The sequence below is a fragment of the Ceratotherium simum genome, chromosome 13 (assembly GCF_057802395.1).
Source record: "Ceratotherium simum simum isolate JZ-2026a chromosome 13, ASM5780239v1, whole genome shotgun sequence".
NCBI lineage: Eukaryota > Metazoa > Chordata > Mammalia > Perissodactyla > Rhinocerotidae > Ceratotherium > Ceratotherium simum.
Window position 1 is genome coordinate 52,584,720 of NC_141912.1, and position 144,179 is coordinate 52,728,898.

Genomic DNA, 144,179 nt, shown 5'->3' on the forward strand with positions numbered 1-144,179 from the left:
CTACATTTTATGTTGTAACTCTGCTCCTATGAGGCCCCCAGGGATGGAGTGAGGGAGTGTTCAGGAGAGAAACAGTAAGTACAAAGATCTCCAGGCAGAAATGGGCTTGGCTTGTATAGGGAGAAGCCCAGTGTGGCTGGAATAGAGGGAGCAGGAGAGATGATGGTAGAGATGACCCCATAGAGGTGGGGCCCCAGGCCAGTGTGAAGAGTTTGCATTTTATCCTGATCTGTGGAATTTTAAGGAATGCCCTCAGCACTGCAATTATTCATTTCCATGAATACTCCAGTTTAGTATTGTGTTTCCCAAAGCAGGTGCCACTGACTTTAAGATCAGACTTTAGGATGGGAGAGTAGGTGCCCCTGCCCTGGGGGGAAGTGAGCAGTGTCTCCCCTGAATTCCCTGACCTCCCGTCTCTCCTTCGGCCCCATTCCCTGCTGTCTTCAGTTTTCCTAGTGCTGGACAGTCTTTCGTCATACCATAAGAAATGAGCTTAAAATGCTACTGAGAGAAGAGCCTTAGGGACTCAAATTCTTACTAGTATGTAAATGACCACTAGAAAGTGTTTTGAAAGTGAGGATGGGGAGGGCATGTAGCATAGGTCAAGGGAACATGGGAAAAGAATAAAAAAGGGAAATTTGGGGGTGCTAATGTCAAGCTTGACCAGTTTCCCTTGCTGTGACCCCGAAGCTGTGTTGGCTGAGCAGAACTGAAAACCAGCTCTCCCCACTCTGTGTGGAGATGACCAAGAATCTCTCGTGAAAGAGAGACGCAGAATCAGGCTGGCTGTGAGCTGATACTGCCAGATGGCAGAGCCGTCAAAACATTTAGCTGTAAAGCCCACACTGTGTTGGGGAAGAGGCTGAACTTGCATTCCCGCCGCAGACGTTGGTGGCTCCCTCCCGACGCTGCTTCCTGCCCCCTCTGCCGGCTGCTCCGTGACTCAGAGTGACTCACGGCTCGTCTCCGGCGGTTCTCTCCTCGAAGGGATTTGTCCATCTGAACCGGCCTCCTCGGAAAAGATCTTATGTTGAAAAAGGAGTCTTGACTGCACTTCTGTGAGAACGGCCCTACCTTACTTTCTGGGTAATGTGGGGTTTTTGAGACCCAAGAATACTCTTGTGAGGTAAACAGAAAAGCAATATTGCTCTCCATTTTATAGAGGGGAAAACCAATCATGAGAAGACTGTCTTGTCCCAGGTTTCGAGTGGTAGAGTGTGAACTTGAACATCTGAGTCTTTTCTAACACACTAGTTGTTGTCAATTCATTTGAAAATTAACGACTTGTGCAAGGTCGCATAACTAGTTGCTGCCTTCTAAAATCAAAAGGTTCTCTTTCTATAAAACTGTGGTTTAGAAACCAAGAGCAGAATCTACAAGGGAAAAGAAGGTTCCTCCCATTTTTTGAAAAACATTTGTTTCAGATAGACTGAATCCCCGGGTAGTAGACTGATTGATTCTTTCAAAAAAACCGAATGACCCTCCCCATTATCTAAGTAATAAATGTTTATTGCAGAAACTTTGGAAAAGTCAGAAAAACACAAAGGGGAAAATAAGAATCACCTGTGATTGTCCCACTACGATATAACTGTTGTTGATATTTTAATATGTGGCCAGCCCTGAGGGCCTAGGTGAAGATGTGGCTCTCTCATGCCGAGGGCCGGGTTCATTTACCCATCAAGGAACCACGCCACCCGTCTGTCAGTTGTCACACTGTGGCGGCTGTGTGTTGCTGTGATGCTGAAAGCTATGCCACCAGGATTTCAAATACCAGCAGGGTCACCCATGGTGGACAGGCTTCAGCAGAGCTTCCAGACTAAGACAGACTAGGAAGAAGGAGGAGGACCTGGCCACCCACTTCTGAAAAATTTGGCCGTGAAAACCCTATGAATAGCAGTGGAGCATTGTCTGATGCAGCACCGGAAGGTGAGAGGATAGTGCACAAAGCCTGGGCAGGGTTCCCTTTGCTGTACACAGGATTGCTAGGTGTCAGAATCCACTTGACAACACTGGCAATAAAAATTTTAATACGTATCCTTCCTTTTTTTTTCATACACACGTGACCATATTTTAACAAATTGGAAAAAATGTGCTATAAGCTGATTAACGATATTTTCATGAGCATTTTCTCACATCAATTTTTTTCAAAGCATGTTTGATCCATAGCATACTATCTATCCTATGAATGATAGACTTAATTTACTTCACTTATTGGGACTTTTAGGCTTAGGCTCTTACCATTTTTTTTTTAATCATAAACACCACTACAACAGGCGTGCTTAGTCTTATATATATTGCGTGACGTTTCCACCCAGTGATTTGTCTGGGACTTGGTTTGAGAGAAACTGAAAATGGGGGGAGAAACACAGAAAGTTAATAGACATTAGCTTGATTTTTGTCTGTCTGTGGGAGAAGGGAGAGAAGGGAGGACACCGATCTCAAGTGTCTCCTCTGTAAAGGTCATTTCCGTCCCCTGTGCTCTTCATTCTGTCCCTCTGACTTGGCTCTCATGCTATTTATCTTCTCTGCTCCCCTGCAGCTCCTTCGCCTTCTCTCCACCCTGCCACAATGCTGTTTTCCTCTCATCACACCCTGCTGGTGGCCTTAATCAGAGCCTCCCTGGTGTCGTCAGCTGTTGATGAATGTTTTCTGTGTCTCGACTCAGTGCCTGAGAAGCTATTCCTAAGAGCAGCAAACGAAGGATCCTGTCACAGTATATGAAGTCATGCCCAGAAAGCTCTTGGGCAAATCACTGTGCTGTTTCACCTGTGGGTACACCCCACAACCCGGCTACAACTGACCGGGCTCAAAGACGATTAACAATCATGTGACCTACGGATTTCTTCATTTTCTCCGCTGGACCAAGCTACTGACCCTCCATTCCCTTCTCATCAGGGCCCATCAGTTTGTTAGTTCTAACAACAACCAGAAAAATTGGGACAATCATTCTCTTCTCGAGCTATAACTGGAGAAACAGATAAGAGAGGTCATAAAATTGAATAGGGCTCAACTGAGTGCCTTTAAAAAAAAAACACGTCTCATTTGTTGCAGGATTCTTAAAATAGTTCCCAATGCTGTCCTTCACCTTCACGATTATTTTCGTCTTCAGTTCTAAATCCGAATGGCACAGAGCAGCAGAATTTATATGTTAAGTTCATGAGAGAACAGACAGCTCATTAATTCTCCACATTGGTGGGATTTGACTGTTCGCCATCATATGCTCTATTCCGAAATATATCTGGGTCTGCTTTTCTGAGATGACTAAGGTGTTTTATTAATACAGGGCTATTAAAAACATGGTGCCTTTCACGTATGAGACAAGATTACAGCCCCCTCCCACCCAAGGGAGGGTGTGGGCAACATCAACACAAATCATCTCGTGTTCATTCATTCACAAATTCATTGATTCAAATATTTGAGACTTTCCTATGTGTCAAACAAGAGAAAAAGCCCTTGTCTTCCAGGAGGGAGACAAATAAACAAATATATAACACAATGAAAATGTTACAAAGAAAAATAAAGTATTTTAGATCTGGTAGTTAGGGAAGGCCTCTTTGGAGAGGTGGCATTTAAGTTCGGGAACAAGTCATGGAAATAACTCTGTGAGGAGCAGCAAGGACAAAGACGGGAAAGGCTCCAGGAGAGAAGCAGCAAACAGGCGAGGGGGGCTGAATGCAGCGAGGGAGGGATAGGGAGAGAGACCAGAGGGGGCTGGGGGCCTGCGCGGGGAGAGCCTATATATAGGCCATGGAAAGATTTAGGATTTTATTTGCTATGAAGCAATCATCTCGAGGTGGCCCTGAGGCAGAGGGAAGCTAGTGACCCCACAGGGACCATGGTCTGCTCTACCATGCTCTTTCCCAAGTGCCCATTCACTACAGACTCGCACAGTCCCTGAACCCAGCAGTCACCACCTTGGGTCCCGGCAAGCTGGAGGCACTTAGGGATTCTGGGGAGGGTCTCTGGGGCCTGTAAAATGGTCACTATTGCCAGGCCCACTCTCTTGGTTGTTTTACAATTCAGATGAGCTGCTCTGACATCCTAGGTCTACTGGAAGCCGACTTTATTCCTGCTACGCCATCACCTCACAGAACCACCAACTGTTACGTGGCGACCATAATTCCTTCTGAGTCCTCCCGTAGACCACGTGATCTGTTGTTTATTTTCTCCAATCCTGGAGAATGAGGCTGAGTTTTAGGAGGTTAGGTAACTTGACAAAGTCACATTGTGTCTCAGTTCAGACTGCTATAACAAAGTACCACAGACTAGATTGCCTATAAAGAGAAATCTATTTCTCGTAGTCCTGGAGGCTGGAAGCCTGAGATCAGGGTGCCAGCATAGGATTCGGTGAGACCCTCTTCTGAGTTGCAGACTGCCGACTTATAGTATCCTCACACGGCAGAGAGGAGAGAGAAGCAGCAAGCTCTCTGGTGACTCTTATAAGGGCACTAAACCCATTCCTGAGAGTTGCACCCTCATGACCTCATCTAAACCTAACGACCTTCCAAAGCCCATCTCCTAATACCATCAGACTGTGGGGTAGGGTTTCAACATATGAATTCTGGGGGACACAAACAGTGACACATGGTTATTGAGTGATAGGATTTAAATGCAGACCTAATTAGCTGGAAAGCCTGCTTTTCTTACTATACATCACATTGTCTAACCCTTCCTGAGTACTTCCGTTCATTCATCAAAACATTTAGTGAACACCTGCTGTGTGCTTGGTGCTGGGCATGCCTGAGGGACGGAGGCACAAATGAGACAGTTCCTGTCCTCAAGCGTCATAGAATCCAGCGGGCTGTCTTGAATCTACACTACATCTCCCAGAATGGAGTGAGATTACAACACACACCCCCACCACCACACCCACACCCACACCTACACACCATTTTAGACTTTCTGACATGGAGATCTGTCTTATTCTTCTCATTAAAAAAACCTGCCAGCTGCCTGGCAGGATGTGCCACTGCCAGGCATGAAAAGCATCCGTTGACTCATCTGTCCTTGGCTGACACTGGTACTACTGCTCACAGTTGGATTTCACTTAAATTTGGATCTTAATTGTCACTTTAAAAAATCTTCAAAAAGATCACCCCTCACGCAGCGCTGAAATGACATCAGTGTGGGAGCCTGCCCGTCCTGTGTCGGCCATGCAGCCGAGGACAGCAGGAAGTGCCAAGTCTCTGAGCGCTCCCAGAACTGGCAGAGCCAGGCGCAGGACTCACCCAGGCACCGTGAAGGACTCGCGTTCAGGTGGAAAACAGACAGCTCTATCAGAAGCTTCCAGATGACTTTCTAGAGAAGGCATGAAATTTCCAGTGATGTCTTACTCAGCTCAGGAATATATAAACTACCAGTTTAACACATTGGTGACAATTCCAATATCCTTCCACATGCCTCAAAATGATCTCAATCATAACACCTAAGAGATTATTCTCAACGTCACTACCCTGGTTGTTTCCTTCAGAATAGTTACCATGATTTGTAATTATTTTGTTTGCTTGTCTTTGTTCCAGAGTGACTCTATCTTTTCATTGTTGTTTCTCCAGCAACTGGCAAAATGGCCTGAGCAGAGTTGGCAGGTGTGCGTCCTTGCAGAATCGCCGGCAGGGGTTGGGGGAAGCAGCCTGTTTCTGAAATACTGTATACCCACTTGTGGTCAGGACGATTTGGAACTCTTGCTTTAGCATCTGGGAGAAACAGACTCAAAAGTGAGTCTAAGGTTTTTATTGTGATGCTGACAAAAATAAGTGTTATGTAGTTGCCTAAATAAACACATGCTACTGTGAGTTTTTTAAAAGCAGAATCACGAATACATAATATGATTTTTTTCCTGAAAAAAATTTTGTTAGCTTTACAAGTGTTATTTGGTGTTAAGTTTTATGATTTAGTAGTTTCTTTTACTCAGTGGCATCACAGAATGAAGGAAATAGTATAAAAAGTATAAAAGCCCATTAAATATTGCAAAGCTTTAAATCAGAGATTTTAATATTTGGGGATCTCTTTGAACGCTTCTCCCAACATCTCTAATCCATTAACTAAAAACTTTCATTAGATAATGCGTACTTGCCAAATAATTTGAAATCACATTGACATAGCCTGTAGGCAAATTATCACCCTGCTTAGAGAGGCAGATGCGAGTAAATGCGCTGTAATTGTGCTTAAAGGAGCTGGTCCGAGGGGGCTGCTTTCTGATGCGTCTCCCTGCACAGTGAGCTCTGTGGTTGGCATCAGATCTGGAACAGGAGAGCCCATTTGAACTCTGACATCATGCTTACCTTCGGCAGGTGACGCATCCTCTCTGGGTTTCGGCTTCTTGGTCTGTAAAAGGGGAAGACAGGCGCCAATTCCTACACACGGGGAGGAAACACCCGTGTCCCACACTCAGCAGGCACTCGCTTGTTCAGGGCGCCTGTCTCAGTCCATTCGGGCCGCTGCAACAGCACACCATAGACTGGGAGGCTTATAAGCCACGAACTTGAATTGCTCACAGTTCTGGAGGCTGGGAAGCCCAAGATCAAGGTGCTGGCAGATCTGGTGTCTGGTGAGAGCCCTTTTCCTCATAGGAAGTCATCTTCTCATTGTAACCACACAGGGCAGAAGGGAGGAACTAGCTCTCTGGGGGTCTCTTTTTTTTTGGTGAGGAAGATTAGCCCTGAGCTAACATCTGTTGCCAATCCTCCTCTTTTTGCTGAGGAAGATTGGCCCTGGGCTAACATCTGTGCACATCTTCCTCCACTTTATATGTGGGACGCCTGCCACAGCATGGCTTGGTAAGCAGTGTGCAGGTCTGCACCCAGGGAACCGAAACAGTGAACCCTGGGCCATTGAAGGGGAGTGCGTGAACTTAACCACTATGCCACTGGACTGGCCCCTGGGGTCTCTTTTATAAGAGCATAAATCCCAAACACAAGGGCTCCGCCCTCATGACCTAATCATCTCCCAAAGGCCCCACCTCCAAATACCTTCACATTGGGGATTAGGTTTCAACACATGAATTGGGGGCGGGGGCACAAACATGCAGACCATAGCAGCACTCCCCACCTGACTACCTTCTAGCACACCTGAACCAGTGGTGAACCCCTTCAGCAATCTGGAAGGCTGGTGAGAGCACCACTGTTATCCAACTCAGATCATAAGAAAAGCTGCTGTCTGTAAAACAGCGCTCCTCTGGGGCTTTTATTCCATCAATGCTTCACTCGTTTTCCTTTTATCCAAACTTTGTACCAAGGTCTACTGTTTCCTGCCTCTGCTTCTTCAGAAACCTCTTTCCAAATGTCACCCCCAGGGACACAGTCCACGCTCACTCGGACATTGGGCCAGTGTGAACACTTGAGCGGTTGTTGAATCCTTTGCCCTCATTTTAGAAAGGGCCACGTTTAAATCACCTCCCGTCAATTCTTCTCCGTATCAGGGTAAATTTAAAACATGCTGTAAAAAATATAAAGTTCTTCCTCAAATATATTCTCCAAACATTAGGGACTAATTTAAAAGAGGCCAAATGAAATTATGCTAGATTAAATCTGGATGAGGAGGGTCTCATTTAACTCCGCACGTTGGGTATGCACCTTCAGGGTTACGTTCCCAAACAGGGTCGAGATACACACGGGAAGGTCGTATAGTCTATGGCCCCACAAAGACGAAGAGGCTTGCTGTACGGGATTCTTTGCATTATACACCGTGTGTTCCAAGTCTCACCTTAGAGATGTACACGAAGCATGTTCCGCTTTATGTCAATGTCCTGGAAAGGCAAGGAGCTAGAAGCACATTAGGGCTATGTCAGAGTTCTACTTTGGAATCACAGAATGTTCAAGATGGAAGAGACTAGAACACTCCTACAACTCCCTCATTTATAGATGAGAGACCCAGACAATCACGATGTTCCCTACTAGAAGTACATGCCAGTTAATACTGTAACAGATAACTTTTGTTTTTGAGTGACCACTTATGATTAGACAATTCTATTTAGAATCATTTTGCAAGGCAACTAAGTTTAAGACATCCAATTTATCCAATTTATTTTTTTAGAAATTTGAGTTCCCTTACCAAAAGCTAGTATTAACTGAGCTTCAGCCAAGGATAACTTAGCGGAAATAATTTGTGTTGAGCCATAGAATTTGAAATCTCTTTCTTGTTTACTTACCTATCTGATCTTTCATCCTTGATAATAAATGACTGTTACCGTAAAGCCTTGGGCTAAACACTTCATATCTCCCCTCTGCATTTACCTTAGCCATTTGAACTAAGCATCCATATCTGTCTTTACAGTTGAGGAAACTGAGGTTCAGAAAAGTGAGGAAACTTGCTTGTGGTCCCACAGTAAACAGCAAAGCCTTTTTTCTAACGTGCACTGTACCACCTCCATACAGACAAGACCCCTTCTAGCATGGACAGCAGTGCTGTCTGTGCCCGAAGACATGTATCCTATCGTACCAGGTCTAAAATAAGGGCAAAATTCAGGGTCTAGCTTGGGGCCATCACAATTTCCCTCTTCTGGAGCCCTGAAGAAAGCTTAAGATTTGGATTCCAACTGCTCCCTTGCAAGGGCATGCGTGACTCTTGGCCTTAGTTGGAAAATGCCTTTTACCCAGTACTCCTAGAGCAGAAGGCTGAGCTCTGCATGGGTGGCACGGTGAGCAGGCAGGCGGGGCCTGGTCAACCCCTGCCACTAGCCTTACCAAAGGTCTGACACCGTACTCTTCATGAGGAGTAGGGAGGGCACGAGGTTGCTGGAACCTGGTGTTGATGGTTTGCTACAAACAGGCACCTGTTTCATTGGGAACATTGTCAAGGGGAAGGCACACGACTTGCTGAAAAGTGCTAGCTTGGTTAAAACACTGTCAAATTCATGCATTGAGGGAAATCCACATCTCTGCCCTTTATTTGCACAAAGAACACCAGTTGTAACAGGTGTTGACATAATCACTTAAGAATTTTTTGTTCACAGACTAACATGGAATCCCACTCATGACCCATTCCTTCAGATGCCCCACGTTTTCTGACTTCAAATGCCACATCTTTGGTTAGGAGGAATTTTCTGGAGAAGGGCTGAGGCCCCTTGAATCAGCCCCATCTGACAGATGCCTCCCATCAGTTTGTAACTAAGACACGAGTCTCAACTCCTGTTGCATCACCCTCATGCTCCTCCCTAGCACGGCTGCTGAGGGAGAGCAGGAGGAGGGCATCCGGGCAGGAGGCACAGCTGGGGATGATTCTTTTGAGGCATAATTACTACTTCCCCCTGCGAACTCTGCGCAACATTCTACACGTTCATCAATGAGAACACCCAAATTCCACCCTCTGCTCACTTTACCTCTTATTTAAAATAAGCAGTGCTCCCACACACCCAGCAGTTCAGTGAAATGTGCTGTCTCACTGCCTCAGCCTTCCACCCAGCTGCTTGTGCTGCTCCCTGTACCTGCAATGCTGTCTCCCTCCCGGGCCGCCTTCAGTCACCACCTACCAAAATCCAGACCGTCTTTGAAAGCTCAGATGGAGCCCACTCCTTCACAGAGCTCTTCTTAATCAGCCGGCCAGAAGAGTTCTCCCCCCAGACTCTACAGTAGTTGGTTCATGTCAATCTCATGGCACTCGCCACAAACCACCCTGTGCTGAAGTCATCTGCGTGTATGTTTGACCCCAATCCAGCAAAGGCTTCTTCGGGACTGCAGTCATTTGTCACAGATCCACGCCTGCTCAATACACCTAGCTCGGTCCTGTACCACGACGCGCTCTCCCAGTGAACCAGGTAATACTTTTCAAAGGTCTGGTCAACACAAGAACATAAATGGACAGCAGAGGGGTACGGTAAGCACCCTTCAGGCGGGTCAGGATGATTTGAGACGGGGACAACCACGTGACTGGATCTCTGCCACCACTGCATCATCAGTTATGGGGTCCCTCTGCTTGTTCCTACAACCTCCACCCCGAAGCCCAAGCCATCTTCCATGAGCTTAGACCACAAGCTGGGTCCAGATATCCCACGCAAACTATGGCAAAAACTGGCCCAGGAACTTTCTCCCTTTAGATGAGTGCCATAAACATACCGGAAGAGAGAGAGGATGAAGCTCACGGAAATGCCAACGATGACAAAAATGGGTTTTAAATCTATGCCTGGAGCAAGGGCTAGTGGCTGATGGTGCACTGCTATGAGATCAGAGAGCAAACTAAGGCAACCAGTATTTTGCACCTATCTTCTCCATCGAGGACAATCATCTCCAAATTCAGAGTGTAGAGAAAATCTGGTTAGTACTTGAAGTCCAAGACTGCTGTGGGGGTCGTCGGAGACACCTGTTTAAATGAGGTCACATGAAATCTATCCAGGTGCTGAAGCAACCTGTGGGTGTGTCCGCAGCACTGCTGCCAGAACTCTGGAAAATAATGAGGACTAGAAGGCCAGAGACTGAAAACACTGCCCTGTTTCCCAAAGGTGAAATAAAGTAGATTCTAGAAACTCCAGAATGGTGAGTTGAATGCAAAACTGGCAAAATCTGGAATAATACAGATGAGGAACACTTTGACTCCTAACAATGGCTGGTTTCCTTTGAACTCTTGATTCAATAAAGTGTCACACCAAACTAACGTCCTTTCCCTTTTGGGTAGGATTACTGGAGCAACCAAGCGAGGAAATAAGAGTAAAACAGTAGCTGATAGTTTCAAGAGACCAGGGGGGTGGATTGAGCAGAACACCACCTTGAAGGTAACAGTTTACACTTACAGTTTACTCTGTGCCAGACATGGTTCCAAGGGCTTTGTATGTATCTATTTAATCTTCATAATGACCCTATAATATAGGTACTAACATTAATCCCATTTAGCAGATGAGAAAACTGAGGCAAAGTTAAAGCAACCTGCCTAAAGGTCATGCAGGTAAGGATGCCAACCAGGCAATGTGGCCGCCAAGTGTGCCTCTCACACTGCCTTTCCAAGAATGGCAACACTGCCAAAGAGGGGAAATGGGAACCTTCCCTTTTCTATACAGGTGAGCGAACTTGCCCTTCCACTTCTGCACAGGAGCGGGAAAGTGTGGGAAGACATAGCTGGCCTTGCTCTGCCCTCTTGCCTACTCCTTTCTCTGAGGTCAAGAGGGCAACCTTTTTTTGCCAAGACTGGGAGACGGAACAGAGCACACTTTCTGGGCCTGGAAAGGTCATCAGGGCAGAATCTGACACTGCAAGGGGAGCTTGTAGTTTAAGTGGGTAAATTCCAGGGTTGATATTCAAAATATTTTACTAACCAGTTCATCACCAGACCAACAATCAGAGCGGAGGCAGCCATGACCCACTGGCGTGCTACTGCCAGCCCTGGCAAGTTCACCTCAACAGGGTTACTAGCCAGGGTAGCTAGAGAGCCCTATGGCGGTCTTAGCTTCACCCATCCAGTCTTTCAGTAAGAGAGGCACTATTCTGATTTCCACGTCTTGGTTTTTCAATTTGTTCTGGACTTAGAGGGGAAAGACAAGGATATGATTAATTATCACCACCAAACCCCCAACAGGCTTCTGCACTTTTCAGGTAATATCCCAAATATTAAATGCAGTTTCAGATAACATTTTTAAGGTCATATTGACAAACTAGAAGGCACTCAAAAGCCAGAATCAAGCCTACACTGGGAACTGTGTGGCATGAAATAGACGGAGGGAAGAGGGGCACTCATGTCACTGCTCCCATTGTGGGTGTGGATGGACCTATAAGGCAGACCTGTGGGTGTGACTGTAGCACTGCTGCCAGAACTCTGGAGAAATCATGAGGATTAGAAGACCAGAGACTGAAAACACTGCCCTGTTTCCCAAAGGTGAAATAAAGCAGATTCTAGAAACTCCAGAATGGTGAGTTTAATATAAAACTGTGGCAAAGACTGGGGTAGGCTGCGGGGAGCCATGATCTGGGACATGAAATGGTCTTTAGTAAAGAAAGTGATCAAGCTCTGGAAGCAAGGCAGGACCCCATTACTCTAGAGTAGGAGTCAGCAAACCACGGCCACAGGCGTTACAGGCGTTCTGTTCTGCAAATAAAGTTTTATTGGAACACAGCCACACCCATCCATTTCCATATCGTCTATGGCTGCTTTTGTGATCTACAGCACAGTCGGCACTGTTGCAAGTAGACCATATGGACTGCAAAGCCTAAAATATATATATCTGGCTCTTCACAGAAAAAATGTGCGGAGCTCTGGTCTAGACCTAGGAAAGTAACTCTAACAGCTTGGGGGAGTGGGGAGTAGGGAAGGGAGGGAGGGAAGACGGGAAGGATGGAAAAAAAAGAAGTGTGCTTATAGCTGCTGCCTTTAGTAGGGGAACCAGGAAAGGCAGAAAGAAACGAGTTAGGGTGGAACCACCACCATGCCTTATTGCGCGGGGATCCCTCCTCATGTGAGCTAAGCTACAACACAACCTTCCAGACTGAATTATTTACATCTGTTTGGGTGAGTTCCTAGACGGGAGGAATGTGGATTTTTCTCCAGTCTTTCAGCATTGGCAGCACACAGACACTGTAAAACGCAAGCACAGGTCATCAAAAATGTTTTAATGATTAATGTTTAGACATTATTTAACAGTGTGGGTATATCCAGATGAGCGAAAGCACACTCTGATAGTACACTATTGAATGTTCTAGTTTCTGTATTGAAATATGCGAAGACATTCGCAAACTAGTACCTAGGAAGACATACATTTACAAATATACACATTCTAGATTTGATAAGGTAAATGTAAACAGATGCTGCGACTCCTTCCAAACAGAAAACCCACAAGACTAATAAGAGAACCAATTGGCTCCCTGTAACACGAATGTGCAAAATTAAAGCATGATAAACTGGTATTTACATAAATAGCAAAACAATTAGTTTATACATTGTCAATGACCTTCTAAGATGTGTCATGAGTGGTTCAATGAATGTTTTGTTTTTTCCCCCAATGGAGAAGGTATTCAGAGACTAAATTCCAACACTTTAAAATGACACACACAATAGTCCTTACCTGCTTGACCACTGCCTCAAGGAGGTGAGACGTGATTTTAGGATAAGCAGTCTATAATTTTTAAACAAGCAGTTCTAAACAAATCTTTAGATTCTAAGCAGAAAAAATGACAGGTGCTATTAGATTTACATTAAATAAATGATCTCTATCCAATTTCTTATGCTGTAGCTATCTGTTTAATTTTACCTTAAAATTTTTTAAGGTCCTTTTCTCCCCCCTTTGTTAATTTTGGTAAACTAGGCACATTTTAAAAGGAAGTTTGTGTCAAAACAGATAGCAGTACAGAAATCAACCCAAATTTGGACCCTGGCAACTAGTTCCCCATTGCTCATCTATGGGACTCTCAAATGGCAAATATTCAGTCACCTCTCTCGAAAAGTACACATCCTCTCTCTCAGGAGTGGAAAGCAAAATGGGCTTTGTTTCCTGTATAAAAACACTTAGCACTTTACAAATTAAAAACGGCCTACTCATCCTACACACACTTCCTAAAATCTCGAAGACAAAGAATATATAAGTTTCATCAAGACTGCTTTAGAGCCCCCCCCAACTATTTTTTTACATTATTAATAGTGGCACTCAAAATAAAAAAATAAGATCTGTTAAAAAGTTAAACTGACTGTTTGTTCCACTAGATTTGAGCCCGCCTGATTTAAAGCCAATATTACAAAACTGAAGGTGCCGTTTCTGATTTCACATGTACAAGTCACTTGAAATAACGTGTCGCACGCTAGCTAGTTTCATAAATCACGGTCTTTGATTATTCTAAACAGAGCTATGAAAAATGAATAAAAACTTGAAACATACCCTAATTTAAACTCAAAAGCTTTGGGCCCTGCTTTTTAAATTTTAAGGCATGTGTGTTTCTCTACTGTAACGACATTGTACAAATTTACAATCACATGCATGATCTACAGTAAAAAAAAAAAAAAAAGTTTGGAGTACAGTGTTTTTTAAATTGTGAATCACAATTCAGCACCTATCATGTTATAACTAATAAGGCAACAGCAGTGTCGTATACTACAAGAACACTCCCTCCACAGTCTAGCGCGGGGTCGGAGAGAGCCCAGAAATGTTAAAAATCTTACGCCTACTTGTATAATTTGTATACGTTTTCTAGGGGTTTGAACTGATGAAAGAGGTCCTACACGAATCACATTGTAGGCCGACTAGTTACAGCAGCTGTTAACGCGCGTCGGGCACAACTCATTGTGCTTACAATCATACGACGTGGTTGGGAGGTTTACAACTCTTGGACTTCAATCCTTTCGCTGTTTCCTTGGCTTCACATTGTTCTCCAGGGAAGAAAAGCTGCTGGTGTGTCCGTTCACGGCGGCCACCGACCCGTTCTGGTGCTCCTTGAGACGCTCTTTCCTCCGCGAGGCGCTCTTCTTGTGGTAGGTCTGAAAGGCACGAGGGGAGACGGGAGCCGTGTGAGCCGGGAGCTTTGTGGGGACTGCATCCCTAACTCCAGGCCTAGTTTCCTTTAGGACCAAACGCTCTCAAGAAGTAACTGCTGCAGTCAAGCAACCACGGAAATGTTTCTTGCCGCTGGTTTCAATCACTCTTCCTTTTTTTTTTTTTTTTTCCGGTGAGGAAGATCAGCCCTGAGCTAACATCTGTTGCCAGTCTTCCTCTTTTTACTTGAGGAAGATTGCCCCTGAGCTAACACCCATGCCAGTCTTCCTCTACTTTGTATGTGGGACACTGCCACAGCATGGCTTGATGAGTGGTGTGTAGGTCCACGACCGGGATCTAAAACTGCAAACCTTGGGCTGCTGAGGCGGAGCACGTGAACTTAACCACTACGCCGCCAGGCCGGCCCCTACTTTTCCATATTTTGAGGCTTAGCCTGGGGTAAGTTCACTGAGTCATGGGCTGTAATATAAATGCTATTTTAAAAATTACAAAGAAAATCCAATTTATACTTTACGTGGCTTTGCCCTTTCAGTATCTGGACGGCAGAGGATGGGGATTATGTGGCCAACCTGGCTTCTCCCGCTCTGTACTACCTCTCCCGTCACTCACATCCCTTGTCTGCAAAACTTGCTCGTTACTGCAGCAACTATTCCCACCCTCTGTACAAAGTGCTCTGCTGCTGTAAGCAGTTAAAGTAAGTGTGATTTCAGCTTTGTCAGGGCCTCTCCTTTAACCCACCTCGTACCTGGCGAATGTCCCAACTGAGGCGTAAACCATGAGCCCAGCAGTATACGAACTAAACTCAAACCTGCCAGGCCCAGGGATGTGTGATGAACGGTGTGGGTGGGCACAGGGAAACGTGGCTGAGCCCCAGGTGGCTGCTTAACACGACCAGGCTTTACTGCCTCCGCATCCGTGGCCTCTGCCCTTGTCTCTGACCTCGTGTGCCTGCTCTGGACCAGGCACTGCCCACAGGAGCAGGGACACATGTCATCCAGGGGTGACGGGAGGCAGGGGAATCAGCAGGGGCCGCACGGTGGTCAGGCTCCACCGGAGATAATCCGCCCTAAATGGATCTTTCTGGGAGCAGAAACCTACCAGACATCATGCACTTGGGAATGAACTGAGCCCCCGAACCTGAGCAATGGACGTGCAAGGAAACCGGGACAAACAGGCAGATTTCTGCCTACAGCAGAGGACTGTGATGGAAATTCTTCTGACATTTAATTCAGCCACAAAGCTCAGGGCTGTGGGGCTGCGAGACTTCTGATTGAAAATCTCCCATCACGTGTCTGTAGAGGCCATAGGGGAGCAATGCAGGAGCCTGCCGAACAGTTCTGCTTTTCCCACATGAACCCCAAGCCTCCCTTGCCTAAGATCTAGAATGCTGAAGGTCTGGGACAGGTCTCTGCATCTCGTATGGTGGCAGTCACCCTGCCCCCTCTCGAAAGCAGGGCCTGCCCCGTGACTGTGACTGAATTAGAGCCCAGTGCCCAGGATGCTGCAAGGGCTCCACGCATCCCCCTTAAGTGAAGGGATGAGGGCTTCCAGAAGTGCCACAGAGGAGGGAGGTTTACCTGAATGTAGAAGTTTGTGAAGAGAGCAATCAGGGAAATCATGTATCCGATCTGGAAATATAACCAACCAAGAGGGAACGTACACGGCCAGATGACCCCGCAGCTGGTCTGGATGATTGTCAGCACAAACTGAAGCTGGTGGGAGAGAGAGGACACAGCTGAGCAGAGGGGTGCACGGACGAGGCACCCCACATGATGGGCTCTCTACCAGCATCCCCCGAGTCTGTGAGTTAACACTTATGAACCTTTCTGTAGGTATAAAAGTGACTTCATAAACATAACGCATACACTAATTTATCCTGAATTATATATGCATCTGTATTTGTCTTACATATATTCTCTTCCTCCTCTTCCGAGATGCTTAAAACCACCTTCTCTAAATTTCAGGGTATAGTTAACAATACTGTATTGTATATTTGAAAGGTGCTGAAAGAGTAGATCTTAAAAGGTTCTCATTACAAGAAAAAAAATTGTAACTACGTATGGGGACAGATGTTAACTACACTTTCTGTCCTAATCATTTTGCAATATATACACATATCAAATCCTTATGTTATACACCTTAAACTTATATAATGCTATATGTCAAGTATATCTCAATGAAGCTGGGGGAAAAAAGAAAACATGTTAAAAAAACAAACACACACAAACACTTCAGGGACATATAGGGAGAGGCAAGGGTTTGTTTTTGTTTTGGTGAGCAAGATTAGCCCTGAGCTAACACCTGTTGCCAACCCTCCTCTTTTAGCTGAGGAAGATTGGCCCTGGGCTAACATCCGTGCCCCATCTTCCTCCACTTTATATGTGGGATGCCTGCCACAGCATGGCTTGATGAGAGGTGTGTAGGTCCATGCCCAGGATCCGAACCTGCAAATCCCGGGCCACTGAGGTGGAGTGCAGGCACTTAACCACTATGCCACCAGTCAGCTCAGCAATGGTTTTTTGTTTGCTTGTTTTTAAATTGTTTTTTTAAGGGAGGAAGGAAGGGTGTGCGGTGTCTGTTTGTTTATTTATTTATTTATTTTTTGCTCAACAGATGTTGAGTGATCCTTTTTTTTTTTTTTTTGCCAATCTTCCTCTTTTTCTTTTTAATCCCCTTAGCCCCATACATACTTGTATATCCTAGTTGTATGTCCTTCTAGTTTTTCTATGTGGGACGCTGCCTCAGCATGGCTTGATGAGCGGTGAGTAGGCCCACACCCAGGATCTGAACCAGTGAACCCTGGGTCGTGGAAGCGGAACTCTCGAGAACTTAACTGTTTCGCCATGGGGCCAGCATCGGGGTGTGTGTTTACAGGGAACCAGTGACATCACTGCAGGATGTACAATCCCACTGGACAGTCTTCCTGTTCCTTATCCATGTACTATACACCCTTTTGGTTTGGTTAAGGCTGGTAAACAGATTTAAACTCTTATTGGGATATAACGCTAAGTCCATACATTATTTCTGCTGAGTAAACCTTGAAAAGCACGTGGAACTGCTTGGAGAAACGGGAAAAGGGGTTAAAATAAGGTGTGGCTACTGGAGGGCGTGTCTTCAAGAAGAGTAACAACAGAGGGCTGGGCTCTGCCCAGCTCACCGTGTTTCCATGTAGAGAACTGGGTTTTTTCTTCTCTTCTTTAAGCTAAGTCTCTAGGTTGAGAAATGACTAGATGTGGTGCTTAAAATAAATCTAGGCAAACTGGGTGCAATCTTCCACCTCAAAGGGCAGAGCCTACTGGAAGCCCAACCTTCCCAGTCTGTTCTGCTCAATTCTACCTCCACAGGGCCCTGGCGGCGTGGTTAAACCAATCTGTGCATTGCTTCTTCTCGAATGAGCGAGAAGGTTAAAGAACAATTATCCTTCCTTGCAGGGAGGTGGGAAGAAATTAACAAGGAATGTGCAGCAGCTGGCAAAGAGGTGATAATGAAATCTCAAACCCATAAGATGCTCAGAAGATCTTCCCAGATTTTTTTTTCTAGATTGTTATTTTTAAATATTGAAAAATCACAACTGACTTAGAGAGATCTGAATCAGCTTGGTTTCTTTAGAAAAATGTATTAATAAGGCAAGGCCAGGGCTAAGGGTTTAAGGTCTGAACCCCTCAGTTGGCTAGCTTTGGCCTCTTGCCTCAGTGTCCTCATCTATGAAATGGGGATAACAACATGAAATCAGGCAACTGGAACAATTCACGTAAAACTGCTTACTCAGCATGAGTGCCCGACACACAGTCAACTCAACAAATGTGCTGGACATGAATCGTAATGGTATTAACGATCAGTTCACGAAAGAATTCATGAGCGGGAGCAATGGGAGTCTACGATGTACTGACAACTGTGGGAAGCATAAGAGAAGGGTGGGTGAGAAATAACCACCAAGCGCCAACAGATGCTCAGTAGCGCTGGCATCTGAGGGACTGTCATCTGAAGCACAGGTGCCATTCTCACAAACAGGCACTCTGCTACATGGGGGTCACCTCTCAGGGTTCACCAGGCGCCTGCCTCAGCACACATCCTCGCTGCCTCACCAGCTAAGAGCACCTGGATCCGTGCCCCTCCACAGCCCCCACTGAAATCCCTGGGAACACAGACAGTCTCTACTTTGGACTTTGATTATAATTAGCAAACACACACACACACACACTTTGTGGACAAACTAAGAACAAAGGACTGAGCTTGAAGTCAGGAGATTAGCTTCTAGTCCTCGTTCTGCAACTCAACTAGCTGTATACTGATGGGAACAGTTTCTCCGCCAGTTAAAATTAAGAAATTTCCCTGCTCTGCCCACTTCAAGGATTTTAACTGGATCAATGGGAAGGGGTGGGAAAGGCACATTAGATGCATTTAAATAACAATAAAACCGGGCAGGCAGCAGAGCATCCCAGGAAGAGGTCTGTGCCCCCCAGGCTGCGAGTCCTGGGGAAAGAGGCCGAGTCACTCACCAGCTGCCCCTGAGTGATGTACTTCTTCCACCAAAGGTACGGGCGCATGGAAGGGACGGACGACAGACCATAGTACGAGTACATGAGGACGTGGATGAAGCTATTAAGTGTGGCACCAAAATAAGCTGCAGGAACAGAGGGAATTGGGGGAGGATGCATCAGTATTTTATACAACAGGTAAAGAAATCCAAGATTCTTTTTAAATCCAAAAAAAGATGCTTTCGAACAGAGGCTGGCAAACCCCCCAGCAGAAAGCACTGCGTGGACGTGCAGTCAGAATTCAGCTCCACCTGGGCAGGCAGCCACGGGGATGCTTTAAACCCAGGGTCAGGTGTAGCTGCCAGATGGGCATCTAACATGGGAGTCAGGGGACCACCTGCCCCTCTCTGGCACCTGAAGGCTTTGTCGTCAGACTCCCTCAACTCCCAGAGGCAGTGGCTTTTCTTTACATGCCCCAGGGCCTCAGGCTGCTGCGTGGACGGCTTGGGGAAGAGGGGCAAGGTGTTCAAAGCAGGCTGTCTCTACACATTTGCTGAGGCTTGGAGAGGCCTCCGAGGCCACCTCCTAATTATTCCCCAAGACTGCAGTCCCGAGGCCATATATTTTTATTAATAACACAGTCCCGAGTCCAGTTCCTTAGAGATAAAGATTCTTCTTTTATCACATGAAGTTTAATTTCCAGTAGGACTACCAGTTCTTTTTTAGACTCTCTGTCTTCCTCCCCACAGCAGGCAACCTAACAAAGCGACCCAGCTTTTCCACGTGTAGTTAGAGGTATGCATGGCTGGGGTCGGAGGAGGAGTTTCTACTCTTGGCTGTGACAGTCACTGGCTGTGTGACCTTGGACAAGCCACAGCCATTCTCTCACTGTTTCTCAAGGGCCAGGTAGGGCTAGTTAAAATCTGTCATCCTGCAAGTTCTTTGAAAATGTTAAGCACTGTTCCAATGTAAGGAGGTGCTGTTTCTATTAGAAAGTTAAGCCAGCTAATCCACAGCCATGAGGTGTGATGGTGGAGAAAAACCCCCAGGGAGGAGCCTGGAGGCCTGAGCTCTGCTAACACTTCTACCGTCTCAGGTTTCTCCCACACTGAAAGGAGTCGTATATGGAAAGTCCTTTCCAGTTCTAAAACGCTCTCTATGACTGTGAATCTTGGTGGGCCAAGTTCTCAAGGGCGTGCTATCCTAGGAAAAAACCTACGTGAACAGACCCACGGTTCTCGGTCAAATTCGTCAGGGTCCCACGGCAGGAACTTGGGGACATCTGTTAGAACTCCCAAGCTGAACCCGAAGGTGACGACTTAATCTCAGAACATTTTAAGAGACTTCAGACCCCAAGCTCTCCAAAAACCACGCACATCCTTCTTAGAGAATTGACTTCAAATTCTGGTGCCTGTCATAGCAGACATCCTGCTAAAGGTGCTTCACAGGCCGTGCGGCCATCACGCGAGAATACGTACAGAATTCCTAACGCACCGCTCAACCACAGCTGTACTTTGTAACTCGCCTTGTTCTCTGGCTCCCTCAACGGTGTCATTCCCTCCTCCCGGCCTGTCCCTGTCAGTCAAACATCCTCCAAATTGTAGAGAAACAAGAAACAGAAATAATCTGGGACAGCTGCCCTCGATGATGGAGGACACTGTCCCCATTTCTTGATATGCCCCAGGCTTGGAAGCTGGTATTTCCCTCATCTCGCCACATCAGCACAGGCCAGTTACTAAACTAGAAAAGGGTTTTGTCAGCTTTCGAGTACACGGACCACACAAACTATCACTACAGCAACCCGGACAGAAAGTTCAAGGCTCGACCTAGAAATCTGCAGAAACAGCACCTCTTCTAAAAGCTTTCGTTTCAATCCAGCCTCTCGGCCCACACCTGTTCCCACATCCCCCCCTACACAGGGCTTACAATGGCCACAGGGGACCCAGTTCATCACGAACCACCAGATGTTCAGCATGCTGGCATGGTGGTAGACGTGCAGGACCGTGATCTGGTGGTTGTTCTTGCGCAAGATGAAGAAGAAGGTGTCCATGAACTCGATGAGTTTGGAGAAGTAGTACCACCAGAGGACACGGACAATCTACGAGGAAGGGACCGTCAGCGTTTCTCTGGAGTATCACCTCCGCCATGTCTTACTAACATCCCAGGATATCCCGCGTCCACTCGGAGAAGCCTGAGTGGCCCACTGGCTCAAGTCCTGCAGCAGGCGGGAGCTGTGGTCTGCCAGTGCCTTTAAGCAAAGGGTATGATGGGGGCGGGGCTGGGGGGGAGCTGGTGTTGAAATGGTAAGAGGGAAAGTTTGAAAAGGGCCACTGACACCCTTCAGGACTCTAACGAAAACAGGAGGCTCCGAGTTCAAAACCCTGAAGTCCCCTATGCCCTCTGGGAGGAGCCTGCAGAGCATGAGTACAGAAGGACCGCCAGAGAGGTGCTTCTGACCTCAAGGGCTGGCGTGGGGCAGGGGACAGGATAGGAGGCAAGGAGGAAAAGGAATCAAGAGCCCCCAGTGTCAGGTCCCTGCCCAGCCGAATGTGTCGAACACTGCTAAGGCAATGACTGCCCGTGCTGAGCCTGGACTGCAGCCTTTTATTTAAAAAATACAAAACACTCAAGAGTGGATGTTGGAATCTACAGACCTCTACTCGGAGGGCACCAAGAGGAATGACAAATGCCTTTAAAACATCATTCTTACATCCCATTTACATAAAGATGGTATAAATACTGATACATGCATGCAATTTTTTTTTTCCTGGGAACTGTTAACAGGACTTATTTTTGCAGAGAGGGAAATTTTAGTTTTCATTTTATACTTTTCATGTTGTTCCAACGTTCATACCATGTGTACACACTTGCTTTCTTAAATTCTTTTAAAACTGTCAACGTGGATTACCTGGACAGTGAGGTGATGAGCCATTTTGTCTTCTGTACAATTTCTTTATTTAAAAAAAAAACTATTTAAAAAAAAGACAGTACCTTCATATCTGCTTCTCCCGCGCTGCGTGTGCCCTGACAGAAGAAGTTGTAACTGTTTTCCCATACTCCTGTCACTAACTAAAAAAAAAAAAGAGGAAAAAGGAAAAAGCCAATCACCAATGATATCAGAACCACGAAAGCCCTCTGCAGTTAAACCTCAGTAGTTTCAGAATCTGTGACTTGACCTGGGGCTGTGCTGAGGCAAGTCTGCTCTGAGCAAGACACTTGATGCTAGGGGAGGTGGACAAAGGGGAGTTTGATGGCTCGAGCCTCAGCGTCACCGGAGTGGGCGAGCTTACAGATGAAGGGGTGGACCCGGACTCATTCTCTTACCCGCTGCCTCTCTCCAGAACCCTCAATTCCCTTGGCTATCACCAGGGCCCTGCCAGTAGCAAGGCGCTGACCGACTCCATCACAGGCCCCCGTCCTGCCCCCGGCGGTCTCATGGGGGGATCACCACGTCACAATCAGGCTTTCCCTCGGCCAGCGCTTCTCAATCTTGAGTGTGTGGCACCAGAACCACCTCAAGAGCACCTCAAAACACGTATCTCGGGGGGGGCATTTTGGACCCAGTAGGTCTGGGGTGGGGTTCAAGAATTCCTACTTGTGACAAGTTCCCAGGTGGTGCTGCTGGTCTAGAGGCCGCACTGCGAGAACCACAACTGTAAAACTAGAGATGGTTCAGTCCAACCTCATCACCTTCGTTATTTCCTGTTGTGTGTCATCCCCTGGATCCATGAATCAGACCTCTGCAGGTTGAGGAAATCACGCCCATTCCTCAGAATTCACCGGCAGCAGAGCAGGCACTGTGGTGTCACAGGAAGGACCCCCGAAGTCGGTGCAAGCTCTAGGTTACAGACCTGCCGTCACCAGCTCACTGTGAGGGCCTCAGTTTCCTCATGTGTACACAGTGAGGATGGCTGGCCTAGAGGAGACCGAAGACCCACTCCAACAGTCCAGAGGGAAGGCTGAATCTGACCACCCTGTGCACATCCACGCTGTCCAATATGTTCCAGCCAAACACCTACAGGATGCTGTTCTGTGTCCATCACTGTCGACTGCAGCTCACGGATTCCTCCTGAGGCCTGGGGCAACCTCGAGTTTTCCTGGTGACTCCCCCGCTGGTGGTCAAGCAGGTGCCGTGTGGGGAGACATCTGAGGTGGCCTGCCTCGGCCTGATCTCATCTGGGTATCCAACACAAGGAACTGGCCCCTGGGTCTCAGTATCCCCCAGTCCAGCTGCATTAGCATCACGTGGGAATTTGTAAGACACGCAAACTCTTGAGCCCACTCCAGACCCTAAGAATCAAAACTCTGAGAGCAGACCATCAAGGCGGGGCCTGAGGGTCCTGGATCACGGACCCTCTGAGAATCTAGTACTGTGCTTTACAAAGTGTGGTCCTGACCCAGCAGCAGCAGCGTCACCCAGAAATTTGCTAGAAACTCAAAACCTCAGGCCCCACCCCAGACCTAATGAATGAATCAGACATTTCTGGGTGTGAACCTAGCGGTGTGAAACAGGTTGTTTCACCGGTGATTCTGATGCAGCTCACGTTCGAGAGCGACTGGCTTACAGCTGTGGTTCTCATTCCAGCTGCATAACAGGATCACCTGGGAGCTTTTAACAATTACTAATGCCTGGCCTTTCCCCAGACCATTAAACCGGAGTCTTCAGGGGCCACTCACCAAGCTCTCAAGGCAATTCCAACGTGCAAGCAGGAGTGGGAACCACTGGTTTCATGCTACTTAGTTCAAATAAGAAACAGGTGGCCTACCCGCGCCGCGAGAAAGATGTAACTGAGGCCCAGGACTCAAGAGCCTCCCGCTGCCCTACCCGCTGCCCTGTCCCTGAACAGGTCAGCTGGGTGAGCAATACAGATGCCCTCAGGGAGCAGCAGGTGATCACGAGAGGGAAGACAAACCAGTCAACTTGCACCCAGTCTGGCCCCAGAAATAAACGGCAGCAGTGGGTGTAGCCACCACTCTAGTGCTCAACACCCTGCTTACAATGTGATTCTTTTTCTATTAACTTCCTTTTTGTTATTTTCCTTCGGCTTTGTTACCTTCTACACATAAAAAAGCATTAAGAATTAACACGGTTCTCACGGCCCAAGACCAGCACGGGGATTCAGAGTACACACGAGGCGGGCAGCATCTTATGATGAAAAGAACCCTGGATCAGGGAGCATGGGACTTGAGGGCCAGGGCCAGTGAGGCAACCATCTCTGTCTGTGCCCAGCGCCTGAGACCAGCTGATTCCCTAGGCCTTGCTGGTTTTCACTCTAAGAGGCTGAGGTTGGACTAAATTATCTCCGAAGGTTCAGTTCTCATTTTCTACAATTTCTCGGTTAGGACTCTTTGAAAGCAGACAAACTGTACTATACTGTCTCTGAAAGACCAGAACCCACAAGTCATTTATGAGAAGGTATGTTATCTTTCGGGTCTCTTCCACTCTCTGAGGTCATGGCCAGGAAAGCACACCACACGCAGAACTCTCAGAAGTGCCGAGAGTTAAGATCCATGGCCCAAGTCCCAAGGGGAGCTGGGGTGGGGTTTGGGTGGGCAGGTGCTGGCATGTCTACGGGAGACCCGCGTGGAGAGAAGGAAGCCGTCCTGACACACCTTCTTCACTGCCCTTCCCTCCACCCCCTCGAGGGAGTGAACGGATGAATTACCTTCTGTGGCTGCAGGGCACAGAGAGCGAATTGACCGTTCCCGATGAAGTATTCGCAGGACTCCCGCGAACGGGCAACAGAAGGACAACTCTGCAAAGTGCTCACGAAGATACACTTGTGCAATTTAAATTACACCTTTATTTAAAACAAGAGCCTTACTTGGCAAAACTAAAAACTGACTAACATGACTGTCCTCATTAGATATGTTTTTGAAATTTTATCATCTTAGGGATCTAAAATTCTAAGACCTACCATCACTGTTTTCCAGCTTCTATTATGCTTTATGGTGTCCTGAGACACCCTGGTGCGGTTTGCTTTTGCAAAGTATAGAATCAGATGGGGGTGTGTGTATGTGTGTGTGTGTGTGTGTAGGTGCACACGCAAGTGACTGCGTTCATGAAAGGACACACAAATTTTTTTCAACCTCAAGGGAGGACCCAGATGGAGGTGTCTGTTAACTCTACAGAAAGGACTCTCGGACACATGCTTCCTTTCTTTGAAAATGTCTTTCAGAAGGAATCCAGGTGGGATTGCCTTGACTCTTTAAGCTAATTAACCTAAAATTCCATTTGCCCCTCCCCTCATAAATGGAAAGAAAAATCCCTGTATACAACACCCACTGTCTTTGGAGGCTAAAGCACTCAAACCTCGGTCCTGCGTGGTGAGCTTCCCAATAGTGAAGCAAAAAGCAGGTACACAAACCAGAAGCTGCTCTCAGAGCCACTTCATGGCCCTGAGGCCACCATCTGTCTTCTACCTGGACAGGATCCCTGCAGCAGCTCCGCCACACACCCTCAATGGCTGCTGCCACTCGGCACTTCTACCAGGGCCTCGGGCCTCTCAAACCATTGAACTCGGTGTTAAAACCCTTCAATGACTCTCACCGCCTTCAGAATGAAACCCTGAATCCTAGGCATGGCATGCCCGTACACACGTTCTTCTACAACGAGGTTCCAAGCTGATATCTGATCTTCCCTTCCTCCCTCACCTACAGGCAGAGGGGACCCGTCTCCATTCTCCAAGCATGCCTTTCCATACCCACCACAGTGGCCAAGGGGACAGCGCAGGTCTGGGCACCAGCTAGAACGGGGTTTAAATCCTAGTTTCCCTGTGTTTAGCCAGGTGACCTTGAGCAAGGTATTTCAACTTAGTTAGGCCCCTGTTTCCTCACTCCTCAAGTAGGATGAAAACAATACTCTCGCCTTTTAAGGCTTCGGAGAGAAGTTAATGAGATAAAGTGTGTAATGCTTATCATCCCCCAACCTGGTCCACAGGATAAGCACAATAAATGTGAGCAATGACCATTACTGTCCTCTTTTCAACTGAAACGCTCTCTGCACCCAAGTACCCCCGGGGCTCCAGCTCTTAAACTCCTATCCTTCAAAGTTCAGTTAAAATTCTATTTTCTTCATGACTGCCCCCTTGAGCATTCCAGCCTGAAGTTCGCTCCCCCTCCTCTAAGCTCGCCCTGCCGTGACTCGTAGGTATTTGCTCATACGCTCCCTTTAAGCCCTTTGTTAGCGGGTCTGTTTTAAGCTCTTCTGTAAACTCTCGGAGGTGGTGACTGTGGCTCTGGAGTCTGCACAATCTAGCCGGGGACTTGTACACAAGAGGCGCCAAACAAATATTTGCTAAACCAACGACAAAGAGTTCAAGGCGCTGCTTTTGTCCCCTGAATCTAGGCCTAATGCTTTATTTGTAGCAAAAAAAGATTTCATTTCTGCTTTGCAAATGTTGACAGTGAAATACAAGAAAGCATTTTAATGAGGCTTGAACGTGACGACATTCATCTGAATTCTATTCACAAGACTAAAACCAGCCATCATGAAAGGTCATACTGGTGACATGGAAATTTCAATTCTCCAATATCCTTGGCTTCAGAAGGGATAAAATAATTTAACACAGGAGGACCAAGCACCTGAGTTGAAGTTTATTCCTCTAAGACTCTCAGCAATCCTCCATAACATTGGCCAAGATCAGGGCCCTGCTCTCTCTGCTTCCCTTCAGAGAAAACAGCAAGCCTATGAGTAACAGACCCCAGAGGCCTGGCCTTCCCTCCAGCCCATGAGGAGCACATCAGAGGAGACAAGGCTCTAGGCAAAGTCTCCTCAGGCACCCTTTCCCTTTAGGGCTCAGGCCTGGCTTCTTTCCCAAGAGTTGCTTTGGTCAGTCCCCAGAAATTCCCCACACTGCCCACACCACAGGGTGAGGGCCCAGGAGGCTGGCCAATGGGGAGCCACTGGAAGTAAGGACAGGTCTCTGCCTTGGGCTTCTGCGGATCAGCTCAGAGGAGGGCAGGACTGCACTCAATGAAAAAGCAGGCCACAGGGCACGGCGTACCACTAACTACGCAGTTCCCAACACCACCGACTACTCCAGGAGCAACCAAGGGAGCAATATTTACCTCACCTGGCTGTTCCAAGTCACCAAATACAAAGAGCAGCACTGCAACACGTGCTTTCTCCTTCCTTGGAGTAAAGCAAACTTTAACTAAGCCAGGAGCAAGCACACGAAGAACCATAATTAAAGCCTAGCTAGCAGCTTTCTTCTCTCCTCCTGAGACAAATTTAATAACCAAAGGCGGTTTTATGCATCTTTTCATTTACAGAAGAAAATTCAGGCAAGCATCACTGGGTCCAGATGATACAGTTCATAGAATGGATCATTTCTAATGGCGAGAGTTGACTTTTCTCATCTAACATTATATTTAACCACAAATGACGTATAACCTTCAGCACGGTAACCATTTCCGTGGCACTGTCTGGAATGTTATCAAAGCATTTCAAGAAACAAGGTCATCTGAGACACTTAATAAGCAGAAAAATGTCACCCTGGGTGGCCCTTTTCAGTCATTCACCCCAACATCCCAAGATGTCAGAGCAACAAGATGGCCCCTTTCCAGAAGGGGCTGGCAGCTTTTAGTGAAAAGGGCCTGATGAACTGCGTGGTTAGTACCCCCTCAGCAGAAATGCAATGAGAGGTCATGAGAATGGAGACTGTCCATACTGGAATTCAACTGTACCACACAACCGAGGGACACTGCTAAGCATCACCACCAAGCGTGCAGGGTTGACATTTTCACAGCGTTGACTGTTTCTATGTGAATCCTCAAGTGTGTACTTTTTAGACCTGATACAAGCTCATGTTCTTAATAAAGAAACACATGAGAAGTGACACGGGTGGCTCAAAGTCACACGACTTCTTGGTGGCACCGCTGGGACTAGCACCCAGGAATCCTGACTCTCAGTCCAAATGCAATTTCAAACAGCAGTTCCAAGCTCCCTTGACTGTCTTTGTCTGTTTTTGAATCCTCAGTAAAAGTACAAAGAGGATACTCTGTCTATGAAGAATTCTGTGGAAGAGTAGACCTTAAGCTGCATCTTTATCTTCAGCAGATGTTTGGTTTAAAATTAATCATCAGCTACTCCAAAATTTAAAGTACCCATTTCCTCTAGGATCTAGCTGGCCAAGCTTGGCAGCGCCACTATGAAAGAGGGTCAGGTCAAAGCATGTGGTTTTGTATTCCAAATCTTTCATGGCCAGAACGAACATAAGGACGCCCATTAAGATGATCTCACACTTGTGACTTGCAGAAGTGTTTTCTTCCCCCTTAGGACCATGAACACCCTTGGGTTACAGCTGAGTGGACTATCTTGGTTAAGTCATAAGGACAGGCTCTGTACACTAGAGAAGTCTTTAGAATAAGCACAAAGAAACAGCTTGTCCTCGGCCCAACCTGAAACAGGTATGTCTGGCATATTTCCCCAAACCCTAGGCCCTGCCCTCTGATGCTGGCAGTCCCTTTCTCTCACTGTTCAGGCCTCCCGACAGGTGGTTTCTGGCAGGTTGCTTCCACATACCCCACAAGAAACGCTCGTTTTCTATTTCATGGGGGTGTTAGTGGCTGGGAGGGAAAAACCTCAAGCTAAGACTTAGCATTTTGGGGCAGTACTGCACAATGGTTTGAAGCACAGACTTGACTCCCAGGTCCACCCTGGAACTTTCCCTCTGTAGAAAGGGGACAGCAACAGTACAATGAACATTAAATGAGTTAGCCTAGTACTTGGCATAAGGTAGGCACTATATAAGTCTTTGCTATGATTCCAGCCAAATGTTTGCCATTTCTGCTTCCAATGCTCAAAGGCCCATGACTAGGTCTCAAGTGGTGTTGCTCCTACTGTGTACAGAAGCCCCAGTCAGAGCATCATTTGCATAATTCAAAGAGAGATCTGCAGCCTACCTACTGACTCTTGCTTTGCAGACTAAGTGCTTTAGTTGAGGATTTGTAGAGTGATGTGGTCCTTGTTATACCAGCTATAAGGTCATGTTAGCAAAGGCTTGCAGGGTCAGTTTAGAGGAGTCGGGCCTGGCTTTGGACCAACCCCAAAGCTTCCTCTCTATTAGGAGGTATACCTTCCTCTCCCCCTGGGGGTGAGGCTGAGGGGAAGGCTGTCTGGGCTGCACCCTTCTCTCCATTCGCTCCACTGTAAGGTATTCCCTCAGAGCAGTGCCAGATAAACCGAGAGGCAAGTAACTCAGTGGGGTGCTTCCACTCCCTGAGAGAAGTTTCTTTCTGAGCAAGAAATTTCAGTTGTAAGGGAATTAAGAGTGAGGAGTATTTTAGGCAATGGTCAGGCCTTTCTTATAAGTATTAGTCTCACCAGATGTTTCAACTTCTCTATACCTCCTTTAAATGGGGAAAAAGCAGAATAGTAAATATCTTTTTCAAAGTATTTTTGCAAACGAAATAATTTTTTAATAAAATTTGATAATTAACTGCCAGGTCTTTTAAGCGTTTTTCCAAATCCTATTGTCCCACAATAACACATCTATTTTAGGAAAGCCTGAAGGGAAAGAAAAACAAGACAGTTTAGAATATAATGTTTCCAAAGCAACTTCTCTGTGGTTCTATCGAGACCTTCAAAGCCAGAGCCCCAGAAGGAAGCGCCTGTCAGGTGCCTGAGGAGAGGGATGCTCCAGCAGCATCAACCCCACAATTACAGAGAGGTCGAAAGCACAAGCACAACACCCCTCCCGTCAAATGCTCAATTTCTTTCCTCCTCCCAATAAAGAAGCCATCAGAAATCTTTGAAAGAATATCCAAAGAACAAAATACTGACTTCTGGTTCTGGCAATGCAGCAAATTGAACAAAAGCACAACCAACTCTCCCACTATTAACACACTGAGAAATGCTACACGAAACACATCAAAAAAACTCCATCGCCATTGATGCGTAACTATAAAGTGAGGTTTCCCGTCCCCCCCCGCAAAAAAATTATTCAGAAAAGAGGAAGTTAGCTTCCATTCAAGTCCTTTAAAATCTTTCTTTTGTTTGGGGAAGACGCAGTTAGCTGAGATGACCCCAGCAATACTATTTGGGATGCTTACACAGGAGCCCCGACAACCGTGCTGTTTTTGTTTTTAAAGAGGCAAAGAAATTTAACCTAGGTTTAATAATTATTCCCAGAGACATGACCTCACAGATGTAGCTGAAAGAAAATTTTTTAAAGAATATTTTAAAAAGCAATACAGCAAATGGTTAAGTTTGGAGATCACTGGCACATATGTATATCATGGAGGAAAAAACCCAATGTTTCCATGTTACGGAATGAAAAAAAGAATGAGCAGTGAACTTTTAGAAATAAGACATAGTTACTGAAACAAAAAAGGGATGAAACAGATTAAACACAACTGGAAGAATGAGTGAATTAGACGAATGCTGAAGAGAGATATCAAGATGGAAAATATACGAGAGAGGATATGTAAACTCTGAGAATGTGCAACACATGTCTAACAGGAGCTCCAAAAGGAGACAACAGAGAGGGAGGAAGAGAGGCCAAAGTCAAGGAGACAATGCCTGGGGACTTTTCCGAATTAATGAAACAAATCAATTCTCAGACTGAAGGCACACAAGTCCTGAACAAGATAAATAAAAATAGATGACCACCTAGGCACCTTATTGTTTTATTTTTAAAAACAATTTTAAAAATACCTAGAAAGAAAAAGATTACCTACAAATGAACAAAAATGGGACTGCAGAACTCTCTGGAATAAATTTTCAAAGTGCTAAGGAAAAATAACTGTTAATCTAGAATTCCAAGCCCTAAAATACTATTCAAGCATAAAGACAAATAATATGATGCTCAAACAGAGCCTAAGAGTTCACCCTTCACAGAAAAGAACTATTTCAGAAGAAGAAAACTGACCCTCAAAGGAAACAATGGATTTCACAGATCAATGGTGAGCAAAGAAAATCAGTATTGATTGTAATAATGATGACTGTTTAGGACCTTAGAAGAAAGTGGAACTAAACGCTTGCCAACAATAACACGGAAGATGGGGGATCAGAGCTGAAATCTTCTAAGGTCCTGGTATTGTTCAGGAGAAGTGAAATAACAATTTACTTTAGACTTCATTAAGTCAAGGATGCATGTTAAAAACTTATGGGTAACTACTAAAATAATAGAATTAGAATGAGTAACTTTTAAATCAGTAAAATGAAAGGAGAAATAGTATAAAATTCAACAGAAAGCAGGAAGGGAGGAAAAAGGCAAAGAAAACACACACACACACACACACACACACACACACACACGAAGAAAAGGTGATAGAAGAAATTATTCCAAAATAACAGTTTTTATGCTACATGAAAATGGATTAAATTTCCTCACTAAAAGACAAGAGACTGCCAAGATTCAGTCATTAAACTCCTATGCGTATACCTGGCAAAAAAAATCTGTATCACATATGCACAAGGGGACACGTCTAAGACCATTCAATGCAACACTGTTAAAACAACGTATACATCCATTCAAAGAAAAATGGAAAAAATCGTATAATAAATTCTAACACTGAAATACAGAGAAGTTAAAATTAATGAATTAAATCTCTAAGATTCAACATGGATTCATTTCAAAATATAATGCTGACTGCAAACAGCTATTTGAAAAAGAGTATAAACAATATACCATTTATGTACAAAAAACACCTGTCTCGGAATATACTATGTATTGTCATGTATACATACACATACAGTAAAAGTATAAAAACATATCCAGAGAAGAAACAGATAAACTTTGGAAGAAAGTTACGTCTGGAAAGTGGCTGTACTTTAGATGTATTTTATAATGTTTTCTTTTTTAAACAAAAAATTCAAACCAATAATAAATGTCAAAATTTGTTAGGTATATAGATACTATTTATAGGATTTTATTTTCCATATTTTGAAGTAGTTCTGAAATGACAATTTAAAATAAAAATTGCAAAGGGGAAGAAAGAATATGTTTTGGATCTATGCCAATCCACACCCACCCAGCCAGTTAGCTATCAATCATTATTTTAAAATTACATTTTAAACGTTCCAAATGTTTGAGAGAGATCATTCTCTCACACTAGTCACAACATATAGTTCTAACTGCAAGGGAATACATACAAACACTCAAAAAATAATCTTGTTTGTAACCTGTGATTTCTCTTTGTTAAATAAAATCAAACTGTGGTTCTGGCGTTTGCTTTTTCTATCCTAATACTCAGGATACATTTGGTGGGGCCATACTAACAATGGCAAGAAAAAGGTGTGGAAGCAGCAATTACAGCAATCTTGGCAGCCAGTGACCTGTGTGTGAAGGACAGGACACTGGAGGGCACATTCACTGGGCACCTGGGAACAATGGGGAGGCAGAGGCTGACAAGTCACTGCTCTCATGACCTCACAGAGGAAGGGATCCCGGAGTAAAGTCCCTAAAAATGAGATGGAACTGTCAAACCCAGGTGGGCTGAGGTCGGAAAGGAAGATGGAGTTTCTAAGGGAGCAGAGACAGATCCAGAAAACCAAAGAACCTGGTGTTGAGGGGGTTTAGGAAGAGCTGGGCATAAAGGCAGGCTAAGATGGTGCAGTGTCTCCTCCTGAAGGAAGAGCCAGCAGTGCTTTCAAGGTCAAAGCCACGTGTACCGTGCAGTACTGACCTGGCTTCCCGGCTGGCTACTGCTGAGTCCCGGGATCAGGGCAAGAGGCCCAGGCTGATCACCAGACAGACTTCCTTCTGGACTGTAACCAACCAAGCAATCAGATCCTCTCTGCTTAGGGTGACAAGAGGCCAGAGACAAGGAGGAGAAGGGCAGACACACCATAATGGTTCCACATCATGACAGAGCAGCTACCCGAGTGGGAACCCCACGTGTGATCTGTTCACAAAGGAGTTAGAAGCGGCTCATACAGCTTGCTGAGTGGGCCAGGGGAAACCAGAGTCCTTCCTGGGTTTATACTGCACGAGGAGGAAAAGCTACAATCTGGCAACAGGTAGGTGTGGATTCTCAATCTGGGGCTGGGGACAAGGGGAAAGACATCTGGATAGTTTGAAAAAACAGTGGGGCTTCTATTCAGACGAAATATGCCCTGAATCTCAGGGGGCAGAAAGGCACACAAGATTTTTATGTTTGCTCTGAGGACACAGTTTTACAAAGCTGAGTAACTAATGCAAACTAAGTTGTTTCTCTTCTGTAACTTGAACTTTTATTTCTGAGCCTTCACCAATCACCGTGATTAGACAATACCTGACTTAATAAGTAAAAGCTAAAAGGAATGCCATAAAGTCCTGTACTTTCAATCTAAAACATCCCACTGTTCAAATATACTTCTAATTAGGGATCCACGGCCTCTTTCCTGGAAATAAACACTAAGTTCATGAGATAATTAGAAGTAACACCATGTCTTTCTTTTTCATTTTCTTTCTACCAAGTGCATAAACTATGATCAAATCTATGTTCTTTCCACTACATTTTAAACTCAGTTTCACAGTTTTAAAACCATCATTTATTTTCCTTCTTCCAGAAATGTTAACGTTTCAGTGACTTTCTTTTCATTTCCTTTTTCTCTCTCTTTTTTCAAGATTTCTCCTTGTCTCCTTTAAGTAAAAGTTAATTTTATTTGTATTAACCTAGAACTTGCCAAGGCAGCTGTGAATTCATGTCACAGGATTAAATAAACAAAAACATCACGGATTACATATTTTTTTTTTAAATTCTTTATACACCTGAGTACGTAGATAAGCAGGAGAGTAAATAAAGACTAATAATCACGGCCATGCCAACTGTGTGACCACTGGCAAACGGCTCCCACTCTTGGGACACTTCTCTGAACTGAGGGGCCCAAGCAGGCTCCATCACTCCTCAGTCTGTTCTGTTGTAAAACTCCATGACTGCTCTCCTAGGCTGTACTAGTCATTGGAATATAAATGCTACGTAAAAAAAGAAAAATCAGCAGCTAAAAAGAAATTAAAAACTTGACAAAGGATATGTTTTAACAGTATTACTGACAAGTTTACGTGAGTACAAAAAAAAAGACAAAAATCAAATGTAAATATCATCTAACTCAGCGTCCCGGGACTTATCTTGGGCTTATGTGATCTGCGTATATTTTTATAAACTTAATTCAAGGAATTATTGCCTCCTTATCTATTACTTATCTAAGTACGCTCAATTGCGAGTCAGAATGTTATTTGCTCCTCTGTATATTTCTTAAATCTCTGCACTCAGTGCTTAGACACAGCTCAACATCTTCTATTGTTCTCGCCAAGCTGTCAGAGGAAAATCTAAACTTTCTATTACAGTGTGTTCGGAACCCCCCAACTTCACTCATATGCACAGAGCAGCAATTTATACAGCAATTTCCTTCTCCTCTTTACAAGGAATCATCTGTTTAAGAGAAGCTAGATTATGAAGTTACAGCTAGATCTCTAGGGCTTGAGAAACATATATAAGGCAGAAGCTTAAGTTCTATAAGATTTAACAATCTTAAATATTTTTTTCTCTAGACTACTGCTACGCATAATAACCACCTCTATAAAAGCTTTCTTAAGTTAATAGCTCTATCATCTATCAATTATGGGAAAGTAGACAGTTCACTCTGAAAAACCTGACAGCTGGCTGCGGTTCTGTCCCTTGAACACAGAGATGTGCCCAGTGCTGGGCCCAGGAGTCACTCCTGCGCACTGCCCCTGCCTCCAGTCCTGCAATATCCATCTTGGAGGCTAATTTAAACTGCCTTCATTCTAGAACAGGACAGAAAAAAACCAAAAAAGCAGTTGTAAGCATTTCACAGAAAGTTAATAAAAGCAATGATAGTAGCATCTACTATTCTAGTCATAAAATCTTTACCTGGTCTTACGAAACACACATGGGAGAAGAGGACACAGTTCCAACAGCTGCAATACCTCTGACCATCAGATACAGTGTTTCCCACTAGCTTATACACCCACATACACTCCCACACACAACCACATGCAGACAGAGACATAGGCACAGCCTGAGGCCGACAGGGAATTAATTCATTCTTTCTTCTAAACGCTAATTTGAAGATTCACGCTGATTTTTCCCCTCCCCCTCCTCCCCTTATCTTCTTCACTAGTCCTCGGAGAATTAAAGCCACAATAAAAGGTTAAAAATCTAAACAGAGTACTTCAAAGTGTTCATTTTACATACGGCTCAGTTCTCTATCCCAGGGATTTACCAATAATTTTGTGTCATAAGCGTGAAAGGTGTAGTCCTTCCCCTAAAAATGTACACGAATTGTGCTTACCACTGGAGGGCAGCTGCCCTCCCCCCAGCTTTAAAGGCTCTATTACCATACCGTGCACAATAGTGGGGACAGAAGTGTGGATTCAGACTGTCTTTCACTCTTACTTATGCAACGACATGTGCCCTTGAGATCCCCAAATTTGGTTATACAGACGAAATAATCTGGCCTGAATTTACACAGACCATTCAAACTTTAAAGACACATCTCACTATCCACTCTTCTCAGCTTTTAAAAAATAACTTGTCAAATCTCAAAGCTATTGACAGTTATCAGATCAGGACAGAGAGGCTGACTTACCACAAACATACCAAGCACAAGTACCACCCACTTCCTTCCTCCCCCACCTCCAAACAAGAACCAGGCATTTATTAAATGCTTAATAATAAAACGCTCACAGATCTGTTTTTCACGCTCTGTTCATTTTCCACTCTGTATTTTGCTTGCGTAAGAGTATTTCTGAAATATTTATTTTAATTCTGAATATAATACAAAACATAAATAACAGAAGAATCAATAGTAAAGGCTTCTATTTTGGATATTCTGGAAGACATATTTGTACAAACAACTCTGGCATCTTGAAAAATCAATTTCAAAACATACTCAAAATGCATTAATGTACTGGCTCTCCCAGAACCCTCCCGACCCCACGCAGCTGCCCTTTTTCATTTAGCAACACAATTCAGGACAGCGACAGGAGTATATTTAAGTGAAAGGAAGCCCGTGTTAACCCCTGACCTACCTCATAGAACATATAGAGAGACAGCAATGTGAGTCCAAGGTTATACACCACTAAAATTCCCCGGCAAGAGAAGGGCTGCCTATTCTTCATGTATTTTGGTCCCAGCCATACAATTAGTAAGTATATGACAGAGCAGATAAAAGTAGGTATATAATTGTCCAGAAGAAACCATCCTTTTACTCTGGTATCTGGAAAACAATCAAATAAAAATAATTAGTGATTAAGAAGGTAGATATTTGACAGGTTATGTTGCAAGGAGCATCCTTACACACATCTTTGCATAACTGATCCTGATTAGCTGTAGGAATCAAACGGCTGAGTCAAAGGGCACGAGCAGTTTAATTTCAACAGAAGACACAATACCCTCCAGAAAGATTGCACCAATTTAGACTTTCTCCACATCCTCACCATTATCACTGATGGTATCAAACGTATTATTTCATCTCTGCTATACTAATAGATGAAGTTCCTTTTGTTGTTTTCTTTTGTATTTTAAAAATCATGAGTGAAACTGAGAATCTTTTCATCTGCTTAAAAGCCTCTTGTAGTTTTTCTATGAATGTTGCTGTGAACCCAAAAAGTTCCTTCTTTATAGATAAGACATTAAGAGACTTTATAGATATTAAAAGAAGGCAAAATGGAGCTGATTTACTTCTTAAGAGATAATAAAAGATTAAGAGAGTCTAAAAAGTGAGTTCAGTTGTATATATTTACCTGTTGACATGACACAACAGGAAAGGACATTAAAAAGCCATTAAAATGGTAAAAGGGGAAGAGTTTTAAACTCTTGCTGCAGCAGTGCATTCTAGATACGCACAGGATTGAGGAGAACACACCGCTCTGCGGTATGGTGACTTGATAATAGTGACTGTGGGATTCTCAGGCTGTGAGCTGTACCGCATAAGCTGATCTCCAGTTAGAGTCAGCAGAGGCGCACAGCAGCTGTGTCTCTGCTCCAACAGCCAGGGGACATGGCACCTTCAATAACCACCAGAGGACTTTCTCCAAGCCCTGTGGTATCCAGGACAAGGCATTACTTTCACCATAGAAAACGCTAATGTTTTCTAGAATCTCTTCATGCAATATTTACAAATAGCTATAATGGGGGTGGGTGGGGTAAGCAAAATCAAAAACCACCTTACCTCGGGGGCCTAGCAAAGCCCTGAAATAGGTACTAAGTGATGCATCAAAATGTTCCATTTTAAAACCTATTAAGAAAAAAAGACATTGATTAATCTCTACTCAAACTGCTTTTTATACAGTATTTTTTTCACAAAAGAACAAGAACAAATTCTTTTCAAAGATATGCTATGGACACGGTTAAGTTTCTCATGTTCAAACAATTTTTTTTTAAACTCACAAAAGTAACTACGTGCTAGTTCTAATTTGAAAATCAAAAGACACAAATCCGTAAATTCACTTTATAAATGAAGTGCCAGTTTTCTGAACTTCTTTTCTCAGCTCCATAAAAACTCCTTCCATGAAGCTGAAATCTCAGTGGGGAGAAGAGCAGAACTGGACTGAAAGGGGCAGATGGGAGAAGAGCCCACTGGGAAGACCCAGAGCTGGAGGTAAGACGACAGAGACAGGAAGAACGGCACCTGAGAGAGGAGCCACAGGGCAAGTCGGTTCCCTCTGCTTGTTACTTTCACTAATTATTATTTTTAAATACTTCATGTCCACAGTAAAAAATTCACATATTAAAAATAAAGTGGTAAAATTAAATAAAAATTTTGAAAAGTGGTAAAAAAAATCTCATCACTTCCCTCCAACCACAATCCCGAAAGCCCTCACTGTCAGAAGGACCCTGATGGTAACATTTCTTGGGTCTACTTCCAGAGATTTTCCTCTTTTGAGCACAAAAGAGGTCATGCCTAATGAGTGTTTTTACAATCGTGGACTGCAATCCATTAGTAGATGGTCAAGTCAACATAGCATTAAAATAACAACAAACTGATCATAATCAGAGTGCTCTGCCCTTAGTGAGAATGAATAAATATTGCTTTATAAATATGTTCACTAAAGATTTATAAGTCTGATGTACTCAGCTGTGATGTAAAATCTATTCTTACTGTGAGGGATCACAGAAAAAAGAAACTTAGAAAAACACTGTTATTTTGAGAAGCGCCTATCTTAATAAAACATCTTAGAAAGAGTCTCACGTTAGTAGTTATAGATCTACCTCCATCTTCTAAGATTTTATTTGTTGTTAGTGCCCTCAAGTCGATTCCCACTCCTAGCGACCCTGCGTACAGCAGAGCAGAACCCTGCCCGGTCTTTTTGCGCCATCCTCTCACCTTCCGGCGCTGTATCAGACAATGCTCTGCTGCTATTTATAGTGTTTTCATGGCCAGTTTTTTCGGAAGTGGGTGGTCAGGTCCTTCTTCCTACTCTGTCTAGTCTGGAGGCTTTGCTGAAACCTGTCCGCCATGGGTGACCCTGCTGGTATTTGAAAGCCTGGTGGCATAGCTTTTAGCATCACAGCAACACACAGCCACCATGGTGTGACAACCAACAGACAGGTGGTGTGGTTCCCTGATGGGAAAACGAAGCCGGGTCGTGGCGGTGAGAGCGCCAGATCTTAACCACTAGACCACCAGGGCTCTAAGATTTTATAGCTCCCTACATTTTCCCCCATTTAAGATTTACACTTAGATGGTAGCTAAGTGTCTCTTCATCTGAGTATTGACTAGATTTTCTACATTAAAGTTAGGAGGCATATATTTTCAACTTCTCCTGGTCATTACTCTTATAGAAATAACCACAAATATTTTACCTTCCCAGACCAAAGGCAAAATCGGTTTTATTAACTAAGTTGTTAATCATTTAATGCTATTTCTCTTCCTTGGCTCGCTACAGTGAAGTGCTGTATTCTTTGGCTCATTTCAGGATAAACCACTTTATCCATGAAATTACCTAAAAGGCTCTAGTAGTTACAATCAAGCCAATCCAGCTGGCTGTGAGACAGAGATGGGTGATGCCATCAAAGACACTTTGAGAGCAGTAGCTACCAGGGTTCTGCCCTCACATCTGTCCAGCCCCAGGGTGGACTAGGGGAGTGTACTGTCTCCCTCAACCCATGGCTGGAAACCAAGAAGCCACCAGTGCCCACACATTCAAGTGCCAACAATTAGGTATGCCACCTCTGTCACTCCATAGTTACACAACCATGGCACTAGGTCACTTCTGATATTCAAAAATTAAACATCTTTTTAACATACTATACTCTTACAACCATTCTGGTCCTGAGCCATTTTCCTCCCCAGACAGTGAATCTCTTCAGGGGACAGAAATTCTAGAAAATATTTTAAAGAATTGGTTTAGTTTTACATTTCCTAAACAGAATTCCTCTTAAAAAGGATTCCAACCTTAAATAAGAAATGTTGTATCCATCAAAGGCTATTAGAAGTCCTGCAGTTAAAAAATTATTTAACGGTATCTAATTATTTTTTCATCTAGTGAAAATCAGCTAGAAAACGCAAGTTTTGAAAGACAATAATCATGTTTTTGTGAAACTTAAATCACTCTAACACAATTTAACTTCATCTGTGATGGATGGTAGGCCATGTACAGTCACGCACCACACGATGTTTTGCTCACTGACAGACCGCATATACGAGGGTGGTCCCATAAGATTAGTTCCATACAGCCTAGGTGTGTAATAGGCTATACCATCTAGATTTGTGTAAGTACACTCTATGATGTTTGCACAATGATGAAATCACCTAATGATGCATTTCTTAGAACGTGTCCCTGTCGATAAGCGACACACGACTATATACAGAGGGCACAGGGTCCCGTGCACCCCAACAAAAAGCAAATAAAGACATGGCTCAAGGAGAAACAACCATGACGATTGGACTGAATTACTGATGGACAAGCTGCCCACTGGGGACAGATTTACCTTCTTCCAAGACGTTTTATTTTATTTTTCCTCCGCAAAGCCCCAGTACATAGTTGCACATCCTAGTTGTAGGTCCTTTCAGTTCTTCTATGTGGGATGCCGCCTCAGCGTGGCTTGATGACCAGTGAGTAGGTCCACGCCCAGGATCTGAACTGGGGAACCCCGGGCCACCAAAGCGCAACTCGCGAACCCAACTGCTATGCCACTGGGCCAGCCCCTTCCAAGACGTTTTAAATCTAGATTCTGCTCTTACTTGATGGGGAGACAGCTTACTAATGGTCACATTAAACATATAATCATCAGGTATTAAGCACAAAGGGGCTGAGAGCAGGTATGAGAGCAGGCATAACGGGCTGGCAGGTGATTAAGTGGTTCCATGCTGAGCTCTTTAACAGACAACGTGGGTTTGAAACCCATTTTTTCCACTTACTAGAAATGTGACTTTAGACAAACTATTTAACCTCCTATCTGTAACCTCCTATCTGTAAAATGGAGGAAATATTAAAGTAGTTGCCTCTAAGGTTGTTCAGAAGATCAAGTGATTTAATAGACACAGGTCCTCAGAGTGGTCCTGGCATGCAGTATGCCCTCAATAAATGTTTCCTACGCTATGTCTGCCAGAGGTCCAACTCCATAATGAACACTGCCAACCACCCGTGGCTGCCCGTGCTTCCCAGCCGGGACACTGCTGGCATTCTGTCCCTGTCCGCTAAATGCCATCAGTGAGCCACCAGTCATCACGACAACCCACAATGTCCACCTCATGTCCTAACACTCCCAGGGGGACAGCAGGGCAGGTGGGGGAGTTGATACCATCTCGGGAGAGGGGACCTTGTCAGTATTGAGATGTTATCTAAACGTGAAAGACAAGGCTAAGATGGACGTACTAATTAAATACACAAATATCAAGCACCTACTGTGTACAAAGGATTGCCAAACAGAGATAAACACAAAGGAGCATACCTGGAGACCTAGAACAAACTAGGCATTCACAATGGGGAAGAAGCCAGATGCAGTCAACCCAAAACCAAAATCCAGTCTGCAAATGAGCAGATGTTAGACTGACGCATAATACAACAAGCTGCATTTACACATTCAACACCAAGCAGTAAAAACAATATTCAAGTAACAGCATCTTGGGCTCTAACATCAAGAATACCCCTGACAAGAGCAGTAAGGGAATCATTCTGGTTTTTAACTAAGAGGCCTTTCAGAGGGCTGTAGCCAGCTTTGGTTTCTATGTAAGGAGGATATAGAAAAGCTGAAACAAGAGTGAAGAGATGTTTAAAAACGATGGAAAACAGACCTCTAGGGGTGGAGGTGGGGGGAGAACATCAATGGACTTGGAAAGAAATGAGGCCCAGGAATCGCTATAAACGACCTATTATTACAAGGACAACGACGCCTAGGACAGAGTTCAGCCCAAGAACCCAGGCTAACAACACGGCACCAGAAAAGCAGCTTCATGGAACAGAAGGGAAAATTCCAGTCCAAGAGTGCCGAGCCAGCAGCAGGATACCAGAGACTGTGGAACGTAGTATTTTGAGATACTGAAGAATTCTGTTACGAGCCATCTGTCCCGAATAATCCGAGTCAAAACCCATCTCGGATTGAGGCCCTCGGAAGCTGGCAGGCACAGGAGCACTCTTCCGTCTTTCTAGGAGGAGTGCGTTCTCTGCAAAGGCGCGCGCGTGAGAGGGGATTTTGTCAATAACGGCACATCTGTTCTCAGACGGCCTTTCTTCCCAGCTCGAGAATTCTTCTCTTAGGTTCGCAGAACTTTTCATAATCATACTTAAGAAAATATGAAATAGCTAGCAAAACATTCTCTAAAAGAATATACGTGGAAAATAATCTTCAAAGAGAGCTGCTCATTACTCCTGAAACGTCCACGTTGAAAAGGAGGAGAGGACAGGCGGAGGTGGTCCCTGAACAGAGGCCTCTAATCAGCAGAGTCCCGACCCCCTGAATCACAGGTCTGAATCTGGGCTGGCCTCTGACATGCTAAGCGTGTTCCCCAGACTCTCCCCACCACCCCACAACTGGACATGCACTGCAACAGGGCTGTTTGTTTTCACAAAGGTTTCCAAGAGACATCTTCAAAGGTTTATCCTCGTCGTTTACTCAGCTCGATGTCACGTTTCTGTCTGGCCAGCCACGTACCTAGCCTCCCTCAACACCATGTGTTCCCTTTTTCACTCATACCACATGCTTGCCAGGTGCCTGCATTACTAAGGCCCTGAGGGATCCTGAAGGCTGGGGCAGAAACACACACACCTATCATATGTTATGTAAAGTTAACTGTCAGCAAGAAAAAATAAAACAGGATAAAGGGGGTGGGGTCACAGCGCAGAAACTTACTTTGGAAGATGCATTTAGAAAAGGCTACCCTGAGAAGGTGACAACAGAGCGGAGACCTGCATGAGAGAGCAAGCCACCTATCCATCAAGAGAAAGGGCACTCCAGTTAGTGGTGTGGGTGGGTGCAGAGGCCCCAAGGCCAGGCTGCTTGGCATGCTCCAGGACCACAGGCCAGGCCAGGCCAGGGCAGTGGGTGGGCAGCAACTCGGGAGGCCTGCCCTCCACTCCCCGCACGGCACCTAGACCTTGCTCAATCGTGGTCCGCAAAAACCAATCACATGGCACAACCTGCAGAGCATGTGCCACCAGGCTGGGGACAGAAGAAGGTGCCAATCCCTAACTGCTCTCATTGCACGGTGCCCTCATGCTCCCGGCTGAGCCTGCCTGCGGCACCTTGTCCTCCTCTCCCTCGCTGAGCCTACCTGCTGTGCCCCAGGAACCTACAGAAGGTCTCAGCAAATGAACTCTTCACCGCCAGGCTGGGCCACCCACCCCATGGGTGAACTGGGCACTTGCTGAGTGGCCTGTTGGCCGAGCTACACTCTTCTGTACTTTTCTAAAGGGCACAGGGCCCTGGTACAACTCCTGACACTTTGCCTAGTGATCTGGAACTACGGGAACAGCATGATCCACTTTGCACAAGAGGTCCACCCACTGCTAGGCCTGCAGCCTGCCTGGTGGCTGCGGTTCCCCACCTTCCCAGCTGCACGTGGCCAGTGACATCACTTCTTAATGACCTGAGTCACCCTCTAGGCAGCTTGGGTGAGCCGGGCCAAGTGGGAACACAGCTGCTCTGTACAATTGTACTAGCAGGGACCAAGCCCAGGCGCTGGGACCATGGAAGAGGAGCTTTGGTCCTAAATGCAGCAAAAGAATAAGCCATTCTGTGATCCGGCTGGCTCCCCACACGCACACAGGAAAAGGGACATGGCTGGGGCTGGCTAGCACCTCCCAGGAACCAGCTCACACTTACATCAAGCCAAGCATCGCTTCCCCAGCCTCTTTAACCACGAGTCTCCGATGCCCGCTCAACCAGAAGTACAGGTCATCACAGGGAGTAATAGGATGTTAAAAAAAAAATTCCAACCACAATAGTATCCAAAAGCTATTCACTAATTCAAGGGCCACACACAGAAAATGATGACAATGAAAACAGGATAGGGGTGGAAAACAGAGGCAGGTAAATTAGAAGAGATGTTAAAGAATTCATCTATTATGCACATTTTCCAAAAGACACTCTTAGTTGAAAGCCACCTTAGTTGAAAGCCACTTTATCAAATTCTGGAGTCTTTTTGGTAAGCATGCAACTGTATTATAATTGTGCCTCATCATAAGTAGCCCATTAAAAAATTAATTGGGGCTAGTCATTCTCTATAAACGACCCTAGATGAAAGAGGATGTGAGAGTTCAGCATACCCTCAGCCGAGTCAAGGATTAGTTCTGTGTCCCGGGGCAAGATCCTGGTACCAGTCCTCAGCGTTCCAGGAGAGAGGTGAGCCTCAAGGCTGAACTCAAGAGACATCAGAACCACCACAGCACGAATTATAGAAAGCTGGAAATACTGACACAAGCAGAACACAAAAGAGCAAAACCTGAATCCCCCCAGAGAGCCCCGTGCCCGTGGAAAAGCCATCTTGTCTGTTAGCTGGCTCTCTCCAGGATCAGTATGCCCAGGTGGATCATCTGCAGGAGGTTAAATATGCATTAGTGTCCACTTTGATCTAATATGAAAGAGAGTTTGCTGAAGGCTTGTTTCAAAAAAGACACTACAATAAGCTCGACAGCAAACCACCCCCCCCCTTCCATTTGGCTCCCAAGAGGGACGATCAAATGTGAGAGAATGGGGGGCGGGGTGGGGAAGGACAACAATGGAAGAAGGTGGAGGGGTTAACGAGAGATGGCATAGCAAGCAGCTTCCATCACAACTCTCATGATGAAGTTATCTGTCTCGAATGCACATGCTAATCACCTTAGCCACAGATATCTGGAGCAGGAGAAAGTGAGCAGGCTGCTCAGCAAACGAAAAGTACTGGGATCTCAGAGTAAATCTGTTTCAAAAGATATCAAGATTTTAAAAAATATATTATAGCAAAGAAAGTCAATTTCCTAAACCCACAACCAGGCTGTGTGCCGACGGTCAAGCTTCGCAGGAAAGATCTTTAGGCTCCAGCCTTGGTTTCTCTCGCTGCTAAGGCAATGGTAGCAGGGAGAAGTCAGCTTGCTTTGAAAGCCCCCTTTCCCATGAAGTCAGGCAAGTCACACTGCTTCTGGCTTAAATTGCAGATGTTTAACTTCTGTTTAGTATAACTTCCTCACCATATCCTGTCTTATTTATTTTTTGAATTGTCACAGTTCCTCTAAAAATGAGTCAACTGAGCCAAGCTGACTAGCTACAAGGGGTCAGGATGAAATTTCCCTCCATTTGCTCTTCTCTCCTACCTATTCCTCCCTTTTAACAGTTAACTTCTGTTAAACCGGCATACGAACATTCTCCAAGTTGGCTGCCAATAACACAAAAAGTTGAATGGTGCTTTAACTTGGTAGTCACAACACTGTTTCCTGGAAGGTTTTTCTGGGTTGGAGAAAATCAGCTCCAGAACGAGGAGGAGGAAAATAACCACACCTTGCTCAAAATGTTTAAATATAAAACATTGTCATAAAGACCATGAAAGAAAGAACATCTAAGTACTAACAAGCTTTCAGATATGAAAGTGAATTGACAACAGAATCCCTTTAGAATGTCTGCATTTAAATAAATGTAACTTGGATTAAATCCCGGCTCAGGAGAAATTATCTGCCCCATAGACAGTGGCACCGTCATTCTGACAATCCAAAAATCTATGCTGCTTCTTTTTCCCCCGTAGAGTCCCTCTACTTTCTAACCTCCATTCTAAAGGCATAACAAACTCTTGTTAATACAGTTGTCCCTCAGAATCCGCAGAGGATTGGTTCCAGGATCCCCCACAGATGCCAAATCTGTGGATGCTCAAGTCCCTTACAGAAAATGGCCTAGTATTTGCATATAACCTACACACATCCTCCCTTATATTTTAAATCATCTCTAGATTATCTATAATACCTAATATGATGTAAATGCTACGTAGTTATATTGTATTGTTTAGGGAATGACAAGAAAAAAAATTCTGTACATGTTCAGTACAGATGCGACCATTGTAGGCCTTTCAATCTGCGGTTGGTTGAATCCATGGATACGGAACCTGCGGATACAGAGGACCGACTCTACTCTGATAGTCATTTTTTCCTACCATACATCAGACACGTAGAAACAGAAGACAGCCCTATTCGGGACCTTAGATAAGTAACTGCAAAACGAGGGCACTGATATGCACACAAGGTACTGCTACAGGTTAGCTCCGTGGTTAGAGCAGGCTGAACAAGCTTATTCTGGCATTATGGACAAGCTGCAGGGAAATGTTGCAACAGCATTTGCACAAAAATAAAAGTGAAACCCCCATCTTCCAGCTCCTTGGTTGCCACCAGTTAATTAAAAAGTATTATTTTAACCATTGTGGGAGAAGGACATTCTTCTAAAGCAGTAGAGAGGCACCCCAGTGGCTTTGTTCTTAAATGAATTGTCTGTGGTCCTTCCTCCCTGTTCTCCCTTGTCTTTGCTTCCAACCCTTTCTCCAAGGCCCAGATTAGATGTGACAGAGGTTCCCCTTTGGCCTCTCGTAGTTTTGCTGGCTGGGCAACTTATTTAGCATGTAGCAATTTCCATTTTCACATGACTTTGATACTTATGTTTTCAGGTATTACAGGAACATACTCTGCACTTCTTCAGTTAAAGCCCAAATTCTTTAAGAACCCGTACTCCCACTTGTTCAATAATTACCTATGGGCGATACTATAAATGGGGAGATACACCTGCTATTACAAAATAATAAAGAGGGAAAACAACATCAAGCACTGACACACATGAGCCCACAACGGCAGCTTCCCAAAACAGGGACTAAATTCTACTTAAAGAAGGTATTTATTTCCTCAGGGAAAAGTTCCCCCACGCTAGTGATCTGGGCTTCTAATGGAGATGTTCCACTCTCATCTGTTTACTGCCTTGTAAAGGCAGTTTACAAGGTGTGAAAGGAACAAATAACAAAACGATAACACACACACACACCCCTCTTAAACATTCAAGAGAGTTTCTTCCCCACCGGAGAAAGAGGTAGATTCTTCTAGATTTTGAAGGTAATATATAAATATACTTGATCTAAGAAACTGCGACGTAGCCGGTTTTTTCAGCAGCAAGAAGAGGGAAAGTAACAGGATCTTAGAAATGTATTCTAGGGGAATTCTTATTCACAGCTAAAGAACAGAATGTACCGTCAAATTCAAAGTTCTTCTCCTAGTCCTTAGGAGAGACAGACAGACCAGACAGACAGACAGACCCACACACCAATCCACTTACCCAACAAGCATCTGGAGAGGGGTTCACTGTAGAAAATTACTCCTGTAGAGTTTTATTACCTTAAAGATGATGACGTAACTTTTATTTGAAACCGAAAGAACAAGAACAGTGATGACCTCTGCTTGGGTTGAAGCACTCTGTCATTTGGAAAAAGACAACGCTAATCTACACACAGAATGCTCCTTGCTGGTGGACGAGGCCAGACTGCTGCAAATGGACTTAGAACTCTGCTCTCACAAAGAGCTTTGCTGACAGTAACTAATTAATCCCCCAAAGGCTACAGTGACACAAGGTAAAAGATCCACGAGTGCCGGGCTCAGGTCAGCCCCGGTTTTATTTCTGCCCTCCCAATGATTCTCAAAATGACCACTCATCGGGCCGGCCCCGTGGCTTAGCGGTTAAGTGCGCGTGCTCCACTACTGGCAGCCCGGGTTCGGATCCCGGGCGCACACCGATGCACGGCTTCTCCGGCCATGCTGAGGCCGCGTCCCACATACAGCAACTAGAAGGATGTGCAGCTGTGACATACAACTGTCTACTGGGGCTTTGGGGGAAAAATAAATAAATAAAAAATTATTAAAAAAAAAAAAATGACCACTCATCAAGCCACCAGTCATTTGGAAGGTGGCTGACTTACTGAGTTAACAAATATTTAATAGGTGCCTACCATGTGCCCAGCAGTATACTGCTTGTTAGGAAAACAACAGTGACAAAGACAGACATGACCCCTGCCCTCTTAAAAATTAAAGTAGTAAGCAGTGTGCAAAGACACCTGTGGGCCGACCACTTTGGTAGCAGTGGCTAGGAGCACACATCCTAGAGCCAGACAGCCTGGGTTCAAATCCCTGCCCTACCACTTACCAGCTGTGTGACCTTGGGCAAGTTACTCTCCCTTCCTCACGTGGTTAAATGAAGGTAAAATACTTAGAACAGTGCGTGGCACACAGGAAGCGCTGCAAACATATATGTATTATCATCATCACTGCAAAAACCTTTGGTATTGACCAATTTCACATTCAATGTTTATGAAGAGTTTTGCTAAGCCATAAATTGTAGCTCCCTGCGAAGTCTGTGGGCAATGAAACCTGCTCATGTACATCCACACCTCACAGCTCTGTTATCTTCCACTTCGGAGGGAATCCCAAGCCATAATGATACTCGTGAATCCAGGGTTTTTTGAGTCTCTAGATAAATTCCTCTGGAATGTTCAGGGGATGCTGGTCATTGACTTCTCTGTGAGTGGAAGATAAGATCAGTGTCCACACCATCCGTAGTATAGAGTGGAAATCCATCTGGATCTGATATGCCTTTTTTGTACTCCCAGCATAAGGTAGGTGGCCTACAATTATAATTGGAGAAGTGACTGAGCTGCCAAAGGTCACAGAGCTTGTGTGGAACCAAAATTTGAACCCAGGTCTTCTACTCTATGACCTACACCTCTTAAAATACCCCATGTGGCCTTTCAAGGGAGCATCTTCACATGTTTATTGTTAAGAGGATGGTGACAGTATGTATTAGTATTGTTTGAGTTCATATAACTTTATCCATGAGAATAAGATACATAATTAACTTAATTTTAAATAACATTGTCAAGTTAAAAAAACAAGAACCAAAACCAGTTGTATTCACCTATGATGCTTGGTAACAGAGGCCTCAGAAATCTCTGTAATTGAGACCTAGACAGGAAGATGATGGAAAAAGGGGGCAGCAATCCTCCTTGGCCTCATTTTCATGCGCCCATCATCACTTCTACGCTATCTCAATCAGTGACAAAATTATAGCCTTATTTTTTAAGTGTTGTGATTATTGGTTATAGTGTAATTATCTGTTCCTTTGTTCACAATCCCCATTAAGGTCTAAGCTCTAAGCTCTTCAAGGGCAGAGCCTCTGATGGTCCCATTTGTATCTCAGAGAGGCTGGATCTGTGCCTGACAGACAGCTGATTACTGGTTGAAACCATGAATGAGTAAGTGAATGAATGAATGCCTGCATGCCTTTCAGAGTTTCCTATCAATGGATTCTCACATCTGTCTGCATCTCAGACTCACCTAGGAGCTTTAAACAAGATTTCTGGGACCTGGCCCTAGAAATACTGATTCAATAGTCTAGAAGCTGAGAAATCTGTCTTTTTGAAAAGTTGCTTAGGTACCTTTGAGGAGCGGTCTTCTTCAGGAACCACTCCGTGCTGTGTCTATAAACTGGGCTTCTGGACTCTAATAAAATCCCCCGCAGCTCTTGAAGTTTGGTCAGCCAGACAGTACCCAGGGACTGTATCACACTGACAGAGTCTAGACTAGGACGGTGGTCAAGAACAAAGTATTTTTCATGCCCACAAATTCAGTTACAACTCCCTGTTTACCCTAACTCCACTAGCCAGAAAAAAAAAATCACTTACTTTCAAACCATCTCTCAAGGTGAAATAAAACCCCACTAAGTTAGAAACCAGTTCTCCTATCTTTCAACCACTGTGTTACAGAGGACATAGTGCATTTAATCAGCATGTATTAAGTAGTGTAAGCCCTTTCTCCATTCTGGAATGTTGTCGTAAAAAATACCACTGTCAGTAGCAGAAACTCCTTAACCCCTGTCACCACGTCCCGAGCCAGGCATCAGCGGTGACCAAGTCTGAAAAGCTCAGTGAGGGCAGGGAACATATCCAGCTTGCTCCATGTAATCCCCAGCAGCTGTTATTGGCACAAAGAAGGAATTCAGTGACTACTTGTTTAACCATATTGAACTGGGGCCGTGTGGGGTGCCACTGAGTGGCTGCAGCTGCCAGACATGTCACAGACTTGGCCACGGCCAACTGCATATACTGCTGGGATGGAGACAAGGGGGGCATGGGAAGAATCTGGACACAGGCAGAGATGTGGGCCCTGTTATTATCAGTCCTAAACTGAGCCACTTCCTATTGGCTTCATTACCTGGATTAGAGGGCCAAGGCTTCTCCAAGTGAACTTGGTATCTGTGGAAGACTGTCTCTCAGACGGCCCCCAATGATCCTCTCCTGCACTGAGCCAGGGTCGTGTGTGCGACCAACAGAATACAGCCAAAGAGACGGTATGTCACTTCTGGGATTAGGTTATAAAAGACATTGTGACTTTCATCCTCGTCAGGCAGTGTGTTTCTCTCTCTCTCAGATCATTAGCTCTGGGGCAAGCTGGCTGCCATGTCATGAACAGTCCTATGGGGAGGCCAATGTGGAAAGAAACTGAGACCCTCTGCCAATGACTGCCTGAGTGAGCTTGGGAGCAAATCCTTTGGCCCCAGTTAGCTTCAGATGACCGCAGTCACAAATACAACCTCCAGAACCCCCCAGCTAAGCCTCTCTGGGTTTCCTGACCCTCAGAGACTGTGTGAGATAATAAAGGTTTGCTGTTTTAAGGGACTCTCTTTTGCAGTATTTTGTTACTCAGCAACGGATAAAAGGCTTAGAAATTAACGAGGTCAGTGGGGTTGGGGGAGGAGGTTCTTAAAAGTCAACTCGTCCCCTTGCTAGCTTTCCTTTTGGTTACTACACGTAATGCAGGTACCAATGAGAAGCATGGCCCTAAAAATAAACGCTCCCCCTTGATTTAATTGGCACTGGGAAGGAAATGAAAAGGCTTGTTATCTAAAGTACAGAATTTGTTTTTGAAAACAATCCAACACTTTTATTACTGGCCTGAAGCTTAACAGCCAAGGGAGCTAACATCTATTGCATACCCAGCTTTTCAAAGACTCAATAAGGAATTGTCCCTTTTCTAGATGAGGAAACTAAAGTTAGGGATTTTAAGTAACTTGGTCAAACAACAAACACAGCCATTTAGTTTACTACAGGTTTAGGGTGCCCAACTATCCTGGCTTATTGGAACTTGGGGGTTTCCCGGGATGCAAAAATCAAGACAAAAGTAAAATCAGGCAAGTTCCAGGCACGCCAGGAATAGCTGGTTACCTTGCTATGCTCAAATCGTGTGCTCTGCAAACCACGACACAGTTGATTTTTTTTAAAATATATTTTAAAGCTATCATTCTGGCAGCTTATGATCTTCAATGAATTTTGAAATGTCACCTATGAAAACGAAAACCACAAGCCTTTCTAGTCTTTATCTCACAGTATCCAAGAAAGACTTGTTTTTCCTGTGAAGGAGTAAAACAATTGCTGTTCTTATGATGCAAACTAGCACGGGAATTTTTCAGCTTAAGAGTTTCTGCAAACTTCTGTTTCAAAATAGCCATTGAGTCCACAAAGAGCGGCAGGTCCTCCCTTGAGCCTCCTGGCATGACAGGGTGGGCTCCTCACAGAGCCCATGCCAAGTCAGGTGCTCTGGCATGAGGGGCAGGCAGATTCACAATTTCCTCTCCTTCTACAGAAGCCCAGAGACAGGGAGCTGACACCACTGGGACCTTCAACCTGAGCAGTGCACAACCAGTTTTCATACTTGGTAGCTCAGGAGGGCCAACGATCAGCAAGTCAACGTTGCCCAGACAACTCTGGTCCTTTCTCTTTTAAAACGATCCACACACACTCACTAGGATGGCAAAAATGATAAAGACAGATAATAACAAATGTTGGCGAGGATATGGAGAAATTGGAACATTCTTACATCGCTGGTGGGATTGTCAAATGGTACATCTGCTGTGGAAAATAGTTTGGCAGGTCCTCAAAAAGTGAAACACAGAACTACCATATGACCCAGCAATGCTCCTCCTAGGTATATACCCAAGAGAAATGAAAACATATGTCTACGTAAAAACCTGCATGCCAATATTTACAGCAGCATTATTTATAATAGCCCCAAAATGGAAACGACCCAAATTTCCACCAACTGATGAATAAAAACATAGTACATCCATAACACGGAATGTTACTCAGCCATAAAAAGGAATGAAGTACCGATATATGTTACAACATAGATGAACTCTGAAAACATTATGCTAAGTAAAAGAAGCCAGACACAAAAGGCCACATATTGTACAACTCCATTTCTATGAAATGTCCAGAACAGGCAAATCCATATAGACAGAAAGTACATTAGTGGCTGCCAGGGACTGCGGGGTGGGGGAAGGGAAAGTAACTGCTGATGTGTACGGAGTTTTTCAGGTAGTGAAAATGCTCTGGAATGAGACACAACTAAAAAAATTAAAAACTTTAAAAAAGAAAAGGTACTTAAAAAAATAAAAGCTTTCAAATTTTCCACACTCAAGTCCACTTCTAGAAATCTTTATATTAAGGAAATAAAAGCAGATGTGCATTAAGATTTACCTATCAGATTGTCGTCAGTGATGTGACAGCAGAAAACGGGGGCGGAGGGGACCTTTAAATATCCAACTAAGTAGTAGTAACCTGCTAAATAAATTATGGTACAGGATTGGGCATTATTCCAGAAAAATGAAAACTTATGTTTACACAAAAACCTGTACATGAATGTTCATAGCAGCTTTATCTGTAATAGCCCCAAACTGGAAACAACCAAGTTGTTCTTCAACAGTAGAATGACTAAACAAACAATGGAACATCACTCAGCAATGAAAAGGAACACACTACTGATACACGTAACAACCTAGAAGAATCGCCAGAGAAATATACTGAGTGAAAAAAGACAATCCATTTATATAACATTCTTGAAATGACAACATTATAGAGATGGAGAAGCGGCTGCCAGTGGTTAGAGATGGTGCCAGGGCAGGAGGGAAGCGGGTGTGGCTGTGAAAGGGCAACGTGTGCTGATGGACACGTTCTGTATCTCGACTGTAGCAACGCCAGCATCCTGGTTGTGACACTGAACTACAGTTCTGCACAATGTTACCACTGGGGGCAACTGGGTAAACGGTACTTGGGATGTCTATTATTTCTTACAACTGCTTATGAATCTACAATTACCTCAAAATAAAAAGTTACATTTTTTTTAAAAAAAGACCCACAAAAGTGAGGAAAACAAACCAATAAACAAGACTAAGCATTTGATTTTTTAAAAATTCAACCACCATCCCCTCTCCCCAACCCAATGACACACAGTTGTAACTATTTGTAAAAGGAAGGCTTGTCCTGGAGAGGGATAGTCTGAACTATGACCCCATCCATGAAAGCTTAACCCTTCACCTAAATGCTAGTGTCTTCACTATTTTAACTTTCAGGGCAGTCTAACTTAGCTTTCCAGTAAATGCTTATTTATCCACACTACTCAGGCAATGGGGAATAATGTTTTGATCTAATGTTCTGATTCACTTCAAGGGATCATACATCTCACGCAGGCCAGTTTTCATAAAGTAAGAAACCCATTAAATAAATCAAATAAAATCTCCCCAAATAAAATTTAATCTTTGATGATTCACAGGCATTTTGTCATCTTAAAGTGTTTCAGAGTCAGAACTATGAATGTCAAGTCCAATTTTACAGAACTGTGGATGAGCAGGCATAGATAATCGGGGTAAATCTGTAAATCTTTTATGCCTCTATGGCTTTAAATAATAAATTCCTGCAATCAGTTATTTCCTTACCACTTTCCATTCTCATAAATGAAACAGAAAACTTTAGATATCAATAATTGTGAGTTGTCAAGATGTTTTTTGATAACGAAAATATTAATGAAAGCCTACTGCATTATGAAAAATAAAAACTGTGCTTTCTTCTATCCTTTGGATCATTTTTCTGTCAATCCCCTGAAAAACACAAAGTGGTTAAGAAGCACTTTTACAACATGGAGGAGAGATCATCATTCCGTGATCCACAGTTTACGGGGGTGGGCGCTGGGTAGGAGTCACGGTGTGCGCTCTGCAGGGGGGACCCCTGCTGCTTGTCAACAGGAAGGAGCCATTCAACTCGCATGGCTCTCCAGAAAAGAACAGCGGACGCCTTCCAGAAACGGCTGAGATGACTTCTGTAACCCCCTCTGGAAATTCTCCAGCAAGATTAGATCTCTTCCTAGCAATGCTTTTCTTCTTTTCACCAAGTGCTACTTTCAACAATTGCCACTGTGTTTAAAACCCCAGTGTCAACCATTAAAGGTGAAATACTGAGAATTAGGCCCTAAGGTGATTACATTTTAGTGGAACTGCAAGTATTTTAGCAAGTCATATTAATGTAACTGAAGATTCTGACTGGCTAATAACAAGATTTCCTCTTCATTTCAATTCTCCCCAAGTACCAATATTCAACTCCAAGCTGTCATAAAAGCCATTTTGCTGTAACAAAATGAAGAAAGAGAAGCCAGTGATCAAATGAACATGAAGTCAGTCAGATGCCTACCTAGAGCCAACACCAAGCGAGACTCTAACAGGTCTCAAAATGAAAATTAAGGACATAGTTGAGGGGGGAAAAAAACAACCTATTTGTGTATAGAACTTGTAAAAATTCTTTCCTGGAGAATTAGATGAAAACTTTAGGAAAAGAATTTAGGTGGCAAAATGGCATATACCATTGTTGAACAAGATGCCTTTCACTACTGAGCACCAAATGGGTTTAAGGCATTACAGCACTGGGGTGAGATACAGAACACAGGCCTTTCACTTAAGCTCAGAAATCTAGCTGTCATCCAGTTGGAATCCATATTTTTAGCTCATTTCAAAACACAGAAATTCAGCACAAATCAACAACAGCTCAACACATACACCCCTCTGAAAGGTAAGAACATTTAATTGATGCAGGAGGGGAGCAGATATAAAATGATACATAATATCCTACTTTAATTTGGAAAAACTATCACATTTTTTCTTATCAGAACCAAATGAAAACAATTACTTGAAGAAAATTAGTGTGACTACAGAAGCAGTGACATGTTTAAAATGTATTGTGGTTTTCTCCAATGATTTCTTTCATATACATGAACAATTTAACATATGCCACCTGGTTGGAGAAGGGAAGAAAGAATGTCTCAGTCAGCCCTGACTGCTGTAACAAAATATCACAGACAGGTGGCTTAAACAACAGACATTTATTTCTCACTGTTCTGAAAGTTGAGAAGCCCAAGATAAGGTGTCAGCAGATTCAGTGCCTGGTGAGCACTCTCTTCCTGGCTCAAAGACAGCCACCTTCCAGCTGTATCCTCATGTGGTGGGGAGGGAGCTCTGGTCTCTCTTCTTCTTATAAAGGCACTAATCCCATCATGGAAGCCCCATCCTCAAGACCTATTCTAAACCCAATTACTTCGCAAAGGCCCCACCTCCAAAGAACATTACACTGGGGGTGAGGGCTTCAACATATGAATTTGGGGGGGTTGGGGGGGGGGGAACGACACAAACATTCAGTCCATAACAGAGAGGTAGTTTTCCGTTTCAGAGGTAAAGGGAATGACTGTTTACAGAGTCAAAAGAAAATTGCTACTTTTAAAAAACCTAGTCACTAAAATAAATCATTTTCATTCATGCATTCATGTTATCAAAACATATAATCTCTACTTTACAAAAGGGTTGTGTTCTAGATGTTAATTTGTAAACCAGTCATCTGGCCTTTGGAAAATTCTATTTTCTATATTCATACTTTCTATAGAAGTAATGTTATATTAGTAGTTCTTAACCTTTTGGGGATCCCATATCAATTGTGAAAATCTGATTAAACAAAGGAGACCTTCTCTCTATCCCCAAATGACAGAGAGTTTGGATAAAACTGACATTTAGAGTCCCTAAAATCCTAGGGACCCCCAGTCCCCAAATTAAGAACCTTAGCTGTAAGTGATGGATAGATCTCCAGATGGGCCCTAAACGACTTAACTCATAATGAAGCGGCACCTATGGGACTACTGATTCTCACTCTTTGTATGAGAAAATATAATCTGTAATACATCTAATTTGAGTTACAATCCCCCGGGCTCTGACACGTAACATTGTAATATGCTCTTTGGTAACCTGCTGAACCCGCACAGACCTCAGTTTCCTGATCCACAAACATGTGCGTAATAATGCCTATACCTCATGGGGCTATTGTGAGGATTAAATGAGATTATATGAACCCCTTGGCACAAAGCGTAAGCACCTCAATTCATGGCAGCTATTTTTATTATCCTCAGCAAGCATCCATCAAACATACATGTAATGCAGTGTAACAGAAATCCACAAGACAATAAATCTGCCTCCAGAGAGAGAAAGGGGAGAGAGAAGCGATGAATAACTAATAAAGTGATTGAGGTGCCTTGACAAAGTCCGTACAGGAGAAAATAGGGGATAAAAACAGAGGAGTCAATTTCACACAGGGCTGAGTGGGTCAGGTGGGGCTTCACAGAACGATCTTTGGCTAAGGCTTGCCAGTGGGGGATGGGATGGAGGGGAGAGAAAGTGAAAAACGATGCTGGAGAAGCAGTAAGGGAAGGGCTCTAGTGTTTACTTTAAACTGGGAAGGTGGGGTGAGAGTGTCCCTATGCCGTAGGCTGGTACGAAGGGGCGATCAAGGTCAAGTCAGAAGACTAGAGCAACAGTCCACATGAGAGATGGAGGCCAACCTAGGGCCACGGCAGGGGAGCAAACGAACGCAGGGGCCACAGAGAAGAGACGTCCAGGGTGGGCGACATGAAGTCCAAGCTCTGGCTTCTCACTCTGCACCCTGGATGGGGGTGCTATTCGTGAGTCAGGGAGCCCAGGGGCAAGCAGGCCAGGAAGGGAGAGTTCGGACCATCTAGAAATGTACCACTCTGCTACGGATCTTAGTAATCATAGATCCATCACACAGTGTCATATGTGCCTGTAGAGGTAGGAGGCTGGCCATATATTTTGAATTATTGGAGTACAAATTAGCGCAAATTCACTGTACTGACATGTTCTCTTATAGGGAAAAATTTGGAAGATGAAGTGTACATTGAGTTCGTAATGTTCAGTATAAGAAGTTCAAGCAGAAGCTAGGACCTAAGCCACACATTTGTTCAGGGATTTATGTACTCTTGTTGTCCTTCCTAAGAAAACATTAAGCCAGCTATGCTCTAACATGAATTACAGACTTTGGGAGGTTGAATTATTTAGCAAATTGCTATTTCCCTCCACTAAATGGTCTGCTAATGACCGACTGCTCCAAGGAAGCTTTCTAAAGTCATTCTCCTATCTCGTTAACATCTCTCCAAGAGAATCTATTAACCATTTAGAACCTAACCCAGCCCACCATTTCAAATGATTTTTCTTATTTTCAAGTCCTTTTCTTTGAAAAGCATAATGATTACGTATAACAATAGCAACTAACACTCAGTGTCCTTACTATGTACCAGGAGATCTTCTGCTATAAATTTACAAGGATAATCTCACTCCTCATACCAGCCCTTTCGCCTGTTCCCTTTTCAGAGATGAGTCCACTGAGGCAGAGGGCAATTCAGTCATTTATCCAAGGTCACACCAATAGCACCGCTCCACCTACTGCCTCCCCATGTTACAGTAAAAATAAAAAAGGGACGTTTACTGCAGAAAATCTGGAAAGTAGAGAAAAGTCTGTTTCATTTTAAAGTAAAAACAAAAAGCAACCAAGAGTGTGGCAGAATCCCTCTTCACCCTTCTACCATTTACAAGCAGAGTGACCTCAGACAAGCTGAGGTCTGAAAGCGTCAGCGTCCTCACTTGGAACATTCCCTTCAAACGGGAAAAACAATAACACTTACCTAATCAGATGAGGTGGTTCACAGAGAGCATTTAGCAGGGAGCTAAATACGTAAAATATAAATAATTCTATTTTGTCTACTTTTTCTTATGCTTTAAAATAGGATATACTTGTAATCTTTTATTTCAACACTGTAGCAATTACTTTCCTCACAAACCTAATTTGAGTTCTGGAGCAATATTTATATAAATGCCTTAATTATTCCCCCATTATTAGTCATTTAATCTGTTTCCAAGTTTTTACTATTCTTAACACTGCAGTGAAGATCTTGGCACATAAAACTTTAGCTGTATATTAAATTATTTCTTTGGGTGAGATTCCCAGAAATTGACCAACTAAGTAGAAGAGTCTTGATACACACTGCAAAATTTCTTTCCAAAACGTTTTTACCTATTAACGTTCCCACCAGCAGGATCACATGAGCAGCCTATATAACTGCACTGCAACCTGGCCAGGACTGGGTAATCTCATAAAGGAAAAAAGAAGATTTTTTTCACTAATTTAGTCTAATATAAAATGCCTTATGCATGTATTAAAAATATAAATCACAGAAATCCCAATAGCTGAATAAATAAACACTGAATATATAACGTTGAAAATTCATATAAAAGCCATTCCTGGCTAATGCTCACAACAGAAAAATGAATAATAAACTCTGTGTATCCTCTGCTTTCTAAAAGATTAATTTGTGAATATAAGCTGGTGGTTGTTAATTGGTCACTTATGTTAAGAGTCTTTCTTTTCTCAGGTTATTACTAAATGGAATTGTCTGCATTCCACAAAAATTCTCCCTCAAACCAAGGAACTAAGTCTAGTTACCAATTTTTAAAACCTCTAAGAGAAGCATTACGTCTTACATAAACAGTAGTGATCCTTGAGAACAACTATGGATTTTCAAAAGCACAGTTCAAGCATTTGTTAAGTATCTATTTTGTCTGGGGACATGGACTGTTTAAAAAACTGAACTGACAAACTCGACCACAGAGAAGCCCTGTAAAATAACAGTCAATTCAGTTCTAGTAAAAGAGCCTCATAAAACTAGCTTTAAAAAACACCTAATGTTTTACGTATTTAAGAACTTGAAGTAAGAGGCCTTTTTCAGTTGGTTTTTTAGCTGTGTACATAACATTTTGCAGAAGATCGGCCATTTTTGCTAATCAGTAGCCGAGTCAGCCAAATTCGGTGTATGTCATTAGTATTACTGTCAATAAAGCATCATAAAACAGCTTGATTTTTCCAATCCCATGTGAAGGCACACAGTGAGCAGTTAGAAAAATATTTTGACTTGCTCACAGAGAAATTTCATACGAATTTCACAGGACACGAATGAGAAACCCCAGAGGGTCCTCCTGCTGCACTTTTTCAGCCCGGTCACCATACCCGGAATACATGAGTGGCGCATGACCTGAGAGATTCTATTTAGAATCAACCTACTCCTACTTGGGTCTTAAAAATCCTCACGATGACAGGTGCCCACTCTCCGAGAATTAAGTCACAGGGAAAGGAAAACTTGATCAGCCAAACGTCAGGCAGGCACTAGGATAAGCTATCCAAGGTCTAATAGGATGGAACGGCATTAACTCGGGCCTCGCTTGTTCCAGCATCAAACAAATCTCACATCCTTATAGACTGTAACGCCTCACTAATGAGTTAAGAGGATTTCCCTACGAAACCAATAATACTCTTCCTTTAGAGAGTCCCTGGCTTCAGGACGGTAACATCTTTACAAACAGAAAATACAATAATGATAATAATCCCAACAGTAACTAACATCAAACACTTAGTGTGCGCTAAGCATCATAACCACGCACTTCACGTGCACTATTTAATCTTCTCAGTAGCCCTGTAAAGGGTTATTTTTCCCACTTTGCAGAGGAGGAAATGGAAGCTCACTCACTAGAACACAGCACACAATCACTGAGCCTGTCGTTGGTTTACGGGATTCAAACCCTGGCTGCCTGGCCCCACAACCTGAGCTCTTAACTGCCTCTCGTAGTGAAATTACACCAAGTTTAACTTCGTCTGCTGGGAAAATATGCAAGTGCATCAAACTAGCAACTTACCAATACCTGTAACCATCTACTGGGCCCTAAGTAATAATCTAAGGTTTTGTAAGGAATAGTCTATGCCCAAGGCAACCTAACACCAAGCCAATGGTAACAACTGGTTACAATGCTTATGTAGCACTGGCTCAATGTGGTTTTCCTTCCCCACTCAGATGAATCACCAGAAAGAGTCTGGTGTCCTGCAGACAGCATAAATTAGGTCATATTAATTCTTAGGTAGCAGGCCTGATTAGCAAGGACATAAAAGCAAGTAACAGTGATAATGTCATTTCAGGGAGGCTATGACTGAAAAAAATCTCAAGTGGAAACTTCCGGTTTGAGCGTTCTGGAGGATAACACGATACGGAACGAAACATGTGTCCACCATGTTCCACACTGATTGGTTTCTAGAGCCAGGATGAGTAATGAGTTTTTCCCATATCCCTTCAAAATATGGATACACAGCATATAATACAACAGTTATAGATCTATCTCTAGATATTAATTATGTAAATTTATGTAATTAAATACACATTTAAAAAACATGGATATATAGCGTTAAAAGATTTAAAAAAACGGGCCTAATGGCAATGAGTTTGGGATAACTACCTAGTTTTAGATCAAGACAAAAAGCTGAGGAATGAGCTATCATTAAAAAAAAAAAAAAAAAAAAATCAGAATTTCTCCATCTCCAAAGAGCAGCAAAAAGAAGGAACAGTACTAGCTTGGGGTTTGACACAAGGAAGAACTTTCAAGAGGTGTGCAAACACGAGAAAAGGCCTGTGGAGTACTGCATACACCTCTCTCCAATGCTGGGAGTACGGATTAACCTGAGGCCAAGGACTTTTTTTGAACACTGATAACCCTATTCCACAAAGACCGAAAAAAGGCAGAAAAGCACTGTGTTAAAGGTCACTAGTCTCCTGACTTTCTAATGTGAGAATCCTATCCCACCGTTAAGTTCTTTCGGGAAGGTCAGTTCACAGCTCCTCCTCCAAAGTGCCATTTGTTTCACACTGGATTTACCACCGACCGACTTCTCATGCATTTAGATGTCCTACCCAAGAACAAAATTTATGGAAAGATACAGCAAAGAATCATTTGGGTATTACTCTTCAAACTAAAACTACAAACTCTAGGCTAAGATACCCATTACTGTGTCATAAGCCAAATGTATGATACTTATATCCAAATGCTGTTTTTTTTTAAAAAAGTGTCCATATCTTATCACTTATAGGAATTTATGAAGATTATGAGCCATCTGTACATATTTATGTGTGCCAACTATTTATAAGTACTCTTTTGGATGAAGCAGACCTGAAAGAGGCTGTAATTGCCCAATATAACTGGAATCACATATCCATAGCAAGTCAATACCACAGTAGCATCCAGCAAAAGAGAGGGAGAGCCACAGGGGTGAGGGCTGTGGGGAAGAGGGAGAGATCTGGGAGAGATCTGGGACCGGACATCAAGAGAGGCTTCCGCCGAGGAGTGGGGCTTGAACTGACACTTAAAAGATTAGCAGGCGTGGGTAGGCCAAGGAATGCAGGAAGGGTATTCTAAGTGAAGGGAAGCGTCATCCAGCGAGTTGAGGGGGCGAGTGAGCTGCCATATCCTGGGAAGAACTGAGATACTGGGCGGGCCTGAGGACTGTTTCAAATTCTACCTCAATAAGCAACCATGTAACTGGCAACTGATAATGCTCTGCCTTCACTAGAAAACCAAGTCAGCAGTGACTTAAAGCACATTAAAACAAGTGAATGCTGCTAAATATTTGTTAAATGAACTGATTCTGAGCAGGGGATCAGGGAAGCTGTCCCACAAGTGGCATTTGACCAGGTTATTAAGGATTTTACTAGGCAGAAGGCCTACGAGGCAGAATGTTGACGGGTATTTCAAGCTGAAGGCACAGCATGAAAAGAGGCATGAAAGGATACAGTGGGCAGAAGGAGCAGGGTACCAGAGCCGGCTGGTCACCTCTTTAGCCCGTGGATGCTCTCTCTCAAGTACCTCAGAAATACCTGCATCTTCCCATCTACACCACCACCCCAGACCAGGGCACCGTTTTCTTTCACGTGGACTCCCAGCTGGCTTTCAGGCATCCTCTCCTGCCCCCTCCTATCCATCTCCACACTGCACCAGAGTCTTCTTTTCAAACCACCAAACTGATCAGGCCACTGCCACCTGAAGCCTTTCAACTGTGTCCCCTTGTTCTGTGGATTCTGTGGATACAGTCCCGCATGGTCTAGAACCCCCTTCACACACTGGCTCACACCTGCTTCCCCAGCCCAACTTCTGCCCCCCAACCATACCGCTTCCTTCCACCCTCTCCACTGTGCCCTTTACTCAGGCAGATCCTATGCAGGAAAAGCTCCCTTCCCCACCTGCCCCACTTCCCACTTATTTACGCTGTAAACTCTGCTGAAAGATGTTTACTCCAGAGAAGTCTTCCCTGACTCCTCCCCCAAAGCCCCAGGCCAGGTGAGGTCCCCCTGTTTACACTCTAATCACACCCCAAATACAAATTAACATTTGGTTACTACCTAAGTCTTCGAGGGCAAGGGCTGTGTCTGCCTGGTTCACCATGTACCATCAGCTCAGGCTTGGCACACAGGGAGTAGCCATTACGTATCTGAGGAATAAGTGGTATGCTGGGTCATGAGGCTGGAAAGCAGACTGGGGACAAAATGGGGAAGAACTTGAAAGCCATTAAGTCCTTTGACCTTTATTCTGTAGACAGTCAGGAGAAGACAGCTGGGCGCTGTGTAGGCTTTGCTGTCCACACCACTTTGCTGTTCATCACTGCTCTTGGCACCAACCAGAATGGCTGACTTAGCTTTACCAACCTTCATCACAGGAAGCAGAAGGAAACTCAAGGTCTGCTTCCCACCAGCCTGCTCCCAACTGAGTGAGACGCCCTCGGAGCAGCAGCAGCGCATCACTACCCAGCAGGGCGAGATCACAGAGCCTCCCGCCTCACCTGCCGTAGACAATGGGTCTGTCCACCTGCTCACTGCAGCAGGCAGGCACGGGGTACCCCGATCCACGAACAGAAGAGATTACCCCCAATCAAGATGGGCTCATGTTTCCACATGTTTTCTCTAATCTGGACCCCAAATTTACCCCATTTTGAAATAGGATATCCTTTCCCCTCTTAAAGCAAGTTACTACCCGCCGTCTCCTCCGCCCCATACCCCCACTGGTAGTCAATTTGCTCCCGGTGATTTCCATCACCAGATCCAGACCTTTGACATCCCACCCTCCCAGGTCTGGCCCTGGGGGCGTTTCCCTGCTCAAACTGGACCTCACAGGCAGTCATTCCACAAATACTCTTGATGTCACATCCACCCCCATGGAGCCTTAATCCTAGGTAAATCTAACTGGCTGAACTGTTTTGCTGAGAGTCAGGCTGTCAATACGAATTCCTTAAAACTCCCTCTTCTTAAAATGTCATGTCACTTTTTACATGCCACAACGAGGATGAACCTTGAAAACATTATGCTAAGTGAAAGAAGCCAGAAACAAAACGTTATGTATCACATGATCTATTTATATGAAATATGCAGAATAGACATATCCATAAAGATAGAAAGATGAGTGGTTGCCCAGAGGCTGTGGGGGAAGGGAGAACCAGAGTGTGACTGCTAATGGGCACAGGGTCTCCTTTGAAGGTGACGAAAATGTTTTGTAATTAGACAGAGGTGACTGGAGCACAACATTGTGGACAAACTAAATGCCACAGAATTACCACTTTGGTTAACTTTATGTGACTTTCACTTCAAAAAAAAAATTCAAATACTTGAAAAGAAAGTCACTCTTCTCCCTCCCGATTCATAGGGTGGCTTTCCATCCTGCTACTTGCACTCCAGATCCTTCCTACCCCTTTCAAGAATTTATTCACTCCCTTTTCCCCTTTTATCTTCAATTTCCTCTCTTCATAGCATCCTTTTTTTCTGTTGACTAATCTGTTCAAGTCTCCCCAACCTAAAAATCCATCCCTTAACCCTGTTTTCCCCTCAAATCTCATCCAGAACCATCTCAAGATCTCACAAAAAGCAGCCAATATCAGCAGTCTTCACTTTCTCATCTCCAATATTCCCTCCAGCTCCATTCCTGTCTATAGGGCAGTCTACAGATAGCGAAACTTACCTGCCACAACTTTCAAAATCGATAGATAAAATATACAAAATTCTTGTAAAAATGAATGGATGAGCCCGCAAGAAACTCTGAGGTCAAGAATGAAGACAGGCACGAGTCCTTAAAAAGAAGCTGCCAGATACCCTTGCAGTTGCACTGTCCAATAAGAGAGACATGAGCCACATGTGGCTACTTCGATGTAAATTAATTAAAGTTAAACTAAAAGTTCAGTTTCCAAGTTGCACTAGCCACATTCCAAGTGCTCAGTAACTACCTGTAGCCAGTGACTATTATATTGGACAGTGCAAAATATATCCCAGTATCTAGAAAGAAAAATCTCAGTATCTAGAAAGAGAGCGTCTCAATGTATTCTGGCACCTGATTCAGATATCACAGAACCTGAGGTTATAAACATCTTGAAAGAATTCCCCAAAGTAAAATAAAGGGAAGGCAGATGCAACGTTTACTAGTCTCCAACGCAGAGCTCTACATGATTAGACATTATAAAGGCCAGAGGCACCTTTTTGTAACACATCAAGCTATAAGAGCTAAATGGTTACTCAGAACAAGGTGGAGATGTGGGACGTGATGCAGCAGATTTTTATTAAAGCAAAAGCATTGTCCAAAATCAACAGAAAAAAAAAGTCAAGTAGTATCTATCAAACAGAAATGAACTAGCTATTTCTTTTTTTTTTTTTTATAATTTTATTTATTTATTTTATCCCCCCAAGCCCTAGTAGATAGTTGTATGTCATAGCTGCACATCCTTCTAGTTGCTGTATGTGGGACGCGGCCTCAGCATGGCCAGGGAAGCGGTGCGTCGGTGCGTGCCCAGGATCCGAACCCGGGTCGCCAGCAGCAGAGCGCGCGCACTTAACCGCTAAGCCACGGGGCCGGCCCTGAACTAGCTATTTCTAAAACTATTCCAAAAGACAGCCAATCTAAAGGCCCAAATATTATAAAGTACAGATAGCAAAGAGAACGGGATAAAGAATAAAATAATCTGAACATCTAAAAAGCTACTGATGCTACACTGAGACCTTAATCTCTTAATTTACTCCTTTTTCTGCTTTGGATTTTTATTCTAAAAACTGACCACTACAGTCCTCCAACAGAGCATCCATGTAAGCAACCAGTGCTGTCAGAGGATGTGAATTTACTTTTAAAGATTATCCTACCTAAGTAGGGTACCCTACAGATACCCATCTTATTAAATACCCTTTATTTGATAAGGTGACCAAAACCAGTCCACCTGATGAAGTTCAAATATAAAGGTGACACTCAGAGATCCTGTGGCAAGAATCAAGAAATTTACTCAGGCAGGAGGAAACAGGAAGCAACAGCTGCTGAAATAAGAAGGAAAAAAAAATGATGTTTTCACAGCTAAGTAGAAGCTTATACTTATTCAAAAATAAAATAAATAGGATCTGGTTGGAATGAGGGGTTCTCAAAGTGTAGCCCAGACACCTTTGAGGGTCCCTGGGCCCTTTTCAGGGGTTCTGTAAAATCAAAACAATATTCGTAACACTACTAAGAGATTACTCTCTCAATCTCATCTCCTCATCGTTGTCAAGTGTCCCAGAGGCTACATGATATTCGATATCTGAGAAGATTAAATGCAGAAGCAGATAAGAGGACCCAGCTGGCTTTCATTAAGCCAGATACATAATACATTGACAAAAATGCCAAACAATGCCTGTTTTCACTAGTTTTCTTTCGTCTTGGAAAATACATTTTTCATGAAAATATCGGTTACGTTATCATGTAACAGGCTAATTATTTTTAGATGTATTACTAATTATTTAAAATTTTATTGAAAAACAATTGAAAATTTCTAAGACAGTAAATACCAATAGATATAATCCACATAAACAAAAGCTCTCTGAGGTTCTCAATAATTTTTAAAAGTGTAGTTCCTAACACCAAAAAGTCTGAGAGCTGTTGTATTAAAAACTGTGCACAGAACTTTTTTCCACTCTATAAGGTTTTATTTCTAAAAAGACATTATAAATTTAGCTTCTCAACTTAAAGGCAAATATTCCAAATGTACCTCAAAAAGAATGTGTCTTTATACTTGACTTTAGGAGTTAAATTTATTGGAGTATACAGAGTTTAAACACAGAACACTTAAATACTTGAAGTTTGTTCAAATATAGTCATTTTAAAAGCAAGCTAACAATAATGAATAAAACTGATAATAAATATAATTTAAAGTACTCAAATAATTAAGTTCTTACCAGTTCCCCACTAACTCATCATGTGATATGAAGTATGGTCCTAGGAGAAACTCGACACCGATCCAACAGGTTGAGCTGATTTTCACATTACTACGTGGGCATGAAAACTGAAAGCTTCTTTAGCCAAAGCACGATACTAACTCCCCTTCCAAATGAGGATACTCCCCGTGGAAACTCTTATTCACCAAAAACTAAAAGTTTAAGTCATAAATAATGAGAGATCCAAGTTTCCTGAGGCTGAATCACATTAGGTAGTTCTGCAAACAGAAGGTCTTCACTCATCAACCACCACACAGGTGCTGGAGCGTTATACACTGAGAGAGAGAGAACGCTGGCTCAGAATTAGAATCAAGAATTCATTTGCCTGACTTCACCTTGCCACAATAAAACACATTTTAAAAACCACACTTTCCATTTGCCTGCCCATTGCTTCAGTTGTACAGTTTTCACCAAGTCCTAGTTTCGCTGACTCATTTTGCTCATCACTTCAAGTTAGCATCAGGTAGGTTTTCCAAAACTTCTAGACACGGCCTCCTCAGATGGAGAGCCCTCCTCCCCTACAGGCTGCAGCGGGGCCCTACCCACTCCCAGCACCAGGGGCTGGCCCCGGCTCACCTCCCTTCTTCCTCTACATGCGGTGTCAGCTGCAGGGATGGCCCTGCTGTCGTTCAGGAATATAACTACCGGAAGGAAAGCAGAGTCTCCGCTGAAGGAAGAAAAACAGGTCAGCAGAGAGAGACAGAGAGAATGAATATGAATAAAAGAGGGAGAAAATTACACAACACTCCCTCCTCTTCCAAAACAAGCCCCTAAGAGAGGCATTTCACCTCTCCAAGCATGACTTTCATGGTGTAGAAGCGTACTCCTCTGAAAGAGAGCAGTGTCACTGGCAGAACAAATCCTGTGTGAAGCTTAACACTTACTTGCTATGAGGGAACGTTACATCCTCCATCTGTCATGAAGAAACTCAGGGCTGTTAAACCAGAGCTCAGAGCTTCACCTTCAGGTCACGGCCACAGAGCAGATGTCTGCAGGTTTCTCTCTACAAAATGTTTTCTCTATTTGCCTTCTTAGTTTGGAAGACAGTACAGAAAAACGCCTGTAAGCCAAGGAGACTGTCTCATTTGGAAAACAACTAGATTTCAAGAAGGAAAAAAAAAATCACAACTGTGTTTACAGTGGACAGGACAGCTGAAATGTTAACAATGGGCCCTGAAGTACCAGACTAACACCTTCTCCTCCCTCTTCTCCTCCTCAGTGTGGCTTACTCGTGTCGCACTGGGATGTTCTGGGGGCTTTGTCTTACAGAGACATTGATTAATGTAAATGCAAGCCCACAATTCAGCACACATAAATCTGATTTTAATCAAATCAAAGGGCAAAGAGAAGAAAGAACAGAAAGTTTAGTGGGTCAGCTTAGAAGGAAAGGGATATCTTCTTTCAACCTTATTTCCTTTTCTGGAGAAGAAAATACAAGTAACTCATGATTGAAGTTAAAGCGGTTTTCATGTGTGGCTTATGGAAGTCATTATTTACTAGTCATACCTCATATCTTTATAGGCTTCAAAATTTTTTAAATTATATTCAGTACAGTCTTCATCGAAAAATCTTTCCTTTCCCTTGTAAGCTTAAATTACGTGGTGCAAATACCACCAAGCAGAAGGACAGTGATCAGAGACAAAACAGCATCAACAGACACGTGGGAAGGCAATGTGGAGCCACAGAAAAATCTCCCTCATGTCAATACATTCTACACAGTTGCTCTGAAATGGTTTCTCTCCCATTTCTCAGGAAATAGGCTGCAATTTCAATCGTTACAACCAAGTTCATTACGAAGAACAAAGGAATTCAGAAACCAAGAACTTTCAGGATGTGACCATGTCTAAAATAACTGTATGTCTAGTTCAACAGCAAGTTGATATTTTTAAAAAACAGATGTGGAAATGTTATAGCAAGTACCATTCATTTCCCTTTTTCCAGCACAAGCCAAGTTTTGTTTAGAGCTCCATCCTCCCCGACTCAGTGGGTGAGATCTGACAGTGTCAGACACAGAGGGGAGAAGCATGTGACCCTGAGTGACTGGCTGGGTGACAAAGAGACCAACCAGAGCCAGAGAGGCTTCTGGGAAGATGACCTGCAGCACAGGGTAAAATATGCAGGGAAGGGTCAGAGAAGTATGTTATTTTTATTTAGTTTTTAAAACCTTATTTATTTAGTTTTAACTTATGTTTATTTACTAAAAAACAAGGGTTCACAGAATTCAAATGGCAGCAAAAATACATAAAACACTAGGAAAAATGTAATTTTAAGGAACACGACATACTGGATTTTTAAAAAGGGTTGCTGAGTCTCCTCCCTGGAGAAATTTAAAGAGAGAGTATAGATAAATCATGACCCATGGCAGCCAACCCTGCATCCCGAATCCCACCCTCAGGACCAGTTTCCATCTGCTCTCTCTCCACCTCTGTACATGTGCTGCTCCTGAACCACACACTCAACAAGCCAAAAACCGAACTCATCACCCGCCCCTCACAACCTTCTCTTCCTTCTGACTCCCTTACTTCTGCTGTAGCCACACAACCTTCCCAGGAATCCAGCCCTGAAGGCACGCTTGGTCTCTGCCCTGCACTGGATACCAGGCCACTCAGGGTTTCAGGTCCTGTCACGGGCTCTGCAATTTCAGCCATCCATCCCCTTACCACCACCCCCCCACCCCTCTCCTGTCTCATTCTCATCACCTCTTTCCAGAACTTTCTTCTATGAACTCCTTGGCCTCCAGAACCTCCTCCTATCCAAATCATCAAATACAGGAATCTGTCACTTTGATCTGTTAAAGCACAGCTCTCATTCACTCAGCAAACAAGCACCGACCACGGTATTAGGTTTCTATGGCTGCTGTAACAAATCACCACAAATTTAGTGGCTTAAAACAACCCAAATTTATCTTCGAGTTCAGGAGATCAGAAGTCCAAAACGGTCTCCTAGAACTAAAATCAAGGTGTCAGCAGAGCTGCGTTCCTTTTTGGAGGCTCTATGGGGGCATCATTTTCCTTGCCTTTTCCAGCTTCTAGAGGCTGCCTGCATGTCTTGGTTCATGGTCCCTTCCTCCATCTTCAAAGCCAGCAGCACGGGGCCAAGTCTCCTAACATCACCATCTTTCTAGTTCTCTTCAGCCTCCCTCTTCCACATTTAAGGACGCTTGTGATCACACTGAGCCCACCTGAATAATCTAGGATATTCTCCCTATTTTACTCAGCTGATTAGCAACCTTAATCCATCTGCACCCTTTAGTCCCCTTTGCCTGTACCCTAGCATATTTACAGGTGTTGCGGATGAGGTCATGGACATCTTCATGGGGGCCATGTTCTGCTGACCACAACCACTGGATACGAGGCACTGGGACAGTAAAAGTTAAACAAAATGCAGACTTTGCTGTCAGATCATGCTAGTCCTTTGATACCAAAAGTTAATTGGCTCCCCACTGCTTAAAGAATTAAGTCTAAACCACTGAATCTTATACCAAAGCCTTCCACGATTTCAAAACCCTTCTGCAGCATCATCATCTACTTCCTAGAAGTACCCCAGTATTGTACTCACACTGCAGAACTCGGAGCACCACACACACCTGGGCTTCTCCTCCACACCACTCTCATAGAATTTGCTCTACCTGGCAGGCCCTCTACACTCTCCTGCCCAAATTATACTCATCTTTTTTCTGGTGAGGAAGAGTGGCCCTGAGCTAACACCTGTTGCCAATCTTCCTCTTTTTGCTTGAGGAAGAGTGGCCCTGAGCTAACATCTGTGCCCACCTTCCTCTTTATGCTGTACGTGGGTTGCCACCACAGCATGGCTTGATGAGTGCTGCAGGTCTGTGCCCCAGATCCAAACCTGCAAACCCGGGCCGCTGAAGTGGAACGTGTCAAATTTAACCACTACACCACCGGGTCGGCCTCAGTATACTCGCCTTTTAAGGTCCAGCTCAAACGCCGCCTACCCCCTCCCCCACCCCACTTTCTCCGAATGCCCACAACGCCCTGTTCCCCTAATTGGCACACTCAGCAGTGACATAAAGGGAAGAGTTCAGGCAGAGAAACAGTTTCTGGTGCTGCTCTACAGTTAGCTGTGCGACCCTACACACTCCATTTAACCTCTCAACCTTGGTTTCATCATCCGTCAAGTGAAAAGGCATTGTTAAAATTATTTTAATATTTTAAATTTTAATAAATTTAATTAAAATTATTTCTAAATTCTTTCCCAGTCCTTAAGCCCTATGAAAGTGAAAGGATTTGTATCCACTTCTCTCGACCTCCAAAGCCACTATCTAGTCAAGGCCACCATCATGTCAACTGGATTAATGCAGTCCCTCCTAATGGACCTTCCCTGCCTCCAGTCTTGTACTGCTCCTCACCCCCAAAAAGCATCTTTCTAGCTTACTCACCTCCTCAAAACCAGGTAAGGGCTCTTAGGAAAACGTCCAAACTCCTCAATGGGCCCAGACAGTCAGGCCTCCTCCTCCGATTTTCCTCACTGACTTTCTGTCAGTTCCTCGCACGCTCCTCCATCCCCCAGCTACCTGACCCCCCACCTCAGAGCCTTCGCCTGAATGCCTATTTCCTCTTTCCACCAGGCAGATTCCTGCTTATTCTCCAGCAACCTTTCCTGATCCTTCCGGTCTGATTTACGTGTCCTTCCTGCTTGCTCTCATGGCACCCTACCCTATGTTCTCATAGTCCTCATCACTGTGGTATTCATATCTGTTCATTTGTCACTGTCCTCCACCAGACTCTAAGTTCCACGTGGGCGGGACTGTCAATCTCACCCACCACCTGTGGTACAGACTGGTGGCTGTTACCCAATTCTGCATAGAGTTGCAAGACTTTTAGCTGCCCACGGCTACCCAGAATCAAGACGAAATTTTCCAGCCTCTCTTGTAGATTCATGTGGCCACAAGTTTAAGTTCTGGCTAAGGAGACATAAGCAAAATTGTCTACAGGCAGTTTCCGGGAACTTCCTCTAAGAGAAAGCATGCATGACCCCTCTGTCCCTTCTACTTTCTTGGTCTCTTCCTCCATCCTGCTGCCTGGAAGATGGGGCCACACTCAGCCTAATGCACAGTGAGCTAGCAGGAGTCTATGGTTGGTCGTATCAGTCCTGCACCCCTATCCCCCCACCAGCCTTTTATGGGAGATACAAACTTCTACCTTGTTTCGAGATCCCATGATTGGAGCCACTATTATTTTGGGATCTCTGTCACCTGCAGTCAAACCTAACTGCAACATACATGGCCATATCCACAGTACCAATAATTATCTATCGACTCAAGTACATACCTCACCTCTACTACCAGATGACAATCTCTTTGCCAGTAGGCGTCCTTAGCAGAGAGAAGCACACAGATATTCTCAATGGTGAGCGTGATGATCAATGAATGAATGACCATGTGGCTACTGACACAGATAGGCTCTGTCCAATCTCTACGGTCTACTGTAACTTTGGCACAATGTTGTGGTCAACCAAGTAAGGTTAAAAAAGAGTGGCAGTATCCACTGTTATTTGATGATGGGACAGCTGGGTGCCTTGACACCAGAGTTCACTCTATTCCTTCCTCGGGCACAGTGCCCCCAGTGTGGTCTATCACTGGCACAGTCACCTGAAAGCTCTACAAGGTAATATGCAAATAAGCAAGGCCCTTTAAAATAAGAGCATGTGTCACCTCTGCTCCTGGGCAGGTGGGCTGTCTGGCAATTTGGATGGTCTGAGGGCTGTTGTTGCTCTATTCCCTCAGCCTGGAGTGGGGAACAGCAACATAAAGCAGGGGAGCCAGCCCTCCAGAGTCCCGCACCCTCCAGAGTCCTGGCCCAGGTGGACTCCTCCTCTGTAAAGTGTTATATATTCTCACCTTCACACAGCCATTAGCACAGATTACAGAATTGATTATACCTGAAAGGTACATATTTAGAGAGACATTTATGCAAATAATTGCTAGATACCTACTACATGCCAGACAGTACACAGGTACCAAGAATACAGAGATACACAAGTCAGACCCTGAGCAAACAGAAAAGGAAAGCACCAGTCATTCTCACTTTAAGAAAGAGGAAACTGAGGCACACCGACGTTAGGTATCAGAACCAAGGTTATACAAGCCAGAAGGAGTGGGAATACCTCATTCAGTCAGAAGTATCAAAGATTCTCGTGGTTGTAGGGTATGAGGGTTTGACTTCTGAAGAACAGGGCTTTTTCCGTTATTCAGTTTGCTTTACTTTCGTGTTTTTGTTTTCTGGTGGAAAATGGTGAGGAAGCCACCAAATACAGCCTGTGGGGAGTGGAGACGGGAGCAGCCAAGGCCCATTTGGGGAGACGCAGTCTGTGGTGTGTTCAGAGGGAAAAGCGCGGGCAGGAAAGGGGCAGGAAACGAAGACAGATCAGGATGGGCCTGAAGAGGGAGTGAATGAAGTTTTTAGGGTGGAGTGAAATGACCCTATTCACATGTCAGAAGACCACTGTGACAACACAGTAGGGACGGGAACACAGGGAGAAAGAAAGGAGGCAGGGAGAAACTGTAGTTATCCAGGAAGGGACTGATGTGCTGCAAAGGCTGGGCAATGGAGAGGGGGAAGGGCAACGGAGCGGGACAGAGCAGAGCCTGAATGGACAACACTTGGTGACTGACAGCTGGAGGAAGTGGGGGAGGGATGTGGTTGATGAGAGAGAAGCTGGAAGGCTTGGGCAAACTGGTGGGTGGTAGTGCTCCTGCCCACAGTGGCCAACAAGAGAGAGAGGTTTGTAGGGCATCTGGGAGAACCTAGCTGAAGAGAAGTTAAGAATCTGGAGCTCAGAAGCAAGAAATGGATCAGAAATAAATATCTGAGGGGCCGGCCCAGTGGCGCAAGTGGTTAAGTGTGCGCGCTCTGCTGCTGGCGGCCCGGATTCGGATCCCAGGTGTGCACCGATGCACCGCTTGTCAGGCCATGCTGTGGCGGCGTCCCACATAAAGCAGAGGAAGATGGGCACGGATGTTAGCCCAGGGCCAATCTTCTCAGCAAAAAGAGGAGGACTGGCGACAGATGTTAGCTCAGGGCCGATCTTCCTCACAAAAATAAATAAATAAATAAGTATCTGAGCTGGTCAATGGGGGCATGAATGGATACTTGAATCCATGGGCAAGGATATCACCCACTGAGATTGGTCTTCCAACAGTTCTTTGCAACTATTCATCTAAGTCTTGAATTTGGGGAAGCCCGATTAAATATGCCAGTCCCATTTCTCAAAAAGATGATCAACTCAAGCTTGAAGCACTGTTCCAGGGCTCAATGAAAAGCACCTACCTCACTACACACTGCGGTCACAGCCACCTTCCTTGGCGGCCACTGAGCCTACTCCAAACCTACTGCTTCTTGCAAAGTAAACAAAAGGGAGCTGCTCTGAAAACAAAGCAACCACAGTAGTCATAGCATTCTCCTAGGGACGCAGAAGTCCTGAGATGCTATCTTTAAGGGGCTCTTTGAAGAAGCTCTGACCTGTTTCACAGGGCAACCACCTTCTTGGCTGAAGCACACCTGTAGAGAAGACAATCAATGACCAAGGCAGATCACAGACATCAAGATCCCATGCACGCCTCTAACCATTCCCTTCAAGACTGGGCTTAAAGAGGCTGAGCTCTACACATATTCCTAACATCTAAATCAGACTGCAATTGCAAACAGCGGGGAGACAAACATTTAAGAGGCTTTTAAGCAATATTTTTTGCTATGGGCAGCATTTATAATTCTTATCTGATTGCAGTCTCTTAAGTGACGTGATTACTTGAATATTCAAAATAAATTATCATGTTCTCCAAGCTAATTCGTACAGAATATACGAAGGCAGTGTTATAGCCTCAATTGAAATTAAAAGAGGGTGGAGAAACATAATTAACAAAGATAAGTTATGCACCCCCCAAGAGAAAATGTCTTAAAATATTTAAATTCAAACCTGTGTAACGTAAATAAGGCATGTGACACGAAAACACATTTCTTCTAAACTTAATCTAAACATCCACATTTTGTAACTGTTCTTTGGGTGTGGGGGTGAAGGAGAAGAGGAACAAGGCAGAGTTAAAACGTGAAGGAAAAAAAACCTGCTACGATGTGGTCTTTTTAAACATACACCCAATCTACTTGTCATTTATTCATCTCTTCTATAGAATGTGTCTAAAGCCAACAGCTGTTTCATCATCTGGCCACATTCCATGTTAACGTAGAAGCCATTCTGTGAATTTCGTGATCCTCTTCTTTTAGGAATTATAGTACTCATAGCCGTCATAATGTCAGACCTAGTGACCCACACCCAGAAAGAAAATGAAGTAGTTCTAAAAGAGTCTAAGAATCCCAAGAGAACTGAACATGGTGGGAAACGTCTATTTCAGCCAGAACAAGTAGCCCATGATGAGGCCTGTCAGAGTGACCAAGCAGATGTTCTCAAAACACACAGGATTTACACCTCCACCCAAGGGAAATCAGACGATCTGGAGACAGAGGGTCCCTGGAGAATCTGGGTGCCCTTCCCTCCCAGCCACACCTCTCAGGTCTGATTACACACCTTGTAAATCAAGCCCAGGTGGAGGTGGGGCCAGGTAAGGAAACTGAAGCTGGATGCTCCCGGCCACTCACGCTAGTCTGGCCAACTGGCCACTGGGCTTCTGAACACGGATTTCTTACACCAATAATTACAGAGCTCTTGCTGTGTTTGCACTTCTGATTACACCAAGAAGAGGAGGCTTAAGTTCAGAATATCTAAAAAAGGAGTTTGAGAAGAAACAGAAGGTCACCCTTTCAAGGACTGATCATGAATGTTATTCCCCTAGCAGCTTTCTTTGTCTAAACCTTCGTTTAGCTACTGTCAAAAGCCCTATATTGGTTATCCTGTCAACCTCCCAGAATGCAAGGATGAATAAGAAACTCAACTTTGTTTCCTCTAATTCTGTATCTAGAGCTGCAAAAGGAAAGATTACTAGTTAGGTCTAACAGGCACACAGCCTAGCAGGTGGCTACAAGCAGATGGTACCCCTGCCTAGGTTTGACTCCTGGCTCTGCCATCTACTAGCTGTGGAGCCTTAAACAAGTCACTTAACCTTTCTGTGCCTTAGCCTCCTCATCTGTAAAACTGGGGTACCTACCTCATGGGGTTTGGTGAGGCCAAATGAATTAACATACATAGAGCATTTTAGCAAGGTGCCTGGTATGAGGTACAGAGCAGCTATATTCAGCACCCTCAGAACAGCCTCATTCTTTTGTAAGCTGCAAAGTATGACACTTCCCGGCTGTAATTTATTCTTCTGAAGGACCTTTACTCCACAGACATTCAATCCTTTGCTAATATAAACAATGCTTCAGTGAACATCCTACACAACAGAGGATCTTTTTACCACGCTCATCAAATTAAGTCAGTCCCCACGTAACTTTCACGTATAATATTGATGGTTTGACAACCCTCCAAAGTAGGCACAGGTATCATCACCCTCCAGTTCTACTAAAAAGTCTCAGAGGTGGAGTGACTTACCCGCCGGAGCCTACAGAGCCATAAATGGCAGAGCTGGAACCCTATCCAGGTGTGTGGCTGCTAACCTGAAAGGCACCTTCTTCAATCTGCTTCTGACAGCTTTCTGACTTAAAGAGAAAAGCATGGTAGATGGTCTTATAAATGCACCTCAGATCCACAGCAGAGATAAGTGTTCAGAAGTTTTGTAAGACATAAACTCAAGATGGGGAAGAGGGCAGATGGAGGTGTCAACAACTTTTGTAAATATTAAAGTAAGTTATTTCTTCTGCCAAAGACTGAAGCAGAGGTACCCTGAACACCATCCCTAGGGACAGACACCATACTGCCAAACTCCCAAGGAAGCAAACAACTAGTTATTGAATTCGGTATCACGATAACTATTCTTTGGGGAAGGAGAAATTCCTAACAATTATTTTGTAGCAGCATATGCTGCGCCAAGACAAAAGGGGAACAGGTACTCTGGGGTTCAGAATAACTCAGATAAAACAAAGACCCGAGTGGCCAGCTCTCCACGGTGGTTTTAATTAGGCCTGTTTAGTACGGGCTTATAAGAGATTAGTTCCGACAGGGTGAAACGGCTGACAATGGGAAAAGAAAGGGGCAAAGGCAGAACTTAATAGAGATGGACCCTGTAACCAGCATGTGCTAGCTGGCGGGGGCTAACCTAGTACAAGGATTATAGTTAGAAACTGCAGGTGTGTTTCAAGAAAACAGTTCTTCTTCTAACTAGAGAAAACATGACAGTACCAGCACTAAAAATCCTGAAAGTGCAAGAAACTATTTCCTAGATCCCACTCAGCAAGAAGGCATCAAACAGAAGATACAAAAGTCTAACTTAAGATATAAGGAGTACTAAGACATTACACACCCATTGTACTTCAAAGACAACTGGCGGGGGGAGGGGGAGAATTTAGTCTTTCCGAACACTCACCCAGTATGAATATTTTAAATCCAGGGACCACACAATTCTAAAAGTGAATGCACACAAGTCAAATAAAAATGTTCCCATGGAGGAAACATGCCAGCGAGAGCCCAGTGGGAACCAGTTTGATAATGCTAACACTTATCGGTTGAAATGGGGGTTGGAGGGGTTCTATTACAGAGACTCAAAATTAGGTCAGGTTACCTTCCTAACCAATTCACGTTGCTAGACCAGAACATCTCCAGTAGTTCTGTCGAACCTCTTGAAGAGAAAACTATAATTTCCATCACAGATTCTGACGTCTACCTTTCTAAGACCTAAATGCTCTCACTTTTCATTCTCTATTTTTGGTCAAACAGAAACCAAGGATTTGCTCTCAGCAAAAGCAAAAATGAAAAATATTGGTTCTGAAAGGGACTTGGATATCACCTGAGTTGCACCTTTCATTTTTAAAGAAAAAGAGACCAATGCCCAGAGTCGATTTCCTTATGGTCCGTGGCAAGTTAGGACAAGAAACCATGGCAGCCAGGCTCTGTACAAGGATGAGGCACCCTGCTTAACTCTGCCTTCCATCCGTTTCAAATTACTTCACTTGTAATAAAGAAATATGCATGTGCTTTACTATAATCCTGTATCACAAGGCAACCTTTACTTTAATATCTATCACGTGAGCTGACAGAAGGGCCCAGAAGGCGTGGTGCTCACCCCTGGCTCTGCCAGCAACTCGGGGCATGACGTTCAGCAACGCTGGGATTTTCCTTTTCTCACCAATGAAACTTCATTGAAAGGTGGGAAGCCTCCTGATTTCAGTCTTCTTAAAATGTGGAAAACTGCTTGCAGTGATTTTCAGATTATAAGTAATGATTATAAGCTGCATCTCTACCCAGATATGTTAAAATGTGAAAAACTGTGTCTGAAAATGGATGAAATGTGGTGGAAACATGTACTGGCAGAAGGGCAACAACAAAAAAGTAGCCGATGGAGCGTTGAAGAGAGGGAACTGGGACTGGCGGGCAAGCAATGGCTTGTCGGGAGATGTGTCTGGGCCCTTAGGATACTTCCACCTGATTACAACGCTTCCTCCCTGGAAGACCATGTTTCCTCTACCGCCCAGTCTTAAGCCTGCCCTTCCTCTTCTCGGCCCCTGAATCCAATTGGTCTCCAAGTCACATAGGTCTCATCCCAGAAACGATCGCATACAATTAGCTCTCTCCAGTCTGTGCTTATGGCTGTAGCTCCAGGTGGGGCCTCATCACTGCCCTGGCCTCCTCTCCTCCCAGGCCACCTCCACAGTCCTAGCCTCTATCCACGCCAATCCATCCTACCCACTCTGACCAGACTCACAGCCCTGGAGCACAGCATTCATAATGCACTCCTTCTAGCTCAAAAGCTTCAGTGGCACTCTGTTACCTCACACCTCAGGAGACAGAGCAGGCTACGGTTCAAGACGACCTGGGATGGAATGCCTCGTTACCTTGGGCAAGTGTCTAAACTTCTCTGAGCCTCCATTTCCTCACCTGTAAAGTGGGAATGCTCACAGTACCAACTAATACTAATTGAGATAAATCCATGTAAAGTGCTCAATGCAGGGTTTGACACATAATAATAGCTCAATTAAAGTTAGCCACTATTATTATCATCAACAACTTGCCTTTCTAACCTTTTCTTCTACTTCTGCCCTCTCTATCAGCTTCAGCCAACTGGGCTACTTGCTTTTTGCCCAATGATTCCACACTCGTTCACTCTCTAAACTCCCTCCCTCCTAAATGCCCATCCTCCTAACTCTGCATGGCAATGAGATTCCTCTATGAAATGTGAGGTTAAATTCAAATGCTGATTCAATCCTCTTTAGTTTATCCAATCATCTCTCTAGTACTGACATCCCTGGAGGCCCTCACAGACACTGCGGCTGACTTCCCCATGTCCACACAGGGCCCTCCCTGAAGTTGTAGTAGCAGCCAGGTAGGTGAGGTGAGATTTAAATCCACTTCCTCAGTTCTGAGATGAACCCCAGTTTATCAGATCTCCATTGTTTTAGTTATTGTCTCAAGTAACCAGGGCTTAAGTCAATCAGCTCAAGACCAAGGATCCTCTTTGGAAAGTGGCAGGAAGGAAGGTTCCCACAGGAATATGGTAACTGGAGGGCTCCAACTGTTCTTGGCATTCATCTTGCAAAATGAGGCTATGGACTTAACCAATATCTGAGAGGACTTCAGAGAAGCAGAGCAGAAGTTCTGCCCTCAGGATTTCCCAGGTCAGGTAGTCATTTAAGCCCATCTAAGTTGGGTTTTCTGTCTCTTGCACCAAAAGCATCCTAGCCAATTCGGCAGTGCCTGGCACTGAGATGTCTAACGTGGACAGCTCTGCCACAAAGCTTTCCCAGACACAGGTAGACAAGTACCCCCAAAACTGCTTCTGACTCCCATTTGGTCCAAGGTGTAGATTAAGGATGGGTAAAAAAGGACTAAAGTGTAAACTAATTCAGAAGCCCTTTGAAGTCAGGAACTGTGTCATTCCACTTTGTATACAACCTCTCCCCCCAACACACACACACATGACACAATGACTGACAAGTCGATGAATTAATAGAAAGAATAAATCAAGCATGGGCTAACAGGAAGGGAACAAATTTTAGCCAGATATGAAAGATGACAAGTCATTAATCTTGGATGGCTTGAAGATGGACCTTTAAACACGAGGTTAAACGTTTAAGTTGCAGAGTAACCGAGTTACATAAATGGCACATAGCCCACTGAACAAATCCCAGCAGCACAAGGACAGACAAGAAACAGGCATGTGGTAGGAGACAGAGCTATGCGAATCTGGAAAAGTCACTTGGCATCTTTCGGCCTTAGCTCTCAATTCTTTAAAAAAAAGGGAGTGGAGGATAACACCTCTCACGGGGATGTTATAAGAAGGTGCTCACATCAATAATACCTAAAACCGAATAAATACAAAGAAAGACTTATTTATGGGTAATAATGGGAAGATTATCCCGTCAGTATCAGAAGAGTTGGTAGGCACAGAGGAGGAATTCAAAATAATTACAAAATTTCTTAGGGAAGAGGAAGGATGTAAAGGAAGTAAAACCATCACTCACTCTCTCTACTATCTACTTAGGCATCCAAGTTACCCTAACGGCAGGTAAACAGCTGTGCCTTGATTTGTATAATTCACGTTGGAAATAAGACGCCCAAGGATTGATACTCACCTCTAGAAGCAGGAGGACAAGCAATAATTATGCTGAGAACAGAGGAGGAGGTAGTGAAAAAAAGATCCTTGCAAACATCAAACATCCAAAAATTAAGGTCTCTAACCAAAAACAAAAAACCACCAAACCTCTGTTAATCCCCGGGAATGAGATAATTTACCTCATTTTCAAAAGTGACTTCATAGGGATACTGGAATTAGTGTCTACGAAAACCTAGTTGTGATTTGAATACTTTCCCAGTAATTTGAGATTCTCTAGCTTTGCTCTTGGCCACGTCCCCTAAACCTCACTTCCCCTTCCTCAAGAAGAAAAATAAGGGAAGAGGGAAACATTTATCAAACCACTATTTGGCAGACCCCATGCTGGGCTCTTTCATTTTTATCATCTCTTGAAATCCATACAGCAATTCTGTAACATGAAACCCCCATTTACAGACAAGGAAATTGAGTCAAAGGAGTGAGGTCAGCGTCTGAAGTTATGAGTTACTTTTCTGGAAAAATCTGAATCAAATTTTAATATGCTTTCTACTTTCACTTTTCAGCAAAGTTCTATATTCCGCAAAATTAGCCATCTGTACCCATCAATAACATTTTCTCTTTTGTCTTCAGTTAGAAATGGAAGAGGAAAGAAAATGCAAAAACAGAAACAGTACAGAAAAAGGTTCTGGCAATGAGAATCTATAATCTGGAGTATGAATCTAAAAGCGACAAGAGTGACTTTTCTCTTTCAAGTGCTTTGCTTTCCTGGGAAATCTCAGGCAGCGTCTGAGCTGACTAAAAAAGGGATCCACTTGTCCCCTAACGCAAATGGAAAGTTCAAGTGTTCGGCCACCGCCATCCAATGCAAAACCAACCGGCTGTGTCTGTTTCTGTAGATTCTGCACCAAACGCTGTTGGCTGAGATATGCAAGCAAAACAAGTGCAAACCAACAGGTTATCTACCCAGTGGTTAGGGGAACAAGTTACAAAACCTAACTAGCAACATTAGCTCTTCAGTACAACCCTATAAAGCACTTTCTGCCACGGGTTCCGCTATTAAAGAATTAAGGCTGCTCGCTCCTCACAATTCCCCCGCCGGCACCCCTCGGTTCCCCAGCCCAGCTAATAAGTCACACACTGGATTCTTCCATACGGGACCCACCCCCAACCCCAAAGTTGGCCGAATGCGTTCTCCAAATTCGCAATCAAGAAGCCTGGAGATGAGCTTAACTGCAATCGTGAGGAAGGGAACTACGACCCTTCAAGTATAAGGACACGGAACGGTTGCAAGACACAGTTTACGAGAGCAACTCTCCTCCAGTCATGACTCCATCCCGGGGCGGGAGGGCGGCCACGCGGGGCGGGGGGCGGCGAGTCTTACTGATGTAGCAACTGCAAAAGGGCACTTTTCCTTACAACTCGCTACAGAGGAGACACTAGGGGTTCCCCGGCCCCGAGCCGCTCCCGCGCCGCGCGCCTCCCTCCCCACCCGTCCCTCCCGCGCCCGGACTCCCTAAAGGGCCGCCCAGGTCGCTCTCGAGTCCCCGCCCCCGCGCTTTCCCACCGGCCTCATCCCTCCCCAAGGACCACGGCTGCAGTTATCTGGTTTTAATAAAAACCAAAGTGGTCCGCGGCTAGCGGGCTTCCCTCCGGGGGCCCGAGGCCGAAAGAGAAAGAGAAAAGACCGGATGATCCCGGCCCGCCCGCTCCAGGAGCTCCCCGCCGGGCGAGGGCGGGCGCGCCCTGGCTCTCGGTGCCCACTCGACTCGCGCCCCCGCGGAGGCTCTCCGAACTCACCCAGGTTTTGTTCTCCCCGAGGAAAGCGCGCGCTCTCTCTCTCAGAGGGAGCTCCCTGGACCTCCCATCCGCGAGTTCACCCCGCCAGGGCGGGCGGACCTGAGCGCACAGCCCATCCGTCCCGCTTCTCGTCTGGGCACAGTGTGTGTCCCGCAGCGCTGTCAGCCTGCAAAACGGCGCGCCCGCTGCTGCCACGCGCACAGCAGGTGCGACAGCATCACGCCGGCAAGTCCCGAGGCGCCCAGCCTCGCGCCCGAGGTCCGAGGCCGGGAGGCCGGACTGGGGCCCCCCGGAGCGGGCCAGGCTCCTCCGCCACTCGGGCGCAGCTCCTCCGCGGTCCCGGGTTCGGGACCTGACGGCACTCGCAGCCCTCGCGTCCCGGCCGCGCACTCGCGCGGGTGTCATGGCCGAGCGGCGGCCCCGGGAGGAGTTTCCAGGAGCTGACGGCTTACCTCTCGGCCCCAGGGGCGGCGGCAGCAGCTTGGCGAAGCGGCGAGGCGGCGGCAGGAGCGCCGGCAGCAGCCCGGGCCGGGGAGGAGGTCGGAGGGAGGCGCCGGCAGCCAGCACCCACGGCGATGGGAAGAGGAAGGCGCCCGGTGTCTACAATCGGAACGTGGGCTGACCGTGACGCCACAATGGCGCGGCCAGCCAATCGCGGCCCGAAGGCTGAATCAAGCGCTATGATGTCATGCGGCCGCGGAGCCAATCGCGAGACAATAGAACTTTCGTGACTGTAAATTCCAGAATCCGGTGCAGCGGGGAGCCGAGTCCCGGGTTGGTCCCCCCTGGTTCACGTGTCTCTGGGCAATTTTATCCCCTTTCTTCCTAATAAGCCTGCGTGGAACGCAGAGCCTGCGCAATAGCGGCTGTGAAGTTGTGATGCCCTGAACCTCGAGCTCCCGGTGCCAGGCGTGGCCGGGCTGTGTGGGCGCGCTGGGACGGCACGAGCCCACTCTGGTAGCCGTCTCGTCTACGGTCCTGAAAGGGATCCACTTCTCCTTGGTTTTAGCTGAAAGGGTTAAATGCCCACGGGGACCACCGGAGCGAAGGTCTGCAGTTGGATAAGATCAGGCAACAACCAAGAAAAGCGTTGAAAACTGATGTTACAGCCGAACTCCCTTGTGATGGATTTACCGTGACTTTTCTTAGGGATTCTGATTTTCCTTTAGAGGTCACTACCAACTCCATTTCTACTCTAGAAACTATTCCAAAGGCTTGTAAAGGGAGGAAAGGTGATGCAGTCAGTGACGTCTTTTCAGCTAGACAGATTTAAGCACTTAAGACCAAGTGCTTTCTGCTCAGGGCACTAATAGAAGGTCTCTGCTGTTTTTTGTTGATATTTGGATAATTTAAGGCCCTCATCATCCTAGTATCCTACTCTTTCCCCATATCAAGCCCCAGAAATTAATTTTTTGTCCTCTTGCCCTCTTGCTGTATTTCTACTACTCCGTGTCCATCGACCCAACACAGTCAACCATTTAATGTAGGCAAATTTATTCTTTTATATATTTACAATGTAATGTTTATCATGTGCCAGCTGTGTTCCAGGCACTGGGCCATTGTAGTAGGAATACAGGTGCACAAACTATATACAAATTAGGTAATTTAAACATACACAAATAATTGAGATTTTTTAGCAGTCAGTTGCCATTTATTTTTAAATTCTAGTAGCATTTTTCCTTCTGCTCCTAGTTTTCCTCAGTGGTCCCACATCTCCTCCAACCACACATTTCCAAGTGTGTTAGAAGGTCACTTCAATATTGCTCTTGAGAAAGAGAGTATTTAACATCTTGGGAAATTTGCTCTATTGCTACAGTATCTAGTTGAATTAAGAAATACGATTACAACTTTCATTAGAATGCAACTCTAGTGAGACTATTGTTTCATTTAAAGATCAAATACTCTATGTGCTTAGGTGGTATTTGCATGACATAATGAAATCTGTCCTTTGAAATAAGATATAAGCCTGTGTTTGCCTCTGGACATTAAAAGTTGACTAAGATACAGGCCAAGTATGAGCTAGTTTATATAAGATTGGCGCTGTGCAGTTAGTTCCTATCTCCCCTCACCTTCTAATTTGTTTTTTTCTTCTAATTTGTATTTTGTTATCTTGTTACCAGGGGTTCCCACGGGCCTGGCTTGTCTTTGTTGGAGGCAGATAGAGATTAAAAGCAGTTGCCTTTCCTCCTCAGGCCTTGGAGACTGTTCCTCACTTCCACCCTTAACTTGGCGGCTACTGCTCGTCATTGCTGTTCGACATGTCCTGAAGTTTATCTCTGTTTCTGTCCTTGAGTGTTCATCTTGATGGATGTGAACTACTTGAAGGCACTGCCTTGGTCTACTATGTTGTTTTCCCAATGGCTGGCAGAACCTCTGGCAAAGAGCAGATGCTCATAAATACCTGCTGGATGAATAAACAATTTGAACTATTTCTGGATTCCCTAGTCTTTTCTTCTCCACTTCCTTTTACACTCTTTAGTAATCTATCTGGGAGGACTGGGCAATGAAAGGGGTCTGTGTCCTCGTCCTCTCTATCTACATTGACTTCCTACGTGATGTTATCACCCTCGTTCACGGCTTTGGATTGCATCTGTACTTTGCTGACTCCCGAATGTATCTCTTCAGGCCAGACCTTTCCAGATGCAATTCCAGACTTATATACTTAACTGCCTGTTAATGACTGCCCTTCATTGTCTAAAAGGCATTTCAAACTGAGAATAATCAAAAATGAGCTCTTGATTTTTCCCCAGACCTGCTCCTCTCGTGATCTTCCCCAGCTTTGTAAATGACAGCTCCATCATCCAGTTTCTCAAGCCAAATGCCCTTGAGTTGTGTTAAGCTCTTCTCTTTCTCTCACATCCTACATCCATGCATCAGCAAAATCCTGCCTACGCGATCTTCAAAACATTTCCAGAATCTGTTTACTTTTCACTATCTTTACCATAACCATCTGTTTAAGTAACTATCACCTATTGCCCAGAATTTTGCAGTAGCCTCCCAAACCAACCTCTGCTTCTGCTTTCGCCTCCTACAGTCTATTCCCAATCCAACAGCCTGAGTGTTTGTCTTAAAACCAAAGCCAGATCATGTCACTTGTCTGCTTAAAACCATTTATCAACTTCTCATGTCAGTAAAAGTCAAAACCCCTGCAGTGTCCTGTAAGGTCCTTCATGACTTAGCACCTTGCCGTTTCTCTGACCTCCCAAAGCTACTCTGTTTTCCACCCACAATGGCCTCCTTCTTATTCCTTGAGCACACCAAGCACTAGATTGCCTCAGGCCTTTTGCACTTGGTTTTCCCCCATGTCTAGAATAATCTAACCTGGAAATCTCCAAGGCTTACACCCTTGCTTCATTCTGATCTCTATAAATGTCATCTTCTTAGAGAGTTCTCCTTGATCCCTCTAAATCTGCAATATCTCCCTCTTTGCTCCCCATATTCTAGAACCCTTTTACTCTGCTTTATTTTTCTTCTTAGCACTTATCACTCTCTGGCATACTCTAGGTTTACTTTTCATATTTGTTTATTTTCCCCGCCGTAAGCTTATTGAGGGCACAGACTTTGTTCTGTTCACCACTGTATCCCCAGCACCTGGAAGACTGCCTGTCGCCTGGTAGGAGCTCATCAAATATTTACTCAATAGATAAATGAATGAACAAATGAATGGAAAACTAAATTGCAAATAGGTAAGATGCTTTTACTAGGTACCACCTGGCCAAAAATTCAGTCTAAGAGAAAGAAAATACCAACTACAATAATTTAAAAATTATTATCTATGCATATTATTTTTCTGTTCCCCATTAAAGATAAATAGGTTTTTCCTGTCCCCATTTTGAAATTTAAAATCTGAAAAATTAACACACTCCAAAAGAATAACATTTTAAAAATGCTGTATATGGCTATGATGAAAAAGAAATCCCATTGTCTTAAATTAGTGTGAATTTGGGATATTTTACTTTTCTATAAATGCATTAGATCTCTTGAATATCAAGCATTTTCTCTTGAAATAGAAAATGTTATGATATTTATTTCAATGATGAATCAAATTTGGTACCAATTCCTTCTCTTTTTATAACTTATAAATTTCTAAGGCCTATCCCAATACATCTCATTTTACCCTTTCAGCACCATAATGAGATGAGAAAATTGAGCCACAGAAGAGTTATGTGACATTCCCAGGGCTGCAAAGCCAGTTAGCGCAGGATTAAGGTCGAATTCACGTCTCAGTTTTCAACTTCTTCATATGCTTAGCTATGTTAAAGATAAGATTTTAAACCGGGACGGATTCTCAATATGTGTTTTACTTTGCTGGTTAACAAAAGATAAATTTCATAACAGATGTATTTCGTCGTATAACATATTAAAGAGCCAAAGATTTCTAGGAAGTAGACAAAAGCAGACCGTAACCAAACTTCTAGCCAAAAACTATTTGCAACTGGCAAAGAGTAGCAATGTGGTTTCTGTTGCTAACGAGTATGTTCTGCTTAAGCTATGCGCTCTGCCAGTACTTTCCATGACTTGGGAACTGGTGGTATAGTACAGAATATGCTTTGCTGCCCTAATTCTATCGTTTGCAAAACAAGTTCTCCAAAAATTAGCCATGAGTGATTTAGTCATTCTAGATCATGTGATGTTTTAGTTATATGCATAACGTGTCATAAAAGGCCTTGCTTTTGTGTACCTTCAATATTAGACATACTCTTATGTTTTTGACATGTGATTTCTTTTTATGATTTCCAGTTCACTTTTCGCCAAGAGTGAACGTGGCATCCTAAGACTCAAATGAAATTCTACAAGTGTGTGTTGCCATTCAATTATTTTTGCAGACTATTGCTTGGCGTCTGATTGTAAAGCACATTTTTTTTCAAATTCATATATTCCCTAATGTCGGGTGTACTCAGTCAATTCCCTTTCAGGTTAAACAGCATTACAGTATTGCCTTCTAATCTGAATGATTAAATGACAGACTGCCCTCTATCAGATGTGTTTTAATAGAATGAACTGAGGTATAAAACTTAAAAAGCTGTCGGACAGATATCCTATGCATAAAATTGAGGCAATTGTAGGCTGTTTAAAGTCTAGAAAATAAAAAGTACAATAATATGTTATTACTTTTGCACTTTGCTGATCAATAAGATTAACTTCTACACAGTCTTAATCTAAACCCAGTCTTTCCTTTTTTTCCTCTACCTCCCCCCACCCTCTTTACTTCCCTGCATGTGACCCAGAACAGAATGTTTCTTTCCTGTTCTCCCCCTAACCAGAGCACTCTGTGAAGGCCTTTATCACTTATAATATTAATATTGTAATTATTTGCTTGTACTTCTCTTCCCCAACTCAAGGCCAGAAAATGTGTCATTCATCTTTGTTCCTCTAGCATCCTGCTGTGCCAGATACATAGTAGCCATTCAATAAGGGTTTATTGAACTAGACTCTCAAAAGACCATTTACTTTCTTCATGATAAAGACAGCAAATAAGACGCAGTAGGCTGTTTTGGGATACGCAAGAAAGACTTTTGGAGCCCCAAATTCATTCCATCAGTTTAATGTGCTTTGCTAATATGGTAGGCAGCTTTGGAAAGTGCTCCCGATGACCTCTGGCACCTGATATTCACGCCCATGGCCTGGACCTAGTAACTTGCTCCTAACAGATAGAAAGAGCTTGGCAAAAATGATGCAATGACACTTCCAAGATTAAGTTAGAAAAGAAGTGACTTCTATCTTACTGGCACTCTCTGTATAGCTTCTTGGCTTGCATACTTTGCTGAAGCAGGTGCCGTCAGAGATGCTCACATAACAAGCAAAGGGTGGCCTCTGGCCAATAGACAGCTAGGAACTGAGGTCTTCAGTATGACAGCCGACAAAAAACTAAATCCTGCCAGTGACCACATGAGTGAACATGGAAGTAGATCCTTCCCCAGTAAAGCCTTGAGATGACTTACAGGCCTGGTCGATATCTTGATGGCAGTCTGTGAGAAACCCTGAGGCAGAGAACCCAGCTAAGTATGCAACGCCCCAATTCCTCACCTACAGAAACTTTGAGACAAAAAAGTGTTGTTTCAAGCCACTAAGTTTTGGGATAATTTGTTATAAAGCAATCAATAACTAATACAATCAACAGTTTTCCTTTTTAGAACAGAATCAGAGACAGAAGAATTGAAATAAAGTTTATTTACTTTACCTATCAGAACAATCAAGGTATGCCTAGTATTTTGATAACTATGTCAGTATTCCAGTTACAAAATTTGCCTTTCCCAATATGGTTTTCTCATATCACAGGCAAACATTTACACATGTAGGGATAGGGTGCCAAATTTCAAAAGGAAGACGTAGACAAGGCAGGCCGCTCTGTAAACAAATGAAGCTCCTGCTTCATTGCATGAGGGCTCCCTGGGAAGGATCCTCATTCCTAACCTCACATCAGTAAACATTTTCTCAACTCAGGAGGCTAGTCAAGTGCCTCAGACTTCCATTTCATTTATTACTTTGAATTCAGGCATTGCAGGTGACTATTAAAACACAAACATTATATGGGAGGAATAATGCATTGTACTTTCATCCACTAATGAGTAGACCCAATTAGTTTATTGGATCAGCCAATTAAGAAGTAACTAAGCTCTGAAAGCATCAAGCCTGGAAAGTTGGGTTCTGGCTAAATAATCAAGAAAAATTCCCAAAGACTAGGGCTAAAGGGTGCCATAGTGGGTACCCGTAGGACAAGCATAAAAGGACAAAATTAATATTCAGGAAACATTCATGAACGTTCTATTCATTTTTAAATTATCCTGGACACCTAGCAGTGTATCTGGGAGTCAGTGGAGACTTATATTTTAAAAATTTTAAAACTTATATTTAAACAATATATTTACTGACTATTCGTTGGGGCCCTGGTATGCGTCAGGAATTGAGATGATAAAACTACAATACTTGGTTAAAAGTGATGTACCTTAAGAAGTGCAAAAAAGTGCTATGGGAATTCAGCTGTTGGAGAGGATGAGAAAAGGGGACTGCAGCCGCAGGGCCTTTGCAAAGGCTACACCCTCTACTTAAAACTGCTCACCTCCCTCTTTTCCAGGTCTGAACTTAAAAGTCATCCTCTCAGATAGGTCTTTCCTATTACCCTGGTTAAAATCAGTCTCTCCTCTTTTCATTTCCCCTTCCTCAGCCCTAGTTTATACTTAGTTCGCAGCACTTCTCACATCTGTAATTGCTGTGCTTACTTATTTTTATCCCTACCTTCCCAATTAGCCTTTAAACTTCAGGATGTCAGAAACAAGTCTGCCTTGTTCACTGGGGTGTGCCAAGCACAAGTATGTGAGCAATAGATATTTGTCGAATGACCGAATGTAAAATGTGAAGTCAAAAAAGGGTACTGGTGTAGGGGTGGAAGAAAGCTGCGTGTCCAGACATGGAGTCCAATCGTAGCTCTTCCTCCGATGAGCCGGGCCATCTTGGCACTGCACGTCGTGCTCTGGGCACCCAGGAGGGATCCTCAGGGGCGGGGACTCCCTTTGTCACCCGCCCGAGGAGCGGGCGCGGCTTCCGTCCGCCCCCCACCCCCCACGCCCCGAGTCCGGACCGCAGCCCCTCCGGGGCCCCCATCACTTCCGGGCCCCCACACCCGCGCCCAGCCCGGGGACCAGAGCCCGCTCAGCAGGTCCCCTCCTCCACTCGCGGGGCTTGGGGACCGTTACCCGCCCGCGGCGCAGGGCGGTGCCGCCGCCGCCCCGCGCCCCCCCGCGCCCCCCCGTCGCCCTCCCCCGCCCGATGCCCTCCGGCCCCCGCCCGGCTCCCCCGCCGCGGTCACCCCATTCATCCGCGGCCGCGCCCGCCAATCACCGCGCACCCTGGGCGCTGCATCTGGCGATGGGGCGGGGCCTCGCGAGGCGCGCGCTCGCCGCCTCCCCGCCCCGAGCTTGCGGCCGCGCCGGGTCACTCCCGGGCGCTGACCGGCCTCGTCCCCGCGCTGACCCGGCCGGGGCCTGGGAGTGGGGGCGGGGAGGCGCTGAGCCGGGGAGAGGAGAGTTGCGCGGTCCGCACTGAGGAGTCCTGGGATCGGAGGGTGGCCGAGGCCTTGGGGGAAGAATGGAAAGTGGCCTTCACTCCGGTGGTCCCACGCCCCCCGGATCCAGAGCCCAGAGCATCCAGATTGGCGCGTAGGACAGTCCCAGTCCTGAGACAAGCGACTGGGTGGACTGCGCGGGGCGGGAGAAGAGGAGGCCATGAGGCAGCAAGAAACTGTGTCCCTGCGGACAGCTCTGCCCAAGCTGGTGTTAGGGCAGCGCCTCTGGAGAGAAGCCTTAGATCGTTACTCATCTTGCACAGTCTTCTTGTGTAATTCGTGAATTAGCTCTGCATCGTAGACTTTCTTAATGCTTGTCCAGGCTGCTGAGAGTGAGGCTAAAACAAAAGGCTGCTCCTGTTCAGGTTAAAATTCTATTTATTTTTTGTATCCCCATAAATTGTGTGATATTGAAAATATTTCTCTTGGTATATTTCATAAATGGGCTTTTTTTTTCTTCTGAGATATCTGTCATTGTGTTTTATTCACCAGGAAGGCTAAGAGGAAACCTAGTGGCTTTTCTATTGGCAAAGGTCACCCCTTCCTTCCTTCCACCTGCCGCCCACCAAAAAAAAAAAACGCCTTAAAGGCACAGAAAACAATTTGACCACAAGCTGCTGCTAGATATTTCTCTTCTTATGTGATCCTCCTAACCAGTCTGTAGGAATAGGTGTTATCACTTATTTTAGATGTCAAACCAGGCTCAGAGATTAATCCGGCCATGTCACAGTTTGTAAGCGACAAAGTTTGGGGTCTTTCCACACTTCTTTCCCTTGGGTCATGAAATTTCAATCCACAGTAAGTGGAAGGTGGAAAGGAATCTAATGCTTTTGGAGTCCTTAGCTAAGGATAGTGAGTCAAGCAAGGGGAGGTGGGTTTGCATTACTTGAGAACTCTGTTAAGTGCATAGCTTTCATGCCAGAACTTGGAAGGGTAGGAGAGTTCCTTGAAGCTCTGAAATGCCAGGTGACACATGGGCTGATGCCTTTCGTAACCCTCGGTTGACCTGAAACAAAAACCGTTTTCGTAGTTAAGGATTGCCAGCCCAGATGCTGGAAGGCTGCCCATGTCTTGTTCAAGGATTTCAGTCTTTGTGTCAAGAGAGTACAGAAAAGTTGGATCAAAGACAGAGTTAATTAGGTCACGGCATACTTTTTGGGGAGAGAAAGCAGCAAACTATGATCAGACTTGTGACTCAATCCGATTTAACAGATCGGCTGAGTGTATCTGCTCCATGCTCCATGCTGTGGGCACACAAAGATGGGCAAGAAGCTTTTCCTGCCTGCTGGAAAAGATTACAGTTGGAGTGAGGGGCATTAGTGAGTTGAATGTATGAATAACTAGTAAAGGAAGGCAGCACATAGAGTGACAATAGATAAACACAAGGCAAGAATTATGGTGGATGTGATGAGCTTTGACAGAGCAGCGTCGGTCAAAATGCAGGAGGAAAGGAGGCTTCTTTACACTCCAAGCTGAGGAGTCAGTGCTTTACTTCACCAAGCAGCCAGAGTGGCCTTTAAAAAGAAATGCCAACCCAACATCCTTAAACATCCTTTAATAGCTTTCCTGTTGCACTTGGTACAAAATCCAAAATCCTTACTATGATGTAAAGACCTGTATAACCTGGTTCTGCTTACCTGCCCATCCTCCTGGGGCACCGCTGTCTACACTTGCACCACACTACTCATCTCTTTGTTTCTCAGAGATCAAACGTTTTCTCATCCCAGGCCTTTCAAATAGGCTGTCCCTTTTGTCTGGTCACTTCACTACCCTGTCCCCCTTGTGTACCGCTTTCCCCAGCTCTTCTGTCCTTGCTTCTCAGCTTCAAGTTGCTTCCTCTGAAAAACTTCCCTTCTAAATAAAGCCCCAAATTATAACACTCATCAGATCCTTTTCTTTTTTTCCAGACGCTTATCAAAATTTATAAGATATTGTTATTTGTGTGGTTATCTCTTAATATTTGCCTATCCTTTCATCTCACACTTTTTTCCATAGGGCTTATAACAATTTATAATATGTATTTATTTATGCAATTATTTGTTTTTATTTCTACTGGTCCCATCTGTTTTTGGGCTCCATGCAGACATTATATCCAGTGGTTAGCACAATGCTTGGCACGTTATCACTGCTCCATAAATATTTGTTGAATGAATGTTCAGGATCAGTCGGTCTAGAATACACGTTGAGGAGTAGTGGGAGGCAGGCTGAGTAAGGTAAGATGGAGCCAGATTGTGGAGGGCCAGTGAGAGGCTTTTCTATCTAATTGGTTAGGCCTGCATCCTTCAATATGGAAGCTACTAGCCACATCTGACTATTGTGCACTTAAAATGAAACTGAGGAACTGAATTTTAAATTCTATTTCATTTAAATTTATTTACATGTTCTAAAGTATGTTTGGAACAATGTGCGTATGTAAATATTTTTTCAACGATGAATTTTGTGAAATCTAAATACTGTTAAGAATTTCAGTGAAAATTTGTCATCGGAATTAAGTAGTAGTGTAAATATGCTGAATTTTGAAGACCTCATACAAAAAAAAGAATGTAAAACATCTCATTTTTTTCCTATTGATTACATGTTGAAATGATAAGATTTTGGATATATTGGATTAAGTAAAATATATTTTTAGAATTAGTTTCACTAATTCTAGGTATACACCCAAAGAATTGAAATCAGAGACTCAAACAGATACTTGTACACCAATGTTCATGGCAGCGTTATTCACAATAGCCAAAAGGTGGTAATACCCAAATGTCCATCCACAGATGAAGTGATAAACAAAATGTGATATGTATATATAAAATGGAATATTATTCAGTCTTAAAAAGGAATGAAATCCTGATACATGCTATAACATAGATGAACTTCGTTGTTTTTTTTTTTCAAAGATTTGCTCTGAGCTAACATCTGTTGCAAATCTTCCTCTCTCTTTTTATTTTTCTCTCCCCAAAGCCCCAGTACATAGTTGTAGATTCTGGTTGTAAGTCCTTCTAGTTCTTCTTCGTGAGCTGCGGCCACAGCATGCCTACCGACAGACAAGTGGTGTGGTTCTGTGAAGCAGAACGAGCCGAACTCTAATCACTAGGCCATCAGGGCTGGCTCTAGATGAACTCTTAAAACGTCATGCTAAGTGAAATAAGCCAGTCATAAAAGGACAAATGTTGTGCGATTCCACTCACATGAGGAACCTAGAATAGGCAAATTCATTGAGACAGAAAGTAGAATAGACGTTAGCAGGGGCTGGGGGGAGAGGGGAATGGGAAGTTATTGTTTAGTGGGCACAGAATTCCTGTTTGGGATGACGAAAAAGTTCTGGAAATAGATAGTGGTGATGCTTGCACAGCATTGAGAATGTACTTAATGCCACTGAATTGTACCCTTAAAATGGTTGAAATGTGAATTTTATGTACACTTTACCACAGTACATTTTTTGAAAAAACTAATTTCATTTATCCTCTTTTACTTTTTAAAAATGTGGCTACTAGAAAATTTTAAATTACGTATGTGGCTTTCTCATTATATTTCTATTGGAGGGCACTGGTTTAGACAGCTGGGAGCCCTGGGGGAGGATGAGTAAGTTTCTGTGATGGAGGTTTCACTAATGTCTGTGGCACCAGGAAGGCTGCTTGTAAGAAGGGCTAGAGAGTAGCAGACAGCGATGAACCCAAGAATTTAGGATTTGGTGGAATATATTATGTATAAAAAGGCACACAAGGAAAAGTCTGGGTGGGAGTGGGGAATGCACAGTAGGATTTAATCTGGAAAGGGCTTTCTCTATGGCTGGAGTGGGAACCTTCTAGAGATACTGTTTTCTCTACTGTAATGGGATAACTTGGCAGTAAGCCCAGGGTGATGTTCCTTAATTGTTGTGGGATCAAATGAGGACCATGTGCAGAAGAGCTGTCTACTCTGAGGTGAGAGGCACAGGTGAGCTGAGAGGCATAGGTAAGGTTAATCGCAAGGATAGGATTTCTTCAGTGTGTTCATGGGGTGCTCTCCATCTGCTCTGGCTTCTGCAGAGAAGCTCTAGCTCTCAGAAGTTTTCTACCAGTGCCACATACTTCACCTTCTGTATAAAACTGTGAGAGGGGTCACCCATTATGACTCCCTGATGCCTCAAAGACAGAAACCCACTCCTCCAAAATTGCACCTTCACCACTTTACGAATGTTGCCTTTGGAGAACAATTGTCTTCACGTGTTCAACATTGTCCTGTTATTTGTGAGGTTTTCAACCACCCAGAAGCCTGGCAAGTACTGACCCAAGCTCAGGACTGTGCACTGGGCCCAAGGACCAAAGGTATAGGAGAAAGTGGTGGGACAATGGTGGGCGACAAATTCGATTGTCCAACTTAGTCTGACACTCAGGGAAGCCGGTGTGAGAGACATGATCCAGAACTGTTGCAGGGCTGAGCTTGTGGGTTCTCAGGGGTTTGAGCCACACTGGACACCTGGCCCTGGCCCCTACACATCCTTACAGCCCTCCACATAGTTTAGGAAACAGGCCAGCTCTTTGGGCTTGCCTCAGATCAAGAACGGCCACCACTGGGGACACATCACCAGGTCCACGCTGGTCAGAATGATGTATCCCTGTCTTCAGAATTAAAATTTCACCTGAGTTGGGCTGAAACTGGCTTTGACTCTGGAAATATAGTGGGGAAAACCCAAGTTCGCTGGAGAAAAATCTATATACCCAGAATACGAGTTTAATACTCTAAAAGTCAATACGAATGAAATCAGAAGCACAGTAGAACTGCTAAAAAGTTTGCACTAAATAAGGTTTTTTATCTCTCTCTCTATCTATCTGTCTATCTATATTTATTGCTGTTTTTAGATTAGTTTGGTGTAGGTTAGTTCTTTTAAAAGACACCTGTAAGGCCAGAGATTATGTCCTAGTCTGACCATTCCAATAATTATCAAAAGTCAGTTCCTGGAATGACTGTCTACAGCATTGTTGCTGGTATGGAATGAAGGAGTATATTTTTAATGCCATCCAAATTCCTGTATCCTATCTTAGTGTCAGTAGTATCTTTGGTGGGACTTTATCCTTAGCTCCTATTGTGATGGCCAGATCACAGCTAGGACTTTGCGTTATGTTTCTAGATAGTGGTTGAGTTACTAGAGTAAATTCTTCCTTTTTGTCAGAGAGGAAAGCAATTTCTGTGCTCCACTATATCTAAGGCATTCCAGGGCTATGTTTGCTCTTGACAAAGTAGGATTTAGAGGTAGTTGTTGCAGAATAGAGAAGAAGATCCCCTTTGGCCTGAGTATCTGAAGTAACAATTGGTTTAACTTAACCTGGTAACAATTCTAGTAACCAACACTTCCCTTTTCAATGGGAAATGTGAGCTTTACACAGACTCCTGGGGAAATGAAGAGGCACGGGGAAGAAGTACTTATCTATTAAATACTTTAATTGCCCAAGATTAACTATTAAGATTGGGCTCCAGGGGCCGGCCTGGTGTGCGCGCTCCGCTTCGGCGGCCCGAGGGTTCGCAGGTTCGGATCCCTGGGCGCACACCACGCATCGCTTGTCAAGCCATGTGTGGTGATGTCCCATATAAAAAGTAGAGGAAGATAGGCACGGGTGTTAGCCCAGGGCCAATCTTCCTCAGGTGAAAAGAGGAGGATTGGCATTGGATGTTAGCTCAGGGCTGAGCTTCCTCAAAAAGAAAAAAAAAAAAAAAAGATTGGGCTCCAAACAGAAGACTATTAAAAATCACTATTTTATAAATTAGCAAGCTTCTTGATTCATTTCTTCTTATCCACAGTGTCAGAGAATGCATTTCAGCTGAAGGTGCTAAGGGATTAAAAGATACCGAAACTTTTTAATCTAGCAACACCAATGTTAGATAAATGTCAAAGTTCTTTAATCTTTTGGATGGTTCTAGGAGAGCCATAATGGTATTATATATATGCGGTTATAATGTCTGTGCACTAAATTGGCATGATGTGAACACTTTTGGGTTCTAAATTTGTGGCAGTAGTTGCTGTAGCTGTTTTGTTGTTTATGACAGAGGTTAATGGTTATGATTCTGTGTTGTGTCGTGTCGTCTTGTCTGTTGACAAATCAAAGCTATTCTCCTAAAGTCCAGGAAGTATTTACTCGCTAACACTAATTACAAGCCTTTATGGGAAGGGCAAAAACCACTACTATTGGCTGTTTCTTTTTTTCTGAAGTGCTCATAAAATCCCAAATCCACATATTGCTTGTCTGTATGACTACAGATGTTAAAGTCATCTAAGCAGTTGTAATTATAATCTTTTTAAAGATTTTTCAAATCATCTAAGCAATTATAATTGTAGTGTTTTTCCATGTTGTTACATTATGTTTTTAAAAATGTCCAGTAAGTGATTGTACCACAGCCATTGCTTAAGCCATTGGTGTGCTCAATGCAAATTTCTAGATGTTAAACCAAACCTACTGAATCCAGAATACTAGGGATGAGCTCAAGACTCTCCATTACATCATTTCTGCTTCACCAAAAGTATTCACCCCAAGGTTCGAGGACAGTAGGGGCCTTTGGAGCTCCTCCAGTGCTGGATAAGAGAGTCATCATTTTCCACTGTTGTAAATAACATTGCGCTGAATATCTTTGTGAACTTTTGTTTTCCTTCTTTGAATAATTTCCTTATTTTTTTGGTGTGTCATATTTCTTTCTAAATGGATGAACCGAAAGTATGCATAATTTTTATCTACTTTCTTGAATTTCTTATATTCTTTTCCCATATTAATTAATCAACAAAGATTTCCAACTATGGTCAACCTGATTTTAGCTACATTTTAAATTCTAGACGTGAGACAGTCAATAGTTTAAATTTAGGGAAGCTGAGAGAGAACAGATAAAATTCTTCCTGGTTGACTAGGTTAGGGAAGAAGGCAGCAGAGGTGTGAGGTGGATCTGCAGCCACACATGGGAAGTGATCAGTGGTAATAGTATTAACTAATGTTAGTGAACGTTCTTCACACTTAGAGAGCAATTTCACAATCCTTCTCTGATGAGGTTCTCTCAACCCTGTGAGGTAGGTATGATTATTCTCATTGTGTTATTGAGGAAGTTGAGGCTCAAAGTTGTTAAGCAATTTGCCCAAAGCAGTGAGTCATTGTCTGAACGTGGAAGGTTTTCTGCCCCTTCTGTTCTGTGCTGCCTCCCATCATCCTCTAGGATCTATTTATTGGTGGCACCCTTTTCTTAAGATAATGTCCAAAGAAGTTTTCTTCTTTATCTCTAATTGTATTTGTTTTAAGAATTAGACAATGGCAGCCTGATCAGTTAAAAAAGCAGGCAATAAGCAACAATTAGTTGCAAGGTACCACACCAGGTGCCATGGGGAATCCACAGATGAGAGGACACGGCCCGGGCCTCTAGCAACTTTCATCTGGGAAACGTAAAGAGCAAGTTTAAGACAAGAAACGACCAGAGACTGTAGAGGGTTTAGTCTGATTTCTTCCTTGACAGTTGAGGAAACTGAGGTCTAGCATCAAGTATTCCCCACTCCAGTTATTCTAAATAAGCCCTGTGTCCTGGGCTCCTCCTCTGGGCTAGAAGATCCTCAGGAGCAGGGCAGGCTTTCTTCTGCCTCTTGCTGTTCCCGGTATTCACGCACTGCCAGGCACAGAGTGGGTGCCCATTGACTGCACCTTGACCTCAATTTCTTCCATATAGAATATGCTTCACATTTTTCCTCATTCAACAGGTATTTATTTAGTTTTTATTATGTGGCAGGCATTGTTCTAGGCACCTGGGAGATGAGGAAACAAAACAGACTTAAATCCCTGCCCTTCCAGAGTCAAAATGTATAATCGCTTTTTTGCTGTCCAGAAGTTCGATCCCTACATGGTACACATCGTTGGGGTGATGCTGAGTGTCTCCGCTTCCAGCTTTGGTTCTTCTGTACTCTTACTGCTAAAGAAATGCATGACAGCTAATAGCTGAAGAAGTTTCAGGTACCCACCCTTTTACCTCTTTTTGTTAAACCAGACACTACGTAAATCTGAGTTTCATATAGAATTTTTAAAATTTTAGAGCACTGTCTAGGCAAAGACGAGTAATGAAAGTACGTGCAATGCTGGGAACTGGTGAACGACCCATGTCGCTGGAGTGTGGGGCTCGTGGAGCTGATTAGCTGGAAATGAGGCTGAGAGTTGGCTTGAGATTAGAATAGAGCCCTTGGGAGAAGCCATTTAGGTTTTAGGTAACTGAGAGTGTTTTGAGTTTTCTGGGGAAGAAAGCAAATAAGATCTTACCCGTTAGGAAGGTTACCCTGGCAGTGGTGAGAAGGATGCACCAGATGGGAGTAAGGTAAAGAGATGATAAACTGTTTTATTTTCACCATCTTTGCTTTATTTAATGACATAACAGAGTCTGTTATGAAATAAAGCACCTATAGCAAGACAGAAGAAAACAGAAGAGAAGAGATACTGCAGAAGTAGCAACAACAGAACTAGGTGGTCGATGAAGGAGAGAATTTGTGTAGGTGATAGGTGTCTGGGAGATTGCTGGTGATATTACCCATTAAAAATGCAGGGCAACGAGCAGGTTTTGATTGGTGGATGTGAATGATATCATGAATGCAATTTTGGATATTTTGTACCAATTATCTAGGACAGCATAACTCATCGTTTATGCCAAGTAATTATATTCAGTTCATCTCAACACATATTTCCAGAGTTCCTACCACTTGCAAAGTGTTAGAGATCATACAAAGATGAGAAAGACAATCCTGCCTTAAATAGTTTTCAGCCTGATCAAGGAAATAAATACAAACACAAACAATGATAAAAGATAAAATACAATATTTCAGAAGAGGTGTACAGAAGCCATCAAGACCTGCAGAAGATTATAGTCCTTTAGGGCCAAGCTGGGATGGTTAGAATAGGATAGGATAGAAAAACAATTTTTTTAATTAAAAAACAATGCCAAAAATATCCATTGAAGTAATCAAATTCAGAAACATCTAATAAATGTTGTCTTAGCATGCACCCAAGTGTAGTGAATACACCATGAAAATCTTAGTGAATTTCTTCCAAGGGGATGGCACAAGACATGTAAGTGAAAATCCATGCCTATACACAGCTAAGAAAAGGAGATTGGCAAATATGACTTGAGATATTTCAGCTTATAGTGGTCTATGCTTATAGACTGGAGATGTGCACACTTCGGCCATCTCTTGCTTCTGTTCCCCAACTCTGACTGAAATATGGTGGTCTAGGCTTTCTTTGGGCTGGTCAGTTCCCAGGCAACTTGGCTAATGAAGGCAGCTTCTTTAAGCACTGTAGTGGACATTGTAAGCCTTAGACAAACCTCGTTTGAAACTCATAGATTTTTCAGTACCATTTTCTTGATTTAGTTGATACAAACAAATATGCATTTTCTTTCAAACCATCAGTGGTAAGTTCTTCGGTAAGTGGTACATGATAGCCAGGTTGTGTGGCAAACTGGTTGGTGTCTATCTCCTTCCACATGCATAGGTGTCTCTGGGAGTTCATTCTGGGTCAAGTCCAGTACAGTTACAAACAATGTATTTTTTATTTTTCCTTAAAATATTCAACATTGTTCAGAGGAGGCAAACACTTTAGCGAGTGCCAAGTATTACATCAGCTCCTGCTCTTCCCGACCACGATTGTTTCAATCCAGGTGCCTTTTCCTCCTCTCCTCATTCTTTTTTGTAGTTTCTTTTTTTCTTTGCATAATATTAAGTTGCTCCCTGTCTTCCAGCTGGGCAATGTTTTTTCACATCTCTAGTATCACGGAATATTGTCCATGATTCTATTGGCTCTTTGTCTTTGTTATAGATGATAAACTGTTATATTTTCACCATCTTTGCTTGATTTAATAGTTGCGAGGCTGGCTTCTAATGGTACGTTGATGATTAATTGCAGACAGAGACAGATGAGAAGGTGTGATTCTGTGTTCTCTTCATAGAGCCGATGATGAGTCATCGTTTTCAATTTGAGTGTTATCTGACCACCAATCAGGATCACCTGTACTCTCCTGACGTTTGTCTTGGGACTAGAAGTGTTGTTGGAACGACCAGCCGAAGCAGAGTTCCCCGAATCTCTCAGCTAAAGCCTCTGCCCCATCCCAGACAGGATGCTGTACCTGCCTCGGCTGAGAATCATGATCCAGTTTCCTTAGCAAGGAGTGTTGATTTTAAGTCTGCTTTTGGATATGCTCTGGTTCCAGCTGTTTGCATTGAGTCTGTTTAGTTAAAAAAAAATTCCCAGGGTGGCCTGGTGGTGTAGTGGTTAAGTTCATGCTCTGCTTCAGCAGCCCAGGGTTTGCAGGTTTGATCCTAGTCGTGGACCTATGCTCTGCTTATCAAGCCATGCTGCGGCAGCGTCCCACACCCATAGAGGAAGATGGGCATGGATTTTAGCCCAGGGCCAATCTTCCTCAGTAAAAAGAGGAGGATTGGCAACAGATGTTAGCTCAGAGCTAATCTTCCTCACACACACAAAAAAATTCTCACTTTTTTTTTGGTATATGTTTCTATTTATAAAAGTAATATAGATTCATTGTAGAAAACTTGAATTGTAGAAAATGCTTAAAGTTTGAAGAAAATAACCTAAACTACCCATCATATCACAACTCACTGTTAATGTTTTATTTTATTGCCTTCCTGTCTTTTTTCTTTTGTTTATAAAAACACAATTCATGCATATATACTTTAGTTAGGAATGAAAAAATATATATATATTCCTAGTTTCTCACTTTAATTTTGCTTAGCAAATTTTGTGTTTTTTTATGTTGGAAAAACAAATCCTTTGCTCTCTTTTCACCTTTGGAGTTGTCTGTGTCCCTCTGTTACACATTTACTTGACACGAGGACTCTTGTGTCTGGTTAGAATGGGACATTTGGCCACATTTCATTAATACAGCAAATGCCCTGGAGGGGGAATTACACCACTTTTCCAATTCTAATTAGAGTATTCTAGTGCATATGCTTTCATTTTAATAGCCTAAGGTCTAATTTGATTACTCTTATGCAAGGCAGGATAGAAATGAGCAATCCAAGGTCGTGCCAGCAGCAGTGAGTTTCATAAAAGACGTGGACCTGACCTGAGGTCATTCTATTAAACATCCCCATACACAAACAATAGTCTAAGCAGGCCTTCAAAATGATTTTCAGAGAGTTTATCATCATTTGGTCAGATGCTCAGAATCCCTAGCTGCGCAACCATATTTATATAAACCGATGAACCAGTGGTCTCCAGGGTTCGTGGTTGGCTACAGCTACGGGTGAAGACTAGTGCATTCAGGGAGTGGGAAATTAAGAGAGGGAATCAGCCACCATCTCCCCGACATTCTTTCTTTTTTGGAACTTTGCTTATGGTCACTTCAGTGGAGCCCAGACCTAGAACTTCGATTGTGTTTCTAGAAACCGTTAAGTAAGTGGCCACTCTGATAGGTTCTTATCAGGGTCAGCTGGAAAGAGAAAAATAACATTTTTGAACTTTACTGACATCTGTGGGTTCACTAAGCAAGGGAGGTCAATAATTAAAGATGTGTACCTGAAAATTCAGAAAGGCTCCATTTTTGTCTTAGTTCCTTAAAGAACAGCTTGGTGAGCTGAAACTCACTATGATGTCAGCTACCACCATTGCCAAATCCATACTCCTTGTCAACTCAATTGCCTATTGTAGGCATGATGTACTTTTATAGTTAATTTAGGCAGAAAAGCTTGTGTGTGCTTTTTAAATTTCTCGTTTTAATAACTTTTGTTTTTCTGAGTAGTATTGGCTCAAAAGTGCTTCAATTTCTGACAGAGAAAAATGCTATAATAGAGCATAGCAAATATCAATAATCTCTAAATTTGTTAACTTTCTTAGTCAGAAGGCCTTACTGAAGTTGTGACCTGCTACTTGAGATATGGCTAACAGGGTGAGTCAGAGGGCATAAGCATTTCAGTTTAGAAGCATTGACAGCGTATGGATTTCAGAGCTCTTTAAGCTTAACTTGAGAAGATTCTGAAGTAGAGCAGCAATAACAAGCTGTTAATAATAGCTAAATTAATCGCACATGCCCAACATACTGTGTTAACACTGAAATGTATTATTGTGTTTCATCTTCATCACAGCCCTGTAAGGTGGTTAGAGTTGCAGTTCCCATTTTATAGATCATAGAGAGGTTAATGGCTTTTCCGAGGTCAAGGAGCCAGTGATGGGGAAGCCAAGAGTTGAACTCAGGTCTGCTCGTCTACAAAAAAGCTTAACATTCTGTCAAGCTTGAAGCTTTGTGTATTAATTCTTGGTGATACATCTCGGCAAATCAGAGGCTAGACTCTTACCATTCTCAGGTTCATTGATAATCTCACAGAGCAACATTATCTTAGCCCAGGTCCTCTAGAATGCAGAGCCTGAGGCAAAGATAAAGTGCCTATTATTTGGAATGTGCAAGACCAAGGACTTGAGGGAGAGTAATAAACAGAAATAAGGCAAGGAAAATTGTGCAACAGTGCTATGGTTCCTCACTGGCTACTATTTCACAACCAACTAACTGCAAGGAGACTTGGCAGGTGGCTGGTGGATCTCAAGCTGCCCGCAGGATTTCTCCGGAGGAGTTGCAAGGAGGAACAGGGCCTCTGAGCATTCCACGGAAGAGACAATGCTGGGGAATTTTCTTCCCAGTGCTACTCATCTCTCGTTTCCTATTGGTTAAGGTTTACTCCATCAGGACTCCCCTTCGGGTCGGGTCCTCTGGCTCCCTAATGGCTATACAAAAAGCCAGATCCCATCCCCCAGAGTGTGGTGCTTCGAGTCTGAAAGTGGAGGCCAACCTGGTGAGTGGTTTCAACCTAGAGAAAGAAAAAAAGGAGGATCAAGAGACTCAGATAAGACATATAGGGTCCGTACCCAGCGCAAACTCGAAGAGAACACTGCCACGGGCACGTGGATGTTGCTCTTTTCAACAGCAGACACTTGGGCCAATCTCAGAAACGACTGCGTAGCCGAAGGGCTCTGAGAAATAATCCTTAACCTACAAATCAGTGGAGAAGCCAGATCTGTGAAGACGTTTTCAGTCTAGGAGTATTCACTCCTAGGAGGACTTCAGCCTCAGTGAAGTCAGGTCGGCATGTAGCTACTGAGCTGGTCTCTTCTTGGAAGCCCTGAGCATCAGAGAGCTCTGCTGGCTGGAGACACCCTTGAACTGTGGGCAATTGCTTTTGCAGCCCTGTTTGCAATAGCGAGAAGGTAGAAACAATCTGTTTAGATAAATTATAGAACACCAAACAAAAGAATTCTACCCAGTGGTTGAAAAAAGAAAGAGGCATCTCTTTATGTTCTGACACAGGAATGTATTTAAATCCTTTTAAATAAATAAAAAAAGAATAAATTACATAATGGCATATATGTTATGATTCCATTTGTGGGGAGAAAAAAGGTAATACTATATATGCTTGTACCAGCATTAAAAAATTCTCTAAAGGTATAGAAAAACCTGTTGAAAGATATTGTTAGGAGCTAGCCCTGATGGTCTAGTGGTTACAATTCAGCACTCTCACTGCTTCAGCTGCCTGGGTTCGCTTCCTAGTTGCAGAACCACACCACCTGTCTGTTGTGCTGTGGTGTGGTGGCAGCTGACATAGAAGAACTAGAAGGACTTACAACTGGGACATACAACTATGCACTGGGGGGCTTTGGGGAGGAAAAAAAATAAAAGAGGAAGAGTTGCAACAGATGTTAGCTCAGGGCAAATCCTTTCCTGCAAAAAAAAAAAAAAAAAAAGAGGGGCTGGCTTGGTGGCGTAGTGGTTAAGTTTGTGCACTCTGCTTTGGTGGCCCAGGGTTCACAGGTTCAGATCCCGGGCGTGGACGTATGCATCGCTCATCAAGCCATGCTGTGGTGGTGTCCCACATACAAAATAGAGGAAGATGGGCATGGATGTTAGCTCAAGGACAATCTTCCTCAGCAAAAAGAGGACGATCGGCAATGGATGTTAGCTCAGGGACAATCTTCCTCAGCAAAAAAAAAAAAATAGTGTGAAAGCTCTGAGGAGAGAAACTGGGGGGGAGGGCAGGAGAGGTCTTTATTTTTTACCTTATGCATATGTATAGTATTTGAATTATTATTATTATTATTATTTTTACTTATTTTTCCCCCAAAGCCCCAGTAGATAGTCGTATGTCATAGCTGCATGTCCTTCTAGTTGCCGTATGTGGGACGCGGCCTCAGCATGGCCGGAGAAGCAGTGCGTCTGTGTGCGCCCGGGATCCGAACCTGGGCAGCCAGCAGTGGAGCACGCGCACTTAACCGCTAAGCCATGGGGCCGGCCTTGAATTATTTTTAATGCACACATTATTTTTAAATAAAAATTACAAGTAAAATGAAACATTGTATTTATAGTTAACAATTCTGTATTGTCCATTGAATTTGTTAAGAGAGGAGATCTCATGTGTTCTTACCACAGTAAAATAAAATAAAAAAAAAAGTGAAATGAAAAAGTATAAATAAGACATGCTCGAGGTAGAAACTGTTAAAAATATGAAAAAGGGTAAGGAGGAAAATAAAATTCACCTATGACTCTGCCAACTGGAGACATCCACTATTAATATTTCATGATGTTCCTTCTAGTATACTTTCTGTGCATGTACATACATAATTTTAATTTGGATGAGATCATACACATGTATAGTTTGTCACTCTAAATTTTATTGAGTCAGTGTTTTTCCAGGTTAAAAAAGAAAATCTCTAAACCACCATTTTTGATGACCATATAATATTCTACTTTGTGGCTGTCCTATAATTTGTTACCCATGTATCTGTTTCTTCACTGCCCTTCTTATGCTCTTTTCCGTTATCAGATAAACCATCAGGTGTGCCTGTTCTTGGCAAAGCTCTGGGCTCTAACCACACTGCAGTATCTTCCTTCTAAGATAGTAGGGAGGGTGGCCTCGGGGACCGCCCAGCACTGTTTCCTGCACATGTTGGCAGCCCCTTAGAGAGGCCTCCCTGACTATCATTTCTAAATATCATTGCCTTCCCCACTCTGTAGCTCCTTACCCAGCTTTATGTTATTGTTGTAAATAGTGGTAATGTAGTATTTTTGGCTCCTAGCATTGTGGCCACCTTACATGCCATATATGTCTTTGTTTATTGTCTGTCTCCCCACCTGGATCGCGAGCTCCACAGACAGCAGGGCCTTTGTGTGGTTTTGTTCTCTGCTGTGTCCCCTGTGCCTAGATCAGTGTCGGGCACATGGTAGGTTGTCAAAAAACAGGAGCGTACAGGAAGAGGATGTTCATTGTTTCTATTCCTCTTTTCTACTTAAAAAAAGTAATTACTATTCAATTCCTAAATATAAATACTACCTAGGCAGCCCCTGTGAAATCAGTATGATGTATTGCTTGGGTTTCTACTGTTTGTTCTTAGAATTGCCAAATGTTAGACCTCAATAGGGGACCCATTACGTGATGTAATCCATCCTTTTACAGATAAAAGGATAATTTAGATTCATCACAGTAGTAATGGATGGGAAAGTGAAGGAGGGGAAGAACAAAAGTATTTAACTCCCCAAGAAGTTTACAGTCTAGACGGGAAGAGAAGATTAAGACACATGAGAAAATGGTAAACAGTTTGAGGCAATATATCATTATGTGTCACATGGTGTGTGTAACTCCATTTCTACCTTGGAGGATTTTATAATCTCATAAAAGACTATTTAAACGAATGATGTATTTATAGTGTTAGGTAAAGACTGAAGCAGTGAGAATGGCAATAGGGAGATAAGCTTTGGGAGCAGACTGGAGGGAACGATTCATTTTGCCTGGAAAAGTTAAGGAAGGAATATTTAAGCTGGTGTTGAAGGGTATGTAGAGTGCTGGTCAGAGGCAGGGGTACGGGGATAAAGACATTAGAGGCAGAGGTAACTATACAAGTAAAGGCAGGGAGAAATGAAATGCTTGGCACAATTGAAAAGTGGCAACTCTCTTGCACCTAGAAGACAGAAGGAGAGGAATTCAGGTGATGAGGGCTGGTCAGACAGGGAGGAGTGATGGACTGTGAGACAGAGGGAGCTCTTGGGCCAGATGGTACCTCTGTGCTGAGGGTTTATCAGTGCAATGGAGAGAAATTGAAGGTTTTTCAGTAAGAATGTGACAAGATTAGATCTGGGTCTTAGACCGTTCTGATAAGAGGATCAATGGCATATGGGGATTGAGGTGGAGAGGAGAGCTAGAAACAGTAAAACAAGAAACTTTTGCAATTGATGGTTACAGTGTGAGTAATGAAGATCTGGATTAGGAAATCCCTGGAAATGAAGTAGAGAGGTTTTAGAGATTCTTCAGAAGTAAATTGGAAGGATGGCCTTGGAGACCTAACGAAAGTCCTAGGAGTGTGTATAGGTGAAATAAATATGGACCGTGTTATCAGGTCAGGAGGGAGATATCTCTACGTTTTCAAACTGTGGCCTTAGCCAAGCAAACAAGGGGAGGAGCGGGAAAAAAAAAAAAACCAACAATAATAACCGTGAAAAGTAAAAAAAAACAAAGTGAATCCCTCCCTCCACCCCAACCCCAAGTAGCCGAGGTCCTTTCTGTAGTTCTAAGAATCCCGACACAAAAGCTGCATGTTGAAAAGCCCAGATGACTAATTCAGCTTTTCTAAACTCCTCCCCGCCCCTGAGTCTTCTCAGAAGACTCTGAAGAATCTCTGCTGAGGCAGAAAAGCCTTTTCTGGTTTGCACACAATCACCGTATTACACTGGACAGAGCCTTTCCTGGGCCACGTTGGAAAAGAGGCCATTGCAGCTCAAGATGGCAACCATTATGGGATGTTCTGTGACTAAACAAAAAGCGGGTGCTCCGCTGGGTTACAGACTTTCTAACAGCCTAGATGAACTGCCCATGCTGCCTTATTCCTTCATGACCCTCACCTCTCCGCTCACGCTAACCTTGTCCGTCACTCAAACAGTATCCACGCACACCGTTGGTTTCCATCCCTGGCAAGACAGCCTCAGGCTGGACGTGACCTTTCGCTCATTTCTCAACTAGATACACTCTCTTGTTGCTTTCTCAAAATTTCTCCTTTCCACAAGACTTTCTTGATCAACTTCTCTCATTCTGCTACAAAATCTCTGACCCCCTTTGTTGTTGGTATCCTGTGGCAGCTGTGTTTATATTTGTTGTGCGTGTGCTCTCTCTCTGTTATTTGATAGTAAGTCTCTTGTAGGCTCTTCTCTGCTCAACCCCTTTTCGGTGACAGCTAAACTGTCAAAGATAGACACAGCTGGCACTACCACTGGCACAGTGAGAGTGGTAAGGGCAGATTTTAGTCAATAATCTATTGTGCATTAGAGCAAAGAGTCCAGTGTGAACTGAATTCAACTTTGATTTGCAGAGAGATGACTGGGCATTTTAAAGAGAGAAGGAGGGAAGATACAGGAGAGTGAGCAGGAACTCTGTAGAATCAGGGAAGTGAAAACTTACAAAAAGTTGGGGTGGGGGTGGGGTTGGTCCATGTGAAACCTATCTGGATTTGCTAACTGGCACTTACTGAAGACAGGCTCCTACCCACCTAAAAGGACCAGGACGATCCCTGTCTTCTGGTGTTGGCTGGAACAAACAGTAAGTGCTTCTGGCAGCCTTGAGTTTCCTCAGGCAGACACTTTAAGAGGGGCTCGAGTCATCCTAGAGACTTGGCCTTGATCTGTTAGAAACTACATTAATGTTTGTTTAAGTCTTTATGGGCCAAGATTGGGGCCTGGTGGGGAAGAGGGCCTGCAGAAGCTTGGCTACAGTTTGGTCAAGGAGGGAATCTTTGTCAATAGGTCAAGAAAATCAAGAACACATGGGAAGATGTCTACTCTGATCTCAATAGAAGGTTTTGAGACAAGGAGAGGACTATTACAGGGAAACTAGATAAGGGATCTTTTTTTTTTTTTTTTTAATGCCTTGAACCCTGTCCACTGTTGGGTTCATGTCTTTCATGATTTTATTTATTTATTTTTTCCCCGAAAGCCCCAGTAGATAGTTGTATGTCATAGCTGCACGTCCTTCTAGTTGCTGTATGTGGGACGCAGCCTCAGCACGGCCAGAGAAGCGGTGCGTCGGTGCGCGCCCGGGATCCGAACCCCGGGCCACCAGCAGCAGAGCGCACGCACTTAACTGCTAAGCCACAGGGCCGGCCCAGGGATCATTTTAATTCCACTGCCCACTGAAAATACTGCTGAATTCCAACCAGCAAAAGCTAGGTATATTGTCCATACTGCGTGCTGCTAAAATCCAAACAAAAAAACTAGTTACTTCATCTGTATCTAGTGTCTTAGGATAAACAAAAATTAATAACGTGAGTTGTACCTTAGTTTAAATGTCTTGCACATTATTAACTAGTTCCTAACGAAGCACGGAAATAGTGATGCAGTTGACTTGTTATTTAAGACATTGTTCCCTTAAGGAAAGGGATCTTTTCTCTCAAATACGAAACTTTATCGCTTAAAAGTAGTTAAATATCAGTTCATTAGCCTTTACTGTGTGCATTTTGTAAATGTAGACCGTTCCTTTTCTATTTTATGCCTCTTTCTACTTAAAATTGGTGATTCAACTTATTTTTCTTGGTATTCTGATCTGCTGTGGTTTATGACTAGTGACATAGTGACCCCCGTTTTCCCACATGATGTTCATGATAACTCCCTCCGTCAGGGTCCAAAAGGCTAAAAGATGAGGTGGACGTGTATGGGAATAGACTTGAAATCTTAATGTACTCTTTATTGAAAGTGTAAGGATTAAAGAGCTAGAGAATGAACAATCCAGTTGTTTGGAGGAAATGAGACGTTTTTTAACTGAGATACAATTTACAGACAGTGAAATGCACAGGTCTTAAGTATACAGTTAAACCCCTTATAACAAATGCATTTACCTGTGAAACTCACACGCCATCAAGATAATCAAGGTATAGATATATTTCAATCAACCAGAAAGTTCTTTCACATTCTTTTCCAGTCAATCCCTATCACTTGGAGAAGTAACCACTGTTCTGATTTCATCATAAATTTGTTTTTTTCTGCTATAGAACTTCATATACCTGGAATTATACAGTGTGTACTCTTTTGGGTCTGACTTCTCACACTCGGTATAAAGATTTTGAGATTCACTCATGTTGTTAGTGGTTTGTCAATTTTAACTACTGAGTGTGAATATGCCACAGTTTGTTTATTCTGTTGATGAACACCTGGACTGTTTCCAGGTTTTGGCTATTATGAATAAAGCTGCTGTGAACATTCTTACATAAGGCTTTTTGTGGACATATGTTTTCATTGCCTTTGGATAAACACATTGCTGGGTCATAGGATTAGATGTATGTTTATCTAAGAAACTTCCACTTTTCCAAAGTGGTTATACCATTTTACATTCTCCCCGGCAGTGACGAAAGTTCTGTTTGCTCCACATCCTTGCTAACATTTGATGTTTTCAATCTTTTAAATTTTAACCATTCTAGTGAATTTGCAGTGATATCTTATTGTAGTTACTTTGCATTTCTCTAACAACTAATGATATTGAGCACCTTTTTATATGTTTATTGGACATTCATATACCATCTTTGTGAAGCATCTGTTCAAGTCTTTGCCCATTTAAAAAACTGTGTTGTCTTTTGATTATTGCATCATAGGAGTTCTTTATATATTCCAGCTAAAAGTCCTTTGTCAGATTTATATGTTGTGAATACTTTCTCCTGGTCTTTGGCTTGTCTATTCATTTTCTTAATGGTATCTTTTGATGAGCAGAAGCATTTAATTTTGATGAAGTCCCTATTTATCATTTCCATTTTTGGTTAATACTTCGTGTTCTTTCTAAACAAAAAAGCATTGCCTATCCAAGTTTGTGAAGATATTCTTCTACATTTTCTTCTAGGAGCTTTATAGGTTTAGCTCTTACATTTGTGTTTATGATACACCCTGAATTAACTTTTGTATATGGTGTGAGATAGAAGTTAATTGTTTTTTCCCCCAATTCTGACACCTACTTATTCCAGCACCATGTATTGAAAAGATTTTCCTTTCTCCATTGAGTTGCTTTCATGTTCTTGTGGAAAATCTTTTGACTGTAGTATATGTGTACCTCTATATCTGGACTCTATTCTATTGAACTGATTGTCTGTCCTTTTGCTAATACTTTCCTATCTTGATTACTGTACCTTTATGGCAAGTCTTGAAGTCAGATGGTGTAATTCCTTTAACTTTATTTCTTCTTGCAAGATGGTTTTGGCTATTCTAGTTCCTTTGCCTTTCTGTATAACTTTTAGACTCAGCTTATCAATATCTACAAAAAAGCACAAAGATTTTTGTTGTTTGTTTTTTGATTTTTTCCTGAGGAAGATTCGCCCTGAGCTAACATCCACTGCCAATCCTCCTCTTTTTGTGTGTGAGCCACCACCACAGCATGGCCACTGACAGATGAGTGGTGTAGGTCCACACCCAGGAACCAAACCCAGGCCACCGAAGCAGAGCGCGCTGAACTTAACCACTAGGCCACCGGGGCTGGCCCAGCATGAAGTTTTGATAGCTTTAAAAATAACAATTCACTCTCCTTAGAGATGTTGAAAGACTTCTATATTAAACTGTTCTTGATTTTAATTTCTAAGACAAAAGAACTGTGGCTAAGCTCCAGTTTTTGCTCAAATGTGAAGTTTAATCTCTGTGGTTTCAGGGGAAAGGTGGAAGGGAGTTAGTGGAGATCTGGGAAAACATTTGGGGAGAAGATTGTAGAAGTGCAGAATGAAGCGGCTTAGAGAGGCTGAACTTTTGGGGGGGATGGGAGTATGTTGGGGGATCCACCTCCAAGTTCCTTCTTTCTTGATGGAATACATTAAAATGGTCCATAGGGGCCCGCCCCATGGCTTAGCGGTTAAGTGCGCGCGCTCCACTGCTGGCGGCCCTGGGTTCGGATCCCGGGCGCACACCGACGCACCGCCTCTCTGGCCATGCTGAGGCCGCGTCCCACATACAGCAACTAGAAGGATGTGCAACTATGACATACAACTATCTACTGGGGCTTTGGGGAAAAAAAAGGAGGAGGATTGGCAATAGATGTTAGCTCAGGGCCAGTCTTCCTCAGCAAAAAGAGGAGGATTAGCACGGATGTTAGCTCAGGGCTGATCTTCGTCACAAAAAAAAAAAAAAAAAAAAAAGAGTCATCCTGAACATGGATAATGCAATTGTGGTGGGCAGTATGAGTCTTTCCCATGTATTCACAAGTAGCTCATATAAAATGTAGTTATCTGTGTTCTAAGCAAAAACAGATTTTTTTTTTTGGGGGGGGTGAGGAAGATTAGCCCTAAGCTAACATCCATTGCCAATCGTCATCTTTTTGCTGAGGAAGATTGGCCCTGGGCTAACATCTGTGCCCATCTTCCTCTAATTTATATGTGGGATACTGCCACAGCATGGCTTGATAAGCAGTGCACAGGTCCACGCCGGGGATCCGAACCTGCGAACCCCAGGGCCGCTGCAGCAAAGCATGCGAGGTTAATCACTACACCACCAAGCTGGCTGCAAAAACAGGTTTTTAAAAATAATTTTTGAATATAAACATCAAAACAAGAATATATATGAAGTATAGATTAAGAAAGAATAACAAAAGGGAGAAAAGGTAAAAAAAAAAAGACAAAAAAGAAAAGAGAAAATAAGATTTCTAGGCAGTACGTACATTATATAGTACCAATCCTCAGTAACACAGGTATCCCATATGCTCAGTTAAGGCCCTCCCCAAATCCACTGTAGTGAACAAGTGGTCCAGAGACCACTTAATGTTTGCAACTTTAAACCTGTGTCTTTATAGTGTTAAATATGGCCATACCTTTCCTGTTTCTGTTTTTATTTTGTATAATTCCTCACTCACCCACTCTTCACCCTCCGCCCTGACTTCTATTGTCATTGATATTGTCCTTTCAACTACTTATGTTTTTTCTCTTTGTACTCCATTTTTATCCCCTAATTTGCATCCCATAAACCATAGAACTTTCTCCCCCACTAGACTGCAAGCTCTGGGAGGAAAATAATTTTGTGTGTTTTGTTCACGACCATGTGCCCAGGCTCTAGCAAGTGCCCGACAAGTGACAGATTCTTAGTCAATCCTTGCTGAATGAAAAAATGAAAAAACAAAATCTAAAATATGCAATTCCCTCCCTACCTTATCTCTTGAAAGTTTAAATGACGCCTCATATATTTTTATCTTATCTGGGTTAGGTTGGGGCCAGAAACGATTTTATTTGAACCTAAGCCTACTTTAGTGTCTAGCATACTTCTATATAAAAGTGGGTGTATATGTTTTTCTTTTCTTGTAATACTCATTTAGGAATGATAAATATTTCAAGTTTATGTATATGAATAGTTTAAGGACATACTTTTAAAAGCAGAGCAAAGCAGAAGGATGGATAATTATTTCTTAAGTCCAAGATTCTTTAATAGTAGCCATCCAACATAGTGTCTGCAAAGGACCAGCTTCCTCTGCAGACACAAATTTCTGCCATCGAATCTCCTTCCTGATCCATTTTATCTCAGGAGATGTCCCTTTGTCAAATTACCCCTGGGGAATCTGGACAGGCACAACCCACCGTGGATTCTTCTTCCCTCCAGGACACGTACAAAGAAGTCAGGTTAAAACAAGTGTCAAGGAGAACATTGAAGGAGGAAAAGAGAAGCTTGAAAATGAAGATCAAAGACAAATGATGGTCTTCTATCCTCAGTCTTTACGCTTTTTCTCGGTCAACTAATTCATGCCATGGTTTCAATACCACTCAATGTTGATACATCTCTCAGAGCAGTTCTCTACCTAAGATTCAACAGAGCTACTATGTTGCCCCTCTCCCAGCAAAAGTATACCTCTTCCCGTGTTTGCATCTCCCTAGACAACAAAGGACAATGCCATTGAGTGACCCTTGATCTCTAGTAGCCTGTTCTGCTACTAAAGCTCTATTGAGTTGATCTCTAAAATCCCTGGCTTTTCTCCTTGTCCGCTTTCCTGTTTCTCTTGCCTTAAGTCGGGATTTCATCAGCTGCTTGCAATACTTTCCTCATTGGCATGCCTGCTTTGCCCTAATCCATGCCACCTTTATTCATTCATTCAAAACAAAAATATTTGCTCCTTACTGGGGGCCAAGAAGTGGGCGAGGCACTGGAAATACCAAGACCACTAAGACAGCTGCCCTGGGCCTCAAATGGCTCACAGTCTATTGCATGAGGTAGATATACAAACAAACGATTGGAGAATCATTTGATAACTGTAGTGATAGAAATATAGCCAGGGTATTACGGCAGCATCAAGAAGGGCACAGAATCTAGCATGGGTGGTGTGTGTGTATGTGTGTATGTATGTGTGTGCGTGATTAGCGAAGTCTTTCTGTAAGGTGATGACTTGGCTGGGACTTAGAAGAGGAAGGTGTGAGTGAGGTTGCGAAGACTGATGGAAGGATAGGAGGTTAGAGAGAAGGGACATTCAAGGCTGAGGAACAATCCTAGCCAAAACACAGGAGCAAGGAAGAACATGGTGTGTGTGTGGACCAACAAATGTTTTCATATTGCTGGTACACAAAATGTCCAGTGAGGGTGGTGAGAGATGAGACTGTGTAAGTAGGCAAAGGCCAGATCATAGGGGCACTTGTATGCCGAGTTAAGGAGTTTGGACTTTTAATCTAGAAAATGAAGGCGATCCATTGATGGTTCCATGCCAGAGAGTAACATGGACATAATATCATTTTAGGTAGATTATTCTGATAACAATGCAGAGCATAGATTTAGGAGACATCTGCTGTAGTAGAAAACCTGAACGAGGACATAGATAGGCATGGAGTTGGGAAAGCTATAGGCAATAAAATCAGCAGGAGCTGGCAATTCTCTAGATGTACCATTCAAGGAAGAGGGAGAGCAAGGATAACATAGGTTTCTAGATTGGGTGTGTGGAGGAAGGTACCATTATTAGAGCTAGAGAATATGAGGGGAGGAGCAGATTTGGTGGAAAAGATGATAAAGTCACTTTTGGATGAGTCTGAAGTGATTGCGGGATGTTCAGCAGGCAGCTGGATATAAATATCTGAAAAGGAAGGGACCTAGCCCCCAGATATCCTGGCCAGCAGTCAGCAGTTATCTGCATCTGGCTGTCTCTCCAGGGTGCCCACTGGCAGGCAGGTACAGCCCTCAGTGGATCAGTGCAAAGTGAAGGAGATACTGTTTCCCTCCAAGCCCTTCTGTGAGATTTAAGCCTGGCAGCGTGATCCTTGCTCTCCGACCTACTCCTGCAAAAAGGGCAGATCTGTTGGCTAGTGAAGAGTGAATTTTCGTTGATGATCCTGGTAACTTTGACTTAGGAAGAGTGTGGGTTAATAATTTTGAACCTCTTTTCACATAACAAACTTGTTTCTGATGTTTTTGTCCCTGGCAGACTTGTCCAGTATAATTTATCCAGCCTGTCTGGAGGATGAATGGAGTGGACCTAAAATGAAGACAGTTTTCCCTTTGATTTGAGGAGGCTGTTGGGATGGTAGAGGGAGACGGTGCTGAAGGCGGTGCAGAGGACCATCAGGTGGGCTACAGATTCTCAATTTATTTTATATCTGTTCTTCATTAGAGGTTGCAATGTTTCTTCAGTCTTTTCCTCATCATCCCCAAGTCAGATAAAAATAAAGAGTGTTGTCCTTATAATGTCATTAAACATTCAACTTTATTGAGACTGTACCGTGTGTCCAGAACTGTTGTATGTGCTTGGGATATAAAAATGACTGGGACATAGCCCTTGCCCTCAGGAAATTCAGCCTAGAATGGTAGTTCTCAATGCTAGTTCTCAATGCTCTAGAGTTACCTGGAGCTTGAAAAACATCCGGCGCCCCACCCCAGACCAATTGAATCAGAATCCCTGGGGTAGGGTTTGGATATCAGAAGTTCTTTTTTTTTAACCTTTTTATTATGGAAAAGTTGAAGATAGAACTTTATCTATCAAGATAGATAAAGATAGAGAGACTAGTATAATGGTGCCCTTCCCCCCATATATACATCACCCAGATTCAATAATTATCAACAAATGGCCAATCTTACTTCTTCCATAACCTCTCCCACTCCTCCTCACTATTGGATTGTTTTATAGAAAATCCCCCAACGTACATCATCTCATCTTTGATTATTTTGATATGTGTTTTTAAAATTATTCATAAAGCACAATATCTTTATCATATCTAAAACGATAAATAAAATTTCGTAACATCATCAAATATCCAGTCAGTTGTCTGATTTCCCCAATTGTCTCATGAACAACTTTTTGCAGTCGGTTTGTTTGAATTAGGATGCAAGCAATGTCTGCACATTTCTTTTGGTTAATAAACCTCTTGCATTTATTTTAATCTATAGGTTCCTCCTCACTCTTTTTTCTCTTCTTTGTGACTTATTTTTGAAGAAACATGGTCATTTGTCCTGTAAAATCTCTCACATTTTGGATTTTGCTGACTGCATCCATATGGTCTTATGCTGTTCCTTTGTTCCCTTTATTTTATGTAAACCAATAATTAGATCTATTTCATATTCAAGTTGGAATTTTTTTTTTTCGGTGAGGAAGATTAGCCTTGAGCTAACATCTGTGCCCATCTTCCTCTATTTTGTATGTGGGATGCCTGCCTCAGCATGTCTTGATGAGAGATGCATAAGTCTGCGCCCGGGATCCAAACCTGCGAACCCTGGGCCGCCGAAGCGGAGCGTGCGAACTTAACTACTACACCACGGGGCCGGCCCCTCAAGTTGGAATTTTTAGCAAGGATATCTCTTAGGTGATGATGTATTTCCTATTGTATCATATCAGGAGACATATCAAGTCTGGTTGCCACTCTTTTTGTGATTAGTGGGTATATCTTGATAGATAAGATAATAGAGCAAATTGATGATGATGCTAATATCGAAAAGAACTAAGGGGACCGGCCCCGTGGCTTAGCCGTTAAGTGCACACGCTCTGCTACTGGTGGCCCGGGTTCGGATCCCAGGCGCACACCAACACACCGCTTGTCCAGCCGTGCTGAGGCTGTGTCCCACATACAGCAACTAGAAGGATGTGCAACTATGACATACAACTATCTACTGGAGCTTTGGGGAGAAAAGGGGATAAAAAGGCGGAGGATTGGCAATAGATGTTAGCTCAGCACTGGTCTTCCTCAGCAAAAGAGGAGGATTGGCATGGATGTTAGCTCAGGGTTGATCTTCCTCACACACACACAAAAAAGACCTAAGATTTTCAGCAGAAGAAAAAAGAGAAATATAAACATAAAATCAATATAGGTGAATAAAACCCTTTTAACCCTAAATTTGAGTTGAAAAGGTCAGAATGAAATCCTAATGTATTGTCTCCTTTAAAAAAAAATACTCATTTCCTAACTCTGTTCACAGAAAAGGCCTATAAAAAATAATCAGCTTAAGAGCAATCCACACCCTTAAGCCCATATTATAGTCTCTAAACATCATTTCTCACTAAAAAGTCCCAAAACTCCTTGGAGAAATGCGTGGGTCAGGTCTGGAGCAGGAAACATATGAAATGAGTCTGGGATTTTCTTGCCTTTCCTGTACATACCTCAAGATATATGAGGAGTAGATAAAGAAAAGTGCTTTGTGAAAAAATTCTAATACATGAAAAAGGAAGAAAAGAATTAGACTACCGTCGTTTTGTATCTCCCAATGAAATAATGGCTTTTCAGACCGAACTGAAATCAAGACAGTGAGTCTTAGGAATGAGGAGCAGACTCTCTCCCTTAGAAAAGTCAGACGTCTAAGAGAGGGATCCCTAGTGTTGGCCACGGAGAAGGCACTGGCCACCTGTTGAGAAGGCCCCAAATAGAAAGTCAGGGACCAAAGTGAAAGCCTTGTGAGTTGTGTCAGTCCTTTTGGGATGGAGTCTAGAAATATCAAGAAAGCCTGCAAGTGAGTGTGAGCTGGCTATGGTCCATCTAAAATCTTGACTCTCTAAGATGAATTTTAAAAATATTTATTGCACTCTTCTAATTTCCTTCAAATATTCCTTAATATTTAGTAAATATTTAGTATTTGGAAGTCTCCCCCCCACCCCACTACTCTCCTTAAACATACAATCCTCAACTTCATTCATGATAGGAGACTTGTAATACCATCTTTTTATCACTTTTTGTGTGTGTGTGAGGAATATTAGCCCTGAGCTAACATCCGATGCCAATCCTCCTCTTTTTGCTGGGGAAGATTGGCCCTGGGCTAACATCCATGCCCATCTTCCTCTACTTTATATGGGACGCCGCCACAGCATGGCCTGACAAGCGGTGCATCAGTGCGCGCCCGGCATACGAACCTGCGAACCCCGGGCCGCCCAAGCGGAGAGTGCGCAATTAACTGCTGCACCACCGGGCCGGCCCCCATCTTTTTATCTTTTATCTATCCAGTTGGGAAATATCCAAAAGTCAACATACCACATTGGCAAGGATCTGGGAATTAGATACTCTTATATATTGCTGATGGGAGGGTAAATTGGTACAAACCCTTCAGTGGGTGGTGGGGGAGGGTACAATTCAGCAATAGACATAAAAATTACAATTGTATACATCCTTGGATCCAGTAATTCCATTTCTATCATACGCATGTTAACATATATTCAAAATATCATATGCGCATACATATAATAGAATGTTGTTTAGCCTTAAAAAGGAGTGAAATTCTGATATTTGCTACAACATGGATGAAGCTTGGCTCAGTGAAACAGGTGAAATAATTCATAAGTGGCTTATAAATAAATGGCTAAGTGAAATAACTCAGACACAAAAGGACAAATATTATATATTCTCACTTATACGAGGAACCTAGAGCAGTCAGCTACATTGAGAGAGAAAGAAGAGTGGTGGTGACTAGGGCCTGGAGGGGAGGGAGGAATGGGGAGTTATTGTTTTTTTTGTGTGTGTGTGAGGAAGATCAGCCCTGAGCTAATATCCATGGCAATCCTCCTCTTTTTGTTGAGGAAGACTGGCCCTTGGCTAACATCCATGCCCATCTTCCTCCACTTTATATGGGATGCCGCCACAGCATGGCCTGACAAAGCGGTGCATCGGTGCGCGCCCAGGATCTGAACCCGGGGCCACCAGCAGCGGAGCACATGCACTTAACCGCTACGCCACGGGGCCAGCCCGGAGTTATTGTTTAATGGGTACAGAGTTTCAGTTTGGGAAGATGAAACAGTCTGGAGGTGGATGGTGGTGATGGTTGCACAATAATTCCAGTGTGCTTAATGCCACTGAACTGTACACTTAAAATGTAAATTTATGTTATGCACATTCTACCACAATAAAATATCATAAATACAAGTTTATTCATTACAGTACAGAATTCATAACAGTATTATTTATAATAAAAAGATTGTAAATAACCTAACTATCCATCAGCAGAGGACTGATTATGTACAAATCATTGGTATATTCATATAATGAAATACTATTCAGCTGTTAAAAAGGAAGTTCTTTATACATTGACATGTGTACTGCATATTGTCTTTTTTCCTCTCCAAATTCACTGTTCACCCTTTCTGTCTTGTTTTGTTTTCTGGTAGGCTGCCCTTTCTGGAATGAATCAACTGGGCTCCGTTGTCCTCCAGCTTCTGTTGGTAAGGCCAGGGGGAATCACCAGCAGGAGTTAGTTCCTTAGCTCTCCCCCAGGCCTCAGGTTGGCAGTGGCAGTGTTCCTATTCCAAAGGCTGCAGCTCCTACTGGGCATGGTTTTGGCAATATTGCCCCCCACCCAAGCCTAGTGGTAAAGGAAGCTTCCTACTGTTGCTAGCTCTGGGGTATTTCACCATCCCTTGTTGGTGTGTGGTGAGATTTTATTGAAGTCTGGACTCAGCGGTGACATGCAATCACTGAGACTGATATGTCGGAACATCCCTGGAATATTGTGCAGGGAGAAGTTCAAATGCTTAGGGAGAAAGAAATGTTTCAATGGATTATTTATGTGTAAACTGCTAAGCCATGTGCTAATCATACACCCCAGGAGGTGTGGAGGAGGCTCGTCTCCTAAGACATTAGAAAGTACATTATTAGTGAAAGGAGCACCAGCATCTTTGAAAAGTCCTGTGGCAGCTGTTCTCTCTGGGCTGGAAATGAGGGTAGGAGATGCTGCAATGGAGTTGTAATGGGAATAATGGAATCCTGGAGGGCTGGAGGCCAAGTGGCAGCAAGAGACAAGGAGGGTGCATTAGTACAATATGCCACGAGGGCTCCTGAAGGGAAATCAGAGGTTTTGCTCTGTATAGGGATCTGTGATGGTGGCTCATTGATCACGGGGTCCTTAGGAATGAATAGGTGGGCAGACTTCCAAGGTATTGCTTGCCCTGATAAGCAGAAAAAAATTCTAGGGAAGGTGGGCAGAAATCTGACCTTGTTTGATTTCCAGATCTTGCTCAGTTTCCAGATCTAAGACAGTACACAGGCTTGGAGCCCCTTGATTGAGGAGGAGGTAAAACCTGTTGTGGAAGGAAGGACTCTGCAGTGTGGCCACAAAGCTTCCTTGGAGGAACCAGCAGTCATTTACGAGGGTGACTATACAAAAGAAGAAGTTTATACCCAGACCTTCCTGGAGTTTCTAGATACTGGCTCTAACATGATGCTAATTTCTGGAGACCCAACGCTCCACTGTGGTCCCCTGTCAAGAAGGGACTTACAGAGGTTAGGTGATAGATGAAGTCTTGTTCCACACCCATTGCAAAGTGGGTCCAGTGGGATCCTGGACCCATCCTGTGCTTATTTCCCTTGTCCCAGATAGTAGAGTGGTAACAGATATTGTTTTAAATTGATGAACCCCCATATTGGCTCCCTGACCCATGGAGTGAGTGCTATTAGGTAGGAAGGGGTCAAATAGAAGCCCCTGGAACCGCCCCTATCCTGACCTCCAACGTAAGATAGTAAATCAAAAGCAATACCACATCCATGGGGGAATTACAGAGATTAATGACTCAATCAAAGACTTAAAAAACACAGAATGGGTAATTTCTACTGTATCTCCATCTAACTCACCTGTTTAGACAGTGCAAAAGCCAGAGTGTCTTGGAGAATGTAGATTATTTCACATTTATTCAGGGGTACTGCCAGTCTCAGTTGAGGTTCTGGATAGGGCATCTTTACTGGCACAAGTTAGCGCAGCCCCTCACTACCCACCACTGGTTTTCTACCCTCGATTTATCATAGACTTTTTTGATCACTGCTATCAGCAAAGACAATCAAAAGCAGTTTGCCCTCATGAAGCAGGGAGAATAATACATTTACTGTCTTACCTAAGGGCTATGTCCACTCTATATCTGTCACATCATAGTCCAGAGGGAACTTGATCATCTGGATATCTCGCAGAGCGTCAAGTTGGTCTGCTGTATTAATAAAGTTGTGTTAACTGGACCTGGTGAGTAGGAAGTAGCCAGGACCCTAAATGCCGTAGTAAAAACCCTGCATGCCAGAGGTTGGGAAATAACACAGCAAGGGGCTTGGCCACAGTGAGGATGTTTCTATGGATATCCAGGGGACTGTTCAGGTTTCCCCCCTAAGGTGAGAGGTAAGTTGCTTCACTTTGTACCTTGTACCATAAGGAAAGAGGCACAATGCTTGGGGCCTCTTTTGACTGCAACGTATACTACATTTGGGCATGATGCTCTGACTCACATACTGCGTCTATTCTGAGTGGTGCCCAATGAAAAGACCCTCTAGCGAGTCAAGGCTGTGGTATAAAACGCCCCGCCACTTGGGCCTTATATCCCAGCGATGCAGTGGCCTTGGGGTGTCTGGGGCAGATAGAGATGCTGCATGGGGCCTGTGGCAAGACCCAGTAAAAGAATCACAGCCGAGGTTCCTAGGATTTCAGAATAAGGTCATGTCTTCTTCTTCTGACAACTGTTTCCTCTTTGGAAAGAGCTCCCGGCTTATTACTGGGTCCTGGTAAATGTTGTACTAATGCCTAATTATGGTAAACTAATGAACGCTGTGTCCCAAATTATCCATCATGAACTGAATGCTATCTGACCCACAAAATCATAAAATTGGACATGTGCAGCAGCATTCCAATGTTAAATGGGGATGGAACATCCAAGACCAGGCTGAGGAGGTCTGCAGGACACGAGTAACTGCGTGATCAGGCGGCTCAGACTCCTACATTAGCCCAGGTGCCTGGGCTAATGCGTTGCTACCTCTCGTTCAACTTATACTTCAGGCCACATGGGGATTCTCTATGAGCAGCTAAGAGAGGAGGAAGAGGCACAGGCGTGGTTTACATATGGGCCTATATGGTGCACCGGCTCCAGCAGAGGCAGATGGCCCCTGCTTTCCAGCTCTCGTAGAGATGGCCCTGAAAGTGTGGTGAAGGGAAATTTTCCCACTGGGCAGAACATCAGGTGGACATCTGGTTATCCCCTTTGCATGGGAGGAGAAATGGCCTGATGTATGGGTCAGTCTTAATTTACAGTCAGTGACTAACGCACTGGTTGGCTTGTCAGGGAAAGAACAAGATTAGAAGATTAGGGACAAAGAAATCTGGGGGAGAGGTATGTAAACTGAATAGGCACAGAACGTGGAAATATTTGTGACCCATGTGAACGCTCACCAAAGGTCATGCACTGCAGAGGGGTTTCTCAACAATCAGGGGGACAAGAGGATCTTTCTGGTGCATGTCAGTCAATCTCTCTCCCTAGTCACTCCTTTGCTTGCTCAGTGGGACAGAGTACAGCATGACCACAGCAGCAGGGACTTCCCCTCACCCAAGTGATCTGGCTGTCACCACAGCTTGAATGCTCAACCTATCAACAGCAGAGACCATGGTGATCTCCTACTGTGGCACCATTCCCTGGAGGGAACGGCAGACACCTGGTGGCAGGTTGATTACATGAGACCCCTTTTATCATGGAGGGGCAGCACTTTGTTCTTAGTGGATAAATGCATATTCAAGTTACAGATTTCTCTTCTCACAATGCTTCTTCCAGCATTTCTTGACTTATAGAAGGTTTTATCCTTTATCAAGTATCTGTGAGATAATAGAAAATATATATATTGGTCTCTGTCCCTGGTTCCTGGCACAGGGCTCCTAAAACCCTTGTAATTTCCTTGTAAAATGATAAGAGCACTTGGAGCATCTCTTGTTCTATTGAGGCAGCTCCGGGTGGGCTCCTGGATGGCTCCTGGATGCGGCCTGGTCACCAGAGAGACCCGTTCAGCATTGACCCTGACCAGAGTCACATTTGACTGCAAAATTGTACAACAACGGCCTCACGCTCTCAGAATTTGTTGGTCTTACCATATGCCCCATCACCTAGAAGCAACTAGCTTGAAAGAATGGTGGAAAGACCTACTGAAGGTTGAGGTGCTATTCTAGAGAATGCAGGATACGCCCTAACCCAGAGAACACTCTGTAGTGGTGTCTGCCTTATAGTCGGGATTCAGGGGTCCAAGAACCAAAGGGTAGAGGTGAGAACGGCCTCTCTCATTGTTCCTTACAGCTCATTTTCAGAATTTTCCCTTTCTATCTCCATAACCTTGCATTCAGTGGGTTTGGAGGTCCAGGTGCCCAAGGGAAGAATGCTTTTCCAGGTAATAGTCAGACAGTCTCGTTAAATTGAAAATCGAGACTTTCTCTCTGGTCATTTTTGGCTCTTTTCCTTTCTTTTCTTTTCTTTTTTTTTGATAAATGGTTCACCAAGTGAACCAAAGACTTTATTTTTTAAAAACGGATTACACCAAAGTACTATGTAGGATCCATATTTGCGGCAGGAAATAAATACTGGAATTTTCACATCAAATGGATAATGAAAAGGCTGAATGAAAAAGCTGAATCAATGGTTATGACTATAATTTTCAGACAATATACAGATTTTCATTCAAGGTCTGGGCTTGATTTCCACATAGTATTATTCCCATGCATTCCCTGTGCCTATTGGTCACAAAAATGGGAACTCTTGAAAGTCAAGCCCAGCTTTGTCTTGATTTCAAAGAGACAGATGAAGAGGTGACTCTACTGGTGGGGATGACTAATCTCAATTAACGATGAGAAGATGGCTGCTCACAATGGAGGCAAGGCAGGCTCTATTTGAAACCCAGGGGATTCACTTCAGCTATCCATCAAGATAAGACCCCCAAAGACTAACATCCGACAGGGTTGATGCTTGACTATGAGGAATGAGGTGGAGACTATGTCTTGGTCTCTTTGGGCTGCTATAGCAAAAATACCGTAAAGTAGGTGGCTTATAAACAATCAGCATTTGTTTCTCGCAGTTCTGGAGGCCGAGAAGTCCAAGGTCATGGCGCTGGCAGACTCGGTGTCTGGTGAGATCCCCCGTCCTGGTTCATATACAATGTCTTTTCACTGTGCCCCCGTGTGGCGGGAAGGATGAGGGTTCTCTCTCTGGGGTCTCTTTTGTAACTAATCTCATTCCTGAGGGCTCTGCCGTCGTGACCTAGTCACCTCCTAAAGGCCCCACCTCCTAATCCCATCACCATAGAGGTTAGAATTCCAACACATGAATTTTGGGCAGGACGCCAACACCCTATCAGGTAAAGACCCCCCCTTAGCTGAGGTGCTGGCAGAGGGTTGGGGAATGCAGAATGGGGAGTAGAAGAAAGGAGCCACGACTCTCCACTTAGGCTTTATAACTGGTTAGAGCAGTGAGGAATGTAGCCGCTCTCTGCCCCCTTCCCTCTTAATTTTTTTGGCAATATTTTTAATGAAATATAATTCATATAACATAAAGTTCACCATTTAAAAGTACACAATTTAATGGTTTTTAGTCTATACATATGTTGTACAACCATCACCACTAATTCCAGAACATTTCTGTTATCTCAAGAAGAAACCCCATCCCTGTTAGCAGTTACACCCAGTGATTGTCCACTGACAATCACTGATCTACTTTCTGTCTCTGTGGATTTGCCTATTCTGGATATTTCACATAAATGGAATTACACAATATGTGGCCTTTTGTGTCTGCCTTATTTTACTTAGAATAGCGTTTTCAAGGTTCATCCGCAATGTAGCCTGGATCAATACTTCATTACTTTTATGGCTGAATAATATTCCATTGAATGGCTGTACCACATTTTGTTTAACAGCTCAACAGTTGATGGACCTTAGGATTGTTTCCATTTTTTGGTTGTTATGAATAATGCTTCGATGAACGTTTATGTACATGTTTCTGTGCAGACATGTGCTTCCTTTTCTTTTGGTTATATACCTAGGAGAGGAATAGCTGGGAAATATAATAATTCTGTTCAACTTTTTGATGAACTTTCAAGCTGTTTTCCACAGTGCTGCATTTTACATTCCCACCAACAATGCAAGAGGGTTCCATTTTCTCCACACACTTGTTCGCACTGATTTGTTTATTTATTTATAGCTATCCTAGCAGGTATGAAGTGATATCTCATTGTGGCTTTGACTTGCATTTCTCTAATGACTAAGGATGTTGAGCACTTTTTCATGTGCTTATTGACCATTTGTATATCTTCTTTGCAGAACTGTCTATTCAAATCCTTTGCCCACTTTTTAATGGAGTTTTTTGTCTTCTTATTGTTGTACCATTAGTGTTCTTTATGTATGCTTGATACTAGACTATTATCAGATATATGATTTGCAAATTTTGTCTCCCAGTCTGTGGGTTGTGTTTTACTTTCTTGATGGTATTGTTTAACACACAAAAGTTTTAAATTTTGGTGAAGTTCAATTTATCAATTTATTCTTTGGTTGCTTGTACTTTTGGTGTCATAGCTAAGAAACTCTCGCCTACTCCAATGTCATGAGATTTACACCAATGTTTCCTTCTAAGTGTTCAATAGTTTTATGTTTAAGTCTTTTTCCATTTCAAGTTAATTTTCATATGTGGTGTGAGGTAGGGGTCCAAATTCCTTCTTTTCATGTGGATATCCAGTTGTCCCAGGACCATATTTGAAAAGACTGTTTTTTCCTTATTCAATGGTCTTGGCACATTTGTTGAAAATCAGTTGAATGTAAGTGTATGGGTTTATTTCTGGTCTCTCAATCTATTCCATTGATCTATATATCTATCCTTATGCTAGTAGCATAATGTCTTGATTACTGTTGCTTTGTAGTAAGTTTTAAAACCAGAAAATATGAGTCCTCCAAATTTGCTCTTCTTTCTCAGTGGTTTTCTTGTTTGTTTTGCCTCTTTGGGATCCTTTGCATTTCCATATGAATTTTAAGATCAGCGTATCCATTTCTGCAAAAACAGACAATTGGAATTTTGATAGGGATTGCACTGAGTTTGTAGATCCCCTTGCTAATGTAAATGAAGAGCGATGTAGTGGCTAAAGTTTAATGATTTTGGAATATGACTGAATGACATTACCCTATGATGACATGGTGGCTGATGGGACTTTGTATGTTCCCTGTGTTGGGGACACAGATTTCTCATCTAGACAAAGGACAAAGTATATGCTGATAAGTAACTTGTGTGGACAGTGCTGGATATTTTCTGATTTTCCTCCAGATGCACTCTCCACCTTTTTCCGTACTGCTCTGGGTTCCAGGAGGCTGACCTCTGTGGATTGCATCAACCAAGCTCCCTTGCCCTCTGGCCCTTGGTTGGATTCAGCCAATAGGAGGCCCAGCAGGAGATTGGAGAATGAGAAAAAAGAGATGAGGGCATTCCTAAGGCTGCCTCCCTGCTGCGGTGAAGGTTGGCAGTGGCTGTGTTGTTTAATAAAAAGCCACACTGCTGTTGGCTGGCCCTGTACTGCAGCAACAGATCTCTCTGGGTTCTGATAAACAGGCCATCTACCTACCTTTTCAGGCCTAAGGGTACTAGTGGCTTCCCCCTCCCTTATTGGTTTCTCCTAACCCTGCCCAAATCTTTATAAGTAGTTCTGTTATTTTTCTGTTAATCACCTGTTTGTAGTGTGCCATCTGCTTCCTGTCCTCCCTGACAGTACAAAACGGAAAGATCTACAAGATATATTGTCAAAGAAGCAAAATACAGAGCACTGTAATACAGTTTTCTCTCGATATCCACGGGGGGATTGGTTCCAGGACCCTCCCCCCCAAACCAAAACCCAGGAATGCTCAAGTCCTTTATATAAAACGGCCTAGTATTTGCATATAACCTACGCACTACCTCCCATATACTTTAAATCATCTGTAGATTACTTATAATACCTAATATAATGTAAATGCTATGTAAATAGTTCTTATACTGTATTGTTTGGGGGAATAATAAGAAAAATAGTCTGTATATGTCTAGTACAGACACAAACATCACAGGCCTTTTGATCTCCGGTTGGTCCTGTGGAAACGGGACCTGCGGATAAGCGACCTACAGACGGCCGACTGTATTGAATTGTGCGATATTCTACTATTTTTATAAAAGAAGGAGTAGGGAGAATACATCTTCATGTTTTCTTAAATAGTGTATTGGCTAGGTAGGTTTAGCTTCAAGTGATATTAAAAAAAAGACGGTGGGTTAATGGCCAGCCCAGTGGTGTACTGGTTAAGTTGGCTCACTCCGCTTCAGTGTCCCAAAGTTTGCATGTTCAGATCCTGGGCGTCCACATTTGCACTGCTCATCAAGCCATGCTGTGGGGGCGTCCCATATAAAGTAGAGGAAGATGAGCACGGATGTTAGCCCAGGGCCAGTCTTCCTCAGCAAAAAGAGGAAATTGGCAACAGACGTTAGCTCAGGGCTGATCTTCCTCACACATACACATAAATAAATAAATAAAATAAAAGATTATTTCTCTCTATAAACGTCTGGGGGAAGGCAGTCCAGAACCGAGACGGGGCTCTGCTGCATGACGCTCACAGAGCCAGTTTCCTTCTAGCTCACTGGCCCTCCATCCTTAGGGCATGGCCTTGTCCTCAGTCCAAGCAACCATCCACGTTCCAGGCAGTGGGATGGAGAATGAGGAGAAGAAGGGACAAAGGCATCCACCAAGGAAGGTTCCACACAGTTCTTCTGTTTATATCCCACCCCGTCACACCTCGCTATAAGGGAGCCCGGGGAATATAGTTTTATACCTGGCAGCCATACGCCCTAGTAAAAATTCTAATATTGTTTAAGAAGAGAATTGATATTGGAAGTAGTTAACAGTCTTTGTCACATATATGCATTTGAAATAACCAGAGGAAGAATATGGAGAAACTAATAGCAATGGTTCCCTGGGGAGAAGGTGGGCAGGTAAAAGCCGGGTCGATGCGGGGTCACTGACAGGGAGAGTTGTCACTGCATTTCTTGTTACATATTTTGATTTGCGAACCATGTATACATATTACCTATTTACAAACTTAAATAGAGTAATTTAAAAATTCCTCCTTAAAGATAAGTAAATAAGAGAAGATAAAGAAAAAATGTTCTAGCCGGTCTCAACTTTGGTAAGAACACTGGAACCACGGGGTCCAGTGGACTGATGGCCCTGCAATTGGAATAACCTATTTGAAAGAGGAAGGTATAAGCAGGGTGTACTAGCTTTCTATTGCTATATAACAAATACCACAAATTTATCACCTCACAATAACAGAAATTTATTCTCTTAGTTTTGTGTGTCAGAGCCTGGCGTGTTTTAACTGAGTCTTCTGTTCCCGGTCTCATAAGGCTGAAGTCAAGATTTTGGACGGCTGTGTCATCTTCAGGAGGTTCGACCAGGGAAAGATCCACTACCAAGCTCATTTAGATTGTTGACAAATTCATTTTCTTACCATTGTCAGCTGTCAACTGGGGGACACACTCAGCTCCTTCAGGCTGCTCTCAGGTCCTAGCCACATGTCCCCTCCATCTCAGCGACATGCCTCTGTCAAATCTTGCTCATGCTGGTTTGCTCATTTAAGAGCAGAGAGTTTTCTGCTCTTAATGGCTCCCACGATTAGGTTAGGCACACCCAAATAATCCTCTTTTCTTAAAGTCAACTGTGCCCATATAGACCAATGAAATAGAATACAGAGCCCAGAAATAAACCCTCATAAAATGGCTTTTGCTGAGGGTGCCACGACCACTCAATGGGGAAAGGACAGTCTCTTCAACAAGTGCTGGTGCTGTGAAAACTGGATATCCACATGTTAATAATGAAATTGGACCCTTATCTTGCACCATATACAAAAATTAACTCAAAATGGATTAAAGATCTAAATGTAAGACCCAAATTTACAGAACTCTTAGAAGAAGACAGGGAAAACTTCATGACATTGGATTTGGCAATGATATCCTGGATATGACACCAAAAGCACAGGCAACAAAAGCAAAATAGACGTATGATACTACACCAAGCTTAAAAACTTCTATGCCTCAAAGGAGACAATCAACATTGAAAGACAACCTATGGAACGGGAGAAATTATTTGCAAATTATATATCTGATAAGGAGTTAATATCCAGAATATATAAAGAACTCCTAAAACTAAACAATAAAAAAACCCAAATAACCTAATTAAACAATGAGTAAAGGACTTGAACAACATTTCTCTAAAGATGATATAAATGGCCAAAAAACGTGAAAATATACTCAACATCACAATAATCATTGGAGAAATGCAAATCAAAACCACAATGAGATATCATTTCACATCCATTTGGATGGCTATCATCAAAAAAACAGAAAATAACAAGTGTTAGCAAGGACATGGAGAAATTGGAACCCTTGTGCACTGTTGGTGGGATTGTAAAATGGTGCAACTGCTATGGAAAACAGTAAGGTGGTTCCTCAAAAAAATTAAAATAGAACTACCATATGACCCAGCAATCACACTTCTGGGTATATATCCAAAAGAATTGAAAACAGAGTCTCAAAGAGATGTTTGTACACCCATGTTCATTGCAGTATTATTCACAATAGCCAAGAGGTGGAAGCAACCCAAATGTCCATTGATGGACGAATAGATAAAAAAATGTGGTGTATATATATGACACCAAGCACTAAGAAGTTAAAAGATAAGCTTTGCTAACTGCAGCTGTGCATAGTCAGCATAATTAACTCTTGTTTAAAACTAACCAGGTCTTTCTGTCCCTCCTCAGTATATGAGTGAGCTGTCTTTCCCAGGAGGTCAAGGTCCAGACATCAAGATTCAGCCTCATAAGGCCAAACACAGGCTGAAGATGAAAACTAACCAGAAAAGTCCAGACAGTCAAAGGAAAGAAATTCAATCTTCAAGGCCAAACACAGGCTGGTGAGAAGGTGCCAACCAGCAAGGCCACATGCTCCCCCTCCCCTACCTAAAACCCCAGATAAAAACCCCTACCTTTTCCCTTTGAGGAGTTGGATCTGAGTTCTAACTCCCATCTCCTCTTCTGGCTGCCTTTTGATAGGAAACCTCTTTCCTTGCCACAAGCCTGGCTTTTCAGTTATTGGCCCTACTGTGCCACAGGTGAACGAACCTATGTTTGTGTTTGGTATCATATATACAATGGAACGTTGTTCACCCTTAAAAAGGAAGAAAATCCTGTCATATGCTACAACATACATGAACATTGAGGACATTATGCTAAGTGAAATAAGCCAGTCACAAAAAGGCAAATACTGTATGATTCTATTTATATGAGATATCTAAAGTACTCCAATTCATAGAAACAGAAAGTAGAATAGAAGCTGTCAGGGGCTGGGGAAAAGGGGAAATGGAGAGTTGCTTTTTAATGGGTATAGAATTTCAATTTTGCAAATTCTGGAGATCTATTGCACAACAATGTGAATATACTTAACACTACTCAACTGTACACTTTAAAATGGTTAAGATGGGACATTTTATGTAATTTTTTTTACTACAATTAAAAAAAAAAGTCAACTGTGCCATGTAATGTAACCTAATCACACCAGTAATATCTCACCATAGTCACAGACTCTACCCATACTCCAAGGAAAGGGGATTACACAAAGGTGAATGTTATTTGAGAGTCATCTTAGAATTCTGCCTCCCACATAGTAGGACTAAAACAACCCACTTTTTCAGAGACCTTTCCTATCTAGATTTTCACTTCCCAGCTATAAGCTTTGGAGGTTCTGGATTCTATTTTATTTAAGAGAGACAGGATTTCCTTCTTTTGTAATATTCAATGATGCCTGTCTGAGTACCTCTCCTGTTGGTGGAAATTTATTTTCCAGAATGGAATGGCCACTCATTCCCGGTATGTCCTTGATGTTAGATTGACCTGCTTGTGGCAACTCTGGGTCTGTCTGCCTGAGATGACCATCAAGGCTTGTCTGAGAAAACCTTATTTTTAGTGAAGAAATATTTTGTTAAGAGTTAATGGTTCGAACACACATAGGAAATAGGGAAGACAGAAGGACTTGGAAGCATTGTTTCTAGCACTTTTAACTTTGTCCCAGATCTCAAAGATTAAACAATAGCCATGGAAACTGTGAGCTTGAATAATATAGTGCCTGACTAAATACTCTTAAAGGTTAGAAGTTTGAGAGGGTTGTGAATACAGTATTTTATGGAGCAAAGATACACAAAAGAAGATAATCAGTGGTTTGCAAAGAGAACTTAATTTAATCATAGGATAGAAAGCATAATTTAGCTACAGGAGAGGTAGACAATAAACCAAGCAGTTAAAACTTAATTTATATCATCTAGCATCCTGAAAAAAAAAAGGACAAAATAATCTTGTATATATATTTTTGATATATTACTTGTTTGCAGAGAGAGAAGACCCCTCTAAGCCTTCTTCCTCTTAAATTAGTCAAAATATGAGCTTTAGTTTGAGGAGCACGAAAGCTGCCCACAATTTTTCCCATCTTGACTTCTCTTTCCCAGTGTCCTCATTTTTGGAAGTCAAATGACTGAGGTTGTTCTTGTGGGAAGGAAGATTAGTGCAGCCCGTTTAATGATTTGGGTCATTAACCTGTTAGATGACCCCGAATTTCACTCAGCTTAATGTTCCCAAAATATCACAAGGAGTCTGAAGGGCCATTTTTCTCAGCAAATGAAATTCCAAAGAGACTGTATCTTGGCTGTTTGCCCGCCCAGCTAGTGAACGCCAGAGGAGAATACCTGAGCTAGAAAACAGAGGTAATGCCTCTTTCTCAGACAAGATGTTATCAGTTTTTCAGGAAGACCTGGTGATTTGTAGCTGAGAGCATAACCCAGTTTCAAAACTATTCTCGTGAAAAACCCACTTCAGTGTTTTTAAGCAGTACACTGATTGGTACCCTGGTTGTCAACAATAGCCTGGCCCATTTCAGACCAGTCTTTCACAATGAGAAATGGAAGTATACTAATGAAGCATCTTAATTGGTCACAATTGTGGGGGCTGCTGACATGAGCTTCTCCTGACAGAGTAGTCTGCCTACACAACAAGGAGCCAGACTGTACGGTCTGTGGACAGGGACACTACAGCATAAATTATCGTCCACTCTGAACCTATCTTGGATAACATCATTCCTCCTTTGGCTTAACTTGAGGGCTCTTGTAGCAATCTCCAGACTCCAGGGGCACTGTCTAAACTATAAGCACCTTAAATGGTTTCTTTGCTGCCTTGTCTGAGGCTATGTATATCCTATAAGAAAGCAATGAGTCATTCAGATCAGCCTAGAAATTTTTCTAAAAACCATTCTCTCCCAAGCACCACTGGAACATATTATCTGATTTCCGTCCTACTGATTTTGTATTTGGATTTTTTTTCCCTCTCTGCCAGGTCTTTTTGGTTTTCAGCCGATAGTCCACCAGGTTTGGGGATTCCGCTTCTCCCTGAGATAGTGTTGGGATGATAAGGCACAGCCTGGAATCCAGGGTACCCAGGTGTGGCGTGGTCTGGGAGGGAGGCCTGACACTTGTGGGTTTCATTTCTGGGAAATTGCTTTCTGGAGGCAGCATTTACTTTCTGTCCGCGGTCTATCTGTGTTGGAAGGCAATTCTCCATGGCATTCCTACATTTTTTGGACTATCTGTTCAAGGATGTTTGAAGAGCAAATAGAAGCTTGGAAACTAGAGATAATAAAGCTTAGAAATGTCTCCCTCCCCAGACACATTCCAGGATAGTAAAATCGTCCTCCTCTCCCTGGAGAGATTTGCTTACATTCTAGAGGAAAGGTAAGCCCTCTGTCTTTCTCAGAAGGGGAGAATGGGCAGGTCACTGGCAGCCCTGTGTAAATCAGTTTTTCCTAGTTTGAGAGTTCCTCTTTTGTGAAGCATCCTCATGCCCTCCCAGGTAACACCCAGTCCTCACTGTTTCACTCTGTGAGGATGGGGCTTTGGGAACAAATGCAAAATTGATTTTGCTGTGATTAATAAACAATCTGTCTCTGATGCAAAGGGTGTGTGTTCTTCCGTCAGTAAATGTACATAAAACTGTATGTTGCAGCCTCATTTTTGAGCTTGCAAGTAGGGAAAAATCTCTCACCTTCAGTTTCTGACTCAATAGTCTCCCTCAGTATTCCAAAGAGATTCCAAATTCTGGAATAGAAGAATGCAGTGAATAAAATCCCAAACTCTGGAATAGACTAAAATTCAGGCCCCCTTCCAGATTCTCGTAATATGCATGTTGACGTGTAGAAGATCTCGCTGTAATCTAACCACATTTCCTCTAGAACATTCTCATCACTCCACATTAGAAGGTCCAAGCTATTTATGTTTCTCATTTTCTGTAATAAGAAAGAGCTTTTATGAGGAATAACATCCCAGAAATAAATATGGTGGATGAGAACAATAGGAAGAGATTTTGATTTAAAGTATGGAGGAAAGCAGTTTATTTTGTCATAGAAATAGGTGAAACACAACACTGCCATTTTGGGAACATTGCTCAGAGGATTTTGAAAAGCTGAGTTCAGTAAGCCAATTAGGGAAAATCAAAGCAAAATGGAAACAAGCAATAACCTAATGTGAAAATATGTCCAATTCATTAAAATATAGTACAAGCTATGGAAATATTTTGTTTTCCTTGGAATAAAAGAACATCGAAGTCTCCGGAGAGAGAGATATTTTCCCTTCATAGAAATGTTTTGAAAGCCTCCTTCCAGCTTCTTGAGAACTCAGGTGTCTTTTGTTGTTTATCTTCTTTGCAAAATAAGTTAGAGCTTGCATTTTGCCCTGAGGCTTTTTTCTTCTTGGACCTAAAGTGAGCAGCATGGTATTAACTGATGACACATACTTTTAAGTGCAATCTACATATTTGCATTTGTTGCTATATCCAAGGAGAAAAAGGCATATTTAGTAGATTGTAGGGCCAGTAGCTCAGAGTTATAATACAGGATGTTTTAAATCAATACAACCCACCATCGAGTTACGATATTTTTGCAAGAGTCCCACAGCTGGGTAATAGCCAAGACTGGAAGGATATGTGCCACCTACCCTGTGCAGCATCCCTGCAGTGGATCTGTCCACACTAACCATAGGGTGGGACACTCAGGTGAATGTCAGCATTTACCTATGCAGAGTTTACAGAATAGTTTCACAATTAATGTTTCTTTGACTGTTCTCTGTACTTGACATCAGGATGGTATCACGGCGAGGAGCTCAGGCTTCGGCGTCAGTCAGACCTGGACTTGAATCTTGGCTCTGCCACATATCAGCTTGTGACCTCAGGCGAGTTATTTAATCTCTCCGAGCCCGTCAGTGTTCTTGTCTGTGAAGACCACATAATAAGAATTTTATTGATAGAGAGTAAATGAGATGATATATGCAAGGCACTTAACATAGAGCTTGGCAGGTAGTAGGCATGAAATGAGGAGTTAATATTATAATGATCAGATACATAGCACTGGACTAGGAACATTCTTCGTATTCCACCTGCCTTTCAGGTACATCTCAATATGTGTTCTCTTTTCTTAATCATTCTGTCGTTTCATTGTGTCCTATTTTGTGCTTCTTCCCACCTCAGAGACCTACTTTATGCTCAATCCTGTTTCCTTGACTTTTACGTTGATTTTCTCCTTGCTCTGAAAAGCAAGAACAAAGTCAACTCTTTTCTTTGTTCCATCTCGTCTTCCTCTTCCTTGAGGTCTCCTCAGATTTCTCTCATTCCCAAGGATCCTTTCCTTTTTTGAACTACTGAATTATCTCTTGCATCTGTAAGCCATCTAATCGATTGCTCTGTACCTTCATATATGTTTGTTCAGTCTTCTCAGATAGTCTATGAGCTTCTGTAAGATTCCACTCCTTTGTTCGACTGTCATAGCAGAGCGCTGAAGCTATCAAAGGGGCTCAGTGAATAATTAATAGATGAGTTGATAGCTTGCACCCACCAATGACACAAGCCAATTTCAAGAGCAAATCAGGATTATAGCGATCCACAATTTCCAAACCAAAATCAGGCCATGTGATTTGGCAAGTACAAGTTGATTTAGGAGAAAGTGGAGCAGAATATTTGAAATTGGGACTGTCCCAGAAAATGCAGGAGGGCTCATCGTGATTCAGCTGGAGATAGACATCAATGCAGGAAATTATTTTTCTCAGTGATCCTTCTTGGCATGCAAAATCTTTTTAAAACTCTAGTTTGTAAATTTTTTGTGGCCACTGAAAACCTGATGACCTCTCTTGATGTTGTTTCTTTCTCCTTTCTTCCTCCTCCCCTTCCTTCCTTCTTCTCCCTCCTTCCTCCTTCCCCTTCCCCCTCTCCTTCTCCTCTACTTCCTCCTCCTCGTCGTTTTTAACAAATTGATTTTGTGTAGAAGAATTGGGGCAATAACACTGATTGGGAAAAGCAAATAGACAAGGAGAATCTTAAGGTAACTACTGATCAAATTTTAACTTTAAAATTTATAAGAATGTTCTGGGTGGTAAGTGTAACTCCTGTCTATGCCATTAGAAATATGCTTTGTGCAAAAGAAGTGTTCCTGAAAAAATTGAGTCTAAGTTGATTTCTGGAAAAGCTTATCATATTTTGGATCCATAGAAGATCTTTGTACTTATAGACATTCTACATTGAATCCTCCTGTCAAGAGACAGGCGTATTAGTTGTGTATTGTTATATAAAATTACCCCAACATTTAGCAGCTTAAAATAATGTTTATTATCCCGCTGTTTCTGTGGGCCGAGAATCTGGTGCTGCTTATCTGGGTCCTGTGGTTTAGGCTTTCTCATGAGGCTGCCATCAAGGTGTCAGCAGAGCTGCGGTCATCTCCAGGCTCAATTGGAAATGGATCCATTTCCAAGTTCACACGTGTGGTTGTGGGCCAGAAGCTCCCTGCAGTTCCTTGCTTGTGGGCCTCTCCATGGGCAGCTCACAACATGGACACTTGCTTCACCAGAGCCAGCAAGTGAGGAGAGCCAGAGAGAGAGAGGACCAGCAAGATGGGAGTCAGAATTGTTCATAACTTAACCTCGGAAGTGACATCCCATCGCTTTTTTGTTATTCTATTTATTGGAAGTGACTCACTAGATCCAGCCCACATTCCAGGGAAGGGGATTATACAAGGACATGAATACCAGGAAGTGTGGATTATTGGTGGCCAGCCCAGAGGACAGGGGACAAAGGTAAAGAATCGCTTTTGTTAATCTGGATTGTTGTGTTTCAAGGTTGTGTGACATATCTCTGTGCAAAATGGAGTTGAGAACTTCCTAATTCATGTTTCATCTATTTGTATTCCCTAAGAAAATCTTTGTGGGGACAACTTTATTTATTTATTTATTTACTTACTTATTTATTTTGGTGAGGAAGATTGGCCCTGAGCTAACATCTGTTGCCAATCTTCCTCTTTTTGCTTGAGGAAGATTCTCCCTGAGCTGACATCTGTGCCAATCTTCCTCTATTTTGTATGTGGGTCACAGCCTCAGCATGGCTGCTGATGAGTGGTGTAGGTCCATGCCTGGGAACTGAATCCAGGACACCAAAGCAAAGCACACTGAACTTAACCACTAGGCCACAGCGCTGGCCCTGGATGACTTATTTAGTCATTTAGAGTTCACCTCTTCTTCCTCCATGCTCATTCATAAAATTATAGGTTAAATCAAAAAGTACCAAAGAAAATAAGACCATAAAAGGAAGGAAGCCAGAATTAAACACTTTTTTTCTACTATAAAAATTTTCAAGATACAGAAAAGTAGAGAAAATAGTAAACCGCCAAGTACCCATTACCCAGAAAAAGTAGTTCTAGCATTTATAGAGCACCTGTGCAAATCATTGTACAAAAGTTTTCCAGAACATTGTTTTCACTTAATCCTTTCAACAACCTTATAAAATGAATGTTGTTGTACTTAAGGATAAGATAAATATACTCTATGTATGGAAAACATTAAGACTCAAGATGGGTAAAAACATTGCTCAAGGTTATATAACTAGTAACTGGCAGAGATAGGATTTATTTTATTTATTTTATTTTCTCTATTATTTTTCTGTCCCAATGTTGCTCCTCTCCCTCTTTCCTCCTTTATGCTATTATTGTCCTACAATTACATTTTTATATGTTATAAGCCCATCAACAGTTTTATAATTATTGCTATATGCAGTTCTCTTTTAAATCAGATAGAAGAAGAAAAGTTACTAAAAAAAGTACATTTATACTGTCTTTTATATTTTATATATTTACCTATGTTGTTACCTCACTGGTGCTCTTTGTTTCTTTGTAGGATTAGAGTTACTGTCTAGTGTCCTTTCATCTCAGTTGAAGGACTCACGTTAGGATTTCTTATAGGGCAGGTCTGCTAGCACAGAGCTAGGATTTGAACCCAGGTCTTCTACCCCCAAGTTCAAGACTATTTCTATCACACCTCAGGAGCAGTGAGAACCTGTGAGTCCCAGGCCTGTCCTCCCACAGGGAGCTCAATTTCATCATCCCGTATGTTGATCCAGCCAGAGTTTCTCAACACTTCCACGAATCCTTCTCATCCATCCTTCATTGCCACAAAAGTTTTAACTAGCAAGTGATTTGCACTATTTTCTTGGTCTGTTTTGTCCAATATCCTCCTACTACAGCCAGACAGAACTTAAGAAGCAGTGAGGCAGGGGAGAGGTGAGAACTAAAACTCCCAGGTGTGATGGAATTTCAGGTTGCCAAAAATAAGTGGATAATCCAATCAGAAATCTAGTTGTAAGAAAAGCAGTGAGATCTTGCCGAAGACAAGTAGGATTAGGACTTGAGTTATCAGATCAGAGAGAAGACAGACCAAAGTCAATCCAAATCTAAGCAAGTAATCAGCTCAGAGCATCATAACTCAAGGAGATCTGGGCATTGGAGAACCAGGACTAGTTAGAAATAGTGAGTAAAAACTGGCTGCCTTTTATTCAGTGCTTGAAGCTGTAGGTGATGGTGTTAGGGTTGCATAGTATTTGCTTGGTAGAAAGTTCTAAACTGGACATGATCTAGAAAGGAGAAGGGAGCCCCTAGGATTCCTCTTCTGGGTCACATCCTTCTCATTGCATTAAATCAGCATTTCTTAACTTTGAATGTGTGCAGGGCTTCTCAGGGTATGAAAGAGGCACAGATATCTTGAGGCTCCAGGTGTAATTTAAAAGAAAGAAAATGTGCTATATTTTAAATGTTTAATTTTGTTGGTGTATCTCAATTATAGTATGTGTGTCTTCATTTGGAAAGAGCATAGTACAATCTAAGTTTCTGGTCTCTGAAGTGTGAGATCCATGAGCAACGGGCCTTCTGGTCAACTTCTCTCTCCCCAGCCATACCCTGCGATAGCTCAGGAGGCAGGGACCCATCTAAAAAGTGTTGGTTTTGTAAAACTGATTCATGCTTATTACAAAAAATTAAGTACTACAGAAAAGTTAAAGACGAAAGTAAAAAACAAGCAAAACATCCACTATCAACTACACAGAAATAATCATCATTAACATTTGGCATTAACATTTGATCATCTTAGTCATCATCTCTCTATACATGTATCTATCTATATATATATGCACATATGTATCCATATATATATACATATATAACTCTATAAAAATAGGATCTTATTATAAATACTTTTCAAAAATAAAAGTATTAAATTTATCTTTACTTGAATTTAACAGGAGAAAAACAAATGAAATTGATAGAATTGCTAAACCTCAGATTAATAAGAATTCCTTCATATCAAGTAATTTTATTTCCTAAAAGATAATTCTAAAATTTCAAAAGAGACTTTCACTTAAAAACAAACACCAAAATGCTTCCATCTCAACAGTATCTATGCACTTCCTGCTCTGAAAATGAGAAACTTGACACTATCCTTAACATCCCCCCCAGACCACACTTCTGTTAGACCTACTGTTATTTTTACATTATCAAGATTTATAAATTTGCTCTCTCCTGTAACCATAATTCTCGATTGTTGTTTTTTCTTTAAACCATCGAATGGGTTTAATGACCCACCATTTACTGACCATAGAAACTCCATTTCTAGGTTCTTTATTTTCACTTATCTGTTGGTTTGCTGGATTTTGTTGTTGGATGACTTTTTCAAAGAGCTCTTGAGCACTAAATTTTGCAAACTGTTGCTTATTTGAGAAAGTATGTTTCTTGCCTTTATGTTTAAAGTACAATTGGTTGGATGCAAAATTGCCCTTTTCTTCTGTAAGAACTTTATAAACAGAGCTCCGCTGTCTCCTGGCGTTAAATGTCGCTGCAGAGAAGTCTGAGGCTAGTCTAATTCTGTACCTCCCACCCAGCCCTCACACTTGTAGATTTTCTTTTTCTGCACGGATGTCCTTAAAGCTTTTAGTTTATTTCAGGGTATGCCTAGGCGTTAAATATTCTTTATCAGATTCTCCTGGGAAAATTTTTCTTGTGGGTTAAGTCTTCTCTTTTTGTTATTAAATATTTCAGAGCTTTTTGTTTTACTAGTTGCTTCTTTTCTTTAGGAATATCAATTATTTTTATATTAGATCTCCCTTGTCTGTATTCCATATCAATAATCATCTCTCTAATAATCTTCATCTTTTTCCATTTCATATGGTATGTTTTTTCAAAGCAGTCTCTTATATCTTCAATTGTTTTGAGTTATATATATTTTAATTTTTGTTGTTTCTGCATGCCTTTATCTATGAAAAGATTTGGTGATCCTCCTGGACCTGTCTGTTAGCACTTTGAACAGCAGCATCTTGGACTTTCATAGTTTTTGGCCTTGATCATTCTGCTTCTTCCTTAGGTCAGTGACTCTTTGCTCCACTCCTTGAATGGGTCAATCCATCTCTTGCTTCTTCAAGAGCAGAAAGAAACTGAGAAAGTTGTTTTCGTAATCTGCTACTGATTTCTCAGAAACTGAAAAGAAGGAATGGGAGAAGTTGCAAGACAGCAGATGAAGTAGGAAAGAAGATTCCAAGAAGAGGGAACAGCATGTGAAAAGTACTTGGAGTAGAAAGGTTGTGGGGCTTCTGAGAAAATGAGAGGTGGGTCAAGAGGCACAAGCGTGAGAGATGGTGTTGCCAGAAGAAAGTGGAGAGGCCAGATCGTATCAGGCCTTTTAGGCTGTGGAGTTTGGATTTTATTCTTAGTATCTTCAGTGACAGGCCGGCCCTAGTGGTCTAGTGGTTAAGATTTGGTGCTCTCATAGCTGCGGCCCAGGTTCATTTCCCCCATCAGGGAACCACACCACATGTCTGTCAATTGTCATACTGTGGCGGCCACATGTTACTTTGATGCTGAAAGCTATGTCACCAGGATTTCAAATACCAGCAGGGTCACTCATGGTGGACAGGTTTCAGCAGAGCTTCCAGACTAAGGCAGATTAGGAAGAAGGACCTGGCCACCCACTTGCGAAAAAATTGGCCATGAAAACCCCACGAATAGCAGTGGAGCATTGTCTGATAGAGTGCCAGAAGGTGAGAGAATGGTGCGAAAATACCGGACAGGGTTCCATGCTGTTATACTCAGGGGTGCTAGGAGTTGTTATCCACTCGATGGTGCTAACAACATTAGACTTTGCAGAAACTTTGGTAGAGAAATCTTCCCCCCAATCCCCAGAGCACCTTCCTGCCCCCAGGATTGTAGCCACTGTCTGCACATCAGCCTGAATAATCCTTTTACAACTTAAATCAGATAATATCACTCTCCTGCTTAAAAACATTCAGTGGTTTCCCGTCACTGCATCTGGGTAAAATCTAGAGTCCTTACCCTGCCGTACAAAGCCCTACAGGATGGAGCCCCTGCCCAACTCTCCATCCTTGTCACTTACTGCCTTCTCCACTGTTCTCTACTTGCTATATCCACACTGGACATCTTTTGGTTCTTTGGACATGTCAGTCTCACTTTCATCCTAATTGTTCTAGACCTTTCTTCTGCCTGCAATACTCTTCCTCTTGGGTTTCTCTCGGGTAGCTTCTTCTAACAGCAAATGCAAAGGCTCAGAGTGATAGCTTGCTTGGCCTGCTTAGGAGAGAGCAGGGTGCCACTGTGGCTGGAGCAGGGCGAGCAATGGGAAGAAGGGAGAAATAAAGCCTGAGCAGTGGTCAGAGGCCACATCAGGTAGGGTTAGTTGGCAATGGTAAAGACTTTGGATTTTATTCTGGATCAGAAAAGAAACCATAAGGGATTTTGAGGAGAGGAATGACACAATCTGACATATTTATAATGAATTCCTCTGACTACTGCATAGGAAAAGCAGTACAGTTGTCCCTCAGTATCCACAGGGGATTGGTTCTAGGATTCCCTGCAAAATCCACAGATGCTCAAGTCCCTTATATGAAATGGTGTCGTATTTGCATATAACCTACACACATCCTCCTGTATACTTTAAATCATCTCTAGATTACCTATGATATCTAATACAATGCAAATACTATGTAAATAGTTGTTATACCGTATTGTTAGGGAATACTGACAAGAAAAAAAGTCTGTACATGTTCAGTAGAGAAACAACCATCATAGGCCTTTTGATCCACGGTTGGTTGAATCCATGGATGTGGAACCCGTGGATACGGAGGGCCGACGGTACAGAGATTTAGAGTAGAAGCAGGGAGATCAGATAATTAGTCCAAATGAGAGATGATGGCATCTTACAAGAAAGGGACAGTTTTTGAATATTAATTGCATCAGAGACTGTCCATAAAAATCCATTCTCCACCTTTTCCATAGTGATGGATTTGTAGTCAGGCACATGGCTGCCTAGCCTCACCCCATTTCCCAGGATCCCTTGTGGTTAAGTGTGGCCCTGTGACTCAGTTCCCCCAAGTGGAATCGGAGAAGACATGTGTGTCCATTCTGAGGCCTTCAGGCAGTAGGTCTGCTTTCTCCAGGCTCTTTTTCTTTTCCCACAAGTCAGTTTTGAGCATGCAGACAAGGGCAATGCATTAGGGTATGGTGAAGAAACAAATTGGAAGGAACTGGATTTCTGAATGACCACATGGAGCTCAGTTGCCTGCCAACCTGCTGTGCTGACCCCAGATTATAATGTGAGAAATAAGCCACTGAATTGTTACTGGGTCTCTGTAACAGCAGCCTCGCTTTTACCCCTGCTAATACATTTACCAAGTTACTTAACCTCTTTGAGTCTCACTTTCCTTATCTGTAAAGTGGGAATAATGTTGATACATCCCTTGGAAGGCTGTGGTGATAAATACATGAGATAATTCAGATAAAGTGCTTGCTGCAGTGCCCTTCTCATGGTAATTTTTTTATAAATGTTTTCTACTAGAATTAACAATGAAGATAATTCCATCTTTAGTTTGGATGACAGATATAGAGCTGGTAAAGCAGGTGGGGTTGATAAACTGATAGAAAGACCTATTGAAACAGACTTGCCATGAGTGCCACCCTAGTATTCATATTTTTTAAAAGTTCCACAGATATCTCTGGTGAGTACCTTGGTTTGGGTATACATACTTTATATTGGCTATATATGTCATATAGCATTCTGTTAATTAAACGCCTTAATGCCTTCCTGTGGGAGGAAGACCAGTCTAGAATTCCTGATATTCCCATAAGTGCTAGAAAAGGGAGGTATAACAGGCCAAATTAGTCATATTCAATGAAACAAATGACCGAAAAGCTCTGCGTGAGAGACTTCCATTTTGGGCAGTATGATCATCTACATTCTCCAAAGATCCCTCCTATAAAGCAATTAGACCTTGCATAAGACTCAAGTTTTATTGAACTTCTGCAATAAATAAAGGGCTTGGGAGATATGGGAAATCTTTACGCCCATAAATCCAACCCAAGCAAATGTATTGGTGAGCTGAAACTTGAGAGGTGGGTTGTGGGCAGACACACGAGGCAGTCTTATGTGCTAGATCAGCACTGAAACAAGGAGACCAACTCTTGAGTCTGCCTGAAGTTGGGGAGATCAACCTGAGACTCCTGGATTAAGCTGGAGATCCTAAAGGGAGCCAAACTGGTCCCAGGTCAATGGTGTCCTTGGGCTACTGGGGGAAGCAAATGCAAATTATCTCTGGAGGACAGCATGCCCCATTTAAGAGCCTAGGATTTCTAGGAATAAAGATCAACCAAATGTGAGCTAATGAGTAAAGACCAATGAACAGACAAGGAAACATGCCCTCACGAGTGAAGAATGACACCCAAAGGAATCGTACTGGAATTATCACATTCAAAATAAAATAACTGTGTAAAGTCTTTTTTAAAACAGCTTTATTGAGATATAATTCAGATACTGTACAATATACCCATTTAACAAGTGTGCAATTCAATGGTTTTTAGTATATTCGCAGATATGTGCAACCATCACCAGAGTCAATTTAGAACATTTTCATCACCTCAAAAAGAAATTCCATACCCTTCAGCTATCATCCCCATCTCCTGTTTCCTGCTCCCCGAGTCCTAGGCAATTACTAGTCTACTTTCCATCTCTATAGATTTCCCTATTCTGGACTTGCATATGAATGAAATCACATAGTATGTGGTCTTTTGTGACTGGCTTCTTTCACTCAGCATAATGTTTTCAAGGTTCATCTATATTGTAGCATATATCAGTACATCACTGCTTTTTGTGGCTGAATAATATTCCATACATTTCATTGTATGAATAAACCAGATTTTGTTTATCTATTTATCTATTGATAGACATGTGAGTTGTTTCCAGCTGTTGGTTATTACAAATAATGCTGCTATAAACATTCATGTACAAATTTCTGTGTTTTCCTTTTTCTTGGGTATTTACTGAGGATTGGAATTGCTGGGTCATACGGCACTGCCAGGATGGTTTTCAAAGTGACTGCACTGTTTTACAGCTTCAAGAGCAGTGTATGATGGTTCTGATTCCTCCACATCCTGCCTTGTCATCTGACTTGTTGATTCTCGCCATCCTGGTGGATATGAAGTGGTGTCTCGTTGTGGTTTTGATTGGCATTCCCCTAAAGATGTTGCACAACTCTTCATAGGCTTATTTGCCATCTGCATATCTTCTTTGGAGCAGAAACTGACATAAACACCAGGTGAGCTTGTGGATACTTAGATCAGGAACTTCTTGGAGGATCTTTTGTAAGACTGGGAGGAGGGTTGGTTCCACTCCAATTATTTGAGGTTTTAATTCTTCTGAAGCATTTTAATCAGTTAAATCTGACCTGTAATTACCTCAGTTCTTTAAGCAAATGAGAACACAGAGGAGGCTCCCAAATTGACTGCACATCTGGGAGTTCTCCAGTGAGAAGTCCAAGGAGGCTCTGCTGATGTCATGTTTACCTTGATAGGATCTACAATTACAAGCTCTCTGGAAGGTACAGGTTCCTATTTGCATTAAGGTACAGAGAAAAGGAGAAACATTTTCCTGTCCCTTGTGAATATTTTTTTTAAAAATGTACTTGAAAGCTGCTAATAGGGTGGATCTTAAATGTTCTCACCACAAAAAAGAAATAGTAATTATGCGACGTGATGGAGATGTTAGCTGACTCTATGGTGGTAATCATATTGCAAAAAGTAAGTGTATCTAATCAATATATTTTATACCTTAAAGTTACGCAATTTTTATGTCAATTACATCTCAATAAAGTTGGGAGGAAAAGTGTGAATAGCCACAAAATTGACAAACAGAGATAAGACTCAGAATGTGTATACCAAAGTAAATATTAGTCATTTTGGTAATTATTTTGTTGATTCTGGAGTGAAAGAGACAGCTTAAGGGAGAGATAAGAGTGTTAAGACAAGAACTATGAGGCCTGGATTCTGGCTTTGATTGTGCCCCTTCTGACAATGGGAGCTTGAGTAAGTTGCTTACTTTGTCTGAATTTCAGTTTCTTCTATAAAATGAGAGTATTAAGAACGTTTATAAGCGTTGACAATGTATCAGGCACTAGTCTAAACACTTTATGAATCCTTAAAGCAAATTAATGTATTATTGTCATTTGCATTTTAAAGATGAGGACATTGAGGCATCTAGAGATGAGTTAACTTTCCTAAGATCACACACTTTATAAGTGACGCCCCTAAGATGTGAAACTGGGCCCTATGCTTTTACTCTCCTGACTAGGTCACCTGGCTTGCCTGTCCACCATTCTCCATTCTGTTCTATGTCCTTGGAGGATGACCCACGTGGGTGTCCTGCCCTCTGGCTCTGGTTGAGTTCCAGCAATGATGAGATCAGAGCGTGGGAGAAGAGAGAGGTTGGACTCTTTCTTCCCCCAGTTGCCTGCCTGATGGACAACCACAGATTGGCTGCATGCCAATCGGAGATAGTGTCTGTCATCATGTGCCCTCTCCACATAGTTCATCTATTCGGGTTCTAGAAACTACTCTTTTCCCAGCTCCCTCTGGGCTAGGACTGGTAATAGCTCTTCACTCTTGCCAGCCTGGTATACTGCACCTTGTCTTGCTGCGATGATCCTTGCTGATAACACCTTGCACTCTATAAAGTTGCTTACAGTATGCTATACCAGAAGGAGGTTCATTTTGTGGTCACAATATTGTCTGGCTGAGACAATGGAGGTTCTGCTTATGTAAAGCCTCCAGGTTGGGTCTCTTGGAAGGGAGAAAGCTGAAACCTGCAGCAGACAGCTCTAGGAGTGAGACACTTAAGAAAGTGCGGGTGGTGGTGGTGGTGGTGGTGAACAGATTTGTCCCTTAATGTCCTGGCCAAAATTTGTAGAAGTTTGGCACCTCCCAAACTCCCAAACCTGTTTAGCTCCAGTACACCAAAATTCTTTCATTCACTGAATGTCTTATGGAATTGACACATACTCTTCCTTCTGCCTAGCACTCTCCTCCTTCTTTTTGCCTAGACGACTCCTCTGGACACCAGTGTGAATGTTACTTGCTTCAGGAAGGCTTCCCTGGAACATGTCCCTCAGTCCCGCCAGAATAGATCAGTATCCTCATTATATGCTCTATTAGCTTTTTGGAACTGTCCTCCACAACACTTACCAGAGTTTATAATTATGCATTTGGTGATGATTTGATCCATGTCTCCTCCCT

General features: G+C 43.2%; 1 protein-coding gene across 1 annotated transcript; it reads right to left on the bottom strand.

Annotated features, from left to right (window-relative positions):
* Positions 1–12,506: 12,506 nt before the first annotated feature.
* On the bottom strand, positions 12,507–81,592 carry ELOVL5 (ELOVL fatty acid elongase 5). The gene is made up of 8 exons (XM_087438723.1): positions 81,417–81,592; positions 37,001–37,066; positions 35,859–36,046; positions 21,868–21,945; positions 20,803–20,974; positions 18,898–19,022; positions 15,976–16,110; positions 12,507–14,382 (listed from the first exon to the last, which is right to left on the bottom strand). The coding sequence occupies exons 2-8, from the start codon at positions 37,056–37,058 to the stop codon at positions 14,239–14,241; spliced, it is 900 nt and encodes a 299-aa protein (XP_087294849.1). The 5' UTR covers positions 37,059–37,066; positions 81,417–81,592; the 3' UTR covers positions 12,507–14,238.
* Between the last annotated feature and the right edge of the window lie 62,587 nt (positions 81,593–144,179).

Excerpts from the sequence above, each read along its gene's own strand:
- ELOVL5 (XM_087438723.1), bottom strand. The coding sequence starts at position 37,058 with ATGGAACATTTTGATGCATCACTTAGTACCTATTTCAGGGCTTTGCTA. Across the intron at positions 36,047-37,000 it reads GGCTTTGCTAGGCCCCCGAG|ATACCAGAGTAAAAGGATGG; the intron begins GTAAGGTGGTTT and ends ATTGTTTTCCAG. Across the intron at positions 14,383-15,975 it reads TCACAAACTTCTACATTCAG|ACCTACCACAAGAAGAGCGC; the intron begins GTAAACCTCCCT and ends CGTGCCTTTCAG.